The 133805-nt window shown below is 42.3% G+C and overlaps 1 pseudogene; it reads left to right on the plus strand.

Moving 5' to 3' along the window:
* The first annotated feature begins 6753 nt into the window (after window positions 1–6753).
* Window positions 6754–69388, plus strand: LOC114505741 (annotated as a pseudogene).
* Window positions 69389–133805: the final 64417 nt, after the last annotated feature.

A 133805-nucleotide genomic window follows, 5' to 3' on the forward strand; every position in this document is an offset into this window, starting at 1 on the left:
TCTCTGCAAGCATTTTTTTTTTCATGTAAGAAGCCCCCTTTTAGCTTTGGAAGTCTTACCAGGACACTTAGTACTGTCCTTTCATGTTTGACTCACTGGGGGTTCAACACATGTGTGGATACATGCTAGCACAACAGTGGTCATGACTCTCATGGCAGACTGGGTATCAAAAGAAAGCCCCAGGGATGCACATCTCAGACCTTGCTGCACATTAAAATCACTTAGAAGCATCCATATTCTCAGGTTCTCCCACCACAAACGAACTGCTTCAATCTCATCTGGGGTGGTGCTCAGGCATCTGAGATTTTTCAAAGCTCCTTGGGTGATTCTAAATGGACAGCCAAGATGAGAACTAGTGACCCAGAGCACAGGTAGAGGCAGTGTGGCATAGGGCCCTGGTCTCTAGACAGACATACCTACATCTTGGCCTGGCCACTTAACATCTCTGAGATGCAGCTTCTTCATTTGTAAAATGAGCATAACTTTAGTTCTCATCTATGACACTGCTCTGACTCTCATGTGGAATGGGACAGATCCTGTGGCAGTAGATCCTCACTAACTAGTAGCTGACATCACAAAGGCCAGATCTGGAAGAGTCCTGGGAGTCCAAAGTTGCCCTATTAAAGACAGAGACCCTGGGACATAGGGAGGGGGCAGGGCTTGTTCAAAGTTGCTCAGCTGAAGGGCAGATGTAGGGTCCCTTAATGACCACTCAGCTGCCTCCCTATCCACTGCCATAATCCACCACAGGGGCAGCACACTGACGGCCTCATCCCTAGAGAAGGGGCTCCACCACTCTAAGTGAGGCGACTTGCCTACTTCTTTGCCTTTCCTTTTCAAATGACAAAGCCACATGTTTTCTTGGCCATTAATTCAATCAATATGGAGCATCCCACAAAGAAGTCACTGAGCCCAAACTGAAATTTGGCCTTTTCTACATTCTCCCAAAAAGGTCAAAGAAATCCAATATATTGAAAATAAGCCCTGGCTGGTGTAGCTCAGTGGATTGAGCGCAGGCTGCGGACCAAAGCATCACAGGTTCGATTCCCAGTCAGGGCACATGCCTGGGTTTCAGGCCACGGCCCCCAGCAACTGCACATTGATGCTTCTCTGGCTCTCTCTTTCTCCCTCCCTTCCCTCTCTAAAAGTAAATAAATAAAATCTTTAAAAAATCTTTTAAAAATTAAAATAAAATAGAAATGTATGAAATGGATCAATAAAGAATGACTGAGTGTGGGTTTTATATAGGATAGCCTGCAGGGAGACTGAGATAGTGGTGTTTGGGCCCAATGTGCTGTTCCTGATGTCGTGGATTGCAAGACAGGTTTGATAGTGAAGTCTATGTAGAACCAGGCAGGGGAGGGATGGGTTTGGAAGATGGGAAGGAAAGGAGGGCAGAAGCTATGAGTGGCAGTGGCCTGGAATACCTGGAAGATACTGTGTGCTCCTAGAGTTTTCATTTAATTGTAGGTCTGCCATTAACTTGTTGGGACTAAGGTAGCAGGGGGTGTAGAAAGAGGGAGTGACCCCTGGATGCTAAATGTAATATTAGGAACCACTGACAAAGGACAGGATTCTTCAGCTCTCATACAACTTTTCAGGCACCCAATAGTGCATCCAAGCCAATGTTCCCCACTCAATTCCAATTTAGGAACCCAACCAGCTCCTCAATGACAAAGTAGACCCCAGGAGGCCTTTGTGGGGTGTTAATGGCAGTCCCATTGCTGGTGGATCCAATTGCTGGAGCAGGTGCCACCCTCACTGTCCCAAATCTGCATGCAGCTGGATAGCCACTCACTTCATGGAATGCTTTGGGTGTGCAGTGTTATAATTAGTCAAGGCTGCAATTTTAATTAGTCAAGGCTGCAATTTTGGCAAAGGGGCAGATGAGAACTTCTCTGAGCTCTCCTTTTTCAGTGGACCTAAAGGAGACTTTACTTTATTAGAGGTCATGTGGCTTTGTATATGAGATTTTATTGTGAGAGTTTTCAAAAGTTAACCTGTAGCACCCTGGCTGACTGACCAGAATCCTAACCAAGCTGAAACAAAGCTGGCTGAGTTTATACAGAACTACCTAGACTCACTCTAAATGCATCTGCTTTCACCAAACATTGGTGAGGTTTGGAAATCTATTATCCAGTTAATTTTGCCCCTAGATACAGGCTTGTCTCAGTGCCTCCTCTTGTGCAGTCCCATGATTTGTTAGTCATCTCAATTGCAAGAAGTTGGCTGGGCTGTCCCCCATGGCCAATGCACAGTGACATCTTCATGTGGCTCACTTGGGCCAGTGGGTGCTGGCTTGAGGTCTGCCTTCCTGGGCTAGGTGTTGACTGACTTCCATGGCCACCATTTTAGATCAAAGCAGCAGACAGCTTGCTACTTCTTAACTTCCCCTTTCAACTTTGCTTTGGGTGTGACAGATCCCCAACCAAACTTTCAGATCCTTCTAAACAAACCTTCCATCTTCATGCATGTGGTGTTTTCTAGTCTCTGTGGACTCCAAAACAGCAAGATATTGGTGCCAGCTACCATCCAAACCCTACTTCCTTCAGGCCATGCATTGCTCATGATCCTGCCCACTCACTGTGAGATTTTTAAGTTTTTGTCTTTTTACAAGAAGTGAATCTGTAGACACTGGCAGGATTTTTAGAGACACATCTCAACTTCTTTTTATACAAAACAAAATGGGATGTGATTTGCTTGTGGTCATACAAATAGTTAGGGTATAATGACAACACTACACCCCAGGTATCCCTACTTCCAGCCTGAGACCTCACAGGTCCTGCCTTTAGTGTCTGTGGGGGGAATGTCCCATGAACGAATGGTTGGTGTCCTGGCATTTTATAAATTTTATTTATTTGCTTTTAGAAAAGGGAGGGAGAAAAACAGAGAGAGAAACATCAATGTGTGGTTGCCTCTCGTGCACCCCTCACTGCGAACCTGGCCCGCAACCCAGGCATGTGCTGTGACCAGAAATTGAACCAGTGACCTTTCAGTTCATTATGAGCACATAACCCCTGGGCCAAATTGTCAAAAGGGGGAAACTGTTTATTAGTCTCCCCTTTATTCTTCACTAGTGTTTCCTCCAGTTCAGCTCAGGCTAACCTGTTTGCTAATTCTTAGTCTCTTTCTCACAACTGCCTCCATAATACATCAACAATAACTTCAATATGGGTTCACATTCCCCCTATGGCTGTCTTAGAAACTGATGTTAGCCAACTACATTGGATTTCAAGCCTTCTGAGACAAAGACGATCCCTAGACTTGCTCAGAAGAAAGAAATAAAGGCATTGTGGAGCACAGCAGAGGTAGCCCCAGAAGAGATAACATGATGCTACATCAGGATTAGGTTTGAAGAAGAAAGAGAGGATAAGAAGAAGGAGGGGAGGGAAGGAGAGAGACACAATATGCCTGAGTATATATATATAAAATCAGATTAGTATCCATGTATATGGTATAAATGCCTATATTTGGGCATGTGTGTCATTTGCATGTTTTTTTTTTCCAGAAAAATGTCCCCACAAACTTAAATTGGCCTTTCTATAGAACAAACAGGATTTTCAGCATTTCCAGAACTGCAAGAAGTGAGGCTCTGGAGAATCTTAGGGTAGCTGGGAATGGCAGGAAACCCTGAATGCTGATTGGCTTCAAGAAGAGTCAGTTTGTCTCAGGAGAAACATCAATGTGTGGTTGCCTCTCACACACCCCCTACTAGGGACCTGGCCCACAACCCAGGCATGTGCCCTGACTGGATATTGAACCAGCAACCCTTTGGTTCACAGGCTGGCACCCAATCCACTGAGCCACACCAGCCAGGGCCAGAAGACTTTAACTTAAGTCCTAGATCTTCCATTTGCTGTGTGACTATGGGCAAATCACTTCCACTCTCTGAGAGCCTCAATTTATTATTCTATAAAATAGGTTCTTGGTCTGCCCTGTGTACCTCACAGCATTGTTGAGGTGTGCACATTGGGAGCAGTAATTGTTACTGATGTTATTCTCCAGGCCCTGTGTTGCCAAGCTACCATATTGCCTTCCCCAATAGGCCTTGGCTTGCTCTTTAACAAATAAGCACCCATCCACTAGGATGGGGCATCATGTGGGGGTGGCAGAAGATGAGTGGCTGAGTCCTGACAGCACTGACCTGACAGCCAGGAGTGCTGCATTTAAAATTCCGCCTCCTGCTGCTTACCACCACTCACCATTCTTGTTTCCCCCACACTGTCTTCAGCACTTTAACATGGAAATTTGTGACTTTGACAAGCTTCAAGCAAAGCTATCTGAATGGTAGCCCCAACAAATGCACAAATGAGCTGGCCTGGGTGTGGGATTTTCTATAGCTGTGTTCTCCCTTTCTATAATGTAAATATAGCAGTTGGAAGAATTGGCAACTTTAATAATGGCCCCAAACCTATAGATGCATATGGCATATGGATTTAATGAGGTCTTAATTCATACTGTACCATCCCATGAGAAGATCTGAAGTAGTCTGTCATTGAACAAGCCTTTATTGACTGCTAACCTTATACTCCTGGACTATCAGAATGCCAGGCCCTTAAAGACAGTCTGGTCCCTCCTACTCATATTAGGACCACTGAGATCCAGAGCCAGGAAGAGGTGTGTCTGTGGATAGTGTCTCTAACACCCAGTCTGACCTCTTCGCAGGAAGAAACCCTGAGCTGGTGTCCAAACACATTCCCATGTAGCATTATTACTGGGATAAAGATGATTACTTGGGGGGAAAGAAAAAGACAGACTTTGTTTCAAAGGGCTGAATGGACTTGGCAAGGCTTGCCTATAGATAAAGCAGGTGCTGCCTGGGGGCTAAAATGGAAGCTGAAGGTCAAAGGCAAGGGCATTCTCTTAGTCCAGAGAACTCTGTGCAGGACTCAGGTTAACAAGTGTCACCTATGTTTCATCTGCATTAAGCTGATAAGGCAAAAATCATGCAGAGAAGGGGAAAAGTGGAGGCAAAGCTGAGATTGGAGGCCACAAACCTAAGGTTGAAGGCAGCCAAGGCCACAGGGCAGACCTGGATTTCTATATGTGAAGAGGGCAGAAGGGGTAGTTTAAACTTTGTGGGGATCACACACCATATTGGGCAGCACTGGCTTTCCATCCAGAAAATCTTTAAGATTTCTGCTTATAACTGGGTAAACACAGCAGCAATATCTCTCCTTACAGCAAGGCCCTATTGGATTGCAATGGCAGGGTCAAAACCATAATGGCAACCCTGTCTTCCCAGGAGGAACTCTTCTCCATCACCAGGACACCAACTCTTGTAGTTTAAATGGAGAAAAGAGAAAAACAGTTGTGGACTGCTTAGTACTTTCTTCCCTATACCCAGGTGCAGATTTCTGCTTTGTGGGGACTGAAGTTTATATGATTTGGGGCCCTCTTTACAAAAAAAGAATATAAGGGTAAAAAGGACAACATTAGGTACCAAGCCTTGGGAGGTTTGAAGGATGCATCTTGAAGCTTAGGCACAAGTGACTTTGCATTTGCCTGTGCCCCAACAATTGACTAAATAAAAAGGCAAAAGCCTTTAGCCCATGGTAGGAATTTGCTTGTATAAAATACCTGAGAGTTGTGTAGTGGGAGAAGAATTCAGAGACACCTAGTTAGTTCAGTGTATTCTGGAAGTCATACTTACAAAATAAGTACATTTTACCCTCCAAAAGCCAAATTCTGGCTCTAAAATCTACTAACTGCAGATGGATCTACCCCAGTTAGTAGATTTTATGGCCAGGCTGTTTGAGCTTTGATGCCATAAAGGCAGGGACTGGGAAGGGACATGGCATAAAAGCATCAAATCAGTCCAGAGAGGACATCCCCATGGTCTAGGTCCTCTTTTTTCCCACTTTGAGGTATGATTGACAAAATAGAAATTGTATATATTTAGGTTTACAATGTAATTTTTCTAAAACTGTATAATGTAATGATTTAATATATGCATACATTGTGGAAAGTTTTAAGTTCCCTTTTTTAACTGAAGTAAAATTCACAGAATATAAAATTAACCTTTTTTAAGTGTACAATTCAGTGCCATTTAATACATTCACAATGCTGTGCAACCAAATTAGGAGAGTTAGGCCCACTTCACAAATTCGTTATAAAGATCACATGAGCTCATGCACATGCCTAAAGTGAGCAAATGCCTGGCATGGCATACATACCAAATAAATATTCTCTTTCTTCCCACTCTTGAAAATGCAAATGCATTCTTGATGGTCCTAAAATAGCCTATAACATGGTTTATCAGAAGCATTTGCTATTCAAGACAGATCTGCCTTTACTCATTGGCTGCACTCCTGAACAGCTGTGTGCAAGGCTAACTTTTGTAAACCAAATCATAATAAAAATGCAACAAAATTTTGCCACTGAAAAGAAATCCTCAGTATATCATTTTATGAAGTAAAAGATCTCTCATCCAAACTTATCTTTTTTGAAAAGTGTACACTTGGTGATATTGGCCTTTCTTGTAATAAATCCTAATTTAATTTTGGTGACAAACATGTGCTGATGTTCCACATCTGCAAAGCACACAGCAACAGGAGTAGGTTGCATATTGGAAATGATGACAACCTAAAAATATTTTTCTTTCTCCGATTGAATCATGGAACATGTCAGATATCTTGAAAAATATTCCCTGCCTCTGTGTGTGTGTGTGTGTGTGTGTGTGTGTGTGTGTGTGTTGATGGTAGTGGTGGTGGTCTCGTGGTATTGATATAGATGAGGGTGATAGTAATAGTGATGGTGGTAAAGGTGGTGATAATGGAGATGTTGGGGGTGATGATGGAGATAGTGGTGATGGTGGTAATAGAGGTGGTGGTAGGTGTGGTAGTAATGGAGGTAGGTGGTAGTGGTTGTGGTGGTGATAAAGGAAGTCACAGCTATGAAGTGATAGTGCTGGACAGAAATGATAAATGGGAAGAAGGTGATGTTGATGTTCATTAGGTGGTGGTGGAGATGGAGGCATGGTGGGGGTGGTAGAGATAGAAATGGCGAGGGTAGAGGTGATATTGGTGGAAGTGGCAATGGGGGTGGTGATAGTGGAGGAGGTAATGGTGATATAGAGTTTATAGTTGGTGGTGGTTGTGGTGAGGTCGGTGGTGAAGGTGGTGATGGTAGTGGCAGCAGTGATGGTGATGGTGGAGACAGTGGTGGTTGTGGTAATGGTGATGGTGAAGGGAAAGGTGTGAGGATGGTGGAGGAGGTGCTGATGATCAGGGGGTGTTCCTACAGGGTATGTTCTTCTTTTTATACTTCTCTTTAAGAAATCTCTGGTGACTGGGCCAGAGGAATAAAACTCACTCTGGATGTGTTATTATAGAAACCTCAAAACTATCTTCTTGTGGTTAATTCTCTTTTTCTCACCTGGAAAATTAAATCTGAATTACTGGTGAAAACACAGGAAATATTTGCTTGTTAAAATGCTGCCAATAAAGTAATTTTATGTCATATTTAACTACAGGAAAGGGGAAGGCACTGCTAAATTCCTTAGTTGTCAAGTGGCTAAAAAAGAGATGGACAGCAGTTAGCTATAGTACACTTAGCTCTTTGAAGCCATATATTCAGAAAACAAATGTTGGGTGTTGGTGTTTGGGGGCTGGCTTCCTGAGGTATTTTGTATCAACCAAGTTGATTGTTATAAACTCCAAAGGCTTTACCTGAAAAAGGAAAAGAGGCAAGAAAATATTTGGATTTTCTGAGTGCCACACAAGCAAGCCTAAGACTAGACAACTTTGGTGCCTGAGACTTATTCTAGAAATAGAGGATTTAGAGAGTGGCACTGGTATTCTGTTCACTACAGGGACAAAAGCTTCTAATTGTACAAAGCAGGGGTGTGTAGAAGGCCCAGAATAGAAATCTCACCAAAATGAGCACACACTAGGGAGGGAAATGGTGAACCACACTGAGAAGGAGCTGGAACTCTAGTGGGACAAACAATAGGTAAACAACTGCAAGAACAGAGTATGGGCAGTATTCTTCAGAGGAATGAAGAAACAGTGATATGACAGAGTAGCCAGCAGGCTGTTTTGAGGTGCAGACATTTAAGCAGACATCTAAATGCAGTTCAGGAGATGGGCTTGGAGCAGAACTTTAAGATTAGAGGACAGAAATAAGAAGGCCCTGAGGAGAGCTCTTTGTGTGTTCCAGGGAAGAGTATGTGGCCAGTAGGCTTCATGCACAGTGAGCCCAGGAAGCAGCTTTGAGCTCTCAGAGGGCTTTGCTGGCCATGGGAAAAGGTGTAAACTGTAAGTTGTTGGCAGTAGGAAGCAATTGGTTGGGGAGTTAAACAGAGGAATGACTGGCTTGATCTGTCTGTAAATGGTCTCTCTGGATGTTTATGGGAGAGGAAGAAATGGATGTTGCAAGAGTAAAGACCAGTTACTGAGGCAAGGACTCTGTAGTAGGGATAGAATCCAGAGTGGGGGTTGAGCCAGCTTTGGCAGAGGAGAGGAAGCAGGCCACTTGGGGAGTCATGAGATTTATGATTTTTTCCTCAAGCAGCACAGAGGGGAGTACCCATTTATTAGGGGAAACTATGGCCTTGAAAAAAAATTAACCAAAGCCCAGTGACCTAGAGCAGGGAAGGGCAAACTTTTTCTGTAAAGGCCCAGACAGTAAATATCTTAGGTTTTGTAGTCCATGTGGCCTCTGTTGCAACTCTGTAGTATGCAGTATGTTAACAATGGAGTGTGGCTGTGTGCTAATAAAACTTTATTTACAAAAATAGGCTGTGGGTGAGATTAGCTCATGGGACACCTGAGCTACAGCACAAGCTGTGCATCTTTCCCCAGGGAAGCAGTTATTTCCAAATTGCCGTACTCATACTTCAAAGAGTCCATAGGCCTGTTGTTCACAAGACGGTGATAAGCCACATTTTTGGAACTGAAAAGACTTAAGATAGAGCACCAAACAAGTTAGGTGACCAATTCTGAACTAGGAAAAATATGTAGTACTCCCAAGTGCCACATTTCACCTCCACTAATGACAGTTGTTATTATTGAGCATCTGATGGTGGGTTGTTTCCCAGGTCCCAGGGAAAGGAGAAAACACTGCCTCCTCCAGAATGTCCATGGGCCTTGCTCATCTAGCCTTTCTATACCCATGAACAATTCCCATGTCATCTAGCAGACCAAAGCATACCCACCTTCTTCAGACCTTCATGGGTCTCTATAATATGGCCTCACCTTCTACCCCTTCTATTCCCAGCCTGGTGCTCTGGCCAACCTCAGGTCTGCCATACGAGGCTTGTGCATTTCCTGTATCCACAACACAGCTCTCTGAAGGCCAGGACTGTTTTCTCCTCATCTCTGAACCTCCAGAGTTCCTAGCACCATGACAAGGTAATCTGCAGATTTGAATTAATCTTTGGAGCAAAAGGTTTCCTGTAAATTATCTTATTCTTTTCACATTTCCAGCACAAGGCCAAGAGACAACCACTTTTCCGAAACTGTAATGAGTTTGCTAACTGGCCCAATGACCCTGGACACACATGCCCCTTCTCCTTTATGTTTTTTGGCCCCATGGGTTCAACAAAAGGGGTACCTGGGATGTTTTCTGACCAAGAGGAAATAGCAGCCACTGCTTATTGAGGATTTACTATGTGCCATGTACTGAGCCATGGGAGGTAAGGAGTAAGAGCAGGAGGTCTCAGGGTCATGGGAATGGCTATGACATCTGACAGCCTTGGGAAGCAACCAAAGGGAGAAATAGCTCTGGATGGGGAGTCAGGAACATGACTGAACCCACCCCCCCCAGTACTGGAGAGAGGCAGACAAAGGCAAGTTTGTACAGAGAGGTGGAGGGTGGGAAGTAGTGGCAGTGGCAGCCATGCCTGGTACTTGAGTCTGGTCCCTCAGTGGTCAAGTCCAGCAGTCTGTGGCTCCCACTTGTCTTTCTAACTTTGGTACTTTGCAGGTTGGAGATCTGGTGAGAGGGTAGGCAGGAAATCAGGAAGAGAAAGGAAAGGAAAGGCAGGAAGGAAGAAGAGGAGAAGGAAAGGAGGCAAAAGGGGAGGATGGGGGCCTTGGACAAATTATTCTATGTTGACTGTAGAAATCAAAATCTGTAGCCCAGACCTTAGAAGCACATGCTATTCCCCACCCTGAGTTCTAGAATGTGGCACCTCAGAGGCAACTTATGACCCAAATATCTGTCTGCAAACAGTCACCTTGAGCTCTCCAGTTAGGGATTTTCAGCAAAAGTAAGAGGCCTCAGCTGTCACAGGTCAGCCTAGAGTTTGGGGAGTTCCAGGCCTGCATCCCCAGGCCTGGTCTCCCAGTTGACATACATACACCATAGAGGGGGGTGGTGTCTGAGCCTTAGGTCAGCCAAGCTATCCTTCAGCACTAACCTGGGGTTCAACAGTGTCTAACTCTCTTCCCTGGGGACCTTAAGCTCCAGACACTTGTCATCTTGGGCCTAACATAAAGGAAGTTGGGGAGGAGGAGTGAGGCAGAAATGCAAACAAGGCCAGCATAGGCTCCTGGAAGTCCAGAAATAGGCAGTACCAAGCTCCCAGATGCCAGCAGAAGCCAGCTGCCAAACAGAACTCTTCCTTTCAGCATCTTCTCTTTCAGACAGACTGATTTTCAGGTCAATGGTTTGCTGAACTGGGCTGCTCAGGTAGGACCCAGATGTAGAGCCCAGCAGTGTGGTGCAAGCCAAGCAGTGCTTAGCCTGGCAGAAGAGATCCATCTGAAGGCAAGCTCTCTGACAGGCGGCCCACTCTGGTTGGATGTCTGGAGCAGGAAAGGACTGTTACTGCAGGAAGAGAGTGCAAAGGGACCTAACAGATGCATTCTCCATGGGGAGGATCCTAAAATAGAAAGGCACATACACACTGCAAGCCTTGACCCAGAATGCTCAGGACTACACCATAAATCTAGCTCTCCTCAGTGCAGTGGGGCTGTTGATGAGATTGAAATAGCCTCAGGGATCCTGTGTGTTCCTACTTGAACAGCAATAACAAATGTTTCCCATCTCCCTTCTGAGCCAGTGCCAATCTCTCATCATTAAAAAACAGTGCTAATGGAAGTTATACCCTATGAGGTTTATACCACATTCACATTCACATCTTATTCATCATCATCTAGAAACACTGATGTGGACAGAGGGCAGATTATAAACCCTGTTTTATTGGTGTAGAGACTGAAATCCAGAGACTCATGCAAGATCTCAGTGTCAGGGACAGCTGTCTCCTCAATAACCTGGTCCCTGGATCACCTGGTGCCTGAAAGTAGGGCCACGTCTACAACATGCCCACAGCCTACATGGAGCAGAGGACACTGGGTTTCTTCTCTGGGCTTCCAAGTGGTCTATTCCCATAACTCAGCCCAGGTCCCAGCTGGCTGTCCTGACCTCCCCATGGCAGATGCTTAATCAGCCTGGATTGCTGCTCGTGTGCTGGGTAGTCGATGACACTGGGCAGAATGTTCCAGGGAGCCACCAGGATGAAACAAAGATGCTTCTGCTCTTTCTCTGTTTGTGGCATGTTTCTGCCAGTGGAATAAAATCTCCAGGTAATTTGAGACTCTGTTTTGGCCCAAAGCATCATGCTAGCTTGCAGAAAGCCTAACTATCTGAGCTCCTAGACTGGGGATGAGAAGCAGCAGAGGGGGAAGAGCTTTGGAGTCAAGTTGCCTGGGTTTGTTGTCTGAATTCCCCATCTACTGACTGCCATAACACTAGAAAAGTCCCTCTCTTCTCAAAGTCTCAGTCTTCTTACTGGTGAAGTGGAATTATTAATCCCCATGCCACAGTAGTAGATAAGCTAACTTGTACAAAGTAGCTCATGTGAGAGTGCCATCAACCATCCTTTCTTCATGGTTCCAGAGTAGGACAAGTACAACTGTAGAACAGGAAAGAGTTGTTCCCAGTAGAAAAGGCCTAAAAATAATTTGTTCCTTGAATGTGAACTGATGTAGTCCAGGATTTAGCCCAGGGCTGGGCACATAGAAAAAAAAAAAAACATGGAAACAGGGCACCTAGAGGAAAGAGGCTTACTGAAGGTCTAACAAAGTCCTCGTTACAGCCCTGGGATCAGATTCTAGGTCTCCCTACTGAGTCCTATAGTCTGTTTACAAGGAAAAGCATATCTGCCCAAGGATGATGAATAAAGACTTTAAACTCTATCAGACCCTGCAGCAGGAGATGAACAGACCTCCTCCTGCTGGGTATTTCTACGTTCACCAGTTTAAAGAAGAAAGCCAGATAGAATGTAGCCAGTACTTTTGTAGCCATCCAATTCTTCATATTCCCTGTTACACTCAGGCCTCCTCTCTCCATTTTCTTCAGCCTACTTGCATTTAGATGTAAGGGTGAGGAATTGCTTTTGGTCATACTGTGGGTGGAAAGCAGGCTAGGGACACAATCCAAACGGGGACACTTGATGTAGCTTCCTACTTTCTTGATGGGCATCTTCCTGTAGGTCACTGGATTTCTCAGACCTTAGTGTCCTCATCCCTCAAGAGGGAGAATGGTTGGGAAACTCAGAAGGAGTATGTGGTATGCCAACTCATTATAACCTATTGACATTATTGTCAATAAATGACAAGACACAGAAAATGCACAATGGGCAATGTCTCCTTCCTTCTTCAACCAATGGCCTCAGTTGACCCCATTTTGTCTGGCACTGCTTCATGAACAGAATAGGTGGCTGCTCAGAGCTGGGGAATCTTTGCAACTTGCAGTGGGGTATCAACTGAGACAGAAATGATGTGCGATATATACATTGGACTCCAATTCCATGCAGGCTCTGGAGCACTCTCACCTAAAATGCTAATGCTTTAGAGGTTTTCGCACTAGTAACCAATCGACCCAGTGGTCTGGGGAAGGAATGGAGATCTTAATTTCAAAGAGAAAGACCAAACATTCTCCTTTGCCTCCTGTTAAAATTCCATACACTAACTACAGAGATCAGATGCCTTATTAACCTTGGATGGATGCCCAAATGTTTGGTGACTTTGGGTAAGTTGCCTAATCTCTCTGAGCCTCAGTTTTCTATCACCTCTTCATCTCAAGTTTGTTCCAAGGATTACAAAACATAATGCCCCCCAAATACTTAGCAAGTGGTTAGGACCTAGTCAATACTCAATTAAAGGTGGCTGTTCTTATTCCTGGTTCATTTTATATTTGTCCTCAGGGAGGACAAGGACAAAGGATGGATAAAGCCCCTGTGTAGTTAGGCACAGAAGCAAGACTGGAATTAAGGTGTCTTGAGCCCTCATCTTAGGCCAGGAAAACCCATTGTATCAGATGGGCATTTTCCTACAAGAGGGCTGTCAATAATTCACATGGAAATCTCAGGGATGGTTACAAGAACTGTCCTGTGTGATTGACAGAATTTTATTAACAGACTTTGACTTGGAACATGGGTGTTTTTGTCAGTTTGTTTTTGGGAACAGACAAGAGAACCAGGTAAGCTCAGTGTCTGAATCAGATTTTGATATTGAGGATGACTACAGATGGGTGAAGAATGGTGTAAAGGATGTACTTCCACATGCATACAGTTCCCTGGATCTGGGGTGCAGAGTGTTGTCCCTGGTTGTTAGGAAGTGTCAGAGAGAGAGAGAGAGAGAGAGAGAGAGAGAGAGAGAGAGAGAGAGAGAGAGAGAGAGAGAGAGAGAAAAGAAACAGCTCAGGTCACACCCTAGATATGCAAGCCTAGCTCCTGCGAAGGACCTCCTGCTGCTGCTCATGTTCTGGGCCCTGCAATAACTTGTTTGGACAGCAGGTTTTATGGTGAGCCAGTAGGGTATTCTGCTTTTAATCTGTCCATTTTTTCCCCTTAGTCAGCAAATACCCAAGATGCTGAGAACCTCAGCACAAGCAGCAGAGCTCCATGTTAGCACTGGGTATCTTTTGAGGCTACAGGGATTGACCAGCCATGAACATTCAGCTGCAGTCAAATCAAGAGCTTCTCTGGTTGCTAGCTGATGGTAGTAGCAGGTGTCTGGCCTAGCCAAGGGAATGGACACCCTCACTGTCATTCCCTTCATAGACCATATGCGTCTTTCAAGAAGACCAATGTATTTTTTATTGTGAAGAGGACTCATCTGAGAGAGTTGCTTTTGGAATGTAAGGCATACTTTTTGGATCCCCTAAACTGGGGCAAATCCAGGGTCTTCTAGGGCAGTTTGGATTTAGACCCAAGGTAGAAAACAAGATGTGTCATAGAGGAGAGAGAAGAGCTGATTTCAATCAAGTCCAACTTGTGACTCTAAAGCAACACAGGTGAATTGGCAAGGCTTACAAAGGGCTCTAACAACCATCTACAAAGAAAAGCCGAGACTGGAAATGGCATAAACAGTGGTAACTTCTTCAGAGTGAGGGCACAGATGGCCATTCCAAGGACCCATCTAGGTAAAACTCTTCTGGTACTAAGCTCTAACCTGACCAAAACCAAAGCAATTACTTAATAACCATACTTTTTAATAGGGTATTGGTGGAGTCTCTGAGGAAGGGAAAAGGACATCTGCAGCTACAACTCACCCACTCTTTCCTCCCAGGAATAGAAACAAGTATGATGCAAAGGAGAAGCTGAGAATCATGCCAAAACAATCATGGACCTTGGATGCATTACCAAGAGGTTGTTGATTATAAAAGAAAAACAAGAAACAAAACAGTAATTGGGATGGAAATTAAAGATTGCCTTCTAGAAGATCCCTGGTAGAAGGGCTGGCAATCTGGAGGACTGACTGCTGGCCAGGTAATTGCTCCATCTCTGCCATCTCATCTGACTGCCATCTCTGTGAGACCTGGAACTCCAGTAAACAAAGTTTTATACATGTCTATATACTCAACTTGATATCACATTCTCAATAACTTATCGGTAGAAGACAATGAGGAGAAAAGAGAAATAAGACTTCAACAATCTGGTCTAACACCTGTACCCATATGAGAATCTGTACCCTTAGATTAAATAGAAAGCTGATTTACTGAAAGTGGTGGATTGCTCTTGGGATTGGAGAATCCAGGCCCTCTAGTTATGTGAAATGACATTACCTCAGAGCTCTGAGCTCCTAGTTCTCTGAACAGGAAGGAAGCAGACCCATGTCTCTGTACGACCATTTCCTTTCTGCTCTATTAATTTCAGAGATTAGGTCTATAAACCTAATACACTGAGATAACAGCCATTATGTTTTACTGCAACTCTTACTAACCAAGCTAGTCTGGGTAGACTGGTGATTTTGCAGGCTTCTATGGTCAAATTCAACTAACCTATGGCTTTCATGGTCCCTTCTGTCATCCTGGCTCCTAGATCTATCACTAGAATCCCTAACTGTGATTTTGCAACACATAGATGATGTCTGCATTGCAAGTGAGGAGAGCTGAAATCTGTCAATGAGATTTTTAAAAGACGCGAAGGCCAAAGTGTTGAATGGAAATCTTTTTCTACACCCTATTACTGACTTCCTGTTATCAGGCCAAAGTGTTTAATAGAAATCTCTTTTTATACCTTACTTACTGGCTTCTTTTTGTCAGTGGTATTGGTAATGCAATATACCTAGTGCCTGTCATTCCCACACTCCTGATTTCTATGAAGAGAAAAGATAGTCTTTTCTTCCCTCTCACCCTTCTTTTCTTTCTATTTCAAGGGGTATAGTGCAGAGATCGCTGGACTGGGAATCCAGATGGAACCTTGGACTGTATGTCCTGCTCTTCCAGAAACTCACAAGGAGCAGGGTCAGCACATCTCCTAGATCTCTTCCATGTCAGATTCTAGGTCCTTACATTTTGACTTGGTTCCCTGCCATCAAGTTAGCACACAGAGTTTCAGTAATAAATCTTACATTGAAGATTAAGATTGAAAGCATTCAACATCCCCCAGTATCCCATTGTCTGACCACTCCTGGAGCTTTCTGGGCTCCTGATGATTTCCCCACCATGGTGACATGGGGAAGAACATTCTTGGTTATAAGCTGAGTTTTCTAGTCATCCATTGTGTGACCTGCAATGTTATCCTTGACCCTCCCACATACTTTCCCAATGATCAAGACACAGGGTTTACTTAGGGAGACAAAAAGTACACTGTTTTTTTATATTAACATGAGACCATTGATCTTGGGAATCACAGTGTTTCACTCCAAGGGACAGGTTTAGGCACAATCAGCCACATTCTCTTTCCAGTCTCTCTCCCCACCCCACTGCTCTTATTGAGCCTCTCTTTCCCCCAGAGATGAGGGGCACTTCTGGGAGGTAGTTGGGATGAGATGGTAGTCCCTGACCATGGGGCAGAGCAAAGTTCTCTGGAGAGCTGAGGGATGGGCAGAGAAGCAGCCTGATAAAACTAAAATAGCACTGGGCTTAAGGGCAGGGAATGTAGGCTATAGGCTGGCCTTTGCTTTTGTGTGATATGTAGTAAAGTCAGGGAATGGCTCTTCTGTTCTTGACACAGTCTTCTTTTTCTTTTAATTTAATTTCTTTTTTAAAAGATTTTACTGATTTATCTGTAGACAGGGAAGAGAGAGAGAGAAAGAGAGAGAGAAAGAGAGAGAGAGAGAGAGAGAGAGAGAGAGAGAGAGAGAGAGAGAGAGAGAGACATCAATGTGTGGTTGCTGGGGGTCATGGCCTGCAACCCAGGTATGCACCCTGACTGGGAATCCAACCTGTGATACTTTGGTTCGCAGCCTGCACTCAATCCACTGAGCTACGTCAGCCAGGGCTGACACAGTTTTCTTATATAAAAACCTTGGTGGTTGGAACAGGTGATGGCTTATGGTCAGCCTTCTTAGCTCTGCTAGAGTAAGCGTTATGGCCCATAGAGTGAGCAGCTCCCACTTCTGCCCCTGTTAACATCCAGCCACGTGAGCAGGGAATTCATAACCTGACAGTCAGTGGAACAAAGCAATGAATATTGGAAGGGGCTCATGAAATTCCAGAGCACTAGTTTACAAAAAAACTTACCAAGCAGGCTGTGATCATGGCCACCACATTGGATGTCCTCCATGACAGCTCAGCAGATGTGTACAAACTCAGGTAAAGCTGTTTTTTACCTTTTGTTTTTTTCACTTGTTTTTCATCATGTAGACATGAAATAAGAGCTCTGCTAGGACATTCACATATGAGGAAGAACTCTCCTTCCCATGAAGCTCCTTGACAGTATAGAATCACGCTCTAAAATTGCAATGTCCAGATTTCCAGCTCTGGAAAAATGGAGAAGTACTTTTCCCATTTTCCAACTGAGTACAACTAAAACCTCTAGACATTATATACAGGGTCTGGCAGATGTAACGCCTGCTTGAGTGTGTTTAATGTGAACATGTTGACTTCTAAAATGGCATAACGCGTGCTTGAGTGTGATACTGGTATCTTACAGAATTACATGCTTATGATTTTGTAATAAAAGATTTTGTGACAGGAAACACAGAAGTCAAAGAACTTATATGTACAACCCATGGACATGAATTAAGGTGGGGGAAGGCTGGAAGGTTGGAGGGTGTAGGGCAGAGGAGAGACAAAGGGGGACAATTGAGAAAACTGTAATAGCATAATCGATAAAATATACTTAAAATATAATTTTAAAAGATTTTGGGATAAAAGGGGTATTATTTGTGTCAGACCCTGTATAAAACAAACGTAAGAAGACACTAGAAGGTGAATATAAAAACATAAACTGGATAGAAAACTTGGGACCTGAGGAACAAAGTGGTGGTAAATTCCCTGTTGTTATTTTTTGTTTTGTTTTGTTTTTGCCTCATAGATCCCAGACATGGACCTGAAGAAGCCTACAACTGAAAATGTCAATGGCCCCATACAAAAAGGCTTCAGCAAAAGGCTGCTCTCTTCAGACAAATGTCCAGGAAAGGGGCAGCCTACTGACGGAAAACTTTTGTATAAGACCTGCTCTGATTCAACTAACCACCCCAGAAAAAGTGTGCTTACCCCCAGCCCCATCAGCAAAAGCCAAGGGTAGGGCCTAGATTCCACCTTTACCTGGCATTAATGATTTATCTCTCCCTGTCCCTACTAGGATAGTGTCAGAGTAAGCCTGATAGTTAGGTAATGAGTCCACATCCCATCCCTGCCAATGTTGGTGGAGATTCATGGGGAACAGTAATGAGGAACTCTTACCTATCTCAGCCATGGTGGCATCAGTGAAAGCTTAGTAGGGAGCTGAAACTATCACCACTGCTCAGCAATAATGATGAACCCAAAGTTACTTGGTGTCAATGAAGGCTAAGTGGGGAACATTGACTTCTATACCCAAATGTCAGAATTGAGATGATGTCCCCTTTCCCTGCTGGAGCATTGTCAGAGGAATTTAGCTGAAACAGAAGATCTAAATAAGTGCTGAAGTAATAGAACTGTCAACCCAGAATTCTATACCAAATGAAAATAAGATTCAGGTATGAAAGGGGAATTAAGACATTCTCAGGTAAAGAAAAAAGTAAGAGGATTTGTTAAAAAAAAAAACAAACAAACAAAAAACAGACCTCTCCTAAGAGAATGGCTTCTCCTAAGAGAATGGCTAAAGGAAATTCTCTAAGCAAAAAAGGAAATGATAAAAGAAAGTATTTTAGACATGGCAAAGGAAGAAAAAATAATGGAAAAAGAAAAAAATATGAGTTAATATAATAGACTTTTCTTCTCCTCTCCAGTTTTCTAAATTATCTTTAATGCTTGAAGTACCAATTGTAATATTGCATGTTGTGGTTCTAAATGTATGTGGAAGAAATATGTAACACAACTACATTATAACAGAAGACGGTAAAGGGGTGAAAAGATAGGAAAGATTTCTATACTTCACTGTAACTGGTAACATGTTAACACCAGTAGACTGTCATAAGTTGTGTATAAATGATGTAATAGAGCGACCACTAAAAATGGTATACTAGAAAATACATGCAAAAACACTTTACATGAATCATCAATTGGAATTCTAAAAAAATGTTCATGTAATCCACAGGAAGTCAGGAAAAAGAAACAAAAACAGAATAAAAAAATAAATGGACAGAATTAAGCACTAACTTATCAATACATACATTAAGTGAAAATTATTTAATTACAGAAATCAAAGCACAGAGATTGGCAGCATGGATAATAAAACATGACCCAACTATATGCTGTCTGCAAGATGCTCACCTCAAATATAATTATATGAGCTGACTGAATGCAAAGGAGTGGAAAAAGATATATCATGATATCATGCAAAAGTAAATAAAAATAGCAGCAGTGGCCCTAGTAATATCAGATAAAGTAAACTTCAGAGCAAAGAAAATCACCAGGGACAGAGAGAGCATTACCTAAACATAAAAAGTCAACCCTGGCTGACATAGCTCAGTGGATTGAGCGCAGGCTGTGAACCGAAGGGTTGCAGGTTCGATTCCCAGTCAGGGCACATGCCTGGGTTACAGGCCAGGTCCCCAATGGGGGCCACACGAGAGGCAACCACACATTGATATTTCTCTCTCTCTCTTTCTCCCTTCCTTCCCCTCTCTAAAAATAAATAAATAAAATCTTAAGAAAAAGTCAATGTACCAAGAAGACATAGTAATCCTAAATATGCATGCAGCAAAAAGTGACATAATATATGAAGCAAAACAATAAAAATAAAAGGAGAAAAAAATTCATATTTTTGGGAAAGACTGCAACATCCTCTCTCAACAATCGATAGAACAATTAGACAGAAAACTGGCAAAATATAGAGAAGCTTAACAATACCATCATCTAACAGGATCTAATGGACATTTACAGAACACTTCACCTTAAAAAAAAAGACAATAGAAATTAATTACACTCTTTCCAAGTACCCAGGGAATATATACCAAGAGAGGCTTATCTTAGACTATAAAAAATCCCCCCCAAATTTAAAAGAATTAAAATAATAATTATTTTCTCTAACTATAATGAAATCAAATTAGGAAATAGTATCAGAAAGACAACAGGAAAATCTCCAAACAGTTGAAAACTAAACAACATACTTAAAAAAGAATTCATGAGTCAAAGAGGAGGTCTCAAGAGAATTTTAGATAATACAATGAAATAGATGTACTGTGGTGACCACTTCATAAGACATATAAATGTCTAATCACTATTGTATACTTGAAACTAATACAATATTTTATGTCAACTATAATTCAAAATAAGTGAAAACAAAAATATATTTAACTGAATGGGAATACAATATATCAAATCCGGTGGGACACATGTAAAGCTATGCTGATAGGGAAATTTATAGCACTCAGTGCTTACAACAGAATTGAGAAAACATCTAAAATCAATAAGTTTCCACCTACAAATCCAAGGGGGAAAAAAGCAGCTACATAAACTGAAAGCAAACAGAAGGAAGGAAATCTTTTTTAAATGAGATATTGTTATTGAAGTGATATTGAAAACAGAAAAAAATAGTGAAACGCGATTGGAAAAAGGTAGTTGTTTGACAAAATAAAATGGAAAAGCCTATAGCAAGACTGACAAAGACAAAAAGGGAACATACAAATTACAATATTGGAATGAAAAAGGGGATATTACTACTGACCCTGTAGACATGTAAAGGATAATAAGGGAATACTACAAACAACTCCACATACATAAACTTGGAAATTAGATGAAAGAGACCAATTATTCTAAAAGCTTGAACTATCAAAATTCACCCAACATAAAATTACTTTACCAACTTTACTTATAATTATTACAGTAATTAAATTCATAACTTTAAAAAAGCTACAGAAAATAAAAACTTCAAGGAATGATAATTTCATTCAAGAATTTCACCCATTTTTAAAAAGATTTTATTTATTTTTAGAGAGGGGAAGGGGGGGAGAGAGGGAGAGAAACATCAATGTGTGGTTGCCTCTTGCGCACCCCTTACTGGAGACCTGATCCACAACCCAGGCATGTGCCCTAGACTGGGAATCACTGACCTTTTGATTCATATACTGGCCTTCAACCACTGAGCCACACCAGCCAGGATGAGAATTATACTACTTGTTTAAAGAATTACCACCAATTCTATATAATCTCCTTAGAGAGTAAGGAACACTTCCCAGCTCACTGTGTTACTGACAGCAAAGACAAAGACTACAAAATAAGAAGACAACAACCTAATATTTCTCAAGCATATAGACACAAAAGTCCTTAACAAAGTTTTACAAATTTATGATAAGCATTATACAATATTATCCAGTTAGGTTTATTCTAGTAATGCAAGGCTGGTTCAATATTCAAGTCAATCCATATTATCCACTATACTAACAGGCCAAAAAAATTCATATGATCACCTCAAAACAATATTGGAGAGAATAAACAAAGTTGGAAGATTCACATTTTCTAATTAAAAGACTTAGTGTAAAGTTACAGTAATCAAAACAATTTAGCACTGGCATAAGGACAGACATATGAGCCAGTGGAATCCAGAAATAAACCTATAAGTCTGTGGCTAATTGATGTCATATACAAAAATCAACTCAAAATGGATCAACAACCTGAACACAGGAGTTAAAACTGTAACACATTAGAAGAAAACATAAAGGAAAATCTTCATCCCATTGGATTTGGCAATAGATTCTTAAATGACACCAAAAACATAATCAATACAAAATAGATAAATTGGACTTCATTAAAATTAAAACTTTTGTGCATCAGGGCATTATCAAGAAAGTGGAAAAACAATCCACAGAGCAGGAGAAAACATTTGCAAATCATATATCTGATAATGTGGTAATGTAAAATGTTATAGCTGCTATGGAAAATAGTTTGGTTACTCAGAAAGTTATCATCTGACCCCACAATTCCACACCCAAAGGAATTGTGAATAGGTACTCAAATACTTGTATACAAATGTCCATAGCAGCATTATTCATGATAAACAAAAGCTGGAAACAACACAAATACCTATCAATATGTAACTGGATACACAAATTTTAGTATGTCCATACCATGGACTGTTATCCAGCCATACAAGGGAGTGAAGTACTGATACACACTACAATACGATGAACCTTGACAATATTATGCTAAGTGAAAGAAGCCAGTCACAAAAGGTCATATATTGTATGATTCCATTTACATAAAATGTATAGAATAGGTAAATCCAGAGACAGAAATCAGATTGGTTGTTGCCAGGAGCTAGTAGGAGAGAATGGGGAGTACTTGCTTAATGAGTATGGAAGTTTATTTTGGGGTGATGTAAATGTTTAGGAACTAGATAGAGGTGAACACTGTAAATGTATTAAATGCCAGTGAATTATTATGCAAATTTCACCTTCAGAAAAAACAATAGTGGCTAGTAGTGGCTAATAGTGGCACTAAATACTGGCTATGTGATAGGAGAAACTAGATCACTCACTCATGCATTGCTGGTGGGAATAAAAATGCTACAGCCATTCTGAATAAATATTTGGCTATTTCTTAAAAAACTAAACGTAAGGACTCTATGACTTCGCAATTGCACTCCTAGTTATTTATCCTAGAGGAATTAAGGCCTATGTTCATACAAAAATTTGCAAATGAATATTTACAGTATCTTTATTCATAATAGCCCCAAACTAGAAACAACCCAGAAAGGGTCCTTCAATGAATTAATGGTTAAACAAACTGATACATGTATAGCTTGGAATAATATTCAGCAATAAAAATGTATGACTGTTGATATAAGCAATGATCTGGATAAATCTACAGAGAATTATGCTGAGTGAGAAAAACCAATCCCCATAAGTTACATACGGTGTGATTTATGTAACATTCTCGAAATGACAAAACTATATAAATAGACTAATTAGGGGCTGCAAAGATTAAGCAGGAGGTGGCTGTGAGAACAAACTGGATGTGTCCATAAAAGTGTAATGTGAGGGATGGAAATGTTTTGTGCCTCGACTGTACTAACGTCAGCACCCCAGTTGTGAAACTATACTATACTTTCACTAGATGTTATCACCAGAGAGGATGATTAAAGGGTACATGGGATCTATTTGCATTATTTCTTACAATTCCATGTGAACCTGTAATTCTCTCAGAACAAAAAATTAATTAATATCATGATTATATTATTTGATACAGAAAAGCACTTCACAAAATTTATCACCCATTTATTTACTATTCATGATAAAAACTCTCAGAAAACCAGGAACAGAGGGGCCTTTCCTTAACTTGATAAATAACATCTATAATAAATTTACAGCTAACATCACACTTAACGATAAAGACTGAATAGTTTCCCTCTAAGATTTATAATAAGGCAAGGATGTCTGATCTCTTCATTGCTTGTATCAAATCAATATGTTGCACGCCCTAAAGTTACACAATGTTGTATGTCAAATATATCTCAAGTAAAGAAACAACAAAACCTGGCTGGTGTAGCTCAGTGGATTGAGCATGGGCTGGGAACCAAAGTGTCCCAGGTTCCATTCCCAGCCAGGGTACATTCCTGGGTTGCAGGCCATAACCCCCAGCAACCACACATTGATGTTTCTCTCTCTCTCTCCCTCTCTCTCTCTCTCTCTCTCCCTCCCTCCCTTCCCTCCCTAAACATAAATAAATAAAATCTTAAAAAAAAGAAACAACAAAACAAAAACATAGTACTGGAAGTTCAAGTTAGTCCATTAAGGTAAGAAAATGAAATAAAAGGCATATGTTTTAGAAAAACTAAGAAGAACTATCTCTATTTGCAATTGACATGATTGTCTAAATGAAAAGTCCTAAGAAATTTACAAAGTGACTCAGAACTAATAAGTGAGTTTGGGAAGACTTCAGGATATAAGATCAACATATAAAATTCTATTGCATTTATGTATACCTACAATGAACACATGGACACTGGAATTAAAAATACAGTACCATTAACTATTGCTCAAAAAATTCTTAGGTGAAAATCAAGCAAACGTACAAAACTTATATGCTGAAAAGTACACAATACTGATGAAAGATATCAAAGAGGATCTAAATGAATGGAGAGATATTCCATGTTCATAGATTGAAAGACCTAATATAGTAAAAGATGTCAATTTTTCCCAAACTAATATACAGCTTTAAAAAATTTCTATCAAAATCCCAGCAAGATTTCTGTGAATATAGAAAAGATTATTCTAAAATTTATATATAAAGGAAAAGGAAGTAGAAAGAGTTGAAACAATTTTGAAAAAAGTGCAGTGAATCTATCTTTCTGGTTTCATTACTTAGTATATGCCTACATTTATCAAGATTGTGTAGTATTGGCAAAAGGACAGACACATAAGTAATTGGCATACAACAGAGAATCCAGAATAGATCCACACAAATATGTCCAACTGATCATTTTTAATTTTTTTTAAAAAACATTTCAAGCCCTGGCTGGTACAGCTCAGTGGACAGAGGGCAGGTTGCAAACTAAAGGGTCGCCAGTTTGATTCCCTGTCAGGGCACATGCCTGGGTTGCAGGCCAGGTCCCCAGTGGGGGACACATGAGAGGCAACCACATACTGATATTTCTTTCCCTCTCTTCTTCTCTTCCCCTCTCTCTAAAATGAATAAATAAAAATCTTTAAAAAATTTCAATTATAGTTGACATTCAATACTATATTAGTTTTAGGTGTTTAAACATCAGTATAACTTATGAAGTGACCTCCCCAGGAAGTCTAGTAACCACCAGATGACATACATAGTTATTACAATATTATTGACTATATTCCCTATGCTGTAATTTACATCCCTGTGACTATTTTGTTAACTGTGAACTTGTGTACTTATTCTCTTCACCTTTTCATCCAGCTCCCCAACTCCCATTTCATCTGGCAACCATGTTTTCTTCTCTGTATCTATGAGCCTGTTTCAGTTTTGTTTATTTTGCTTTATATATTCCATAAAAAGTTTCTTCAAAAAATCATCCTGGGAAAACTAGACAGATATCCATTCCTCTTTTGATTGGAGCATTTAATTTATTTACATTTCAAGCAATTATTTTTTAAGGATTTTATTTATTTATTTTTAGAGAGATTGGAAGGGAGGGTGAAAGAGAGGGAGAAAGAAAGGGAGAGAAACATTTGTGTGAAAGAGAAATATTGATCCGTTGCCACCCGACTGGAAACGAACCTGCAACACAAGCATGTGGCCCTGACTAGGCATTGAAGCAGTGGCCTTTCATTTTGTAGGAAGATGCCCAACCAACTTGTGAGGGCTAAAGTAACTATTGATAGGTATGTAGTTATTGCCATTTTATTATGCTCTCTTCTATTGTATGTTAATGACTTTATGTAGTGTTGTATTTGGATTTATTCTCTTTATTTCTTGTACATCTCTTGTAGATTTTTAGTTTGTGGTCACCATGAGTTTCATATATAACAACTCATGTATTACATGCCATAGGTTGTACCTGCTAAATCTGTTTATAGCAGTCTATTTTAAGTTAATGATTACTTAAATTTGAATACATTCTTGAATCACTACCATTTTTACTCATCATTTCCATGTTTATGTTTTTGTCATCATTTTTAACTTCTATTGTATGTTTATGTGGATTCCTTAATTTACTGTTGTAATTACATGTACTAGCATTAGTGTCCATTGATCCAGTGCTTTTATTATGTTTGCTTTTGTTAGTGAGAATTTTGTATTTTTTATGTTTTCTTATTCATATTTTTAATTTCTTTCTTCTTAAAGAAATTATTTAACATTTCATACAATATTGATTTGGTAGTGATGAATTCCTTCAGCCTTTTTTGTCTGAGAAACTCTTAATTTCTCCTTTGTTTCTAAATGGTACCTTTTCTGGATAGAGTAATCTAGGTTGTAGATCCTTGCCTTTCATCACTTTGAATACTTCTTGCCAACCCCTTCTGGCCTGCAAAGTTTCTGTTGAAAAATCAGCTGGAAGTCTTAAGGGAGCTCCCTGGTAGGTAACTTAACTGCTTTTCTCTTGCTTCTTTCAAGATCGTCTCTTTGTCTTTAATCTTTGACATTTAATTATAATGTGTCTTGGTGTGTCCTCTTTGGGTTAATCTTGTTTAGAATTATCTGCACTTTCTGAATTTGTGTGTGTATTTGATTCACCAGTTTAGGAGAGTTTTCAGTCATTATTTCTTCAAACAGGTTCTCAATTCCTTGCTCCCTCTTTCCCCTTCTGGTACTACTATAATGTGAATTTACACTTGGTGTTGTCCCAGAAGTTCCTAAAAATATACTCATTTTTAAAAATTCTTTTTTCTGCCTTGGCTGGTGTGTCTCAGCGGGTTGAGAGCTGGCCTGCAAAGCAAAGGGTTGCCGGTTCGATTCCCAGTCAGGGCACATGCCTGGGTTGGGGGCCAGGTCCCCAGTAGGGGGCACACAAGAGGCAACCACACATTGATGTTTCTCTCCCTCTTTCTCCCTCCCTTCCCCTCTCTAAAAATAAATAAAATCTAAAAAAACAAAATAAAATAAATAAAAATTCTTTTTTCTTTTTGCTGTTCTGATTAGGTGTTTTCTGCTACTTTGTCTTCCAAATTGCTGATTTTTAAAAAAAGATTTTTTATTTATATTTTAGAGAAGGGGGGAGGAGTGGGGAAAGAGAGGGAGAGAAACATCAGTTGCCTCTTGTATGTCCCCAACCAGTGACCTGGCCTGCACCCTAGGCATGTTCCCTAATCAGGAATCAAACTGGTGACCTTTCCATATATGGGATGACTCTGAACCCACTTAGCCACACCAGTGAAGACTCAAATTGCTGATTTGATACTCTGTTTCATCTCATCTGCTGTTGCTTCCATCTAGCGTATACTTTGTTTTATTTACTATATTAATTCTGACCTGGTTCTTTTTTTGTTGTTGTTCTCTATCTCCATTTTATGTTTCCTATCTCTGTTGTAATTCTCACTGAAATAATCTATTCTTCCCCCTAAGTTCATTTAGCTGCCTTAGAACTAGTGTTTTGAACTCTGCATCTGGTAGATTGCTTTCCTTCATAGGGTTTAGTTCTTTTTTTCTGAACTTTTGTCCTGTTCTTGGAACATGTTTCTTTGTCCCCTAATTTTTGGCTGCTTCCCTGTGTTTGTTTGTATATATTAGGGAGATCTGCTATATCTAGTGGTCTTGGCAGAGTGGCCTTATGTAGTACATGTCTTGTGGGGTGCAGTGGCACACTTTACTTGTTCACCTGAACCAGATACTCTAGGGATGTCCCCTGTATGGGTTGTGTGTGCCCTCCTGTTGTTGATGAACCTTAATTGCTGTTTTGGCATGTCAGTGGTTGGGAGTGACCCTCAGGCTAACTGGCTGTGAGGAGTGGCTGTAACTACAGTGGACAAGCTATAGTACAGGGGCTGACCCCACAGAGTATGACTTGCTTTAGTGGGGCTCTGGTGCCTTCTAAGTCTACCCTTAGAGTTTGTCATTTGTGGCACTAATTGGTTGGTGCTCTTGTGTGGTAGGAAGGTTTCCACCAAGTGTGGTGTTTCTAGGTGGGACTCTGGTGCAGGCCAAGTTCAGCCACTGCCTCTGTCTGTCTCTGGGCCACCTCATAGGAGCTCCAAAATGAACTGTGTTCGGTAACTGCCTGTGCTTGGTGTAGAGGTACCTGGGAGTGGTTATGCTGTAAACTGAGGTTGTCTGCCACTAGTACCAGGGTTAGGGCTGCTTAGCAAGAGGTACAGGGCATGCTGAGGCCAGCCATTGGTTTTGGAGTATGTGTGGACCTTTGAGAGACTTTAGGAAAGTGTGCAGCATGGGAAGAGGCTGGAATATGCCCAACTCATTTTTGACAAAAATAGAGAAGCGATTCAGTGTAGAAATGATATAATTTTTAATGTATGATTCTGGAGCAATTGAACATGTGTAGGTCAAAAAGAAATGAACTTCAACTTTAATCTCATACCTTATACATATATTAACTCAAAATGGACCATAGTGTTAATTGCAAGACATAAAAGTACACAAGTTTCAGAAAAAAGGAGAAAATCTTTAGGATGTAGTTAGGCAAAAAGTTCATTCTTAGACCTGACATGGAAAGCATGGCCCATAAAAGGAAATACTAATAAACTAAACTTTATGAAAGGTAAAATCTGCTTTGTGGGAGAACTTGTAAATAGAATGAAAAACAAGCTACTGGAGAAAATATGTGCAAACTTTATATCTATAAAAGGACTATTATCTAGAACATATAAACAATCTTAAAACTCATCAATGGGAAAACAAAGTATACAATTAGAAAATGGGCAAAAAACATGAAAGAACATCTCATTGAAGAGTTTCTACAGATGAGAAATAAGTGCATACAAAGATGTTCAATATCATTAACCATTAGAGAACTGGAAATTAAAACCACAGTGAGATACCACTACACACCTATTGGAATGGCTGAAATTAAAAAAAAAAAACAGTGACAACCCCAAAAGATGGTGAGGGTATGGAGAAAATATATCATTCATACATTGCTGGTAGTGATGGAAAATGGTGTAGCTACTCTGCAAAGTGTTTGGTAGTTTCTTCTAAAATTAAACATGCAATTATCATATGACCCAGCAATTGCATTCTAGGTCATTTATCCCAGAGAAATAAAAATTTATGTTTACACAAAAACCTGTAGCAATATCAATGTTCTAGTTTTGATACTGTGCAAATATTACATAAGATGCAACCATCAGAAGTCTCTTTGCAACTTCCCAGGACTCCATAATTTTTTCAAAATAAGCTAACTGCTATTTTAAAAAGATTTCAGTGGCCAGTTCTGGAACATGTCTTTAGTAGCATTCTATTTTCAAGCAGTTTACAGAAGTTTGTACAGAACTTTTCAGACTTTAAAAAGCAACTCTAATTTAAGTATCTCTTGCATATTTAAGGGGCCAAGCCCGAGGCCTCAGCTGTCACCTCACTCTAATATAAGAGTTGAGAGACATTCCAATGAGGACAAAATGGCCTATAATATACAAGGCACCCAAATGACAATGGAAAAAAGAGACCTCATTTATCACTGAGGCCATCACTAACTCACTTGCCCAACATCACTAGGCTGTGTAAGAGATGGAGGCCCAGATATCATTTCAAGGCTGGCAACACAAAACCTATTGACATCAAACGAACTACCTATTCAGTCCTAAAGAAAAAAGGCCAAAAAACAAAAAGCAAAACAACAAAACACATAACTTTGTCTTTAAAAGACTCCACTCTCCTTATTTCATGCACTGCCCCTTTGTGGCTCTTAATAGCCACAGAAGAGTGCAGTGGCTACAGCTTCCTAAGTGAACAAAAGCCTGATTCTCTGGTGTACTGTAGCAGCCTATTAGCCCACCACCACATCACTGTGCTTGTGTAACAGTTTGGCCAAAGGCAGGAGAACTCAGCCAATGGAGGGAACACCCAATGATCCCCACTTGGAAACTGACTTTATTTGGTCTAACTCAGAAGGGTTTCCCACCCTCAGTACACCAGCCTCTGCCATGAATCTAGGCCTTGGCAAAAGTTTTCAGGCAGAACCTTCTGCCCACAGCACAGGTACACACTACCTGTCCACCCTAGAAGCCTGACTTGGTTCCTCCTCCTCTGGAAATGCCCATGAGCACCTTTCCAGGAAGCCTATGTCTCCTGTAAAAAGAATCCCCCCTCCTTACAGTGTTTCTTACCCAGGCGCAATGCAGGGCTGTAGATGAGACTCAACACAAATGAGGGGTGTACTTATACCTCAGGTTCAGAGAAGAGTCCTGTGAGCAGGCCTTCTCTCCCCTTCAGGCTCTAAGCACACATCTTGGAGCTGCTACCAGTACACCCAGAAGAAGGCATTTGGGTAATACTTTTTGGATGCTATCAGCCTGAGCTCTTAAGGCACCCCCATACCTCTCTGGTAGTCACTGGCTCACCCCTCCCATGCTATCCATTGCCTCTAATATAGACCTCTTGCTTCTAACACTCATGGACTCTGCCAAATTCCTGATGTCCATCTCAAAGCACCAGCTGGGGCTAGCTTTACCATGTTGCTACCTGAGTTCAGTCATGACACAAGAAAGAAACAAGAAGCCAGATCAGAAGCACTTGGCAAAAGGAACCAAGAGGGTCCCTACTGCTGTAGCTCAGTTGGCTGGGTGTCATCCCACAAGAGTGAAAGGTTGTGGGTTCGATTCCCGGTCAGGGCACATGCCTGGGTTATGGGCCTGGTCCCTGGTCAGGGTGCATGCAAGAGGCAATCAATCAGTGCTTCTCTCACACCTCGACATTTCTCTTCCTCTTTCTCCCTCCATTCCCCTTTAAAATTAAATAAATAAAGTCATTTTTAAAAAAGAAGTAAGGAGGGACATGAGGATATTGGTGAAACAACCCTGACTAAAATTCAGGGTTGAACTCTTTTAAAGTTCAAAGGACTCTTTTAAAGTTCAAAGGAGTCTTAGACCCCATTCCGAAACCTTACCAAATTACTGTATTTTCCCATGTATAATGCACATCTACGCTTTGGCCCAAACTTTCAGGAAAAAATCTTTTGTTTTAATGTTTTAATTCAACTATTTATTTATATTTAGAAACACAACTGATAATTATATTCTGGGGTATTATTTTGCATATGGACATTGTTATTGCTTTCTAGAGTTCCACTTTTAATGCATAAGCATAAAGAAACAAATTAAAAACATTTATATAGATACAGAATTATTACTACCCATGTAAAATGTGCATCCTTATTTTTCCCTCCAAAATTTGGGCAAAAAATGCACATTATACACAGAAAAATATGGCAGTCAGGAGACAAATGAACTGAGAGGCAGAGAGAGCTTGGGCTTCATACTGGAGGGTCAAAAGACCAACTGCATGGTGAAGTCAAGTTGGTTGCCTACTTCTAAGCTGCAACTGACATACCTGAGTGTGTCCCTTATCCTAACTGCTTCTTCCTCTGTGCTCCCTGGATGAGGTGAGGGCGAGGAGACAGGTGCCATGATGTCCCAGCCCAAGTATCTCAATTGTTAGGCATATTTTTGGTCAGGATAGGATACTTCGTTTTCAAGGGTGAAATTTACCCCTTAAACAAAGAAAAGGCCAAGAGACCTCCAGATTTCAAATAGGCTTGCTGAAGAATGGATCTAACTAGTTGGGAAGAGGTAATGTTGATGGCAAAATCATTTAAATCTGTCTTTAAACATGTATAGTGGTGTTACGAATTATATTGCATCTCCCCATTTATATGTTAAAGTCCTAACCTCCAATATTTCAGAATGTGACTGTATTTGAAACTAGGATCACTGAAGATATAATTAGTTAAGATGAGGTCATTCTGGAGTAGAGTGGGTCCCTAATTTGGTATAACTGGCTTCTTATTAAAAGGGGAGATTTGGACACAGGCCCATACACAGAGAGAATGCCATGTGAAGACTGGAGTTACATTGTTAGAAGCCAAGGAACTGCCAAGCACTGCAAGAAAGACCTGGAACAAATCCTTCTGTGGTGCCTTGAGAGGCAGTTCAGCCTTACTAACACCTTGATCTCAGACTTCTGCCTTCCAGGACTGTGAGAAAATAGTGTATGTTGAAGCCGCCCAGTCTGTGGAACTTTGTTACGTCAGCCATAACAGACTAATACACTGGGGATAAAAATATTTCTACAGAAAAGGTGCAGATGCCAGTGAGGACTGGATTGTGTCTACAGCAGCGTGTGCTCTCTGGTTACTCTGAACTTACTTGCTCTTCTGTGGTGAAGGTTCATCTCTTGCCAGGATGACTGGAGCATTCCAAGCCTAAGGCAGTCTTTGGCTCTCAGTACTTAAAGAACACCCATTTCTGGACTCATTAGTCTGACCACCCCACTTGCCTGAAGCCGGAGATAATCCTATCCCAGGCCACTCTGAACTGGAGTACCTGACACAGTCCCTTTTCTCATGGCAAATGCTTTACAAATTTTGTAGACACACCTGTATTTTCGGGGCCATGGGGAAATGGAGAGGAAGCAATGGGAAAGAAGGACCTCCAATGAAGATTCACATGGCCTGATGGCTGGCTGCATACACACCGGGAGGCTATAAGGCCACTTCTACCTCTATACTTGCAGCAAGGGCAGTGGAAGTAGTGTTGGGCTGTTGATAGGCAGAGAACACTGCATGAGAAATAGATCCATCAACTCACTGCCATCAGTCATGGCCACTTTGGGTTCTAATCACAGTTTAACCTGTACTAAAAAAGACTGGTTAACTATTACTAATTACTATCTGGCACTAACAATCTGGGTGTTAAGCTGGGCACAAGTCAAGTAGATGTCATGGTCCAACAGGATCCAGACCTGGGAGAAGCAGGTAAGAGACCAGGCTAAAACAGGCAGGTCAAGGATTTAGAAGGCTGGGTTCTACATATCAGCAGAGTTAAGAGCTTTGGAGCCCAATGACAGGTCCTGAAGCAGGAAGGCTAGCTTCTCAGTTATAAGTTATGGGGCTCTGGGAAAGCTGCTTAAGCTTAAAGAATCAGTTTTCCCATGTGTAAAATGCAAAATTCTATAGAGAAATATAACATCTACCATTGGGTACTCACTATGAGCCAGGCACTTGGTTTAGCGGTTTACATAGAGCATTTTACTGGCTCTCTCCAACATTCCTACAAGATACCTATGAAGAACTCCCTTTGTGTTCCCATCACCCTTGGCAAGAAGTACTTATCTAACATGTGGCTCCCCCTCGAGACTATGAGCTATGAGCTCTGTTACAGAAGAAAGCAGGCCTTATGTCTGTCTCCACAGAGTTCAGAGTACACAGTAGGGGATCAGGAACAATCTTTTGAGTGGATCTGAGAGTGGTGTCAAGCTTGAATGGGGGGTTAGACTAAAAACCTCTGAAAAAGTCCCTCAGCCTAGAGCCTTGAAGACATGGTATGTTAAGGAAAACATGTACCCTTACCAATGCATAGTACTTTGTGCATTTGAAAGGACTATTTTGGCAGTATGCAAGAGCTTCAAGGCATATAATTATAGCCTTGTGTAATAAATATATCAATATCTTAAAGTTTTAGTTTTTAAAAGTTGACTTTAAAAAGCTCTAAGTAATGTGGAGAAATTGGAACCCTCATATATTGCTGGTGGGTGAGAATGTAAAATGGTACAACCACTCTGGAAAACAGTTTGGTGATTCCTGAACATGTTAAAAGCAGAGTAACTATATGATCTAGCAATTGCACCCCTGGGTATATATCCAAAAGAATTGAAAAACATTGTGCAGATACTTGTGCATGCATGTTCATAGCAGCATTATTCATAATAGGTGGAAACAATCTAAATGCCCATCAGCTGGTGAATGGATAAGCAAATTTGATCTATTAATACAACACAGCCATAAAAAGGAGTGAAGTATTGCCCCAGCTGGTGTGGCTCAGTGGGCTAAGTGCCGGCTTGTGAACAAAAGGGTCACCAGTTCGATTCCCAGTCAAACATGACTGGGTTGTGGGCCAGGTCCCCGGTGAGGGGCATGCAAGAGGCAATCACACATTGATGTTTCTTTCCCTCTCTTTTTCCCTTCCTTCCCCCTCTCTAAAAATAAATAAAATAAAATATATTTTTTAAAAAAGGAGTCAAGTGTTGACCCATGCTGCAAGATAGATGAACCTTGAAATCATTATGCTAAGTGAAAACTGCCAGGCAAAAAAGCCACATGTTTTAAGTTCCACTTATAAGAAATATCCAGAATAGATACATCCATAGAGACAGAAAGTAGACTTGTGGTTGCCTAGGGCTGGAAGGAGGGAGAGAATGTGGAGTGACTACTAATAAAATACAATGTTTCTTTTGAGGGTGATGAAGATGTTCTGGAATTGATTGTGGTGATGGTTCTATATCTCTGTGAATACACTATATACATTTAATTGTAAACTTTCCCGTGATAAACTGTGTATGACTGTATGGTATGTGATTATATCCTGATTAAGATTTTTTATAAAGCCCAAATTGTTACCACTCCTTAATCTAAATTGAAGTTTTAGAAAGATGTTCTTTTTAGAGAATGGATGAAGCAAAATATTTTCAGATTTTGGAGGAAAATAAAGTTTATATCCTCTTTTCAGAGACTGTATTCTATAGTCTCTGCCCGCCCTTGTCTGTGACCCTGATGTCACACACACAAGCAAGGTGATTTTTTTAAACAATGTTATTTCTAGATTTACCATACAAAAGGAACAAAATGCTAGAATAGGGAGGAGGAAAACGTTAGAAATGGCTTGGTTATTTAGCAATTTCAGTAGTTAAAAGCTTCACAGTGTAGAAATAGTTTGTAAACATGTGTCATTTGGGCCCAGATGCCAGCCATAACAGTAGGCTGAAGCAAGCAAGTAAAGGTTTGCAAAGCACTTTTAGCTGGTGGTCTAGGAGAAAGAGTGGATAGAGCATGACAGCTTGGGAGACTTAGTTTCCACTTCCACCTTAAACAACAAATCACTTGACCTCTTTGAGTCTCAGGTTCCTCACCTGCAAAATGGAGTTGATCCTCTTTGCTTTTCTTTTAACTCACTTGTACTGTGTGAGGGTCAGATGAGAGTTTGAACCTGAAAGCTCCTGGGACAGAGGTGCAGGGGGAGGACCACCCCTGTCTGCAGTATAGGAAATGGAGCCAGAAACTGAGCTGAATGAAAACAATCCTTTTTTGTCCTCCTCCTCTATAATAAAACTCGGTTAGAATCCTGAAAGGAAAACTAGGGATTATAAGGTAACCCCCTTCTTGTACAGACAGGGAAATGGAGGCAGAGACTTCTCCAGGATCACAAGGAACAACACTTGATCTAATATTCCCTCAGGCCCACATTCTGAAAAGAACTGGACAGAAGAAGCTTAATAAATTCCTGAGGCAGCCTCTCAGGTTGTCTGGTGACCCTGCCATTCTTCAAAGAAGTGCTGGCAACATTGAGTTTGTAGCCTCTCCCTGCCACAGCTGAAGAGCCAGTTGTTTCACCTCCCTGGGTTTCCCTTTCTTTCAATATACTAAAGAGTTTGGCCTGAAAGACCTTATGTAGCGTGCCAGCTGGCACCACCTCTGTGTTGATTTTCCTCTCTGGTCACCCACCTATTCTACTCACCAGCCAGAGCAAACAAACAGGCTTCCTTTCAGTGGCTGCTGGAGAGAACCTAGACTGACTCCAGATTCCTAGTGAGGCTGGGTGGAGTTTGGGGTGCCATCCTTCTACACTAAACAAAAGACTCATGACCCCCCAGGTACTAAGCAAGGTAACATGGTGGATCAGAGCCCTGGATTATTTATTAATTAGGGCAATATTCAAAAAATCTTCCTTAGCCTCAGAACCCAAAGTACTCTAAAAAGAAAGTGAGGTGGGGAGGAGACAATGCCACAGCTAGGAGAGAAATATGGGCAGTTGTCACTGGGCATTGCAAGGTATCTCTTAGGCCTGTATCCACAGTCCAGATTTGTGTCTCCAACTATACTATTGGTGGGTCCAATGAGAAAACTACCTAGGAAGGTGGATTAGGGGAGCTTAACAAGTAGCGAAAAGGAGCGAGTTAAAAGAAGAAACATAACAGCCATTTTTTTTAAATAACGGAAGACAATTATTAGCCAAGAAAAGATTTGTGAAGAGTTCATCTTCTGGTTGTCTTCCTTAATGCATTCCACTCTTTAAATGGATTTCAAATAATAGTGGAAAACCCTAGTTAGTTGCACTTAGAGACACCATATGCAATCTCATTTGATGGGAGGAAAATGTGCTTTCAGCACTTAGGATGATTTAAATTATATCCATTCTTGGAAATGCTTTACAAATACTTTAGGTATTATTTCACAAATGAAAGAAAATAGTCAAGGCTACTACCATCAGCTTTGGAGAAAACACTCTAATTTTAAAGATAGGTATTGAGACTTGGCAACAATATCTCTTGTTTCCAAAAACAGTGGGGAAATTGTTCATTTCAGAAATGGTTCCTGGTTATTTACCTTCCAGGAGACAGTCAACAAAATGCATACAAACAGGTACTAAAGACTAATCAGGCAAGATCAATGTTGAGCAGACAGCCAGCTTATGCTTCTAAAACAGGTGAAAAGGAAAAGTGACATGAATAGCTTTGGTAAGCTACTCTGGTTGATAGCAAGAGCAGATTTCCACAGCTCAAACTATAGAGTCCATTTCTATGGCCAGCCCTATGCCAAGTTCACCTATTTATTGAGCACAGATCTCTACTACTGTGATAAACCATGAGGAAAGAAAAACCTGTCAAATCCCAAGTAGATCTTTGATTAAGTCACTTGACTCATGGCTGTTACTACTTCACCTCATAAACCCAAATGTTAATTAATACTTTTATTTGCTCCAAATCTGTCTTCCCTAGTCAGAAAAACAAAACAAAACAAAAACTATGCCATTGGCTGGATCTTAAAACTGTGGAGGCTGCATGTGCAGTGTGCTAGATCACCAGGCAGAGGAAGTTTCAGGAAAACAACCAGAGTCCTACTTCAGGCTTATTTTATCCTGCTTAGGGGCTCCAACCAACTCTGTTCACCTGAGCTGTTAACTTTGTCCACTGTATTTCTTCCGGACCGAATTAGTACCACCTCCACAACTTCAGTAGTCTTTCTTGCTCTAATTCCTTCAAGAATAATAATTTAACTCCATTTGGAGATCAAATACAAACATATATTTCTGGAGTTTAAGGATTCAAACAGCTAGAGCTTGACAGGTATGTTATTACAACACATCACAGACCTCCAGAGGTTGAGGTTCTTCAATGGAGTGTCATCCATTACCATTCCTCAACTATGCGTCGAGTTAATTAAGAACTCAGAAACATTACAAATAAACACTTTGCCAAGACTTTCCAGTTCATTCATAAAATCAGCCATTCATTTATTTATACAATTAAGAGCTTGCATCATGCTGATTCATCCTTCCACTTTTCGCTCATACAAAGCAAGTACAAGAGAGTTGCAGAGAAGGTATGAGACATTTTTAATTAAAAAAAATCTTATTGCTTATGCTATTACAGTCATTGTACTTTTTCTCCTTTTGCCCTGCTCCACCCAGCCCGCACCCTACTTCCATAATCAGTCCCCACATGATTGTCCATGCCCATGGGTCCTTCGGGTATGTTCTTTCACTAATCCCTACAACCTTCTTTCAATCAGTTCCCAACTCCTGCTTCCCCTCTTACGGCTTTCAGTTTGTTCCATGATTCTATTTTACTAAGAGACAACCTTTTCAATTTTTATTACAGTGAAGTTCAGGTAAAGTCCTATAAGCTATATAAAACTTTGTGCATCCAAAGGTATTGTTTCAATAATGGTTGCCTTTCAAAGTGGTTAAAATTCCAAAGTGGTGGTTTATAAAATTCATTTCATATTCATTTAAGAAACTGCTTTTTAGGAGAAAGTTTTTCTGCTGAGCTTCTCCTGGGCATGGCAACTTAGAGGGGGTAGCCCTCACAGGATGGGTCTTTGCTTCCTATAAAAACATTTCCAACTCTCAAAGCATCTGTCAATATATGCAGAAGATTCTCAGAATAAAATAAGTCCGAAGCATGTTATTTGGTATGGTGCTTACAGGTTTTGCACAGGTGTTTACTAAAAAGCTCTGAAGTTGGAATCAGGAGCCCTGGGTTCAAGTTCCAGCTTGAGGGTCACTGCATAAATGTAATTTTCAGCTCCCTCATCATCCTGCCTCTCACCAGCCTGGCCACCTCTGCTTGTCTATATCACTTGATGTCAACTGAGCACTAGACTCTGGGGTAGCCACAGCAGCACCTTCATCTTCATACCTAACAGGCGATTACTGGCACTGTAGTCTGAGACCATGGTAATAGTGCTGGCAGGCTCAGCTCACTGATGAATCATACCGAGATCACAGTCAACTAGAAGTCCCTAGTTTTTTTCTCAAGCCACAGTTTCCCCAGCTATACTTGGGCAGTTGGGGTTTCAGAACCAAAATATTAAGACGTGGCATTTAGCCTTATTATATATTTCCCATGATAATTTCAAATTTGGCAAGATGTCTTTGTATTCTAAGTCCATGCTACAGAGAATTCTCACCCTCTGACACACTGTCAGGGGTCAATTTGGTAAGAGTGATTTCTCTATTTCATCCAGATCATGAAGAAAAAGTGAAGCAGGCCAGAAGGGAGCCCTGGGACTGCCTCTAGAATTCCCTCTTCAAGGGAGGGCATTAACCCATTATCCATGGCCTTTGCTTACAGCCTGTTATTGGTACACAGTCACATAACTGGGTTTTAAATGAAGATTTCACAACAGGTGTTGATAATGAGTTGCTGGAGTCCAAAAGCACTTGCCTGCTTTTCCCTGACGTACCTGTCCAACAAGCTCTTCCAACAGAAAAGGAAGCTTATCTCATACCACAAGCTGCTCTTGATGAACCCATGGCAGCTTCAAGGGGCCTCTGCTCTTTCTGATTCTGTTTTAGACCCATTTTTTACTGACTTCCTTTTCTGAGCACTCATTTACTCACTAGTTCCCTCATAGCATGTTCTACAATTTTTCAGGGAGCCACATCAAAAACTATAGCTAGATAAGATATTCGGAGCTTGGCAAGATCTCTTTATATCTTAATTCCATGCTACAGTTTAAGGAGAATAGTTTAAGGAAATATTTTCTGGAAAATTGGAAGTACATACACATCTGGGGTTTGTGGTTCTTTTTTTGCAGTTCACGATTCCCTAAGAGTCGATGACAAAGGTTCATGGTCTGTCAGCAAATGCTCTCTCTTCCTCAGTGTCCTGGCTGCCATCATTCAGCATGCCTCTCACAATCCTTTCATCCATCAGGGTCTTCAAATCTAGCAGAACAGTATCACCAGCAGGCTAAAGATCATTCTCTTCCACAAAGTATAAAGTTATTCTCCAAAGAGCCTTCATCTATGGAATGAGTCTCCTAACTAGCCAGTGACTCCAGGGGTGTAGTGTTTTTTTCATCTTCTTCTCTCTTTTGGGGGGCACACCCTCCAGCTTTCCATTCCTGACTGATGCATCTCATCTGCTTCTCTCAGATGTTGTTGCCTCTCCAGAAGGTCTGGAGTCTTCCTCTTGGGGTAATGAGCTTTAAACTGACTGTTTCTTTGCTGTTGGAATGGGGTTTCTTCCTCTCTGCCTTGCCTCATGCCTCTCTTCATGTTCCTGACTCAATCTTCTGTCTTTAAAACAGTGTTCCTGGGTAACATGGGAAGGGGGAAGCTGTGCCTCCATTACAAACTCACAAATGGCCAGGGTGGGCTTATTCTGAATTATTCTTGACCCACAGCCTTCCAGTGTTGGCTGAACATCAATTGCTATATTTCCAAGACAGGAAGCATATGATGCTTACACTGAAGGGAAGAATCTGAGAAATACTGTGCAAGAGAAGTCAAATGGGTGCAACTGAGTGGTCAGTGAAAAAGACATCTCTGATAATTGATCAAGATGCTGCAATAGGTAGAACAGGTGATATGATGACCCACAGTAACTAGAATATAGGGACCATGAACTGAACATCTCAAAAATTCCACATGTGAGTTTATACACCTCAGGGAGCTAACGGAATGTTAACATTGGAATAAAGTTAATAGTATTCACTTTAATCATAACCCTATTTTTGAGAGAGGGAGAGAAAAAGAAACAGTTGTGAAATCAAATTAGCGGGGGATGTTGTCACAACTCCATGCAGACTTGAGCTGCAATGGTCAACAAAATGTCCAGCTGAACCAGGGGAGGGACTGGCCAGAGAAACACAAAATGATTGAAGGCTGGCAGGACGTTGGCCAAGAGAGGGAGTTCACCCAGAGGAGCCCAGGAAGGGAAGAGCCTGAAGATGGAGCTGGAGAAGTGGATCTGTGGGAGCACTGGGAGCCTGGAAGAGTGCTGGGGAATGGTACATTGCAAGGAGGCCTGGGGAGAGTTTCACATGCTGCTGCCCAGTTAATGATGAAACCATGGAGAGAACTGAAAGCTCTCTCGTACTCATGATTGTTTTGATGTGTTCTGATAACAGGTCTGTAGTATAAGGACCCCCATATTATTTTCTGCAGTTAAAAGTACCTATTTGGTCTACCAGTACTGTTGATTTGTTGACATGTGAACTTTTTTCTTCCTAATGAGTGATTTTTTTCCTTCTATGAAAATTTGTATCGTGACACTAACACCATTTTAGCTTTAGAACATTGTGTGGGGCACTTTTAAATCCTTGATTTTTAATATAGTTCTATATCATATAGTTTCAATCATTAAACTTTGATTCCCTCAATTTGACTAAAAAGAGTCTGATTTGCAAAGCAAACAGACCAGTTAAATAAAGTGGATTCAATTCACTGGCAGAGTGCTTGCTTCTCTCCTATGCATAGTTTCTGCTCCTGGGGCCCTGACAGCTCCCAACAGCTGGTTTCCTGGGACCTAGGAAAGAAGGAAATGGGTGTTGGCAGTAAAAGGTATTGTTGGGCAGGTTGATAGGGCAATCCTGAGATCAGAGCATTGTGTTACTTGATGAGAACATCCCAGACAGTGACAGACAGCCTCTAACCAGCCTCTGGTACAACTTGTACACTTCTCTGCTTTTCACGGTGGCCTTGGCTTAAAGTTTCTCTGGCTGTGCTGAAGGCCAGATCCAACAGGCACTATATATGCCAAAGGCTGAAATGGCCTTGCAACTGGCAAGAGTGCTCTAAAGCACAGGCATTGGTGGCCACCAGCTCCCCCCAAAAGACAATAATCTATCATTCCCTCCAAAACCTGCTGTTCCAGCTAATCACCCAGAGGGGGACTGAGGGGTAAGTACTGATAAACTTTTAGGTGGGGGGCAGCTGTTGTGATCAGAGCTGACTCCTAGGAGCCTCACAATTACTCTGAGAAGCAAATGGGGCTGGGGTTCCTATCCCCAGGTGGGTGCTTTGGTTAGGAAGGAAGGGGAATGGGGTACTGGTGCTACCCAGATAGTACCTGGCTGCCTTGGAGTTTCTTCTATGATAAAAATAGCCACCTTTATTAGGGAGGACCTAGGGTTAGATCCTGGCCTGGCTGTTGGGTCTTCCTTTAACTTGGTAGTCTCTAAATTTGATTCTCTGCCATCATGAGAGACAGTGTAATAGCCAAGCAGTTAAAGCATGGACTCTGGAACATAATGGTCTCAGTTTGAATCCTAGTTCTAACATTGATTCAGTGTGTCCTTGGGAAAGTTACTCAACTTCTCTGTGCATGTGTTTCCTGATATATAAAAGAGAGATGAAAATAATATCTGCTCCATAGGGCTGTGATGAAAATCAAAGGTATAATACCTGTAATGTGCTTAGAACAGTTGCTGACACATGTTAAGCCCCACCAAATGTTACCTAGTAGTACTGTCTTTGCCTAGGCCCTCAATCCAGGTCCTGGCAGAGTGGCACTTGACTGTGAAAACAACTGCTTGGTGGAATGCAACATCGTCATGGTGCACAAAACAATGTTGACAGTTTTTCTCTCCAGTCTCTCCACACTAGAATGTGAGCTCCATGCTGAATACCAGTCCCTGGAAAAGAGCCTGGCACCTGGCAGGTCTATCTGCAAAGAGTGAATGAGCAGGTACAGGAGCGCCCCCCCCCCACCAGCCTTACAGCATATGGTTTTGGAAAGGTCCCTATATTTAAAAAATTACTAACACAGGTGCAAACACAATTGGGCAACAGAGACAAAAAGAGACCCAAGCAGTCTTCAACCCTTGTACTGACACAGGATGAAGAGCTAGAGACCTGGCTGAGGAGCCAGAGGGCTGAGCTTTGAGAGGTTCTGCTTCTCCCTTACTGTTGGGTCTTGGAGAGCCCCTGTCCTTTTCTGGGGTTCAGTGTCCTTTCTGGATAACAAACAATGTAACAGGGGACCCTGTTCTGCACCCTCCAGGAAGTTCCTTTCCCATCATCATCATCATCATCATCATCATCATCATCATCTCTCTCCCTCTCTCTCTCTCTCTCTCTCTCTCTCTCTCACACACACACACACACACACACACACACACAGCATTAGCAAAACAAGAGGGGAAGGGACACACCCAGTTCCTAGGCTTGGGCTCACTACTATCAATTTCAAGGTCAGGCTCAATTTCTAACAGCAATATCCACACACTATTTCTATGTCAATTATAGGAGCCAATTTCTCTGGCTTACTTTTAGAAAGTTCATTTTCTGTCACTCCTATTTCCAACTGTGCAACATTTGAGGTCTGCCCAGAAGGGATCCAGTCATGTAATATGAAAAACAAATATTTACTAAAGATACAAGATAAAGATACATTGTACATACTACAGTGACACTCCAGTCCCCTTCAAAATAGGCACCTTGGGACATCACACAGTTCTCCAATCACCATCAGCTGCCCCATCATATTTTCCTGAAACTCATCGATGTTCTGAAATCTCTTCCCTTTCAAAGGTGATTTTAGTTTTGGGAAAAGCCAGGAGTCACAGGGTGCCAAATCTGGGCTGTAGGTGGGGGCTGAGTCCCTTGGGTGATTTGATGTTTTGCCAAAAAACTCTGCATAAGATGTGATTCATGAGCAGGCACATTGTCATGATGAAGTTGCCAATCACCAATTGCCCATAGTTGCAGCCTTCTGAAACATCTGAATAGCTTCTGCAGAGGAATGTTCAGGCTTCACACAAAATTTGATGCAGATTTGTTGCTCTGTTCACTCAGTCATTTTGAATGCAACAGCCACCCAGTATATTTGCTCACTCAATGGTGTCTACTGCCCCCACTGACAGTGGGGTCGTCATTGTTCACACATGTGCATTCCAGTCCATCCTCCTTGGCTGCCAGGTTACATCGATATCACACAAACTATTCTCAATATATTAACAATATGGCTGGACTTTTTCTAGACAGATATTCCTAGACTTTTTCTAGGCAGAGAAAAGGATAAGCCCAGACTAGTCAATTGGTGTACATCATTTTAGGTTGTTCACTTTTACTACTTTTGTTTCCAGAAATAAGATCCCATCTTGGCATCCATGGTCCTCATCCCTAACTCCTTGTTATCTTTGGTTCCTCACAACATTAATAGCTATCTGAGATGGTATGGCTGGCTTACCTATTTGCTGCCAAACAGCCAGCCAAAGGCATTATACAATAGAATGGGTTTCTAACAAGAGGCAAAGTCAGAGACATGAACTGGTATATGGACCACAATAATGCTGATGACCCAGCAAAGGAGCAGCAAACTGATTGTACCATTTCATAAAAACCAATACAATCCAAAAGAAACTGCACTGGGTGGGTGTCAGCCTGATAGCTCAGCAGACCACCTGACATCTCAGTAAAGTTCCTCAAGGCCAGCGGGAATTTTGCAGCACATCTGCCCTTTGGAGCACCTCACAGCATCCCTACAAAAGAAGTTGTCCAGTGAAAACCAGGAAAAATAAAGCTCCCTTCTCTGTCACATTCCACTTCTCCATAGTTGTAAGTTCTCATTTGCCATCCCATTGTATTTCCTTTCCCCATCATGTGCCAGCATACTTAAAAGGTGGAGAACAGCATACACAAGTGGTTTATACATAGTGACTAGCTAGCAGAGAAGCATTTGAAAACAGGTGATGCAACCAAATGCCAGTGGGTGAGTAAACCACCACCCAGGACCAAATCCCCCTCATGGGCAATGCAAATCTAGCTACTGAATGCTTTCGTTTGCAGACATAAACATCCACTTAGGAGTTCTCTCTGAAAACACTGTTGAAGCCAACATTTGGACTCAAGTAATATTAACAGGGCTGCATATTCACTAAACTCATTTTTCTGCCTTGTGCCTTTGCAACACTCTCCTGAATGTACTGAAATCTTATAAATAAAACTTGATATAGAATAAAGTAAGTTACCAGTACATAAAATATTGGATTTCAAATAAAAAATATTATACTGAGATAAAAAGAATAGAGATTCTTTCCCTTATTTAAAACAGATCCTTTTGCAAAATTGCTGAAATGGAATTATCAAGAACCATAATCAAGAAAAACTTGTTCTGTTTATGATGCAAAACTATATAGATGGAAGAACCAATAGACTGAAAATGAAATTAACTTGGACCACAAGGAACATTTTGTTTTCTCCCCTGAGCCCCATTTGGTATTTCACATTTTCCCCAGATACAGTATAGGTTGCCCCACCATCATGGTGGTAAGAGAAGCCCCCCAAAACCCCTCTCCCAGTACTGTGCTAGTAAATGTTTAACAAGCAACCCTCCAGGGTGGAAAAGAAAAACTGAGTCAAAGCTCTGTTGCAGCACTTAATGGTTTCTGCTGTAAATACTCTCATTGTGGCTGATTTCAAACTGCCAACATGATGTCAAACAGCTCACAAAATTCCTGAAAACATAATAATTGACAGGTAGATACTATTATTATTCCCATTTGACAGAGGAGAAAACTGATGATCAGAGAGTTTCGGTGTGACTCAAAGTCACACAGATCATAAGTGGAGGAGCTAGGACTGGAACCAAAGTTTCTTGTCTGTGCTTTGTCAGTGAGAAGAAAGTACAGTATAAGAAAAAGTTGTAAGATCAACAGCTCGACTAAACTGAGAGGTTTAGAGGGGGAAATCCCAACCAATTACAAAAGTTTCAGTCTTGCCTTAGCAGGGAGATCTTAACTTAGGGTTCATGGATAGAATTCAGAGAATCTATAACTCAAATGGAGAAGAAAATCGTATTTTTGTTTTCACTAACCTCTAAATGAAATTTACCATTTCCTTCAATTATGAACATTGGTGACAAACCACAGTAATATTTACAGAACATGTGGCTTTGTCACAAAAAGAAATCACAGATATTTCACATTACAGTCATAGCCAGGGTCTCCAAATATCACCACCTTGAAATTGCAGTAATTATGAGACCTACTGCTAGATCTTATTTAATGTTAAAAAGTACTTAAATAAAAATGACAAATTTGTTTTGTTAATATAACTATTTTGATATAATTGGTATCTTTTTGATCCCATTATTTTATTTTGTACATTTAAAAACTGTTTTGTTTTTTTTTTAGAAAGGTCCCTAAGTTTCACCAGAAAGCCAAGGGGACCATAACACAGAAAGGGTTAAGAATCCTGGCCTTCAAGAGTCATTTCCTAAGAACCCAGTTGTGATCCTCTTTTTCTCTTCCAGAAGGTTTGAACATTAGCTGGGCCTCACAGAGGTCAGAAAGCACCCATCACAAGTATTATAAGTATTGTCCCCTGCCAATGTCCAGGTATAATGAGTCTTCTGATGACTAGTTAACGAGGTTCTCCTGAGAGCTCCACGTCTGGCTTCCAGACATAGCCATGTTTGTTTATTTAGGATGGCCAGGGCCTGTTTGGACAGAGGCCATGCCCATGGTCCATAATCATCACCAGGCACTCCTACATTTTTCCCCAGTTATACAGGGATCATGAGTCAGATACTCCTGGGAAATGGCTGAGAAGCAGCTTTCAGAGATGAAAATGAAAATGAAGCAGAGAAAACAAAGGGAGGGGAAGGGAGAAGCTGAATCAGACCCCTGATTCCTGTCCTAGGCTATCCTAGAAGCCCTGATCTATGGAAAAGGGGTTCTGTCCTTTCTTCCCAGCCTGAATCACTCCAGGGTGGCTCTGCTCCTTTCCCTGTGTCTCCCTTTGTGAGGCCCAAAACGTAGCCAATGCCTATCACAGAGATATTCTAGAACAAGTGAATTACTATCTTAATGGAAAAATACTAACAGAATGGGTCTTCCAGGGAACATGGGACTCATCTCTTGGCTTAAGCATCAAGGGATTCCATAAGAACACAGAGGACCCCAGGGGCATGAGGGCAGTAAAGTTGCAGAGTTTGGGATTTGGTGTAGTTTAGGATGGGTGGCACTAGTTTTGGGTCATTTATATCTTGGCTCTAAGAGATTATGGAGGTCCAAGGGCAGCACGCCTTCCCTTGCTAACTTGCATGCTTGGATTGCACATTGTTGGGAAAGGAGGTCCTTGCACAAATTGTTTTTCTTTTTAACAGTGTTGTCACTCACTAGTTATGGGACAGGTAACACAGACTTTTTACCCTTTCTGTGCCTAAGTGTCCTTGTTTGTAAAATGGAGGCAATAAAAATAGAATCTATCCTTCAGGTGCTGCGAGGATTAAAAAGAGCCACCAAGTGTAAAGTCCTGAGGACTATGTCTGATCCACAGGGAGCACCTGGTAAGGATTAGCTATTGTCACTGATCTTCTTAGCATGAAGAAAAAGACATCTAGCACCTATGCTTGACAAAGGAACAGACCTTTCTCTTCCTCCTATTCCCATCACTTTAAATCCAAGAATGGTCCAAGTAGACTATATTTTATTAGGGCTGGAAAAACTCCATTAAATGCAGTTAGCATAACTATCTGAGATACAAAGAACAAAGATTTGATATAAAATCTCTGCAACTCAAGGACTACGATGAGGCCCCAGAGCTGGGCTCAAGAGGTCATCCCTGGACCACCTATTCTTAGCCACATCTTGTACATGGGAACACTAAGGTCTGAGGAAGGGAGTAGCCAGATAGCTCTGGAATAGCCATCCTTAAGAACAGAAGCCTCCTATCGCCAGGTATGGCAGTGTCCTGAGAGTCACAAAAACACAAAGTCCTCAGTCTAGCAGGAGACTTCTCTGAGAAGGCATGGTATCATCCAAGTCCCCTCCACATCTTGCCTCTCCACAATCAGCTTTTAAAGAGATAATAGAAAAGAGAAGAAGGGCTGTACAATACAGCAAGCACTCAAAAGGTGGAAAGCAGGTTAACACCACAACTTCCCTCTTTTTCTGTCTTATTCTGAGGTATATGCCAAGTGTATACTGCCCCAGTTCAATGGGTGCCCAGATCCAGGGCAATGACATGGTCACGCAGACCTGTTCCAAAGCCTAGAAGTGAGTGCCCAGAAAGTTTGCTTATTTATTCTCCAGAGAGTTTCAATTCCCCTAGCAGGCAGCCAGGGAAGGCTCTGAACATTTGGCTGTCCCCTCCTTCCCTCAGCCACCCACAGTTCTCAGTCTTTGCTTCAAAGGAACCAGCTTGACTCCTGCTGACCTTATTTTCAAATCCCTGTCCCCTACATCTAGTTTTCCCCTTCACCACTTGCCGCTCCTCCCAATCTTGCTTCATAATATTGAACAAAGGTTATTTCTGGATCCAGTCCAATGTCTAATTTGCTGCAGAACATGTGTGAAAAACCATGAAGCTCTGCCAACCTCATAGAAAGCCAAGGATTTTAAAAAATCACATCATTATGGAATGTAATACTGTACAACTACTTTGAAAAGACAGTTTAGGAATTTCTTGAAAAGCTAAATATACACCTTATGACCCAAGTATTCTATTGCTGGACATTTACCTAAAAGAAAGAGTATGTCCACATAAACACTTGTCACTGTATGTTGATGGCAGCTGTATTTATATTCACCAAAAACTGGGAAAAAAAAACAAGACATCCATCAACAGGTGGATAGACAAATACATAGTGGCATAACCCATAGAATAGAATAATTCTCAGCAATAAAGAGGAATAAACAATTGGTACACATAATATGGCTGAATCTTAATCATTATGCTAAATGAAGGAAGCCAGACTAAAAAAAGACAGTTTCTATTTTATGATTCCATTTACACAAAACTCTAGGAAATGTGATGTACTCAGAATTGAGATAAGACAGATCACTGGTTACCTGGGGATGCTGGAGAGAGGCAAGAGGGAAGGATAAGGATTACCAAAGGACAATAGGGACATCACTTTGGAGAGTGATGGGTATATGCATTATCTTGACTGTGGTGATGGTGTAGATATGTATCCAAACTGATGAAATTAGCCCTGACTAGTGTGGCTCAGTTGGTTTGGCGTTGTCTCACAAAGCAAAAGTTTCAATTCCTGCTCAGGGCACATGCCTAGGTTGTGGATTTGGTCCCTAGTTGGAGCATGTATAAGAGGCAACCAATCATTGTTTCTCTCCCTGTCTTTGCCCCTCCCTTCCCCTATCTCTAAAAATAAATAAATAAAGTTTTAAAAAATTTTAAAAACTGATCAAATTGTACTTGAAATACGAGTTCTGTCCAGAAGGTATCCAGCCACTCAATATGAAAAATAGAGACATTATTGAAGAAGATACAAGATAAAGAAACATTGTACATAGGACAACGACACCTCAGTGCCCATCAAAGTAGGCACCTTGGAACCTCACACAGTTCTCCCAGTCACCATCAGCTGCCCCATTGTATGTTTCTGAATCTCATCGATGGTCTGAAATCTCTTCCCTTTCAAAGGTTATTTTAGTTTTGGGAAAAGCCATTAGTCACAGGACACCAAATCTAGGTTATAGGGGGGCTGAGTCACCTGGGTGATTTGATGTTTTGCCAAAACACTTTGCACAAGATGGGATGCATGAGCAGGCGCATTGTCATGATGAAGCTGACAATTACCAGTTGCCCATAGCTGCGGCCTTTTGAATCATCCAAATAGTTTCCACAGAGTAATGTTTAAGCTTAATGCAAAATTTGATGTAGATTTGTGTTCTACTAACTCAGTCATTTTGAATGCAGTAGCCACACAGTACACATGTTCACTCAATGGTGTCTACTGCCCCCACTGACTAGGTACAGTGAAGTTGTCATTGTTCATATATGTGGATTCTAGTCCACTCTCCTTGGCTGCCAGGTTACATTGATATCTCGCAAACCATTCTCATTGTATTAAAAATGGCTGGACTTTTTCTGGACAGACCTTGTATGTGCAGTTCATTCTATGTGAATTAAACATCAACAAAGAGCAAATAAATCAATGTTCCCTCACCATAGCACTTTGTTTCCAGTTTTTGGTGATATCTCTAAGCCCCAGAGTATGGGAATATCAGCAGTTTTAGACATTTCACAGAATGCATCAATATACTATGCTCATCATTCTGATGGGCCTGTGCTTTCTCAGCTTTCTGAATTAGAGTCCCCAGTATATTTTCATTGGAATTTTCTGGAGGGCTCATAGGAAGCCACAACCTAGAGAGGAGCTTCTTGTAAAGGAAATTGCTCTTTAAAATCATAACCATTTGGACTGATCCTTTCACAGGAATTGAGGGAATGCAGTGAACCTTGCCTCCTTTCAATTTCATTTTACCCAGAATCAGATGGAAGCATGTATTGTTCTACCATGTGGGCACCATGAAGCGATTCTCAGCAGGGGCAGGCTACCCTGCCTTCATTCCACATAGACAAATGGGAGTGCATGGCCTGCTGCTTAGCTGAAGATGGTGAGACTGCCCTGCCCACCTCAGGACCAATGTTCAGAAACCAACTAATAAAACATAGTTTGAGGCCTCCAATGACTTTTTTTATTAAGGGAAAAGTCTCATAACATAAAGTTATCAATTTTTTGGATACAGTTCTGTGGCATTTAGTACATCCACAATGCTATGCAGCCATAGTCTCCATCTAGTTCCATCACCTCAAAAGGAAATTAACTTTGGATTCATTAGCAGTCACTCCCCATCTCCCATTCCCCATCCCAGACCTTGGCAACCATGAATATGCATTCTATCTCTCTGACTTTATCTATTTGGGGCATTTCATGTAAATTTAATTGTATGATGTGTGATCATTTGTGTCTGGTTTCTTTTCCTTAGTATATCTTGGAAGTTCATCCATGTTGTAGTATATGCCGGGAGTTTGTGCCTGTTCGTGTCTGAATAATATTCCAGTGCATGAATAGCAATGACTTTTAATATTTTTGCCTTTTCTCTACTTTTTAATCAAAATTTTCTGCTAGAACACATACTAAGGTGAAGCCTGTATAATTGTTACAAATAAGGGATGAGATGAGGGGTGCTGAGGTACAGCAGGAAGAACACTTCCTGGGAGGTCTGCGCTCTACCTTTCCAGGGATCTTCCAGTCTATGACCAGGAGGTAACCACTTAAGCCACGGGGCAGAATGAATTTAGAGATCCCTTAGGTGACAATCTTGTTTCTCTGTGAATAGCATGTGACAACTTCTGACCAACACCCAGTAATTTTTTCTAATATGCTCCCCTTTAAAAATAAATGGGGTAAGCTGGGGACAAAATATAAAATGATATCTTCCCAAGCCACCAGAGCAGCCACTGCCAGATTTTTACACCATGAATGTCCTCTTATCACCCTCTCAATAGTCCCCGACAGCCTGTTCAATTGTTCTTTCATACCATTTGTGTTAGTTTTCTGTGGCTGCCATAACAAATTACCACAAACTGGCTGACTTAAATCAAAAGAAATTTATTATCTCACAGTTTTGGGAAGTCTGAAATCCAGGTGCTGGCAGGGTTGGTTACTTCTGGAGGCTCTGAGAAAGATTCTGTTCCATGCCAATCTCTTAGGTTCTGTTGCTATTGGCATCCCTTGATATTCCTTGGTTTGTAGATAATCACTCCATCTCTCTCTCTCTGTCTTCATGTAGACTTCTCTTCTTTGTATGTCCCTATGCCATCTTTCCCTCTTTTTATGGCACTGGTCATATTGGATTAGGGCCCACCTTAATAATCTGAACTTGATATCATGTGCAAAGATGCTATTTCCTAGTACAGCCACATTCATAAATTGTAGGGTTAGGACTTTGACATATTATTTGGAGTGGGGGTACAATTCAACCAAAATTACCATTCAAGTCTCTAAGCTAAACACCTCACACAATTGTTAATGACAGTATTTCTATCACAGATTCTAGTCCACATCTTTGTATGGGTAAAACATCAGTTAAGCCTGTCTTTGGAGTAATAGCCATATGTTGATTCTGCCTCTGAACCATCTGTCAGGTCTACGTTCTTCCACTGCCCTGGTTTATTCTCATCATCTTTCCCCTGGAATCCTGCCACAACCTTCTCCTAGGGGACCACCTCTGTCTCTAGTCTCTGCTTTCCAATTTATCTCTATGGTGCAGTCAGAGCAACCTTTCCAAATCACTGATCTTACCATCTTCCCTGCTTGAAACAATTGGTGGTACCCTACTCCCTACAGGGAAAGTTCCAGAGAATGGCCTTTGGAGCCCCTCACATTTGTCAACCCCTCTCTGTCCTGTCTTTAGCCCTCTAGACCTCCTACTGCTCTCCAACTCAACATCGCAGGGCCTGAGCAAAAGTCTATGGTGATGGTTTGTGCCCTGCATGACTATTTCCTCACTGCAAGTGACCTCTAAGCTGTAGGGCCTCTCTTTTTTCTGAACCTGAATACCACTTGGTTTGGAACCATCCACACCTTGAGAATTGACCCTGGGTTGGGCATTAGACTTGGTATTCAGTGGCAAAGGTTGACCTATGATGCATGTCAGATGGCACTGGACACCAACACAGAAGAGCTTTGAAGGTCATGAAGCCTAACCTGATAGCAAGCTCCTATAGGGCAAAAAATACACCTCACCAGAATTTCATATGCAGTGCTTAGCAGAGTACCTGACACAGAGCAGGTACTCAGAAAATGTTTGTGGAATGAACTCTGACTTAGGAGACTGGAGAAAGCTTTACAGAAGAAGTGACATCTAAGTGAGACCCTAAGGAGGTAAAGAAGGCTGAGTGGAGGATACATAAATGGATCAAAGACAGTCATTGTCCTAAAGGAATTAAGCTTCTAAAAATAATTATACCACAAGGCTGCAAGCAACCAATACCTCAAGAAAACAGAAATGCCCTGTGGGGGTTCATGGAGGAGGCAGTATTCTAGATTTTGATTTGTATTCATGTTCATTGATGTTATATTTATTCATCAGCATGGTGTAATGATCACTGAGAGGCTTCCTACTAAGATGCTGATGCTTCCAACTCTCTTTACCTCCACTGATAGAGCAGGAAAGAACTATCCACAACTAGTGTTGCTACAGGTCTTTGGAAAGCTAGTATATTCTTTCTCCTTCATCCTCCTTCTTCTTCTTCTCTTCCTTTTTTTCCTTCTTCTTTTCCTCTACACTCAAGAGTAGCTGGGACAGGAAGGAGAGAAAGACTAGGGTCAAGTCAAAAAATGCCCTAGATGTTAGGCAAAGAAATTTGACCTTCAGTCTGTGTGTACTGAAACCTGGTAGAGCCATGGCCAGAACTGTGCTGTAGGAGAAACCCATCAAAAACCCATGAGTTCTTGGTCTGAACTCATGACCAAGAAAGGGTCATGAGTTCAGGCTTCAAGGTGGATGATGAAGAAGCACAGAATGATGATTTCAGAAAGGAGGTGATAACAGACACACACACACACACACACACACACGCATATATAAATTTCATATATATATACGAATGATTTCATCTAACATGGGGATTTTTATGTGACAGTTTCTAACAACCAACTAGCTGTCGATCAGGTGTGAAAGGATGAGTTGGAAATATCTCCAAAGTTTCTGCTGAGTATTGGTATTATTGGAGCGAGGGTTGGGATAAGCAGAAGAGAAACTGATCTTTTCATACACTGAATTAAAGGTGTGAGAAGGCTAGCCAAGTAAGCAGGTAGGATACTGTTACAAATCTGTGTTTGGAGCTCAAGTGACAGTCTGGAGATACAGATTTGAGAATCACTTATTTACTTTATGTACCCAAACAACCAGGGAGACCACACACACAATAGATAAAAAACTCCTCCTTACAAAAATAACAAAGAAAGTTACATCCTTAGGAAGAAGCAGAACAAGCATGTATAAAACTTCTATGAAAACCCTGGCCAGTGTGGTTCAGTTGGTTAAGCACTGCCTGGTAAACTGAAAGGTTATGGGATCAATTCCAGTCAGGGCACATGCCTAGTTTGCAGGTTCAGTCCATGGTTGGGGTGTGTACGAGAGTCAACTGATTGATGTTTCTCTTTTACATCAGTGTTTCTCTCCTTCTCTCTCCCTCTTGCCCTCTCTCTTTAAAATCAATAAGCACCTCTTTGCATAAGGATTAAAAAAATTCTATGAAGCAAATGCTAAAATAAAACTCTCTAAAGATGTGAAAGTATACCTGAACAAATGAAAGACACTCTTTGCTCTTGACTCAACAACATAAAAATGTCAGTTCTCTCTGGTTTAGTTTATAAATATCAAATGCAATCCTGACTAAAAATTCCAACAAGCTTTTTAATGCTGCTAGACAAGTTGATATTAAATTTTATATGGAAATTTAAGCATACAAGAATAGCAAGGAAAACATAGGATACTTCTGGTTCTGAACAAGATGGATAATAGTCCCATTCCTCCCAGATCTTCCCTCTTATAATGAAGACACCTGCACATTGCCCAACAATGTGAATATACTTAACAATACTGAATGCACACTTACAAGTGGTTAAGATGATAAATTCCACATTATGTGTATTTTACCACAATTAGAAATTTTTCAGCCCTGGCTGGTGTGGCTCAGTGGATTGAGTGCCGGCCTATGAACCAAAGGGTCACTGATTCAATTCCCATCCCAGTCAGGGCACATGCCTGGGTTGCCAGCCAGTTCCCCCAGTAGGGGCGCATTAGAGGCAACCACACATTGATGTTCCTCTCCCTCTCTTTCTCCTTCCCTTCCCACTGTCCAAAAATAAACAAATAAAATCTTAAAAAAAGAGAAACATTTCAAAAGCAAGCTGCAGAAACAAACAAGGCCTGGGCATAATATAACATAATATAACTAGAGGAATAACACAGCAGTGAGTTTCCTGTGTTCTTTTTTTATTGACTCCTATATATTCTAGACAGGATGCTGCAGAAGCCTCCAAGCTGGATCTGCAAACAGGTATAGCAAAAACAAAAAAGCTTCAATGAAAGCATTTCCCCACTAGTAAAAGCACTGTGGAAAAAGTGGACAAAATGAAAGAAAACTTTCTTGAAAATCACTACCCTACTACAGCAAATACCAAAATAAAAGCCATTCCTCTTTCATATAGGTAAAGTGGAAAGGTGATATTCCATCTCATGACCCCCACCTCCAGTCTCAGGTAAACAGATGGCCATTCTCTGATTCCTCTGTCTGGAGGTATCAAAGGTCCATGCAGGCTCCCACTCCCCACAACCAGGGTAAGGTCAGCTCAACAGGCAATTACAGGCATTCTAAAAAAATTAACTAGAAAATCTCAGATAAAAAATAGAAACTATAAACAAAGCCAATGGAAATTATAGAATTGAAAAATAAAATAACAAAACTAAAATCATTCACTGAAGGGCTAATTAGAATGGAGATGAGAGATGATAGAATGAATAAACTTGAGGGCATATCAATAAAATTCAGGCAATCTGAACAACAGAGAGAAAATAAATTAAAAAAGAAAGAGGAAGAGGAGAAGTATAATGAGTAGGCCTTCAGGGACTTGTGGAACAACAACCAAAGAGCCAACATTTGTATCGTTGGAGACCTAGAAAAGGAGGATAGAGTGAGATTGAAAACTTAGTCAAAGAAATAATGACTGAAATTTTTCAAAATTTGGCAAAATCATAACGTTACAGACTCAAGAATCTAAGATAATACCAAACTGGAAAAATCCAAAGAAATTCATGCCAAGACACTTCGTAATTAAACTTCTAAAAACTAAAAGGCAGAAAACTCTTGAGAATAATCAGACAATAATGACACATTACTTACAGAGAACTATCACTTTAAATAACAGATTTATTTTCAGGAACCATGGAGTTGCTCCTGTAGAAGGAAGTGGCATAACAATTTTCAAGTGCTGAAATAAAAAACTGTCAACTCAAAATTATATTATCTGGCAAAAAATATCCTTCAAGAATTAAAAGAAAATCAAGACATTCTCAGATGAACAAAAGCTAAAACACGTTGTTGATAACAATCCCAGTATTAAAAAAAAAGGCTACAGGAAGTTCTCTAAGAAAATAACAGAAAAAAACCTTGAAGTTTCATAAAGAAAAGATTAAGACTAGGTAAGGTCCCCTCTGCCCTGGGCAGTTGGGGTAGGCACCCATCAACATCCCATCTCCCTATGTGGCCTGGGCATGCCCAGGGCAGCACAGTGGCCTCAGCCATGGAAGCGCCCAGGCAGCAGCCAGCAGTTGGGCAAGAAGGATCTGATCAGAAGGATATGATCAGCCTGCAGTGGACTAGGGGCCCAGCAGGGGCAGGCTAGGGCCAGATTGCAGAGCTGACAGGTTCTTCATGGTGAAAGATCTTGGGATGCTTCTCTGTCCTCTTTGTAGTTGGTAGTTTGGTTGGTGAAGAGATGGCTGACTGTCAAAACCTTTCTCCAGAACCTTGCCAGGGGAATCAAAGACTCCATCTGGGGAATATGTGCCAACTCAAAGCTTAATCTTTGAATTCAGCAAAAGAGAGAGGAGCAACATTGAAGAAGGGCAAGTAGTGTCCTGGTGCAGGGGAGAGGAGAGCATAGACAGGAAACAAGAGAGTGAGCCACATATTGTTAGTAGAATTCTCCAGTGCAGCACTTGGAATGGTGGAGTATTCTGGTTCAGTCTCCTCCAATTCTATCCACTGTTTATTCCTGTACTTTAGTCCGTAACTGTCTGAATTATTGGTGATCCGTCTGTACATGGAGATGTTTGGTCGTGGCTGGAATTCTTTCTCACCCTCAATTTTCCGTGCTCTTTGGGTGCTTCCCGTTTGTGCTTAGCGAAGTTGTGAATTACATTTGGTTTCAAGATATAGCTGATCTGGCATTTGAGGTATCAGGAAGGAAGCCTCACCCATTCCCTAGTATTAGCAAAACCATTGCTGACTTTGCTCTTCAACCTTCTGCTTCAGGTTCTTTTCTTCATCCAGAGGATGTTTGTGAGTCTCCCTCCCATCCACCTTGTTGGTCTATGGGTTATTCTCCTGCATATGTCCCTTACCTATTCACCATACTGCTTTGAATGTCATTGGTTCAATAAAGAAATTGAAATGCACCAGTGTTTCTCACACATAGACAGGAATTGGCCTTACTACTTTGGATTTGGTTTGCCTTTGCCTTTCCTCACAGCAATGCAGTCCTCATACATTATCAGTGGCTGCCTCTCCTCTGTTCCCTTTCCTTTATTCATTATCAGTGGCAGTGAAGCAAATACCCCTGGAAAAGCTTACCTTTACCAGTTGCACCTCTTCTCCTTGATGTTTATTCTTCTTTCCTTTCCTTTTATTTTTTATTTAATCTTTATTGTATTTTTTTCCTTGCCATTTAGTCACCTTATACCCCAAATCCCCCAGCGATGTCCATACTGTTGTCCATGTCCTGAGTCCTTTTTCATTTTTGCTCAATCCCTCCAACTCCTAACCACTCTCCTACTAGTTATCATTTGCTCTCCATCTATGAGTCTGTCCCCATTTTCATTGTTAGTTCAGTTTGTTCACCAGATTCTATGTATTAATGAAATCATATGGTATTTGTATTTCTCTGATTAGCTTATTTCACTTAGTATAATGTTCTCCACATCCACTCATACTGTTGCAAAGGGTAAAATTTGCTTCTTTTTTACAGCTGAATAGAATTCCATTGTGTAACTGTCTCATTGTTGTTTTATGCACTCTTCTACTGATGAACACTGGGGCTGCTTCCATATGTTGGCGATTGTAGATAATGCACCAATGAACACAGGAGTGCTTATGTTCTTTTGAATTAGTGTTTTGGGTTCCTTTGGGTATATTCCCCAAAGGGAGATGGCTAGGTCAAAAAGCATACTCACTTTTAATATTTTGAGGTATCTCCATACTGTTTTTCACAATGGCTGCACCAGCCTGCATTCCCAGCAACAATGCAAAAGTGTTCCCCTTTCTCCACATCCTCATCTGCACTTGTTGTGTGTTGATATATTGATGATACCCATTCTGTCAGGTGTGAGATGGTATCTCATTGTGATTTTAATTTGCATTTCTGATGATTTGTGACGTTAAGCATATGTTCATATGTCTACTGGCCATCTACACATCCTCTTCGGACAAGTGTCTGTTCAGGTCTTTTGCACATTTTTTAAAATTTGGTTGGTTGTTTGTTTTTTGATGTTATACATTTTGGATATTAACCCCTTATCAGATGTATCAGCGAATATGTTTTCCCATACTGTGGGTTGTGTTTTTATTTTGTTGAGATTTTCTTTGCTGTGCAAAAAGATTTTAGTTTAATGTAGTCTCATTTGTTTATATTTACTTTTGTTTCCCTTCTTTGGGGAGATATATCCAATAAAAATTGCTACAAGTAAATGTCCAACATTTTACTGCCTATGTTTTCTTCCAGGATGTTTATGGTTTCAGGTCTAACATTTAAGTCTTTGATTCATTTTGAATTTGTTCTTCTATGTGGTGTAGAAGGTGGTCTTTCATTTTTTGCATGTATCTATCCAATTTTCCCAAACCCTTTATTAAATAAACTATACTTAACCCATTGTATGTGCTTGCTTCTCTGTCAAATATTAATTGGCTCTAAAAGTGTGGGTTTATTTCTGGGCTCTCTATTCTATTCCATTGAGCTATGTTTCTGTTTTTATGCCAGAGCCATATTGTTTTGATTACTATGGCCTTATAGTATAGTTTCATATTAGGTAGTGTGAGTTGTAAAATTTTGTTGTTCTTTGTCCGGATCATTGTTGCTACGTGGGGCCTTTTGTGATTCCATGTAAATTGTTGCAATATTATTCTAGTTCTGCAAAATATGTCATTGGAATCTTGAGAGAAATTGCATTGAATCTATAGATTGCTTTGGGTAGTATGTACATTTTAACAATGTTAATTCTTTTATCCATGAACACTTATGTGCTTCCACTTATTTGTATCTTCTTCAATTCCTTTCTTCAGTGTCTTATGTTTCTCCAAGTACAGGGCTTTTACCTCCTTGGTTATGTTTATTCCTAGGTATTTTGCTCTTTTTGAAGCAATTATGAATGGGATTGTCTTCTTAATTCCCCTTTCTGTCAGTTCATTATTGGCACATAAAAATGCAACTGATTTCTGGATATTAATTTTGTATCTCGCTACATTGCTGAATTCATTTATCAGTTGTAGTACTTTCCTGGTGGAATCTTTGGGGTTCTCTAGGTACAGTATCATGCCATCTACAAGTAAAGACAGTTTTATTTCTTCCTTTCCAATTTGGAGGCCTTCTATATCTTCTTCTTGTCTGATTGTTCCAGCTACAATTTCTAATACTATGTTGAATAAGAGAGGTGAAAACAGACATCCTTGTCTTGTTCCTGATCTTAAGGAGAATGCTTTGTAGTTTTTTAGTATGATGCTCGTAGTAGGTTTGTCATATATGGCCTTTATCACATTTAGGTATGTTAACTCTATTCCCACTTTGCTGAGTTTATCATAAATGGGTGCTAGATTTAAGTGTTTTTTTCTATACCTATTGATATGATCATGTCATTTTATCCTTCATATTGTTTACATGGCAAATTACATTTATTGATTTGGGAATGTTTTATGAACCTTGCATTCCCACAATAAATCCCACTTGATCATGGTGTATGATCTTTTTGATGCATTGCTGTATTCAGTTTGCTGTTTTGTTGAGGACTTTAGCATCTATGTTCATCAGGGGCATTGGCCTATAATTTTCTTCCTTTGCAGTGTCTTATTTGCAGTAATTCCTTTCTTTGCAGGAATTAGGGTAATGCTGGCCTTGTAAAATGAGTTTGGGAGCCTTCCCTCCTCTTGAATTTTTTGAAATAGTTTGAGAAGAGTGGGTGTTAGTTCTCAGAATGCTTGGTAAAATTTACCTCTGAAGCGATACATTACAGGACTTTTCTTTGTTGGAGGTTTTTGATTGCTGCTTCAATTTCGTTAGGTGCAATCTATTCAGATTCCCTGATTATTCCCAATTTAGTTTTGGAAGATTGTGTTTTTAGGAATTTATTCATTTCATCTAGGTTGTCCAGTTTGTTGCCATATAGCTGTTCATAATATTTTCTTACAATAATTTGTATTTCTTTGGTGTCTGTTGTTACTTCTCTTTCTTTTCTGATTCTATATATTTGGGCCCTTTCTCTTTTTTTGTTCATGAGTCTGGTTAAAGGTTTGTCAATCTTGTTTATCTTTTTAAAGAATCTGCTCTTAGATTCTTTGACTTTTGTATCATTCTAAAGGACTCTACTTGGTTTATTTCTGCTCTGATCTTTATTATTTCCCTCTTCCACTCACTTTGAGCTTTGTTTGTTGTTCCTTTTCAAGTTCCTTTAAATATGAAATGAGATTGTTTATTTCAGCTTTTTCCTGCTTTTTTTAATAGGCCTGTAATGCTATGAATTTCCCTCTTATGATCCCTTTCCCAGTGTCCCACAGATTTTGGATTGTTATGTCCTTATTTTCATATCTTTCAAAGTATCTTTTGATTTCTTCCTTAATCTTGTTGGCCCATTCATTGTTTAATATTATGTTATGTAGCTTCCATGTCTTTGCATGTTTTTCAATGTTCTTTTGTGATTGATTTCTAGTTGCATAGCATTGTGGTCAGAGAAGATGCTTGATATGATTTCAGTCTTCTGAAATCTATTGAGACTTGTTTTCTGTCCTAACATGTAGTCTATCCTGGAAAACATTCCATGTGCACATAAAACATATGTATATTCTGCTGCTTTGGGATGAAATGCTCTGAAGATATCAATCAAATCAATTTGATCTAGAGAGGGAAGATGGTGGCGGGGTAGGAGGAAGCAGATTCCACTTCCCCCTACACACGGGAGAAAAACCTAGCCGATCTACGGAGGAAAAGAGCAAACCACCAACAGTATCACAACATACATGAAAATAGGAGATCAAAAATTTTAGCGGGCATTGAAAAACCAAACAGTAAGGAGAATACTTCAGGACAATAAGGGCCCAGGGATCAGTGCAGGGACCTGAGAGGTCGCAGCTCCAGGCCGGGTGCTCACTGGGTCTCACACGACTCTTGGGAGAGAGCTGGGTCAACTGCTCCCTCCCCGGGCAAACAAGTATTCAGCAGCACCGGGGGAAGCCTGGTTGCTTGAAGGCACAGAGAGAGGAGTGAGGACTGAGCGGCAAACACACAGGAACTGTGAGCACCTACACATAGCCCTGGGAAGACTGAGAGCTCGAGCCTGTACGAACAAGGGTGGCCTGGCCGTGCACCCGTGCCCACAACCCAGGGAAAGTGTGCTTCGCGGAAGGCACCAAGCCCACACCTGAGAAACTAGGGGAAGCAACCACTCCTCAGGAGCCCTGGAGCCAACGCCCATAAACCCAGGGAAAGCATGTGCTCTGTAGGAGCCCTGGAGCCCACAAAAGTGAACCCTTCTCATCAAGACCAGAAAAACCGGTTTAGCCATTTCAAAAGCAACAAGAGGGTTTTTTTGCTTTCTTTGATTTTTTTAAAGTATTTTTTTTATTTTTAAATTTTTATTATTCTTATATCTCTCAATTCCTTTTGCTTCTCTTTCCTTCTTTCTAGTTTTATTCCTTCTTCCTTGCTTTCCAATTTTATCTCTTCTTTCCTCTTTCCTTCTACTACTTTTATCTTCTTTTTCCTTTTTCTTTTTTATTTTCTAAGAGCCACAGGTGAGAGAAAACACAAAAAACAAAAAACAGGAACTGTGAAAAAACCAGAGTTGGAACCAAAGAAGGGGCATCCTAATAGCTGTAACAGCAAGACAAATTTGACTTTCCTATTACAGAGAATCTGCAAGTTATTGCATATTTGTATTATCCTTTCATTATTCTTACATCTTTTATTTTAATAGTATTTTTGTATTCCTCTTCTTTCTGTATACTCTTCCTTTGCTTGGCTGATTATATTGTTTGACAAGTTTCCCATTATCTCATTCATACTGTATTGCTAATTTACTGTCCTTCACTTCATTTGTGTTCCATTAGTACACTACTCAAGGTTCTATATGCCCTATTCTTGTTATCTAGATTACATACATTGTGTCATATGATTGTTGCTCTAATATCACTGTAAATAATAGCTATTCCATACAATTGTAAATGCTACACAATAACCCCCACCCCACATCTTAGCCCACTTCACAGTTTCCTGAACTCTATTACTGTAGTGGTTAGCTTTATTCTCTCACACACTACATCTATTTACTATCCTTTACTCTTACCTTACCCCAAAATCTGACCTCCCACAACCTCACTGCTCTCTAGATCAAACTCACAATCCTTTCTTCCCCAATAAGAGTCTTATCTTCTTTCCATTCTTTCTAAAAAGTGGCTAGTGGGGTGGAAGATCACAGTTAACACTATACATAGCCAAAGGACCTCCTGTCTCTTCTCTACTGGCTGCTACTGTAAATATCAGAGAATACTCTCTTGCTGTCTTAAACCATTTGCCTTACCCAGCCAACTGATCACGAAAAAGAGTAGGTGGAAGCTATGAACAACAGAATACCTAAAGGAGACTGCACCACTGAATCTCACAGGTATTCTACCACTGAAGTTCACACCATAAACCCAGGGAACCAGAACAGATCAATTTCAGAAGCAGAAACTAACAAGGAGTGTCTCACAACCAGTGGGAAGAAAAAGAAACAATCCCCAAATGAAGGGAAAGGAGGAAGCCTCAGAAAGAATGCTAAATGAAATAGAGGCAACTCAACTATCAGATATTGAGTTCAAAGCAATGCTTATCCGAAGCTCAATGAGCTCACAATGAGCTACCAGGAACTATAGGGAAATGATGATGAACTCACGGCAAACTACATCAACATGAAAAAAGAAATAGAAACTATCAACAAGGACCAAGAGGAAATGAAGAATACAATTTAACTGATGAAGACAGTAGAAAGAATCAAAAGCATGATCAATGAGGTAGAAGATCAGATCAGCGAGCTAGAGAACAAAGTAGAAAAAAATTTCCAGAAACAGAAAGAAAAGAAAAAGAGGCTGACAAAGAACAAAGAGGGATTAAGAGAAATGCAAGATAATGTGAAAGGTAATAATATCTGTATAAGGAGAAGAAGAGCAACAATAATGGATAGAAAACCTATTTGAAAAAAGTAATGATGGAAAACTTCCCTAATTTGATGAGAGAAAAAGTCACACAAATCCAGGAAACACAGAGAGTCCCAATCAAGAGGAACCCAAAGAGGCCCACTTCAGGACACATCATAATTAAAATGGCAAAAGACCAAACAAAGAGAGAATCTTAAAGGCAGCAAGGGAGAAACAGGAAGTAACATACAAGGGAGCCCCAATAAGGCTAGCAGCTTACTTCTCAATAGAAACGATCTAAGCAAGAAGAGAATGGCAAGAAATATTCCAAGTAATGAGGACCAGAGGTCTGTAACCAAGGCTACTTTACCCAGCAAGGCCCTCAATCAAGATAGAAGGCCAAATAAGGAGCTTCCTAGACAAATGAAGTCTAAAAGAATACACCTAGACAAAACCAGCTCTGCAAGAGATGCTGAAGGGACTGCTTTAAGGAAAGGAAGAAAAAGACAGAAAGAGGAAAACAGGTACATAAATGGCAATGAATAAGTACCTATGAATAATAACCTTAAGTGTAAATGGATTAAATGCTCCAATCAAAAGACATAAAATAGCTGGATGGATAAGAAAGCATGACCCACACATATGCTGCTTACAAAAGACCCACCTCAGGACAAAAGATCTACACAGGCTGAAAGTGAAGAGCTGGAAACAATTTTTCCAAGCAAACGGACAGGAAAAAAACACCGGGGTAGCAATATTCATATCATACAATATAGATTTCCAAAAAAGGGCCATAAAGAGAGACCCAGAAGGTCATTTCATAATGCTCAAGGGAAGAATCCACCAAGAACACATAAATATTGTAAATATACATGCACCCAACATAGGAGCACACAAATACATAAACAAAATCTTAGAGGACCTCAAGAAGATATTGACAGCAACACAATTATTGCAGGGGATTTTAACACCCCACTGTCAAAAATGGACAGATCTTCCAAACAAAATATCAACAAAGATATTGTGGCATTAAGCAATGCCCTAGATGAAATGGACTTAACTGAGATATATATATATATATAGAGAGAGAGCCCTCCATCCCAAAGAAGCTAAATACACATCCTTTTCAAATGCACATGGAACATTTTCAAAGATTGACCACATGATGTGACACAAAAGAAGACTCAACAAATTCAAGAAAACTGAAATCATACCAAGGATCTTCTCAGATCACAATGGACTGAAACTAGAAACCAACCCCAAGGAAATCAACCCAAAGCACTGAAAATCATGGAGATTAAATAGCTTGCTATTAAACCTCGAAAGGCTCAAGAATGAAATTAGGGAAGAAATCAAAGTTTCTAGAAACAAGTGAAAACGAACTCACAACAACCCAAAACTTATGGGACACAGCCAAGGCAGTCCTGAGAGGAAAATTCATAGCTATACAGGCCTACCTAAAAAACATTGAAACATTTCAAACAAACAACCTAACCTTGCATCTACAAGAACTCGAGGAACAACAACAAAGACAGCCCAGAGCAAGCAGAAGGAAGGGAATAACCAAGATCAGAGCAGAATTAAATGATATAGAGACTAAAAGCACAATTCTAAGGATCATTGAATCCAGGACCTGGTTCTTTGAAAAGATAACCAAATCAACAAGTGTTTCAGCAGACTCATCAAGAGTCTTCAAGAACAAAAGAGAGAGGACCCAAATAAACACAATCAGAAATGAAAGAGGAGAGATTACAACTGATACCACAGAAATAGAGAAATTTTAAGAAATTATTATGAAGAACTGTATGCCAAGAAACTTGAAAACCTAGGTGAAATGGACAAATTTCTAGAAAAATATAATCTTCCAAAACTCAATGAAGAAGCCAAAAGCCTGAACAGACCAGTAACAGTAGATGAAATTGAAGCAGTAATCAAAAAACTCCCGACACACAAGAGCCCTGGACCAGATGGTTTCACAGGAGAATTCTACAAAGCATTTAAGGAAGAGCTAACCCCTATCCTTCACAGACTATTCCAAAAACTCCAAAATGATGGAAGACTCCCAAACTCTTTTTATGAAGCCATCATCATCCTAATCTCAAAACCAGATAAAGACACAACAAGGAAAGAAAACTTCAAGCCAATATCACTGATGAACATACACGCTAAAATCCTCAACAAAATATTGGCAAACCGCATCCAACAATACATTAAAAAGATCATACAACATGACCAAATCAGATTCATCACAGGGATGCAAGGATGGCTCAATATTTGCAAATCAGTAAGTGTAATACACAACATAAACAAAAGCATAGACAAAAAACACATGATGATATCAACAGATGAGGGAAAAACATTTGATAAGGTACAGGACCCATTTATGATAAAAACACTCAGCAAAGTGGGAATAGAAGGAGCATTTCTCAACATAATAAAGGCTATATATGAGAGACCTACAGCCAACATCATACTCAATGGGTTAAAACTAAATCTTTTCCACTAAGATGAGAAACAAGACAAGGTTGTCCACTCTCACCACTTGTATTCAACATAGTATTGGAAGTTTTAGCCACAGCAATGAGACAAGAAAAGGAAAAAGGCATCCAAATCAGAAAGGAGGAAACAAAATTGTCACTGTTTGCAGATGATATGATAGTGTACATAGAAAATCCTGTAGACTCCACCAAGAAATTGCTCTACATAATAAATGAATTTGGCAAAACAGCAGGATACAAAGTCAATATCCAGAAATCAAAGGCATTTTTGTACACCAACAATGAAACATCAGAAGCAGAAATCAAGAAAAAAATCCCATTCGATATAGCAAAAAGAAAAATAAAATACCTAGGAATAAACCTAATCAAAGAGGTAAAATACCTCTATTCAGAAAACTACACAACACTGAAGAAAGAAATCAAGGAAGACACAAGTAAATGGAAACATATGCCGTGTTCATGGATTGGAAGAATTAACATCATCAAAATGTCCATACTACTCAAAGCAATTTACAGATTCAATGTAATACCTATTAAAGTACCAATGGCGTATTTCACTGACATAGAACAAACACTTCAAAATTTTTTTATGGAACCATAAACAACCCTGAATAGCTGCTGCAATTTTGAGAAAGAAGAGTAAAGTAGGAGGGATCACAATACCTGATACTAAAATGTATTACAAGTCCACTGCAATCAAAAGAGTCTGGTACTGGTTAAAAACAGGCACATGGACCAATGGAACAGAACAGAGAGCCCAGAAATAAACCCAAGTCTCTATGGTCAATTAATATTTGACAAAGGGGACAGCAGCATAAAATGGAATAAAAATAGCCTCTTCAACAAATGGTGTTGGGAGATCTGGACAGCTACATGCAAATAAATGAAACCCGACCACCATACACAAAAATAAATTCAAGGTGGATAAAAGACTTAAATATAAGCCATGATACCATTAAAGTCCTAGAGGAGAACATAGGCAGGAAAATCTCAGATATTTCACACAGCAACATTTTTACTGATATGTCCTGTCGAGCAAGGAACATAAAGAAAAGAATAAACAAATGGGACCTCATCAAAATAAAAAGCTTTTGCACAGCTAAAGAAAACAGTATCAAAATAAAAAGCGAACCGACCCTATGGGAAAACATCTTTGCCAATGATACCTCAGACAAGGGTTTAATCTCCAAAATATATAAGGAACTTACATGACTCCACTCTAAGAAGACAAGCAACCCAATTAAAAAATGGGCAAAGGACTTGAACAGACACTTCTCCAAGGAGGACACACAGAGGATCCAGAGACACATGAAAAGATGTTGTATATTGCTAGCTATCAGAGAGATGCAAATTAAAACCACAATGAGATACCACTTCACACCAGTCAGAATGGCCATCATAAACAAAGCAACAAACAACAAGTGTTGGAGAGGTGGTGGAGAAAAGGGGACCCCAGTGCACTGTTGGTGGGACTGCAGACTGGTACAACCACTATGGAAAACAGTATGGAATTTTCTCAGACAACTAAAAATGGATCTGCCTTTTGACCCAGCAATTCCATTGCTGTGATTATATCCTAAGAACCCTGAAACACCAATCCAAAAGGACCTATGCACCCCATTGTTCATAGCAGCACAATGTACAATAGCCAAGTGGTTGAAGCAACCTAGGTGCCCACCAGCAAATGAATGGATCAAAAAACCATGGTACATTTACACAATGGAATTCTATGCAGCAGAAAGAAAGGAGCTCCTTCCCTTTTGCGACAGCATGGATGGACCTGGAAAGCATTATGCTAAGCGAAATAAGCCAGGTGGTGAGAGACAAATACCATATGATCTCACCTATAACAGGAACCTAAAGAACAAAACAAAGAAGCAAAATATAACCTAATCCACTTAAATAGAGAACAGGCAGACAGTGACCAGAGCGGAAAGGGGAGGGAATTTCAGGGTAATTTCAGGGGAAAGGGGAAAGGTATACAGGAACAAGTGTGACGGACACATGGACAAAAACTAGGGGGAGTGGAAATGGGAGGGAGGTGGGTAGGGATGGGTGGGTGGGCTGGGATGCAAGTAAAGGACAGAAAACTGTACTTAAACAATGATTAAAATAACATTTTAAAAATTTTAAAAATAAATTTGATCTAGTGTGCTGATTAATGCCACTCTCTCCTAGTTGATCTTCTATCTAGAAGATCTATGCACTGAAGTCAATGGGGTGTTAAAATTCCCAACTATGACTGTATTTCTGTCGATCTCTCTTTTTATATCCATCAAGATTTGCTTTTGCATACAGGGTCTGGCATAAATAATGCTCCTTTTTTATTAAAAAATCATAAGCATGTAATTCTGTAACATAGTATCACACTCAAGCACACTATATAATTTGAACATTTAGGTGAAATGTTCAAATTAAAAGTATAAATTATTACACCCATATTACTACCCTACCAACCACATTAAAGGTGGTGTTACTTCTGCCAGACCCTGTATTTAGGTGCTCCTGTGTTGCGTGCATAAATGTTTACTAGAGTTGTATGATGTTGTTGGATTGTTCCCTTTATCATTTGTAGTGTCCTTCTTTGCCTCTTACTGTCGCCTTGGCTTTGAATTCTTCTTGTTGGATATAAGTACTGCTACCCTAACTTTTTGTTCTTTTCCATTTCCATGAAATATCTTTTTCCATCCCTTTATTTTCATTTTGTGTCTATCTTTTGATCTGAGATGGGTCTCATGGAAGCAGCATATATGAGGGGCATGTTTTCTTATCCACTCAACTACCCTATATCTTTTGGTTGGAGCATTTAAGCCATGTACATTTAAGATGACTGTTGATAGATACATATTTAGTGCCATTTTATTGTTAGACTGTTTTCCTCTATTTTTTTCTTTTCTCTTTCCTTTTTCTTCTTAAAGCAAGCCCTTTAACATTTGTTGCAGTGCTGCTTTGGTGTTAACAAACTCCTTTAGATTATTCTTCTCCGGGTAGCTTCTTATTTCTCCTTCTGTTTTAAATGATAGTCTTGTTGTATAGAATAGCCTCGGTTGTAGGTTCTTGCTTTTCATCACCTTGAATACTTCAGGCCATTCCCTTCTGGCCTGAAATGTTTCTGTTGAGAAATCACATGACAGTTTAATTGGTGCTCCCTTGTATATAACTACCTGCTTTTCTCTTGTGGCTTTTAGGATTCTCTCCTTGTCTTTACGCATTGTTACTTTAATTATGATGTGTGTTGGTGTAGGCCTGTTTGGGTCCAACTTGTTTCAGAGTCTCTAAGCTTCCTGGACTTGTGTGTCTTTTTCCTTTACCATATTTCAGAAGGTTTCAGTCATTATTTCTTCAAATAGATTCCCAATCCCTTGCTTGCTCTCTTCTCCTTCTGGTATCCCCACAATGTGGATGTTGTTATGCTTCATGTTGTCAAAATGTTTCTTAAGCTCTCCTCATTTTTTAAAATTCTTTTTTCTTTTTTCTGCTATGCTTGGGTGTTGTTTCCTACCTTATCTTGTAAATCACTGATTCAATCCTCTGCTTCATCTAACCTACTCTTTATTCCTTCCAGTGCATTATTTATTTCAGATATTGCATTCTTTATGTGTGAATGGTCCTTTTTTATGGTTTCTATATCTTTTTTCATCCTGTTGAATATCCTTATAATCATTACTCTGAACTGTCTATCTCATAAATTGCTTGCCTCCATTTCATCTAATTCTTCTTCTGGAGAATTCTCTTGTTCTTTCATTTGGGGTCTGTTTCTTTTGTCTTCCCATTTTGGCTGCTTCTTTGTATTTTCCATCTTAAAATTCATCAGTGATATAGCCCCCAGCTGTAATCATCAGCCTGGCTTAAGCACCATAGCATGGACAGAGTAATTCCTGTGGGCAGGGCTACTGCTTCCCCTCAGGAGGTGGGGTGGTCTGCCTGAGCAAGATGGCTCCTAAGGTATAAGGAATGACTCAACACAGGGATCCTGGAAGCTGTTCCCTCAGTTCTCTCCCCAAAGCCACCATCCCCATACTCTCAAGTGTCTCTAGTCCACTCTGCCCTCCCTCTGCCAGAGCCCAGGGTAAGTGGCTGATATGAAATTTTGTGTGTCGGTCTTTTAAGAGGCTCTCTGAGGCTCCAGTTATCTCTCTCCAACAGCCATCAACCCTGCTGCTTATACAGCTGGGTGTCATCTAGGTTCCTTTCCAGGTCTGGTGCTGTAGGCTGGGAGCCCAGGTTGGGGTTTATCCACACTTCTCAGGGGCAACTCCCCAGCTGCTGAAATATCTCTCTGGACTTCAGCTGTTGCCCATGGGAGCCCAGTTAGCCCTCTTGTGTCTCCTCTGCACTCTGTACCAGTCATGTTGTGAAGTGGTTTCTTCTGTCTGTCCTTGATTATAAGGTTTCTCTTCAGCTAATGTTCTTTTGGTTATTCAGGATAATTTCTCTACAACTTAGTTGTAATTCCTGATTGGTCCTGGGAGGAGGTTAGTGTAGCTTCCACCTACTCCTCTGCCATCTTGGATCTCTCCTTAGTGGTTTTCTTAAGCAACAGACTCTTCCACAAGATAGTCTACTTGCAGTCTACTTGCTCGACCTCTTCATAGAAGTTCCCTTTACCACATTCGTCTGTTGCCAAACTGAAGGCTGCTAAAGGCCACTGACTCACCTGCCATCCTGAGGGGATGAATGGGATTGGGTGGAGACTGTGCAGCTCTCTCCCTGTTCACCTCCCCCACCAGGGAAGGCAGGCCCCACTTTGCCAAAAGCTCTCTGCATATTTCCTTCTAAGGAATTGGGGCTTTTTCGTCTCTAGTGCATGTAACACACAATCTTCCTGAAACCAACATGTGGATTTTTAACACCTCAAAGTCTGAATGGACCATAGGTTTTTCTGTAGCTCTTTTCTAGCATTTGCCAGCCCCTGTGCCTGGTCTGACTTAAACACTTTTTCTCCCTATGCCATTTACCCTCCCCCCTCTTATTCCTGCCTTCCACCACCCTTGGATGAATGGATTTTGTAATTCTAGCTTTTGTATTTTGTGGACCTGTTATTTTTGTTGTTTTTCCATGAAGCACATATATTGGATACGGGCGGTAAAGGAGTATCTCAGTTGCTCCTGGTCACTCCCTTTATAGTCATCACTGTCTTGTTTCTTGTAACTCAGGTTAGATTTTTGTCTCTCTTGCTCCACTGCAAAAATTAAGCTTGAAGAGATGGACCAGGAGGAAAGACCTCACAGCCAGATCTGCTGGGTTCTAAGGAGTGATTTTTCTTCCCCTTATAGGGGAAAAATCTCTTTTCACTGGTACATTTAAAGTTCCTCAACTACAGGGATGTACCAATTCTGGACAAGTGCCACTGCAACACAGCATGCTCAGAGAACCTAAATTTTTAAACTCTGCAGGTATGAAATTTACTGTCAGCCACTGTCCGGTGTGTCTGGTGTTTCACAGGAATATTGGGTGCTGTAAATAGAAACTGATGGGGTAAACTTATTAAACCCATTAAACCTATGATTGGTGTTTTTCTGTCATTTTAAAGATGCTAACTATGGTGGGGGAAGATGTCAAAACACTTGTACAATTTTAAAATGTCACAATTAAATGTTAGCTGGTTCCCCTTCCCCTCAAAAAAGACTAGGCAAAAATAGTGAGAAGTATAATTAACATTTCTCTTTGTGAGTTTCTTAAATCATATTTGATGAATGATGCAAAAATTATAACATCATCTCCTTTGATACTCAATGTGTATAGAAGAATGTTTAAGATGACTATATTTAAAAGGTCAGAAAGGTAAAGACATCTAAATGAAAGTAGGATTTCTATAGTGCCCTCAAAGTGATAAAATGTAGACTATAGACTGTGATAAATTACTTATGTATACTGTTATTGGAGTAACACTAACAGGTTACTAGAGTAACCATTAACAAAACTACTATGTATAAATGAAAATGAAATCTTAAACTATGTCCAAGCAACCCACAGGAACAAAAGGAAAGAGAAATAGGAAAAAAAACAGATGAAACAGAAAACAAATGACAAAATAACACCCTTAAGCTGGAATATATGAACAATTACCTTATATTTATATGGTAATAAAGATGCCAATTAAAAGTTAGAGATGAACAGAGTAGATTTTTTAAAATTACCCAACTATATTCTATATATTTATAACATACTCTAAATACAACAGCATAGGTAAAGTAAAAGGATGAAAAAGATAATGCAGACATTAATTTTTTAAAAAGTAGTAGTTGCTATATTAATATCAGAAAAAGACTTTAGAAGAAAACAAATTATTGAAGACAGACTTTACACAATAATAAAAGAATCAATCCACTAGTAACACATATTGATCTTAAATGTGTATGCACCAGACAACAATCTCAAAATGCATGGAGCAAAAACTGAGAGAGCCAAAAGGAGACATAGACAAATCCACACTATAGATGGAGACTTCAACACCCCATTCTCAGCAATAGCTACAACCACTAGTAAGAAACAACAAAACGAAGAACTCAGCAATACTTCATCAACTAACAGGATCTAGATAACACTCTACCCAACAATAGCATATTACATATTTGTTTCAAGAGCCCATAGAACATATACCAAGATAGACCATACCCTGGGTCCTAAAACACGTCTCAACAAATTGAAAAGAACTGAAATCACAAAGAGTAAGTTTTTTTTTTCACCACAGTGGAACCACAGTGGAAAGCAATAACAAAAAGAAATCATGATAATTTTCAAATACTTAAAAATTAACACACTTCAATAATCTACTGGTCAAGGAAGAAGTCTCAAAGGAAATTAAAAATTCATTGGACTGAATGAAAATGAAAACACAACTTATAAAAATATGTGGGACACAGCTAAAGCAGTGCTAAAAAATGTATAACACTAAATACATACATTTGAAAAGGAAAATTATCTCAAATTAGTATATAAGCTAAATCAACAATCTAAGCTTATACTTCAAAAACCTAGGAAAAGAAGTGTAAAATAAACCCAAAGCAGTAGAAGGCAGAAAATGATAAAGATAAAAAATGAGTGTGAGCCCTGGCCAGTATGGCTCAGTTGGTTGGTCATCATCGGGCAAAGTGAAAGGTTACCCACTGATTTCCAGTTAGGGCACATGCCTGGGTTGCAAGTTGTTTCTTTTGCACATCAATGTTTCCCTCTCTCTTTTCCCCTCCCTTCCCCCATCTCTAAAAATAAATAAATAAAAATCTTTTTTTTTAAAGAAAGAAATCAATGAAACTGAAAACAGAAAAACAGAGAAAAAAATCAATAAAAAATGTGGTTCCTTGAAAAGATCAGTAAAACTGACCTCTACCAAGACTGAAAAGTAATAAAGATGACATAAATTACCAATATCAGAAATGAACCAGGGGCTATTACTTACATACCTGACAAAACATAAAAAGCATAATAAGGGAATATTGTGAAAAACTCTACATGCATAAGTTTGACAATGTAGATAAAATGAACCAATTCCTTACAAAGCACAAGCTACCAAAATAGATTTTGAATAGCCATGTCACTGTTAAGAAATATGAATTCATAATTTTAAAATTTCCCTCTCAAACCCCCCCCCCCACCAAACCCAGATAGTTTCATTGGTGAATTCTACCAAATATTAAAGATGAATTAATATTAATTGTACACATTCCCTTTCAGAAAATAAAGACAAGGAAACATTTCCCTATTCATTTTATGAGGTTAGTATTATCCTGATATAAAAACCAAACAAAAAAGAAAAATGGAGACCAAAACCAGTCATGAATAAAGATGCAAAATCCTCAACAAACTATTATTAAATTACCAAGGGTGCTAAGATGAAATAATAGTCTTTTCAATAAATGGTGCTGTGGCAACTGGATATTCACAAGTAAAAAAAATGATGTTGGATTCCTTTTTCACTTATATGCAAAAATTAACTCAAAATAGCAGACAGACCTAAATGAATTTAAATGACCAAACTCTTGGAAGAAACATAGCAGTAAATCTTTGTGACTTTGAATTAAGTGACGGTTTCTTAGATAAGGCATCAAAAGCATAAGTGATAAAAGAAAAATTAGATACATTAGACTTCATCAGTTAAATCTTGTATGCTACAAATAATACCATCAAGAAAGTAGAAAAATGACCCAGAGAATGAGAGAAAATATTTGCAATTTATATATCTGATAAGGGTATAATATCCAGAATACAGAAAGAACATTCACTCAACAACAGAAGGGCAAATAAATAACCCAATTTAAAAGTGGGCAAATAATATGAGTAAACATTTCACCAAAGAGGATATACAAATGGCCACTAAACAAACATATGAAAAGATGCTCAACTTCAGTGGCTATAAGAAAAAAGAGAGAAAATCACAAGTGTTGACATGGATGTGGAAGAATTGGAACACTTATATATTGTTGGTGAAATCTAAAATGGTACAATTATTTTGCAAACTATTTCAGCAGTTACTTAAAATGTTCAACATAGAGCTACCATATGACCCGGTAATTCTTCTCCTAGGTATATATCTGAGAGAAATAAAAGTTATGTCTACATAAAAACTTGTACATGAATATTCATAGCAGTATTATTCATAGTAGTCAAAGAATAGTAACAACCCAAATTTCTATCAGGTGGTGAATGAACAAACAGAATGTGGTATATCCATACAATGGAATATTATTTGGCAATAGAAACAAATGAAGTATAATACACCATAAAACATGGATAAAATTTGACAATATTATGGTAAGCAAAAGACATCAGTCACAAAAAGCTATCTGTTGTATGCCTCCATTTATAACAATTTCCAGAATAGACATCCATAGAGCCCAAAACAGATTAATGGTTGCTAGGGGCTGAGGGTAAAGAGGCATGGGGAATGGCTGGTAACTTGTATATGGTTCCTTTCTAGGATAACTAGTATGGTCTGAAATTAGATATTGCTGATGGTAGCACAATTCTTTGGATATATTAAAAATTACTGAATTGAACAATTTAATTTTATCACTTTAAATGAATTTTATGGTATGTGAATTGTATCAATAAAACCATGTTTAAAAAATACAATACAGCCCTGACCAGTTGTGGCTCAGTTGGTTGGGCATTGTCCCACAAAATGAAAGGTTGCCAGTTTGTTCCCAGTCAGGGTACATGCCTGAGTTGGGGATTTGGTCCCCTACTAGGTGCATATGAGAGGCAACCGATTGACGTTTATCTCTCATATCGATGTTTCTGTCCCTCTCTTTCTCCCTCCCTTCCCCCTGTCTAAAAGTAAATAAATAAAATCTTTAAAAATAAAAAGTAAACAACATAGTGCCATTTATAATTGCTCCAAAGAAAATATGATACTTAGATATTATATCTAAGAAAATATGCATAGGATTGGTATCCAGAAAATTACAAAATGCTTATGAAGAAATAAAGATCTATATTAGTAGACATAAACATAGTAAATATTTCTTAGGCTACACAGCAGAAGTATGGTCCATAAAATAAACTTTATGGGAAAGAAACCCTTAAGAGAATGAAAAGACAAGCTATAAACTGGGAGAAAGTATTTTCAAATTACATATCAGACAATGGGCACATATGTAAAATATATAAAGAACTCTCGAAACTATATATGGAATTTTGAATGGATGGATTGTATCAATGCCCATGTCCTGCTTGTGATGGACTACATAAAACAGTGTGGTATTGGAGGAAGAACAGACAAATTGACCAGTGGAATAGTACATCTAGAAATACACTCAAATATATGTGGAGATTGAATATACGATACCGTGACATTTAAAGTCATTGGGGGCAAAGGTGGATGATTTTGAAAGTGGGGTTATGATAACTGAGTAGCCATTTGAAAAGTACACAAAGACCCGTACCATATAATCCATCTATAAGAATAAACTACAAATGGGTTAGGAATCTCTACATAAAACCTGAACCTCGGGACTTCCAGCCAAGATGGAGGCGTAGGTAGACACACTGTGCCTCCTCGTCCAACCAAAATAAAGTCAGCAACAATTTAGAAACAAGATAACAACCAGATCTGACAGAAAATTGAACTGTATGGAAGTCGGACAACCAAGGAGTTAAAATACACACATTCATCCAGACCGGTAGGAAGGGCAGAGTCGGGCAGCCAGGTGGAGAGGGGTCTTGGCACAAAAAGTGGTGGCACTGGGCATGTAAGGCATCTGGGGCACAAGACCACAGCGGGCGGACCCTGGGCATGCAGGCGGCTGGCATGCCCAGCGAGGCAGCAATTGTGAAGCGAGGCACTGCGCGTAAGGCAGCTGGCTGTCCGGGCAGCTCCACATTCACGTGTGGATAAACCAGGAGAAACTGGGCATTGAGACAGACTGCACAACCCAGGGTCCCAGGGCCCAGAAATAGAGCCTCAGGGCACTGATTAAAAACACCTAGGGGGGTGGGGTTTGAGGCTCAGGGAGAGACTCGAAGCCTCACTGGAGAGTGTGTGGGAGAGACACAAAGGATCCTAGAATGTGCACAAGCCCACCAACATGGGAATTAGCACCAGAAAGGCCTAGTTAGCTTGGGGGAAGCAGCGGAAGGGACTGAAATCCGGCAGAGAGCGGAGCAAGTGCCATAGTTTCCTCTCGGACCCCACCCCCACATATAGCCCCACAACCCAGTGACTGGGTTGCCCTGCCCTGGTGAACATCTAAGGCTCCGCCCTTCATACATAACAGGTGCAACAACAACAAAAAAAAAGAAAAATGGCACGAACAGAAGAACAGATCAAAGCTCCACAGCAAAAACAACTAAGTGACCAAGAGATAGCCAACCTGTCAGATGCACAGTTCAAAGCACTGGTGATCAGGATGCTCACAGAATTGGTTAAATTTGCTCACACATTAGATGAAAAAATTAAGGCTACGACAAGTGAAATGAAGGAAAATGCACAGGGAACCAATAGTGATGGGAAGAAAACTGGGACTCAAGTCAATGGAGTGGACCAGAAGGAAGAAAAAAAATCCAAACAGAAAAGAATAGAGAAATAAGAATTCAAAAAAAAAAATGAGGAGAGACTTAGGAATCTCCAGGACATCTTCACACCTTACAACATCCGAATTATAGGGGTACCAGAAGGGGAAGAGGAAGGACAACGAGTGGAAAGGTTATTTGAACAAATAATAAAGAAGGACTTCCCCAATATAGCAAGGGAAATAGACTTCCAGGAAGTCCAGGAAGCTCAGAGAGTCCCAAAGAAGTTGGACCCAAGGAGAAACACACCAAGGCACACCAGAATTACATTAGCCAAAGTAAAAATGAAGGAGAGAATCCTAGAAGCAGCAAGAGATAAGGAGACAGTAACCTACAAAGGAGTTCCCATCAGACTGTCAGCTGATTTCTCAAGAGACCTTGCAGGCAAGAAGAGGCTGGAAAGAAGTATTCCAAGTCATGAAAGGCAAGGACCTACATCCAAGATTGCTCTATCCAGCAAAGCTTTCATTTAGAATAGGACAGATAAAGTGCTTCTCAGATAAGGTCTAGTTAAAGGAGTTCATCATCACCAAGCCCTTATTTTATGAAATGTTAAAGGGCCTTATCTACGAAAAAGAAGATAAAAAACATGTACAGTAAAATGACAGCAAACTCACAATTATTAACAACCACACCTAAAACAAAAACAAAAACTAAGCAATCAACTAAAACAGAGCCACAGAAATGGAGATCACATGGAGGGTTATCAGCAAGGGAGTGGGAGAAGGAGAGAGGGGGAAAAGGTACAAAGAATAAGTAGCCTTGATGGTAGGCAGAAAATAGACAGGGGGAGGGTAAGAACAGTATGAGAAATGTAGAAGCTAAAGAACTTATGACACATGGACATGAACTAAAGGGGGGAATGTGGGTGGGAGGGGGGTACAGGGCAGAGGGGAGTAAAGGGGGAGAAATGGGACAACTGTAATAGCATCACCAATAAAAATATATTTTAAAAAAACCCTGAACCTCTACAAATACTGGAAGAGAAATGGGTGAATTCCTCTTTAATGTGGGTGTGAGGAAAGGTTTTCTAAGTGTGACTCAAAATCCAAATGCTATAAAAGTTTGATATGTGACTACATAAAAAACTTCTGTGTAGCAAAGAAAAACAAAGAACACCAAAAAACAGCAGACAAAGTGGAAAAACTACTTGCAACATATAATACAGATTTTAAAAAACTAGTATTCTTAACATAAAAACTGAAAATTAAGGATAAAATACCAAAAACTCAATAGAGAGCAGAAGAAAGACATGAATAGATAAGTCACACACATACAGATTGAAAAGGTTCTAAAGCATATGAAAAAATGCTCCCGGTCACTCATAATTAGAAAAATGTTGTCCTGGCTGGTGTGTCTCAGTGGATTGAGTGCTGGCCTGTGCAGCAGTCACCGGTTCTATTCCCAGTCTAGGGCACATGCCTGGGTTGCAGGCCAGGTCCTCAGTAGGGGGTGTGCCAGAGGCAACCACACATTGATGTTTCTCTCCCTCCCTTTCTCCCTCCCTTCTCCTCTCTAAAAATAAATAAATACAATCTTTTTTTAAAAAAGAAAAATGCTAATGAAAATTATTGAGATACAATTTTTCATCTATCAGATTTACAAAATTTAAAAAGTGTTGCAGACACTGTGAGGCTTTAAGGAAAAAGACATACTGCTAATGGGAACCCAAATTGGAACAACCATTCAGGAAGGGAATTTGGCAATATCAAACAAAACTATGTATGTTTACTTTTTGACACACCAATTCCACATGTAAGAATCTGCCTTGAAGATACACCTCCAACAAAATGAAAATACATATGCACCAGGTTGTTGATTTGCAGCATTGTTTGTAATTGCAACGTATTGGGACCAGCCTACATACTCGTACAAAGGAGGGTAAATGAATAATCTATGATATATCCACACTATGTCATGTTATGTAGCTGTAATACAAGAAATGATAAAGGTCTTTGCCCTGGCTGGTGTGGCTCAGTGGATTGAGCGCCAGCCTGCAAACCAAAATGTCACCAGTTCATTTCATGGTCTAGGACATTGCCTGGGTTGCAGGCCGGTCCGTGATGGTGGGTGCACAAGAGGCACCCCCCATTGATGTTTCTCTCCCTCTGTTTCTCCTTTCCTGGCTGTCTAAAAATAAATAAATAAAATTTAAAAAAGAAATGATAAAGGTTCTATGACCTGATACAAAGTAATTACTAGGATGTGTTGTCATGTAAAAAAGTGAAGCCCACAAGAGTATGTTGCCCCTCCTGTGGAAAGGGCATATAAAAATACGTGCAGATATCTGCTTATTTGTGTGAAATGAAAAACAGAAGAACAAGTGAGGTTGGCTATTGAGAGGGGATAGATGGAATGAGACAGAAAGGATAAAAGTAATGGGCAGTGTCACTTTTGTGCAGTTCCAACTTTTGGAAGTATGTTATTATTTCACAGGCTCACCAGAGACACGGAAATAAAGAACAAACTGACAGTGACCAGAGGGGAGGGGGGAAGGGGATAACAGGGAAAGAAGGGGAAGGGTAACATCATGGAACATGTATAAAAGAGCCATGGACAAAGATGGGGCAGGGGGGCAGGGGAGAGTAATGGGGGAAAAATGGAGACAACTGTAATCGAACAGCAATAAAAAGAATTAAACTAGCAAAACAAGCAAACACAAACTCATAGATCCTGACAACAGAATGGTGATTACCAGAGGTGATGGGGGTGGGGAGAGGTTGTATTGCATAAAAGCAGTCAAATACATGGTAACAAAAGGAAACTAGATTTGGGGTGTGAGCATGCCTGAGAATATACAGATATCAAATTGTAAGGTTGTACACCTATAATTTATATAAAGATATTAACCAATGTTACCTCAAAAATTTAATACAAATAAATAAATAGATACATAGATAAATAAAATTAACAAATGTGAGAACAAAAACCTTCAAAGGAATCTAAACAAAAAAGAGAACTGAACCATATTCAAATGACCACACTGGGAGCAGAGACAGAGAACTAGCCCAGATAATTTTTAACAGTTTTTGGATAATATATCCTTAAGCTAAAGACAAAATGAATTCTAAACAAATATTGTACTGTAGTTAACAGGCTTCTTTTCATAGAATTATGGGTTAGCAATTCTGAAACTATTTTCTATATGTGTTAGGATTCAGTGAATGGGCAAATACATTATGGATAATAACAGAGAGACTTCTCATTGTCATAAAAGGAAGTCACAAAGATAGAATAAACTTTGTTGTTGGATTGGAATTTAGCGTTATCAGTGTGAATATATGATGGTTAGAGGAGTTACCACAAAAGTAGAAATTAATAAAATAATGAAATATAGGTGTGAGATATTTAAATAATTAATTTTCTAGCTTTATGGACTAAGGGGGTCTACTAATAGTAACACTAGAAATGGGCATCAGATCTTGGTTTCCAAGTACCATTCTCCACAAAAAGAAACTAGGGCTCCTTGGGATCATGGCTGATTTTCATGGCTGGGGCAGAAAAGTACAAGATGAGCCTGGGGCAATCTTATTATGCCAGAAATTAAGACCATGCTCAGAGAATGATTAGGAATATGTCAAAAAGATGTAAGAGGTGCCCTGACTGGTATGGCTTAGTTGGTTTGGCATTGTCCTACAAAGTGAAAGTGTGCCAGTTCAGTTTCTTGATTCAGGGTCAGGGCACATGCCTAGGTTGTGTGGTGTTTCTCTCACAAGCTGATGCTTCTCTCCCTCTCTTTCTCCCTCCCTTCTGCTCTTTCTAAAATAATATAAAGTATGTTTAAATGTTCGCAATATTGGCTACAAGATTATTTTTTATTTAAACAAAAGACATAAGAGGCAACATAAAGAGACTCCCACTGGCCAAACCTGGGGAAATTTGAGCATGAAAAAAAATAATGATTGTAAAGAATTATAACTCATTGAACCATGAGTTCCATTGATCCATAAAAAATAATCCATGAGCTCATCTGATATAAAGACATAAGGAAGGAATACTCCCTTACTGTAGAAAGCCAAACAATAAATATAGAAGGAATGATAGAATTAGAAATTCTTTACTTGGCAACCAACATAATAAACTTGCCTCAGGCAAGGATCATCAATGGATGCTAAACTAGTGAGTGAAAGTTTACAGAGTAACAGGACATTAACATACCTTCAAAATATATACATGTAAGATAATTACAAAGGGGAAAATAGTAAATTGATAGTAGAGAAACCTGGCAGATACCATATTAACCAAATGATCAAGGTTAACAACACTAGTAATAAGACGTACCAACATCATGAACTTCATGATATGATGCACTGAGGAGTACACAGCATCACCTCCATGGTATTCCTTCCAGAAATGCATAACCTGAATCCAATCATGTGGAAACACCAGACAAACCCAAAATGAATGACATTCTGCAAAATGGCTGACCTGTACTCTTTGCAAATATCAATGCTACAAAACCAAGGAGAGCTTGAAGAATTGTCCCAGATTAAAGGAAACTAAAGGAGCATAACAACAAAAAGCACCATATGATCCTGAGTGGTTTTTTTTGTTTTTTGGTTGTTTGCTATAAAGGACATTTTTTAGACAATCAGCAAAATGTGAATAAAGTTTTTAGATTAAGATCTTTAGATCTGATTCGTACCAATGTTAGCTTCTTGATTTTGATCAACATCCTACACTTATGCAAGAGAATTTTTTTTAGTAAATATATATTAAGCTAGTTAGGCATAAAGGAGCATTATATCTGCAATTTATTCTTACACAATTCACTAAAATAAAATTTGTGTTTGTGTATAGAGGAGAAAGTAGATAAAACATAAAGAAAATGTGGTAAAATATTAACATTTGGGAAACTGAATGAAAGGTATTCAGAAATTATTTGTATTATTCTCCAAACTTTTCTTGAAGTCTGAATTTATGTCAAGTTAAAAAATTAAATTACAAAAGCTTAGAAGTGATGAATTCACCGCCTCACCCCCCTACTGGGGGCAGAAGGTCTAGGAGCAAAGAGTACAGGCTTAAAGGCCAACCCTCAAAAAATGCTCTCAGTTAATGGGTAGGTTTCCAAGAGGCATCAGGACAGAAGTCCCTAGGCACACACAGGCATTCAGGGAAATGTTCTGATAAATATCAAGTCAAAAATGTAGGCTTCCTTCTGACAAAAGACCTTTTGCCCATGCTTCTCAAAGCCTTGCTCAGTGTGGCAGATACCAGCTCGTCCACTGAGCTCCCTCCAGGTCTGCATTCAGAACCCAGCCTGCAAGGCAGAAAAACTGAGAACTGGAGAACTTCTTTCAGGTAGAACCATTTTGCGGAATGATGGAAGGATGAACAGATAGGCAGACACATATAGATACATGAAGAGCTGAGATGTAAAAGACTACCTACAGTAAAGGAATTTATGGAAATTAATGGTGATTAGCAATAGTTATTATTTTAAATAATTTCAGCCCAGTAAGCAAAGAAAGCATCCTATAAAGTACAGAGATCCACTAAAATGAGAACTTTTAAAAAATATTTTATTTATTTTTAGAGAGAGGAAAGGAGGGAGAAAGAGAGGGAGAGAAACATGAGATTCACACATGTCCCAACTCGGGGCTTGTCCTACAACCCAGGCATGTGCCCTGACTGGGAATCAAACCTTCAACCTTTCAGTTTGCAGGCTGGCACTCAATCCACTAAGCCACACCAGCTAGGGCAGAACATTTAACTTTAAGAGTCTAGTTATGTGCCATCCTAAATGGTAGCCATGAGGCACATGTGGCTGTGGAAAATTTGCAATGTGGCTAATATGAATTGAGGTGTGCTGTAAGTGTAAACTACATAGAATGTGAAGACTTGGTATGATAACAAGAATGTATACCATCTCAGTAATTTAATTTTTAGGTTGACTACACGTTGAAATACTAATATTTTAGTATTAGTATTTAGCATTTACATTTTTAGATAGATTGGGTTAAGTAAAATTATTTAATTACTTTCACTTGCTTCTTTTTAAATGTAGCTACTAGAAAATTTTAAATTATATGTGTGGCTTGGATCTGTGTCTTGTATTATACTGGGTTGGCAAAAAAATATATGTTTTCTTCTGTAAAATAAAAGACACATATTTTATTCTCATCAATACCTTGACTGATTTGGATATTTTGAGTATGTCAACTATCTCCCAGGTGGTATAATGTTGATTGTTCTCAGTTAATGTCGTGATTTGATCACTGTCAACTTTAACTGGTCTACCTGACTGTGGAGCATCATTCAGCAAGAAATCTCCAGCACGAAAATTCACAAAACACTTTTGACATGTTTCATCAGCCACAGCACCTTCTCTGTACACTGCACAAATCTTGGCATTTCAGTTGTGTTTTACTTTTCTTGAAACAATAAAGCATCATATGCCGAAAATGTTGCATGTTTTCTTCTATCTTCACTATTAAAATGGCTACACCAAAATTCACCAATTTTGATGGGTTTTTTAAATATCTTTTTTTAAATTTTACTTATTTATTTTTAGAGAGGGAAGGGAGGGAGATAGAGAGAGAGAGAGAGAGAGAGAGAGAGAGAGAAACATCAATGTGCGATTGCTGGGGGTCATGGCCTGCAACCCAGGTATGTACCCTGACTGGAAATTGAACCTGTGACACTTTGGTTCGCAGCCCACGCTCAATCCACTGAGCTACGCCAGCCAGGGCTTCAATTTTGATGTTTTTTAATGCAAACTCATGTGACAGCTGTCACAATACAACATAACAAAATTGTTTCAAATGAAGTTAAAGACAACTACACGCTACTAGTGTCATATTACAGGAAAAAAGCAAACGAACTTTTTGGCCAATCCAATATTTTTATTAGATAGCACTGGCCTGGTTGATACATGGTTTTGTAAATTTTTGCTCAAATCTCATTTTCTTGGCAAGGTCCTTGCTGGCCACCTTATTTAAAAGTGCATCCTTCCATGGCATTCTCCAATTCCCTTCCTTGATCTATTTTGCTTCAAGGCACTTGTCACCTCGGACATGCTATATTATACTATATTTTTTACTTATTAATTTTGTTTTTTGTTGTTCTCCTCCACTAGACTACCTTTCATGAGGGATTTTTTGGTCTATTTTGTTCATTCTTATATCATCACCCAGACACATTAATTTGTAGAACTTCTTTACTTTGGGTATTCAGTGGCTTTTTGCATCTTAACTCTCATGTATCTGCCTGTCCCATCCATCCGTCCATCCAACCATCCATCTATCCATTCATCCAACCATCTATCCATCCATCCTTCCACAATGCCTTGCACATAGTAGAAACACAAAATATTTTTGTATAATCACTTTTTCAAAATGACTTTTGCCAGTTCCTGACCAGCACTCAAGTTCTAATTTTGTATTGCTTTGGGTTCTTTTCATACTGACCCCTGACCTGTCTAAATGGCAGAGGAGAGGCAGCTCAATGGGCCCCATCACTTGCAAGGGTTCACTAGAGAGAAAGGTCTTGGGCACTGCCCTCCCCCCATTTTTGCCTTAATTTCAAGCCCATAACTCTTAACAAACCTGAATGAGGGGGAGGGAATACACATAGATACATTTTTCCAAAAAACAGCCAGTCTTCAGGAACTAAGTGCTAGTAAGTTTCACTTTTCTTGGACAATCACTGAATTTTACTTCTAGAAAGTATTTAAAGGTCATATACTCCACAGGTCAAATCACAGCCTCCAGATATAACAATCCATGCCAATAAGAGCAAATTCTCAGAGAGCCCTCTAACCCTTGGCCAGCCTCTTCATTGTCCTGACAGTAACTGTGTGGCCCAGAGGGGTAAGGGACTTAGCCAAGGTCACACAGTGAGGCAGCAGAGTTGGGCGTGGCAGCCAGACTGCCTCCCTCCCAGTCATTGGTCCTGTTCCAAGCCTGAGGAGGGGTGGCTGGGCATAGATAAGAGATTGTTTTGTTGGGGAAAAAAACAAACAAACCAGTTCCAAATCTGGGGCTGTTTTGGAATAAGAAGGACAGGTTTTGTAAGCACTCATTAGCTACAAGTGAACAACACGTGTCTGTGATTTAAACATAAAAACATAAGCAAACATGGCAAGTACTGTGGGTGCAAACAGTTGAGAAACTAAGGTTTTTTTTAGACCAGACAAACTGTTACTCATCACAAAAAATAAGGGTGGGGTGGTTTAGGTTGTTTGTGCATAATGACAATAAGAATATGTGAAGTCAAACCTAAAACAGTCAATATGTTCAAATTAAAATAATTCCAAATAAAAAGCCCCCAAGGACTACCTCCCATTATTTAAGAAAATCGGCTTTATTTTAAATTAGGCACTGGTACAAATCCAACAAAATTAACTATCTACATTAACTGAGAACAACTCTCGGCTGTTGGGGGTAGAAATAAGGGGGAAATTTCCTTTTTGATAAGCTATTTCATAGCTAGAAATAAAAAATCTCTCAGCCTGATACTCTGCTGACTGCAGGCTCAAAAACTGGACATCTGGATTCTTCTCCTGTAAGGGTATGTGGACTGTGGGTGGGGAAACAGTCCACAGTAGGTTGGGAGTGGGGACATCTGACTCCTGGACTATCTCAGCTCCCAGCAGCTTGAGGGGAATCCAACCCAACTATGGTCATGTGTAAAAACTGGATCTCTAAGAGAACATCCCCTTTCCCATTCTTTGGTCCTACATAAATACATATCAAATCTTTTGGTCTTTCCCCAGACTTCTAGAACTGTCCTCGACTACATGACAGTCATAGCCCCCATCTACCAAACTAAAATGAAACCCTCATAGTTTTATGTCTCTTAATAATTCCAAAATATAACAAATTATGATTTATCCTTTTCAAATATTTTAAGTAACTTAGAGTTTAATTTGCAACTCCGAGAATCATGACACATCAAAGCTGGAGGCACCCTCAGATTCTCCTAGTCAACTCCTTCACTGTACCGATGGGGAAACTGAGGCTCACAGCTGGACCTGGAGCATATGTCAGTTGACTCTCCAAGTGGACATTCTTCTTACCATTGCACTAGGGACCCCTTGCAGACTCAGAAAGCTGGTCCCAAACAATGATTCTTCCAAAGAGCAAATGCCAACCGCCACACTTCCCAATTTGCAGAGCACTATCAGTTTGGATGATTACATGAGCATGCCTACAATTGCCGGGTGGCATCTACTTTCAAGTGACTGGCAGGATTTCTCCCTTTCCAGAAGAATAATGAAGCTTAAGGCCTAGACACTCCAGCAAATGATGGGAAACAGCGCCACTTTGTTTAGTAACCCAGTACTAAACACTCCTTTTTAACATGATCTCCACTTAACCAACCCTCAAAAATCTGACTGGTTTAACACAAGAAAGAGGGGACCTTTCAATCTACTTGCCAGCCAGTTCAAAGCAAAACAATACTCCTTTCTTCATAAAGGAAAGGAAAAGCCCAAGTTCCTAGAAACATTCTTTTCCAAAAAACATTCCTAACTTAGGGCAGAGGAGGCAGAGGGGGCTTGCTCTACAAACATGTAGCTGATTTGATTCTGGAACTGCATAGCAGCAGGCTTAGCATGGCTGGGATCATCCTGAGTATTCAAAGAACTTTCCAAACCTGCTCTTTATTGTCTCAAGCTGACTTTGAAAACCTGAGCATTCATTAGAACCAAGTTAATCTGAAGACAGGTTATGTTTTTAAAAGAAGTGAAAAGACATTATTTTCAGGAGCCAGAGAACCTGGAGGGAGCACAGGGCAAATGACATGTCTTTATGCTCATTTGTATTCTTGCATAGGTGGCCTCTGACTTGTTATTTGACATTGGAAAAGCACAGTCCCCTCTCAGGGCCTCAATTTCCTCATCTACGAGTTGCCAGCTTTCCTGGCTTGACCATGAAGTCTTTCCACATTGCCAGGTTCGGTTGTGGGCAGTGGAGAAGGGCTATTTGAATTGAGTCCAGCGGGCCTCTTCCCTCCCAAGATGACTTCCCACCAAACAAAGTGCTTGTAGGCTGCTCCTAAGGCTTTTCCCTGAAGAGAACTACTCCCTCCCTCCCTCAGGACAGAACAGGGGACAGATCCTGGGGCAGGTCTACTACCCAGTTTTCATAAAGAGCTGACTAAACCTTTTCACTAATTTGGGACAGATTCAAGGATCCACTTTTACCTCCTGATTGCAGGTATGACAGTACTGGAATGTGGAAAACCAAACCATTTGCTTTCTCAGATCCCATTTGCTAACTCCTGTGGCAGGCCAACACAGGAGTTAGCTGGGGCACTGGTCCAGATACATACACCCCAGCTCCACTCAGGAGCCGGAGGTCTGAGCAAGCAGGGCCCCTAATGAGTTGCAACCTCCAGAACTGCCTGGATCTCAGACATTCTGCATGCCCAAGGAAGTCCCTTTCGAGCTAGAGACTCTTCTATGATAGTTTGCCTAGGTGTAACTTACACAATGTCAAAGGAAGGGACAAATGGGCTTGTTACGTCAAAAGAGACCTGCTTTCTGTTGGTTAAATTTCTCGGGCCAAATAAGAAGGCAAAATGAAGAATGACCAGTGACACCACAGGGAGAAACCCAAGAGGGTTCCTGAGTCTGGTGTGTGCAAGACTGTCTCACCAACACTGGTTCATTTGAATCTCCTCTGATGCTGTTAAGCTGGGTAGGGCTAGCATTCTTACATTCCCATCTGACAAATGAGGACTCTGCAGCTCAGGTAGCTTTAGGAACTTGCCTAAAATACCACAGCTGGTTAATGTCCTGTGCCGAAGGCAAAACTCATGTTCATTCACCACATCATGGTATTTCTATGCCCATGTGGTGACCAGAGATGACCTCACAACCTGGCAGACTAAGCACCATGTTGATGCATTCTTAATCTGTGTCAAAGGATCCCCAAGGGAACTATGAATGGACTTCCAGAAGGGTCTATGAGCCCCTGAAATTGGATGCAACACTGCATATACGTGGCAGTGGTATAAAATGATGACCACAACTTTCATCAGATTTAAAAATAAGTCCATGATCCACAAAAGGCAAAGAGCCTACCTGCTTCAGAGAAATGGGAATCTTTTTTTCTAGGGTGAGCTTCCCTGAGGTGAGCTCAGTAGAGTCTTGGCAGCCAGGTGCTGCTGGGCATTCTACAGGCATGGTACCACTTGGTGGTGACTAAGAGAGCCTACCTAACCCTTGAACACCACCTATGTGTGCTCTAAAGAGTGGATGCTCTCCAAGGCATGATGGCCCTTGCCTCCCATAACTTCAGTTAGAGGTTCCAGATTTTCCTGAAGTCACACTAAGTCACAGAGGGTTGAGGACAGCGCCTTTCCAGGGAAGGGGGATGGGCAGGTCTAGGATCCAGAAACAACAAGGTGGGGAGACTGAACCTGAACTTGGTTTGCTTAGGATTCTACAAAAGGCAAAACCAAAGGCATGACTGCGAAGGCCAAACAGCCTATTCCCAAATGCGTGGGGAACAAGGGTTTAGGTCCTAGCCCTTTCTATCTGGGTACAACCTTTCAAAAAAGATGTGTTGAGGATAAGAGAGATAATGTCAGCTTCTAGTTCTCAAATCCCAAAGCAAAATGTACTGTAAAAGGTGAAGTGCCTCTCTTTCTTGGGAGGAAATGAAGAGCAATCATGTTTGTCTGACACTGGGATAGGGATGAGTGTGCGTGAGTGTAAATGTCTGGCTGCCCACAACTGCCAAGGCAAGGATATAAAGTCCTACGACTGGCTAAGATAGTTGTCACCCTTATTCTACAAGTCTACGTCCATGAACTATGAAATAGAAGCAAACCATGCTGTAAAGGACTCCTGCCCAGGATCTGAGAAGCCAGACTTACCAGCCACCCTAGAATGGGGAGTAGGCCTATGGCTCCCACAACCAGTGCTGCTGTTGGGGGAGGTAGGGATCAAAACAGATTTGTAGGCCTGCCAAGTGGCCATCTCTCTAGGGTGGGTGGCACAGGGAAGAGGAGGGAGAGAAGCCTCCTTGGAGAAGCCCAGGACATTTAATCTTACAATTTCATTGTTGCCATGCTCTGAACATGTTCTACCTCGGGGGCAGGCACTTGAGGCTTCAAATTGGAATGGCCTCACCTCTGCTGCGGGAAGAGAACTCACCACCTGTCTGCCCCCTCTTAGCAGGCAGGAAGGGGTCGCAGGTTGCCTCACTACAAAGGTCATTAGTCACACTCTGAAGCCAACATACAGGACACGAGCCATGTGCAGGGAGCACTGGCTGCCCAGTGGGATTAGTGCAGTGACACTCTTTCATGTTATCAGGGCTCATTTTGAGGGCTGTGGCTGTGACTAACACAATAATGCTCTTTACCCCATCACTGGGGAATCACTAGAAACAACCAGATTGTTCACTTTAATTTGAATGTCAGCACAATTATTTTAACATCAAGTGTGTCAGATTTGACTTTATATCCCCCAAATTAATTTTAAAGCAGTGGCTAAATGAAATGGCATACTTCTTTAAGCTTTTGTTACAACATGTTCATGTAGCAAACTGAGGAGAAAATGTAGTAATTAGAGGCTAAATTAATCCTTGACAGACAAGCAGCTTAGAAACACTGTGCTGTCCTCCCTAAACCTAGTGTAATGCATGCCAGTCTTTCAGAATTAGACACGCAAAGCATGTGACATTGGCAACTGCATTGAGACTACTGTCCCACTTAAAATTCCACTGTCAGTGTTAGAACTACCCGAGGCAGATATTAACACAGATCTCATTAGGAATAAAACTCAAACAATCAGCTACTGCCAAAGGAGCCCACCCAGGCCAGCCCTACAAGGGGCTAGTTGCCCAACTCTCCATCAGCAACTTGAAAATACAACAAAACAACCTTTTCTATCGTACCCATGCCTGAGCCCCAGACTGATTCTTAACTTATAATCGTCCATGATCTTCCATGAGTTCTAGACTTGGAGTTCTGATTCCAGTGTGCCCCTCTGTCTCCCAACAATGCTAACCACAGCACACAGACACAGAGCAGCTTATATTACACTAGTTAGTAATGATAGTTCTCCTCTGTTCACCACATTCCTGTCACCACTTTGCTTTTCTTCAGCCTGAGTGCAAAGCTGGCACTCTAGACCCAAGTACTTGACTGAGAGCTGGAAACCAGAGTTCTAATTTAAGATCCCTCTACTGTGTCCCCTCCTCAGGGAAGTCAGGCCCCCATCTCTGGGCCTCATTTTCTTATTCTGTAAAATCACAGTGCTTTACTCTTCCAGCTTGGAAATTCTCCATCTTTCAGCATCTGAAACTATGGGGCAACTATGTGCAGGACTGAGGTGATCTAGCTAATGGGATCCCCAAAAGGAAGGCAGAGCTGGATCCTCTCCTCCTTCTCTCCTTCTCCTTCTTTGTCACTGAGCCCTTAAAGAAGCTGGAGTTACTAGTTTTAAGTTCAAACACTAGACGAAATTCAAACATATTATTTATTCATGGGGCAAGGGTGGTGCTCAGGACAAGTGAACAAAGGACTTGAGATATCCCAAAGCATTCAAGCTGACTAGGTTTTTGTGCTGCTTTTAGTGCCCTAAGGCCCACAGTTCCTCTCCAAAAATGGAGGGCACAAGCTGGGGCCACCAGGCCCTTTGGACACAGATGCCATTCACTAGTTCAGACCCTGTGGCCTCCAGTGGCCTCTTCTAGAATAATCAGAATGTGTCTTGATGGCTTAGTGTCCAGATGCTCCCACAGGTGGAGTAAAGGGGTGGGGAACACAATGGCCAGTAGGCTAGGGCCCCTTCTAGCATGATGGAATAATGGTTGGCCCCATCCTCCTTCAGGCTGTGTGGAACAACTCTCAGCCTTAAGAAAACGTCATTTCCCAAAACCCACTTAGTGGTTTTTTACTGCATAGATCTAGCAAGCAGCAGAGTACCCCGAGAAGGGGAAGGTAGCTGGGTCCCTCCCCTTCCAGGAAATGGGGGGCACTGAGGCTGTATCCTGGACTCTTCAGAAAGGGGCAATTGCTGTTCCAGGACCAGAAGGCAACCAGGGCAGTACTGGACTGCATGGTGGGGTTCCTCCTCTAGGATAGGGAAGAGTCCACTATTACGTAGGTCAGCGGGGAGGGAGAAGTCTGAAGGTGGGGTTCCAGGACAGTTCTCGAAGACTTTGCAAAGGGCTTTTTCCTTATAGCGCTCTTGGACCTATCTCTGGAAACCTTTACTTCTACAGCTTGGTGCCCACAGCCAGTGAGGCCTTACAGAGGCAGGGGAGATCTTTGTAGGTTGTGACTTATCTGATTGCTTTAGAAATTATGAAGATGCCAGATCTTAGGAAGGGACTTGAGGCACAAAGTATATAGGGGAAACTCTGTGAACAGGAAGAAAAAAATAAAGTAATGAGGTCTGGGAGGGAGGAAACCCAAGTCTTTTGCTTCCATCCCCTCCCCTTGCAGCAAATACTCTTGAGGCTTCCGAAGTCCAGGGTTGGTCATTTGAGAGCAGGACCCCATGGGACTCTGCTATTCTGCCTGCCCCTCCCAACAGGGCCCCTGAATAACTGCCAGCAAGCTACAGCTCTGTGAGCTCACTCTTCTCTTCTAAATGACAACAGCAGTGATGACAAAACCAGTAGTATGCACTGCAATTAAACCCATCGGTTTCGTGCAGATTTATAAAGTTTCCCTCTTCAAAGTTTGGAAGATGTTTAAGGACTCAATGCCTAAAAAACCAGACTGCTTCCAGCTGAGCTTTGCAAGTCTTCAATCCTGCCATACAGTTGACTCGTCTGCCTAGGATGTTTCCCAGTGGAGTTATGAGAGATATGACAGGAATTGGGTTTTTGCACTGATCTATAGTAACCCACTATAGTAACCGACCTGTTCCTCCTTCATTTATCTCCTACCCCAGCCACATCTGGGTTGATCTATTCACACTCTCAGCATTGTATATGCTCCAACAAACACTCAGCCTTTTCTGCTTCGATAAGGAGATTTTCTAGTTACATCCATTATATGCGTATTGACATTTATGGCAGTAAGATAATTGCCAAAGAGCTGAGAGGATAAAAGGTCCTTCTTCATAATGTCTACCCCTCCTCCAATTTGTTTTAAAGAATCAATATTAACATCAAGCAGGACAGTGGCATATTCCTTCATGATTGCTGCACCCTCAAAGTTGGAAATGTGATTAAAAAAAACTCAGCTGGACTAGGAAAAAAAGAAAAGGTTCAACAGTGAATTGAGAGCCTATACTCTCGTGCAGCTCGTGTTTGTAGAGAGAAAGGCTTCTTGTCCTTGAAACCTTTGCTAAACAACTGCAAAACAGCAAATCTACTCTATATGAGATGAGTTGTTTGGAAACATGCCAGTCCAATTTCAAAGAGTTTGGATTGCGTTATCTTCAAAGCAACCAAACAATAAGGAAGCCTGCCATCAATAAAGGCCCTGAGATCACCTGACTAGGGGTACTGGACAAGAAGCCCTCCGGGTTGCCTCTTAACCTCCCCCATCCATGATGTGTGAGTTAGAAGTTCACACTGGCATAAGACACAAAGAGAGGGAACACTTCCTACTTGTATATTGTTTTGCTTGGTCTTCAGCCATTTTTTTATACCTCACTCTTCTGTTTGCCCCTCAAAATCCCAGCCTCATTTTAAAAATCATCTAGCTGTTTTCCCCAATACTTATTCACTTTCCTGGAAAAATGACTATGTCATTCACAAATCACAGTTAGAGCTGGAAGGGACTCAGACTTCGAGGTTATGAAAGGGAGATGCAGAAACAAGGGGACAAGTGGATGTTGCCTGAGGTCACTCTGCTAATTAGTCAGGAGAGTGTTCTAGAACACAAGTTTCTCAGCTCCTAAGTTAATTATCTCTCCAATGAACCACTACAGAAAAAAAAATCAGAATCTTAAAAAAAAGGTTTACCATGGATAAGAAGCCCTTTTGAAGAAGAGTAGTCAAACTACTGTCTGAAAGAACCACCTGTCTAAGATCAGTTTCTGCCCATTTTATAAGCCTAAGCAGTGCTTGAGTTTCTTAAAGATGATCTACTAACAGGTGCGTTTTAACCCTGTAGGTGATCAGCTTAAAAAAGGGGGGGTGTAATATTAAATGTGCTGGCCATGCTTGAAAAATACACTTTCCTTAGTGAATAGGAATGACAACAGTAAATCCCTTACCTTAAGATGCAATGAATGTATAGCCGCCACCTCCACCCCAGCAATAGGTTATTTCCTGGTAGACTTTAAACATTCAATGACATTCCTGTTTCAACCCACATATCTGTGTCATTGTCAGCATCAGTGGCAGGAAAACAGAACTAGTCACCTTTTGTTAATGATTTCCTAACACGGAATTTCCTTCTATCTTCTCAAGCTTTTCTTCTTCCAATGCCAAACTGTTTCCCCCCCTCTCAAACACAACGTACTGAAGGAAAACTGAAAATGGTCACAGACAGAAGAGGATGATTTTTAAGGAGATCTTGTAAGAAAGAGCTGCAGATCTCTGTGACATATTTAAATTGGGAAAGGACTGCTAGTTTTTCAAAAGCCAGTGGGAACAAAACAGAGCTTTCCTCCCTGGCATCTGGGGATCCTTTTTCCTGCACCTCTCTTCCCAGGTTCCACTGTAAGCAACACTATGACTTAAGTGTTGAAGGAAACACTCACACATTGGAGGCACATGTGAAGAGAGGCCAAGGTAGCCCCCAGAGCAAGGGACAGGCATTGGAGAACCACCAAAACACAAAGCCATATTGGAGCCCATCACATTTCTCCTCTGGAGAATATTCTATTTAATATGCATACTAGTCATAAAGAGAAAAGAGGGCTGTTACTTTAAGGGGAAGAAGCTGATTAGATGCTCTGGCTGGCAGAAAACAGCTGGTCTGTCCGGCAGGTTCAAGGCCATTTCGGCTTCCCTCTTATGGAGGCACCATATGTTCCATCTCGCACATCAGCAGCTTTATTTTCCAATGATCTTGCTCCAGAAGGGAAGCACAAAGGGGGAAGGAGAAGGTAGAACTTGTGGTTTACCCTTGGAGCACTTTATGGTTTTAGATGCAGTTGGGATGTGTACGTTGGGGGAAGGGGGGAGTTAATGCTTCACCTCCATTCCAAAGACCAGAGAAAAAATGTCCGACCAACACTTACGAATAATCTCCACGGAGGGGGAGGGGAGTGGTGTAGGGAAAAGATGCAAAAAGGCACAAATAACATGTCACCATGAGATTAAATGGGAAGACAGGGAGGAGGCTGTAGCGACAAGATATCCTCAGGAATCTAAATCTCCCGAATCTCCCTTAGCTCCGGGACCCACCAGTCAAGTTTGGGCTCCGCCCACTTCTCCTTAATTGTCAGTTTTTCTTATTGCCAGTATCTTATTTCCCAACAAAGTTTAGGAGGAAAGCAGCGGACCCGCTTTGGAGACTAAGGACCGGGCAGGCCAACAGGCTGGCAAAAGGTTACTTCTTACCGTTATGTTAAACATTTCGCAATGTAAGTCCGGGGTCCCGCAGGTTTGTGGGATAAGACAAGTGCCCAGCGCCTGGTGCATTCAGAGACTGCAGGGAAGTGCATTCTCGTCCCCAATGCCTGTCGCCCAGGCTGCAGGAGCTAGGATGTGGGAGTTCTGATTCCTTTCCTGCCTCCAAACAAAGGGGTCCCACTGAGCATTGGAATTAGTGTGGGGGCGGGCGGGGGTGGCGACAGGAGAGCGAGGGAAGAAGTGATGCGTGTAACCGCGGGGTGGTGAGAGCCTCAGTGTAGCTACCTGGGTTTCAGATATCGTCTTCACACTGCCAGGCGGGACAGCTGCCCTGAGCCCGGGAGGAGAGGGGCAAGGGCTGAAAAGCGAAACCGAGAGGGTGCCCCCTCTGCCAGCGCCACAGTGTCGAGCCGCATCTGCCCAGCCTGTGGAGCCGTGTACCGCCCCTCGCCTCTGCAACTGCCTGCTAGCTGTCTGTCCTCTGAGCCATCCGGACCGCCGGGGCCCAGGGTGTCCACCGCTGACAGGTTGGGAGCCCGACAGGCACCATGAGTCGGGGGAACGCCTTCTGGGGCTCCGGCGGAGGGGTGTTGGAAATACAGCTTCTTCCCCTATCGCTTACAAATGCTCTCCAGTGCCCAGCCACTCCAAGCCACTGGGAGGTAGCTGCTCCCTCCCTCTGCCTCTGAGTCCCTTTCCCCTTCCCTGTCTCCAGCCTCCTGGGAAACAAAGGGGCTTTTTAGAAAGCGGCTGGTTGGCCAAAGAGGCAGCAGGGGGTGGGAAGGAGAGAGATCTCTATAAAGACAAGGAAAAACGAGTAGTGGGGGGGTGGAGGAAGAAAGTGCACCTCAGGAGCCCCAAGTGGCGGCGGCGTCTGGGAAGCCCCTGCGGGTGCGCTGCTGACCCCTCCGGACCCGTGGGCACACCGGCAGCGACCCGTGCCTGCCAAGGGCTGGGCTCCCCCGTTCTGGTGCTGCACACTAGCTCACAGCAGCCCAAGCACAGGATTGTCCGGGCTGCGGGCCGTAGCCTGTGAGGGCGGCTCAATCCCCGTGGGGATTTCCCCCAGGAGACCCGGGCCCTTTTCCCATCCAACTCTTTCGCAATTATTCAGACTAGCGGAGACGTTGCGTTTTTGTTCCGGCGCGGCCGCCAGCCTGTCGTATGCTTGGCTGGCTCGTCCTCACATCGTCCCAGAGCCTCAGTCGGCTACTTGCAAATGGCTCGTTCGCTCTAGTTCAGAAGGCGCCTGGGAGAGTCCTTCTGTTGCCAAACAACACCAATCCACGCCAGCACACACCTTGTACCCAAGTACTCCGGCCATCCACACGCACACACACCCACAGTCTGGGTGTCCCGTTGGACTGCGCCCTTCTGTAGGAGCGCTGGGGACAAAACCCCTGCCCGAGGTGCGATTGTGTGCTCAGGTTCCGAAGACTTCAGGGCAGTTTTCTGGCAGGCTAATCTAATTAGAGTCTGCTCAGCCCACATTTATTCATGTATCAAAATCAGACAGTATAGTCAGCTTTCCAAGTGGCTTCGGACACGCTGCATCGGGTCGGAGCCTGCCCAAGCCAATTGGCCAAGAAAAGTATTTGGCGGTGCTCCGTGGGGGCTTCCCACCCGCCCTTGCCGGCGCCGGGGCCGAACTCTGCCTCTGCTCTGAGGCCTGGGAACTCGCCGTTAGCTCGGGCAGGAGCCCAGTCGGGGCTACCTCGAGCTTCTAGCTCAGGTCGGGGCTGCTCTCCAGGGGGGGATGTAGCAGGAGAGCCAGCCCAAGGCAGCGGGCTCGGTGCACTCATACTCCACACTCCCATTCTCCAAGGCCGAAAACAGTCTTAGGGTAGGGTGGAGGAATCCTGCACCTCGAGCTCACTGCCGACTGTCCCAGGCTCAGGGAGCTGGTAGTCAAAGGCAGCGAGCGTCGCCCAAGCAAGCGGCCCATGGGGCGCATGGACAGACTAGGAGCCTGCAGGTCGCCCAGCTTGGCCAGGAGAGCCCCTCTGCCTTCCCTCCTGGGTACTTGGCTGGCCCCGACTGATTCCAGGTTACCGGTGGGCGCGGAGAAGCAGGAAGAGGCCTCAGTCCTGGGCGATGCGAGCTGAGCTCAGCTTGGCACGGCCCGGCTTATTTGAGAGGGGGGCAGCGGGGCTCTGTGCCAGGTGGGCCAAAGGCTTGGAGGAAACTTTGGGGTCCCCAGCTCGCAGCACCCCTGAACCCAGGCTCCTCGGCGATGGGGGTCACTAGTGGGGTACCAGTGCACCCCGGAGCCCCCAGCAGTCGGACCTCCTGGGCCCGACTCAGCCTTACCATGCTGCAGAGCTCCCGAGGCAGCGAAAGGGGCAATGCCCCGGGGGCGGGTGGCCGTCTGCGCTGGCTGCCTGGCCTCCGGAGCCCGCTGAGTGGCCCGGCCCGTTTGCAGACCACCCTCTAGGTAGCGGCCGGTGCCTCGCGCCCGCCCGCAATCGGCAGTTTCATCTCACAGCCAAGTTCATGCTGGCGGCGCTGCGGTGGCGGCCTTAATGTGCTAGCTCCATTCCCACCGCCTGGCTCCGTGCGGTGCGCCCGGAAGGTGGAGTTTCGGGGGTTTAAGTTACTGATAGGCATTTCTCACTGCTGTGTCACTCGGGGAGGAGGAGACACGCACGCCGCACACTCACACACCCTACACACGCGGCAAGGAGCGGCTATGGCCTTAAAGGGGAAGCTGCATTGCCCTGCCCGCGACCCCTCTGTCTCTGGGCCCCCAAACACTGAGTTTTCAGGCCCGAATGGGGCCAGGGGCAGCGGAACCGCGGCGGCTGCCCATAGGTCTTCTCGGGCCCTCCTGTCTCTTTCTAAAAGGGAAAGAGGCCGAAGGCTGGCTTCACTGTAGTCGCCTCATTTTCTCCAGTCCACTGGAGCCTCGGCAACTGGGGAGAGACGGGTTGGGAGGAAGGCGCACCGGGGCACTTACCTTAGTGGCTTCGAACGTTTTAGGAGGCGGTGAGTGCCCTTCACAGCAGGTGGACTGCCTGGTCCGTGTGCTGAAAGGGAGACGAAAGCGAGGTGACCTAGCGCCTCCGGGCACAAATGGATGGGACTTGCCAGAGGGCCACAGGCGGAGCCCCACGGGCTTGGGAAACCTGCAGGTGGCAGGTAGCCTTCCAGAGAGTGGGTAGAATTAGCGGGTGAGCCTTGAGCGCCCATGACGGACCGAGGGTGAGCTGGAAGTGCGGGAGATCCAATACTCACCAGCCAGGGGGAGAGTGCGCACGAGTGACGGGGACTGAGAGACAGAGACCGAGAGAGGCATAGACAGAGACTGAGGAAAAATGACTGCGATAAGAGTGGAAGAGAGACACCACGTAAGGGAAGAGGGGGAGAGGGAGATGGCAGATCCCTGGAGGACTCCGGAGCATCACAGGGACAGTAATCTCGTTGTAAAATAGCCTATTGGATTCCCTCATCCTGTCCTATTCTCTCTCAGCTGAGACCTACATGTGAGCTAGTTACCTGGAGGGTGCTCACCTTCAATTGGGAGGCGCTGGGTGGGTAGCGACTGTACCACTGTGGACGTTTCCGCAGGCTGGCTCCCACTGGACCGCCCAGTCGACCGGCTGTGACAGCAGTGAGGACCAGGGCTCTCAGGTGGTAGTTACTGAACTGCACCCGCCCCTGCTCCCCTAGCGCCTCCTCCCCCTCCTCGCCCTTTCCCCTCCTCCTACGCCCGGCGAGACCCCCCGCCCACCACAGTCATCTCCTAGGGGAAGCTGTCTGAACTCCCCCCGGGGAGTGATCAATCAGGAGCCTTAGCGCGCCAGCCAGTCTCCCGCCTTCTAGCCTGGGGCGGCGAAGCCCCAGCGCTATCTGAGCTGCATTGGCCCTCCCACAGCCTGGAGTTATTCAGGGGCCCACACCTGCGGTTTCCGCAAGATCACAATTTCCCTCTGTACTGCCCCGCAGGCCAGAGCGCTCCGCCCTCAGTCTGGCTGGCTCCAAAGCCTGCGTCTCCCCTCCCCTACCCTGGGGCTGGCCTGAGCCCCTGTTCCTGAGTCCCCGCACAGTCTGCGTTTCCTAACCTGGACTTCCCTGAGCTCTGCCCTCAGGCCGCCACCGCGTCCGGTTCGACAGCAACAGTGCTCAGCCCGCAATGCCCCAAGCCCGCTCCCGGCTCCTGCCAGCACCTGTGAGGAGCGACCTGTTACCACCACATCTGATGGCACTTGTCGGAGCCGCGGGCCCGGCTGCCCACTTGGCCTCTCCTTCCTCCATGCCCATTCCCCGCGGACTTCGCTGGACCCTCTGAGAACTTAGGGCGATCCAGTCAGGGGCTGGGAAGGGGCCACTCAGCTGGGCACTACCTTATAAAATTTTCCGAACTTCTGCTGAGCGGCAGCATTCAGGCCCAGCCTCGGGACACCCCACAGCCCAGGACCAGGGCGACCAGGGCCCGCGGGGGGTCAGGGAGGGGGCAGCTGGGTGTGCACAGCTCCACCAGGAAGGAATTCACTTTGGCCAGTTCCAGCCCAGGCTGCTCTGCAAGGGCTTGCGGCCAGCGGCTGGGAGAAGCTATTGCTTTCTGGTGACTGAACTAAGTCCTTACCTTCACTCCAGACAAGACTCGGTTGGAATATTGGATGGAGTCTTGGCCTCTGGCCTGTTCGGGTCCTGCAGGGGGGAAGTCATTCTAGAGCCACCATGCACCCCTAGAGCTAGAGATAGCTGTGAAGTGTCTTGAAGTATCCTATTAAACAATGCAGTTGGAACCTGGGACAACTGTGTCTATCACAGAACATTGCAGTGTTTTCAAAAATTAATCCACCCCCACCCCCCCAACACACTGGTCAAGGAGGTGGAAAATGGTGTTCTACTCCCAGACATCTCCACTCCATCCTCATGTCACTTTCCCTCTGCTTCCCCAGAGGAGTGGGTGGTGCTACTCCCCTGCAATATTCTGGGAGCCTGTGACATCACAGGTGTACCTGTGCCATATGGCCAACTACCTGAATGGCATCACCACCTAGATGGACACAAGACATCTCAAACTCCACATGACCCAAGAAGAGCTCCTGGTCACCCTCCAAACCTGCTTCTCCCTCGGTCTGCCACCTCAGTTTATGGTGGCTCCATTCTTCAGATTGCCAGGTCAAATGCCCTGGACTCATCCTTGATTCTTACCTTTCCCTCATACCCCACATCCAGAGATGCAAATAATTCTGTTGTTTCCATCTTCAAAATGTATCCACCATCTCAGCTTCTCTCCTCCTTCAATTTTAGATACTGGGTCCAGTCACTAGCATCTCCCACCTAGTTTACTCCAATAGCCACTTAACTTGTTCCTCTGTTTCCTACATTCTGCAAAACCCCTCTCCCCGACCTCAGTCTAGTCCCAATTTCTGTGCACCTACACTGGTTCCCCATTTTACTAGAGTTAAACTGTAGTGCTTCTAGTATCTTAACAGGTCCTGCATGACATGCCTCCTCCCATCTGGATGACATCATCTTCCTTCTTGCCCTCCCTCCCTCCCTCCACTCTAGGCCTCCTGAATCTTCTTTAATATACCAGGCACCCCTCCTTAAGGCCTTTGACCCACAGTTCCTTCTGCTGCAATGCACTTCCCGAAGTATCCATAGGACTGGTTCCTTCATTTCCTTTCATTTTTACACAAATGTCACCTGGCCACCTTGTGTAACATGTCAAAGACTCACACCTATCCCTGGCACTTCCTTTCCTCTTTCCTGCTTTGTTTTCTCTCCTGAATTTACCACTAACCATTATCCAGTATATGTTGGGCCCCAGGAGGCCCACACTTTGTGTCCACAGCTGTATTCCCAGCTCTTAGCACAGTGCCTGGCAGTGAGTGTCTGCTCAGCAAATGTTAGTAGGGTTCTGTTTTCCTGGAAGTTTCCAGAAACTCTGGGGGCCACAGTATTGTACACAGACACTGGGAGTTGGGCCCATAGCTTTCAATAATTTCATTGCATTTTAAGGAGGTTTATGATGTGAATAAAGGTAAAGCAGGATAGAGATCAGGCAAGGAGCTCTCTGTACCTTTAAACCAGCCTAGAATCATGTCACCAAAGATAACTGTGGCCAGATGTGTTGTGGTTCTTTCAGTTGCTGTTGGAAACAGAGGTTCCCTTGTAGTTGTCATCTTGGGTATCCCCAAGATTGATGGAGAAATGGGAGAGGAGACCAGAGACAGAGGTGTCATGAAGGCTTTCTCCATAGTGAGTGGAGACTCTTTTTGTCACCCAATATGTAGAAGAAGTCTTGAGCTAATAGCACATCTCTCCATTTTCTGAAGTGTACCATATGTTGACCCCATGTACCTGAGGAAACATTAATCATTGTCATCTCCATTTTCTACATGAGGAAATGGGAGGCTCAGAGAGGTAAAAGGATCACACAGATTGAGAGCTGCAGACCTGTAAACAACTGGGCTTCAAAGCTTGGGCTTCCTTTGCAGTTTTGTGCTCAATCCACTGAGCCACACCAGCTAGGGCTAAAGCTTGGGCTTCCTGCATATGCCATGTGGCCACTCATGTTTAGTATGTACAGTTCTGGTGAGGAAAGGAATCATGCAGAGGTCTCAGGGGGCTGCCCTTCTCCTGGGGGAATCTCCTGGCCCTGTTTCTGGGAGGCTGCCAAGCAAAGGGTTGGGCTTGATCTATGGGCATGCAGAGCCACCATGCAAGGCCTTTGGTCTGACTTCAGCCTGGAGCTTGAAAACAGCAGTCATCTGTCATTAATAGTCATATTCTTGTGAACATATACTAAGTTTTCCCAAGTTCATATAATGAGTGCTTGGGGCTTATCTGCAGCATCTGGAATTCTGTGTGTGGCCTGCACAGGTCAAGGCCCTTCGAGAACAGGCATGCTGACTGCAGATAGGAAACACACTTCCAATTGTTCTGTTCATGGTTACTCCCTTGCTTCAGAATCTCCTGTGGCTCCCTTTTGCTAATAGCACTCAGTCCCAACCCCTCAGCCTGACATCCAAGGCCCTCCATTGGCAGGTCCCAGCCCCATCAGTTTTATCTCCTGGTACTTTTATATATTCCTCCTAGCTTCCTGCCTGGCTGGACTAGTGATTGAACATCAAATAGTACCTGGTTCTTCCCACCTCCCACCTTTGCTCATTCATTTTTCCTGCATAGAATACCAGCTGAGGGGCTAATCTCAAAAGCCTCCTGCTCCATGAAACCTGGCCTGAGTCCCATTGCAGCATTGATACCCCTTGTCCTTGGTTATCCATGGGCCTGTCTGTAATCTCTGACTCTGCAGGCCTTTACCCTCAGCTCCTCCTATTCTACTGTTTTACCAGAGACTTTGGGGGTTCACCTGAAGCCTCCCTGATGAACTCATGGCTGATCTGTGACTGGGATGGAGGGGGTTCAGGGTGCCCTCTGGACTGCAGAATTTGAATCCAGAGAGAAGAAATGGGGTGATAAATGTGGCAGTGCTCAGCGTGGAGCCTGGCACCCCATCCTACACCTTTGCACATGTACAGAGGCTGTTGGCTGTGCCCAACTAAAGGTCATCTATTCTACCTGCTCTCTATGACTCCCAGCCACCAACAGTCACACCCCACTCATGTATAGGCTATCCCCCATCCCCAGGCCAGGCTCTAAACTCTAGATTCCAGGAGCATTCACTCAGGACTCATTGCCTCCTCCTCTGCACATAGTCCTGACCCCACTGGTAACCTGTGTTCTCTGACCCCAGCAGGCTGGAGGCAACAACCAATAAGAACCAGGAGAGATAAATGCCAGTGGGGAGGGCAAGGGTGGTGACTTCCCCATGCAGGGAAAGCACAACTTGATTGGGAGATTAGAGACCTGAGTATATATCCAGGTTCTGCTAACTCCTGGGTGTATAGCCTTCAAACTCTTGGATATCTCACTTGTCAAATGGGAGTCACAGTGGTCCTTCCTTACTGGAGTGTGATTGGGGATACAGTCCCTCAATGAACACGACCACCCTTGGCAGAGTGCCTGGCCTAGAAGTCATTAGTCATCAGAGAAGAGGCTACTGTTAGGATTATCATGACAAACACCCCGAAAGATACTAGGCAGGTGTTTAATCTAACAAGATGAAACATATTAAAACAAAAGCTCAGTCCCCCAATCCCAAACAGAGAAATCTGTTCAGGTCACTAGAGAGGAGTAGGGAGAGGCTATAGGAGTTTGCTGAGGAAATGGTTAACAATCTAGGATGGGATTGGCTGAAAAGCTGAATGCCTGCAGAGCACATGAAATTATGGGTGAGAAGACTGGAAATAAAAGAAGCACTCTTGGGCTCTCTGGCCCTCGAGCTCTCTTCCTCAAGGATGCCTGGATGATCGTGCTGCAGTTGCCTGTGTTTCCCAATGGGCGGTATTTTGGATGGCAAGAAAAGTTTATTCTTTGGGTGTCCTGGAGGGAACAGGTTCTGAGGCAGAAACCTGCCATTTTTCCAAAATTGTGTAGCTTTTGTATCTTATGTTGTTTAGTTTATAAACTAACCCTGTAGAAATAAGATAATTAAAACTAACGGAATGCTAGCAAAAGTGAGGTGTTAAAGAGTTTAGCCTTAATTGATAGGTTTAAATGATTAAAGCTGTAATTAAAGAGTTAAAGAGTTTAGCCTTAATTGTTAGACCTAAGTGACTAATTCATGTGAAGCTTTGAATAAATTCCAAAGTTGTGAAGCTTTGAATAAAGACTCCTTTCCTTCATCATCAAAACTTTGCCTTTGGAATCTTGCCTAGGCTAGAGGGTGACGGTGGGCAGCAGGACCCCAATTGCTGCTTAGTAACACCCCCATGGGTCCAAACACCTTATGATACTAGGCAAACTGTTTTGATATGTCTGGCAAAAGGTGAGTCTGTGCTAGGTGTGGAGCCAGATTGGGGCACCTGTGGGGAACGCACTGCATTTTGCCATGGTGGGATGGAGAAGTGCCACCAGGAAATGAGACAAATTATTTCTCTTCATTGTATTCTTAAACAATTGTATTTTTCTCAGGGATATTGGGGGTAGTAAGCATTTTTTGAGAATCACAATGGAAACAAATGGGAAATTGTTAAAATATTTATTGTAGTTTCCTGATGACTTTACTGATTTAAAAAATAGGAACTGTTAAGAAAAAGGTCCTCATTAGTAAGTGAGCAGTTAATTAAGAGGCTATAGAACAGCTGCATTGATTTCACCATGAAACTAGAACTCTGGCTACAAGTCAATTTGTCTCCCGGGCCTCCTTGCATACCATGAATACCACTTCCAGAATGCATAGGTAATGCCATCAAAGCATACATAAAGGTGGGAAATGGTTATCTTAACAGAGTTGGGGAAATAATTTAGGGAATTAACATAAATCTAGATAGCTGCAGAGTTTTCCTCTTCTACCACACATGCAACTGAAAGAGCTTGTCAAAGCTTTTATACAGGAAAAGTATGCAGATGGCTTACTAAATTATTACTCTTCATGCAGTGACATTTTTTTTTCCAGCAACACAGGCATGACTTAGGCCTCACATGGGGAAGAGGTTCCATCCACTATTCTAGAACCCTTCAGACTATTTGCAATTTTGTGGCTAAACACACACACACACACACACACACACAAACACACACACACACACAAACCCTAGCAACCAGCTAGGCTACTTCTGCTGCACCATCACCACAAACATTCAGAAGTTTAATATGATCTAAACCAGGGGCTCAGCATTGTGCAGGCCTGCCGTCTAGGCTGATGTCTAGGGAAAAAACAGACAGTGTGCTCCAGCTGTTCTGGGTTTCAAACACACAATCATAGTAACAATAAAAGCAGCTAAAACTTGAGAGCACACCTACTGTATAGTGCCAGTCCCTATGCTTTATATCCATGAGCTCAATGAAGCCTCATACAAACTCATTTCACAGCGAGTAAACTGAGGCTCAGAGAGGTTCAGCAACTTGTTGGAGGTCACACAGTTACTCACTGGTGGAACCAATATTTGAATGTCCTAGGTAGTCTGGGGCTCAGCAGCCTCCACAGAATCTCATTAACATAAGCTCACCAGGGAGGGGAGAAGTAACAAGCACTTCACAGGCTGTTAGCTCTGTCTCTGTGCCTGCAACTTTGCTAGTCAGCTGGCTTGCTTGGCTTTCACCAGCTCATAAGAAAGGACAGTTACATTTTCAGTCATTTTGTGAAACTGTGATGACTTGTTGATAGCTTGGAATTGACCATGGTGGGAGTGTCTACACCACAGAAATAGGAAAATGGTGCAGATCAAGGCTGGTTGTTAGACATGTAGCAATATATCACTGCACGCAGGTGTTACAGCCACACTCCCTGGTTCAAATCCTGGCCCCACCACTTACTGTGTGGCCTGGGACAAGTTTCCTAGTCTGCAAAAATGGAGATGAAAACAGTGCTTGCTTCACCAGGGTATTGTGAGTATTAAATATAATAATTCATGTAAATCACCTAACAGTATAAGTGATCAGCTAGTGCTGTAAAAATAGTATACTGCTACTACTAATTAGTAGTATTATTGCTATTATTAAACTAGGCAGCCATCTGCTTTCATCTACAGTACAGCAACATGTCCTAACTAGCCTCCTTGCCTCCAGTCTTGCCCCCTCCAGTGCATCTTCCTCACAGCTGCTAGGGGAAATTTCTAGAATATAGATATTACCTCATTTCTCCCTTGTTTAAAATATTTCCATGCCTCTCTATTATCCTCATGGGCAAGCCTCTGCTCCAAAATACCAAAATCTTTTAGTCTGCTTTGGATGCTGTAACAAAGTACCACAGACTGGGGGGCTTAAACAACAGAAATGTATTGGAGGTCCCTTAATTCTGGGAGCTGGAAGTTTGAGATCAAGGGGTCAGTAAGGTTGGTTCTGTCTGAGGGTGGTGAGGGAAGGATCTGTTCCAGGTCTTTCTCCTTAGCTGATAGATGGCTATCTTCTTGTCTCTTTACATTGTCTTCCTTCAATGCACATCTCTGTGTCCAAATTTCCTCCTTTTTATAAGGACATCAGTGATATTAGATTAGGGTCCCACCCAAACCAGTATCACCTCACTTTAACTTAATTAATTACATTTGCAATTACCCCATTCCCAAATAAGGCTGCATTCTGAGGTATTGATGGTTAGAACTTCAACATACAAATTTTTGTGGGACACTTCAACCCATCACAGTCTGCTCTCTGGCCCTGAAAAGTTCATGTGTCTTTGTCGCATGCAAAATACACTCAAAACCCCATCCCAACATCCCCACAAGTCTTATCCCATTCTAGAAGCAACTCTCAGTTCAAAAATCTCATCCAAATGTTGTCTAAATCAGGTATTGGTGAGACTTTTGGTACAATTCACCCTGGGCCCAAATTTCTCTCTACTTGTGAAACTAAGCAACAAATTATTTGTTTCCAAACTGTAATGGTGGGAATGGTAATTATTTTTAAGTGTCAACCTGACTGGGTTAAGTGATGCCAAGGGAGCTGCTAAATCCTTATTTCTGGGTGTGCCTGTGAGTGTGATTGTGTAAGAGATTAGCATTTGAATCAGTAGACTGAGTAAAGAGATCCACCCTCAACCAATCCATTGAGGCCCCAATATAACAGAAAGGTAGGGGAAGGGCAGATTTCCTCTCTCCTCCCAAGGTGGCATTTCCTTGGACTTTGGAGCTCCTGATTCTCTTTGGAGTCCTGGACTTACACCCATGGCCCCTTGGTTCTCAGGCCTTTGGACTCAGACTGAATAACACCACTGGCTTTCCTGGTTCCCCAGCTTACAGATGGCAGATTGTAGGACATGTTGGCCTTCATAACCATGTGAGCCAAACCTATCATAAATCTCTTCATCTATCTATCATCTGTCTATCTACCCTATTGGTCTTGTTTTTCTGCAGAACTCTGACTTATACAGGGGGAAAGGCATAGGATAGACATTCCTATTCCAAAAGTGAGAAATCAAGGGAAAAAATGGCTTGTGAGTCCCAAGGAAGTCTGTAATCAAGAAGGGAAATATCCATTTGATTTTAAGGCTTGAGAATAATTCTCCAGCTCTAAGGTCATCCTCCAGGTTTGCCCCCAAACCTTCACAAAGATAACTCCTATGGTGGACACAACAAACAACTGATTATTTTGAACAGTTGTTTTTTTCACACCTCCATGCTGTGCACACTGTGTTCTCCTCAGCAGCAGAGGGCCTGGCTTTTCCAGCTCACTTGGGGCACTCCTATGCAGGCTTTAGGCCTCAGCTGAACTGTTCCCTGTTGTGTGGCCTTTGGTGATTCCCCTCCTTCCTGAGGGCAGGAGAAGGAGCTGCCTTTTACAGAAAAAAATGCCTCTGATATCTGAGCTGATTTCAGTGCATTCTAGCCTCTCTGACCTGTAACTGGAGATCCACTGTCTCCCACCAGACTAGGTGCTGTTTGATTCCAGGCACAAAGTCTCCTTTATCCTGTCTTTCCAGCATAGGCTCGGGCCCAGAACTGCTGTGCAGTGTATAAATGCCTGTGCGTCCAAGAGATTGGTTGCACAAAGAAGCCTTTTCCCAATACCTAACAAACCACAACAACTAGAATTGGGCTGTACACTGTTGCAGGGATGGGCAAGAACAAACTATCTCATACTCATTAGAGACAACAGGTGAACCACACTTGAGAGAAGCCCTTAGCAGCAGGTGCTCATAACTGATACATAGTAACTTATTGCACCCTCACACTGGTCTGTGAAAAATTACACAGCATAGTGGAAAAGCAAGTAGCCAGGAGTCAACCTGATTTTAATCCAGGCTTTGCCACTTAGCAGCTGTGTGACATTGGACAGCTTGCTTACCCTCTCTGTGCCTCTGTTTCTTCATCTGTAAACTAGGACTAATTGGGGTACCTAACTCACAGGGTTGAAGTGAGGATTCAATGAGTTAATATTTGTCAGATTGTAGCTGTTATTCAGGTGTAGCCGATTTCTACACGCTGTTCCTGTAAATGCCTGCTGAGGATGTAACTCTGTTCATCTTCCAATGACAGTGCTTTTCTAGCTCTCAAGTGCTGTACATCTGTCCTATACATGAAATAACTTAGTGTACCAACAGGCAACAGGGACAAATAAATGTGTGCATGTGGGAAGGGGGCAGACTCTTAAAGGGTTGGTGATACAGGGTATCTGGTGGTGGCTGTGCCATCAGATGATAACAAGACAGGCCTGGCAGTCAAGACCCTGGGTTCTTGGCTCAATCCTGCAGCTGGTCCAGAGTGGAACCTGGAGACAGCTCCTTTTCCTCTCTGGGCTTCAGGTTCCAGCTCTCCCTCAGATTTGAACCTCCTATCTGCAGCATTTTCCAGAAGGGCTCCTATTCTGCCCTCGTGGGTGAGAGAGCAATCCTGGGCTATAGGTGGCTGGCTGCTTGTTATATTGGAGGCTCATCCTGCCTTCCTCATAGCATGTCTGCCAGTAAGGAATCCCTGCTGCCTTGAGGAATGAGTATAGATGCCACCTTGTGCAATTCAGGTAACCAAACAAAAGAGCAAAGAAGTGACTTGCTGCTCTTCCCTGTGAGCTGGAACTTTTATCTCCTCAACCTTGTCTCCTTAGTGAAAAAAAAAAGTGCAGCCAGAAAAGGCTTTACTACCCAAGTGTATTCTCCCTGAGCACTCCATCACTCCCCCAGCACCTTACAACTGAGGATGCAGAGTGGTATTCTTGTCCCTGAGATCCTGCCTAAGGCACAGCCAAGGTGGTACTATAAGGGGAATTATGGTACTGGACATTTGCCAGGAGGAAAAAAATGTGTACCTTTACATGGGACTGAAATGTCCTTGCTGTTCAGGGAAAGGAGATTCAGAGAAGAAGACAAAATTGGTGGCTTTTTCAGCAGCCAATTTCTACCTCTTTGCTGTGTGGGAGCAACAAGATGCCCAGAGGCAGACCACACAGGCTGGTGTCATATTGCATCAGAGCCAAAACAAATGGTTTTAGTAATCAAATTCTTTGGACCTAGTGGTGGATGCCAGGATGGCTAGGAGGGCCATGGTGCCCTGCTTTAGAGCTGTGGTGTTCTAAACAAGCTAGACATGGTGCCATGCTGACCCTTGCAGCAGGTATCCAGAAAATTCCCACAAGTGGTCATGTAGGGCTCAGCCTCCTGTCCATTCTACCCCTGTCCCTAGCTCTTTCCCACAGAAATCCTCCTTCCCAGGATGTGTCATTGTTCATTCCTGCATCCTGGCCCTGTCTGTGAAGCCCCAGCCACACACTTGCTTCTTATTCCTGAACAGCAAACATGGCAGTGTGCCACCTCACAGGCACCTCCCTACCATGCCATTCTCTAGGTTCAGTGAGGCTGGGGGAATCACAGCAGAAGCCTCCAGAAGCTTCTGTAGCCTGAAGAAACTACAGCCATGGGAAACCGCATTTCTCTATAGAAGAACAGCAAGCAGAACATTTCCTGCCCTAGACATGGGCCAGGACTAGCTGTCCCCTGACAAACTCCATGCCAACTCCTTTTGCTCTCTGCTCAGGGCTTGTTCCTGCTAATGAAATGGCCATTTTGTCAGTGTAACATTACTTAGTGATTTATTACTGATTATTGATTTTCAGTTGTGGTTCCTGGGACTGTGGGATAGAGCAAATCGAAGCCATCCTGCTTGTGAATCTCCATCCATGTGCTTGAGGCCATGGGCTCAGATGCAAGCAGCTCATCCATTGCTGAAAGAACAGACAGAGGCAGTTCTTACTGCTTCTGGTAGCTCAGTTTCTACTGAAGAACCCTCCATCTCACTTCCTCTAAAGCCCCAGCTACAGATGGAAACAGGTATCTGTAGATTTTAGTGGATGATCTTATGATGTTTTTTCATGGCCTTACTGGATCCTGTTCCCACCTCCCAGGAACCACCTTCCTCTTGTTCCCCAAAGGTTTCACACCTTTTCTCCCTGTTAAGGGATTCCTACTTATTCTGAATGGTTCACTGCCCTTCTGCTTGAAAATTGGTAGTCTCCATCCTCTGGCAGAGAGGAAGCAGAGGTCTCTGGGCCAGTAGTCTCTATTGCCTTGTGGCCTTGGTCCTGCCCACCACCGGATTTCTTAAACCTGGAATCCTGAACCAGGTGGTCCAACTCCTTTCTGGACACTCTCGGTGACTCCCAGCTCCAGCCTCCTGCGTGAGAAATAATCTGCCCTAGGAACAACTGGTATATAGATGTAATATAGATATATAGATATAGATTAGATATAGAAATAGATATAGATCCATATATACGAATATATAAATGTAGATATGTATCTATATCTATATATGTATATAAATATAAACCGTACTCAATCCACTTAGGATCACCTGTCTTATTCCAGCTACCTCTGAAGCAAACAGTTTTTTTCTGTGTGCAGTCTAATAAACTATGCAGGTATAGCTTAATAGCACCTTACATCAGATTTACATCTCATGCCTCTATGAGGGTAGTGGTGGGGTTCACTATTGATACTGTGACATAGGATGCCAGGGGAATCTTTTTGGTATGCTGACATTCAGGGGAGCTGATTTCCCATAGAGGGAAACTTCAGCAGGTGGGAAAAGGAGATGAAGGATTAAGGAGATGAGGGATTAACTGCTTCCACTTTCTCCCCTTAGTTCTGACACATACTTCTTTTGGTTTATTGGAGGGTTTTATGGACTTAAGCAGCCAGTCACATATTAAGATGCATAATTAGATATCATTGCCTTGCTTTGACTCTTCTTCCTTTCTTATTTCTCCCAACCCTATCACTGACTCCTGATCTCTGGAATAACATTCCCAATAAAGATATACATATAAGCTTCTGTTTTGTTCTCTACTTTCTGGGGAACCAACTGCTTTGTACTAGTAAAGGCCTTAGAATCCCAAGGATGGGATTTTGGAGCTGGATCTCCAACTAGTTGCATGGTAATACAGACCCCATTTCTGGTGACAAAATGGCTGGTGATAACCCCTGACATGCAGTGGCATCACAGTTATCTAGAATGTCACTTATGAACCATGTGGCCATATGGTAGTTGTAGCACTCAAATAGCATGGGGACAATGGTAATCATAAAGGTTTGGAAGTTGTCTAGCTTTTGTTACTTTGAGAAACTTGCAATAAAGAAAACGACAAGCCTGGGTCAGCTGACAATCAATTTAAAACACATTGTGAAAGCTAGAGAGCCTATATGGAAGCTTTTGAAAGGATCCTCATCTCCCTCAGCAGTGGGAGAGACCTTAATAAAAATAAGACCCAACGCCAAGTTGTAACAATAGAGTGTTGCAAAGAAGATTGAATACAGATTTGTAGCTTCCAAATCAAGGTGTTGATGGGAATACAGTGGGAACTTGAGATCTGAGTTGGGAACATTTGGGTGGATGAGCCTGAGAATCTTGACCCCCTATTCTCCAGAATGCTCCATGCTAACAGCCTCTTTCCTTTTGCCAGAGGAGAGCAGTTTGGCCCTGTGTGGAGACTCTGAAAGGACCTCACCTGATGCACTTGAATTGCAAGATGATACTCTTCCTCCTCAAGATCTACCTCTACTACCTCTTACTGCCTCCAGGCTGATTACCAGGGTCATACCTCAGTATAGCCCAAGCTTGAAAGCACAGTTCTTGTTCTTAAAGAAAGCATCTTGCATGCCAAAAGAATTGCAGAAATGGGCTAATATACACAAACAAGAATTGTGAGAACACTTATGGGAGTGAAATTTTGAAGATGTTGACCCCAGGGAGTAGACAGGGGAGAATTTATTGACATAGTGGCACTCACGTGTGCCTAGGTATTTGCTATTTGGACAAAGACATTAAGAATGGGTCCCATTACTTTGCTGGGAAACTTGGATATGACAAAAGGCTGTAATAAATGATCTGAAACTACTGTAAAATTTTTGGTAGAGTATCAAGAAAGGTATCATACTCTTCAGAGAGGTGTTAAAATAGATGTATTATATGATACCAGAAAACCTACCATTTGACTGTGTTCTTTTGGTGGATCAATAAATATTCCCTACTTTGGTAATTGGTAAGGCAATTGGTAAGATGGTCACTAGCATATTTGAGAAGCTTGTACATAGGTAGCTGTCCTTTCTAGGCTGACTTTTATAGTATGAGATACTACTATGAAACTGGGTTGCCTAATATCAGTGAAGATGATGTGACTCTAGAATGGGAGAGGCAAGGTGGCAATACTTAGGCATTATCATAATGGGAAGCAAAGTCAGAGTAGCAAATGAGGTGCCATATCTGCAGGGATCTGTGTTCCTAAGGCAGATAAATGGAGAAATAACTAGGATGTCACTTAATGAATATAACTTTTTAAGATTTTATTTGTTTTTAGAGAGAGTGGAAAGGAGGGGAAAAGAGAGGGAGAGAAATATCAATGTGCAAGAGATAAATTCATCAGTTGCCTCTTGCACACCCCCAACCGGTGACCTGGCCCATAACCCAGGTCTCCAGACTTCTTTGGTGGGGAACTCAAAGATTGTTAAAGATTGGCCCCATCCAGGAGTCCAGGGCCATTCTAGGTGTTCTTAAGCCAAGTCCAGACACTGCAAGCAACTAAGGGAGGGCTTCAGCTCATTCATAAGACCCTTGGATTTGGATGCAAATATTGTATGTGTGTTTGTGTGCAAGTGTGCAGGCTTCTGTGTGTTTTTCTGGGGAGAAGTTCCATAAATTTTCTCAGGTTTTCAAAAAGATCTATAACCCCCTATTAGCCCAGAACCACTACTGCTGCAAAGTTGCTTGGTGAACACAATCTGCGGGCGGCCTGCACCATCCCGCAAGACTCACCTGCTGTCAGAGTGCCAAATCCAGATAGTCAAAAGGTTACTGCTTTCAGGTCCCTGGGCCGCAACCAAGGGTGTTGTGGCCACAGATATTTATTTGCACTCATCAGAATCCCATCTGTGAATCATAACATCCCCCACCATTCTAATGAGTGTATTATAATTAATAGAAAGGCAACCAGGATCATGAGTCTTGTGGAAATTTTTCTTTAAATAACCTAACCTACCTAATAAGTGAATTTGGTAAAACAGCGGGATAGGAAGCCAATATTCAGAAATTGAAGACCTTTCTGTACACCAACAAGGAAATATCCAAACAGAAATCAGGGGGAAAAAATCCCATTTGCTATAGCAACAGGAAAAATAAAGTACCTATGAATAAACCCAACCAAGGAGGTAAAAGACCTGTATTCAGAAAAATACACAACACTGAAGAAAGAAATTAAGGAAGACACAAATAAATGGAAGCATATACCGTGTTCATGGATTAGAAGAATTAACATCATTAAAATGTCCACACTACCCAAAGCAATTTATAGATTCAACACAATTGCTATTAAAACACTAATGACATATTTCACAGATACAGAACCAACATTTCAAAAATTTATATGGAACCATAAATGACCCCAAATAGCTACAGCAATTTTGAGAAAGAATAACAAAATAAGAGGGATCACAATACCTGATATCAGACTGTATTACAAGACCACTGTAATCAAAACAGCCTGGTACTGGCATAAAAACAGGCACATGGACCAATGGAACAGAACAGAGAGCCCAGAAATAAACCCAAGTCTCTATGGTCAAGTACTATTTGACAAAGGGGGCAACAGCATAAAATGGAGTAAAAGTAGCCTCTTCAACAAATGGCATTGGGGGACCTGGACAGCTACATGCAAAAAGTGAAACTTGGCCACCAACTTACACCATACACAAAAACAAACTCAAGATGGATAAAAGAGTTAAATATAAGTTGTGACACCATAAACGTCCTAGAGGAGAACATAGGCAGGTAAATTTCCAATATTCCATGTAGCAATATTTTTCACTGAGATGTCCCCTAAAGCAAGGGACAGAAAGGAAATAATAAACAAATGGGATCTCATCAAAATAAAAAGCTTCTTCATGGCTAAAGAAAACATCAGCAAAATGAAAAGGGAACCAACTGTATGGAAAAATATATTTGCCAGTGATACTTTAGACAAGGGTTTGATCTCCAAAATATGTAAAGAACTCACACAACTCCATACCAAGAAGACAAAAAAAATCCAGTGAAAAAATGGGCAAAAGGCCTGAACAGAAACTTCTCCAAGGAGGACATACAGAGGGCCCAAAGACATCTGAAAGGATGCTCAGCAGGACTAGCCATCGGAGAGATGCAAATTAAAACCACAGTGAGGTACCACTTCACACCAGTCAGAATGGCCATCATATACAAATCAACAAACAACATGTGTTGGAGAGGATGAGGAGAAAAGGGAACCCTAGTGCACTGTTGGTGGGAATGCAGACTAGTACAGTCACTGTGGAAAACAGTATGGAATTTCCTCAAAAAACTAAAAATGGAACTGCCTTTTGACCCAGCAACTCCACTGCTGGAATTATGCCATAGGAATTTTGAAACACCAGTTTAAAAGAATCTATGCACCACAATGTTCATAGCAGGGTTTTTTACTGTAAACAAGTGCTATAAACAGCCAAAGTGCCCATCAGTAAATGAGTGGATCAAAAAGCTGTGGTACATTTACCCAATGGAATAATATGCAGCAGAAAGAAAAAAGGAACTGCTACCTTTCTCAACAGCATGGAAGGAACAGGAGAGTATTATGCTAAGTGAAGTAAGCCAGGCAGTAGAGACAAACACCATATGATCTCACCTTTAACTGGAATCTAGTCAACAAAACAAACAAGCAAGCAAAATATAACCAGAAACATGGAAATGAAGAAAAAACTGACAGTGACAAGAGGGGAGGGGTAATGAGGATAGTGGGGGAAATAAGGGGAAGGGTCAAGTCAAAGAACATATATAAAAGACCCATGGACAAAGATATTGGGTGGGAGGATTGAGTGTGGGAGGTGGGGTGTGGGTAGGGCAGGGGAGAGTAATGAGGAAAAAATGGGGCCAACTGTAATTGAACAACAACTAAAAAATTAAATAAAAATTTAAAAAACCCTAACATATTGGAGCTGGAAGGCCACTTAAAGGCCACATCGTCCAATATTTCCAGAAATGTGCCTTGTGGAGCATGAGTTTTACCAGGTGTGAATACAACAGCTGTTCTAAGAAAAATGATTCTGAGACAAAAAAGTTTAGGAAATACTGGGTTAAACAACATTAAGTATTTCTCTTTCTAAGACCAATGAAACTTTCATTAGGTCATGAAGGCTTTGAATTCTCAGGAGGGAGATGGAATGTTTCCCAAATATATTTAAAGTACTATGAAATTCCTTTGCAGAGTATCTGGAAGAACAGGTCTTCTGTTGACCAGGTTTGCACAGGAAGCCATTTCCTGAGATTCAGGAAGTTCCATTCAATCCTTTAATTAGAGAACTCGGCTGAGCACGTGAGCTTCCTTGGACATGAACGGAGGTTGAGGGCAAACATAAGTGCTCAGGCACTCCGTGCACTGCCATTTCCAAACCTCACCCTTGGCCAAAGTTGCCAGATATTTATTCTACAGTCCCATGTATAGTGCTTACTTGTGTCCCAGTTGCCACCCCAAGTACTTTATAGTTACTCATTGTATCAGGCCATGTTATCCAAAGAAACTGAGACAGTAAAATATAAATATATATGGGAAATATTGAGAAATTGGCTCATGTAATTTCAGGCACTGGTAATTCTAAAATTTTCAGGATGGGCCAGGAGGCAGTAAACTTAGCCAGGAATTGGTAGAAACTTGAGGCAGAATTTCTTCTTCCTCAGGGAAACTACAATTTTGCTCTTAAAACCTTCAAACTGATTAGGGCAGGGGTTAGCCAGTAGCAAAGGCAGGATCTTAACACAGATATCCTAATTTCAGGTGGTACTCTTACCACTATGGCAGGTCATCTCTCAGAGCAGCCTGCTGACCAAAAGTCACAGGTCTCAGGGCAAGAAGTCTCCTGGTTCTCTGGTCAGGCTTTGGGGGGTTGAGGCCCAAGGCTAGCCACAGTCTCAGGCTGAGGAAGCTGTAACCTACCCTACTCTAAGACTTTCTAGTGACAGGAGATGCTCTTACAATGGCAGCATAAGCTTGGAATCTATCTGTACCAAGCATGCTGGGCTTTATTTGCCCATTTATTTGTTTGGAATTATCTCCAAGTTGTGTTTCCCAGGCATGTGTGGTCAAGCCCAGAGCAGTAATGGGGATGCAGACTTGCTGTCTGGGTGTCTATGGAGCTTCAATGTCCCTGTGCTTGCAGCACTACTCAGGAGCCATCCCAAAGTCTGAAACTTCAGGATATTGTCCCAATGCATACCCTACTAGGGCCTCAAGCCAGGATCATGGGCTATAAATTTCCCAAATGGGCATACTTCAGTGAAATGTCCAGAACTGCTTTCCATGCTGGCCATTGACTTATTAACCAATGAATGACCATACTGGCCATTCCACTGTAGGCCTAGTACCCTGATGAACACTTGAGCTCAGATGAGGCTGTGGCTTGGGGCTGATGACAGACTGTTTCTTGGGTTGGGCCTGACATGGCAACCTCAAAAGAGGCCTGACCCGTCTTTGGCCTCAGTGATCCCATCTGTATGATGAGAGGGGAAGACTAGAATGATCTTTAGTGTTCTTTCCATCTTAAAACTGGTCTTCAACAGCAGAATTTGAAGCCACTTCCTTTTCCTTCCTAGGTACTGATAGAGGCATTCTAGAAGGCTCTATTTAGGACTCTTTCTGGAGGTGGGTCTCAGGGACCTGGATATAGACAGCTAGTGGCTAGGCATTGCTTGTTTGCACTCTCACATAAAACAAACCCAAACCAAAAATCTGTAATAGGGGAAAGGGATGGCAGTATTGAGACAAATAAGACTTTGGAGGTATCAGGAACTTTAGGAGAAGCATACAGCCTCAAAGATTCTTCGCTTCATCCTTCCTTCCTTCCTTCCTTCCTTCCTTCCTTCCTTCCTTCCTTCCTTCCTTCCTTCCTTCTACTTTATTCTTTCCTTCTTTCTTTTCTTTCCTTCCTTCCTTGCTGCCTTTCATCTGACCCCAAGCACAGGTCAGCTTGAACAGCTGAATAAGGACAGCAGGCATGCTCTCTTGGCTCATTTGGGGAGGGGGCCGAACAGCAGCATTCCTCCCCTGCCTTCTCCTCACATTTAACACACATTCCCCCATTATTCCAAAAGAAAAATGCCAGGATTCCAAGGCACAGTACAAGTGTGTTCTGATCTTGGGCCCCCAGATCCATAGTAGCAACTTGTCCTCAAAGCAGATGACTACAAATGGGTGTACTGCAGGCTTCAGTCTCTTTCGTTTTGGGTCCCTAGGTGGCTGGCTGATCCTTGGACCTCAACTCTGATTTTAAGGAATGCAGGTGACACCCTGGAAGGTAGCCCTGACCAACACCAAGTTTAGAAGGAATAGCTGGTCCAGTCAAGGCATTCTGGGAAGGCACCTTTGGCTGGGTTGTCTCAGGAAGAATAGCCTAGAAGCTTTTGGCCCACCGGACTTCCACAAGAGGGCTACCTGGGATGTGCACAGTTCCTTACAAATTACCGATCATATTCTTGTCTGTTCCATTCATCTATTCATGCTTACATCCACTACATATTTACCAAGTGCTGACTGCATGCCGGCATTAGAGGTGACCAAGATCCACCTCGTCACTCCCCTCCTGGTGCTTGCCATCTTGCAAAGAATATAGGTAAGGAACAGAAAGTTCCAAGAGGGGTACATGTTTTAAAGTCTATGAGAGTCTACTCTAGCTCCTAAAGGGGGCAGGGAGCACCATGCTCAAGACTGTATTGTTAGAACAAGGCAGGGTGAAGGCATTTGACCCCAGGTGTTCTACCTCTCAGCTCAGGCCTTTTTCTATCTCTGCTCACTGGCTTCCCCTTATTTCTTCTACCCACCCGCAGCTGCTGCCAATTGGATTGTCATTCATTGTCATTTATCCAATGACCTTGGCCAATGACAAGGTCTTATAGTAGTTTCCTCTTGCCAAACCAGGTAATGACACTGAGACCCTTGGCAAGGTGGAGAGAAGGCCAGGCCATGGCAACCAGGATAGGTTATTGACCTTCCTTGGCATCCCATTCTCACTGGCATCACCAGGCTCAGCTCTGAGCTCTGGATACCTGGGAGTGGGACAGGGTTAGAGGGACCTGACACAGGGCCTTTTGCGCTGGGCCTTTTGGGCTGAACTTTGGAGAGGGGAGAGTGGCCTACTTTTGTGGAGGTGTGGTTTTGGTTGTGTATAGGATATAGAGGGAACCAACCAACTTTGGGCCCCTCTATGTGCAATAAGTCTGCATTTTACAGGTAAGAAAACTGAGGCTTAGAATGAGTAGGAATGTGACTTGCCCAATGTCACTTGGCTAATAAGTGATGAAGCTGGGAGCAGACCCCATTATTGGACTCTAGGATCTATTTTACTCACGCCATGCTCTATTGCTTTGGAGGGTTTTGAAGGGAAGATGACCTGGTGTTGATTGTCCTCAGTGTAAGGGGGTCTGGAAGGCATCAAAAATTGTCAGAAAGGAGCAGAAGGGCAAGGCTGGCTAGGTGGCAGGGTGGTCTTCCAGTGCTAGCTTAGGTTGTTTCACACAGATTGACTGCCTGCAGGGTCCTCGATGGTGGCTGCCCTCTTCTCTTGCTTCACCCTTGTTGACATTCACCTTAGACATTTAAGAGTGGCATTCAAATCTCCTCAGTAGCTGGCCTCGCCCCCTGGTCCAGCTCTGCACTCATCACTTGTTCAATTGTCTTCCCTGTGTGAGAAGTCTGATTCATAGTATCACTTGACAACAGAAAATCTGGAGGCACAGAGTGGAAGAGACAGGCCTAAGGCCACCTGGCACCCCAGCCAAACTCTTGTGCCTCTCTGTCTCACATGGAGGTGCCTGTGCCTGTGCCTGTGCCTTCCTTCAGAGTGGGGCCTTGGCTCACACCAGCCGAGGATCTGGAATTTCACAGAAGATGTGAAAGTCTGTGATAGCCCCCTTACACTAAAACACCAGTTCCCTTCGCTGCCACATGGATTCCATTCTCCCAGCAGCTCACCCTGCTGTCCTTGTGCAATAGGAGCAAAAAGCCTTGCTTCCAGCCCTGTGACCAGGCCCATCAACCTCCTCAGGGTGGGCTAATAGACAGTCCCTCTACCCCTGGCACTAAGGCCTACCTTTGCTGTGAGAAACCTGTTGCTTTCAGGCCAGGAGGCCAACCCTTCCAGAAATGACACCCCTTAGTCATTACCCAGAAAATCTCAGCAGCTCTGCCATGAGATTCTAAGTCCATTCCAGACTAAATTTGGCAGGGAGGGAATCTGAGGAATTCTTTAGGCTCTAAGCTTCTCCCTTTTTTATTTTGGGGTCTAGGAAAGAAGGGGCAGAAACTATGAAGCTGTGACAAACCTGTTATCCATCCTCAAACTCTCCTTTGTCATTGTGGCCACCAGGTTTCTGGTTCAACTGAACACCTCTGGAATGCTGGAGCCCTGTGCCTGGGTCTTCAGGTACCTCCCCTACCCTGGGGGAAGGGTCTTCTGAGGGCTCCAGCTGCCTGCCCCTAGTGGGGCCTGGGGCCCCCTATCAGGCTGGCCTCTTTCTGTCCTAGTGACTTCATCTTTAGGCTTCTCCCATGGAGGTCTCACTCTCCAAGTCCTGTCCTCGGCACTGTGGCTCCTGCCTCCCACTGGTCCGCCAGGGATGGACAGCCTGGACAGAAGTTCACCTGGGTCATGCCCCGTGGAATCCACACACCTGCCCCAGGAGGCAATTTCTAGCTGTTGCTATTGTACAGATGAGAAAACAGTGACCCCAAGGCCACACAGGGCCCAGAAGTGGTGGCACCAGGACCCAATATTCCACCTCAGGCTTGACTGACTCCAGAGCTTGAAATTATTGCCTCTGGCTTGTTCTAAGATCCCTTAGAGCTGAAATCCTGTCTGGACCCCTACAAAACTCAATGCCTATCATGGTGCCAAGCACAAAGCAGACATCTAGTTGACATTTCTGGAATGATGGTCTGACTAATGGAGCCACCCAGTCAGCTATACAGGGAGCAGCATTACCATTTCCAGGCCTATGCTGACCCACAGGGCATGAGGTGAGGAAGACCTATTTCAGCCAATGGGCTGACCCTTGCTATCCCAGCGTACAACCAGAAGCCTGGTGCCCCAGGCAGCAGGGGCTGGTTTGAGGAGCACTTGGTACTCTGTGTTATCAAATGGTGAGGAAAGGTGGCTTGGTGGCCTCCAGCTTTCTGAGTGAGATAAGAAGCCCAAGTGCATATCAGATCCCAAAGGAACCCCAGAACCACTGAACCCCATGTGAGACCTGGGCACTGCTGACTAAATTATGGTGGGAGGGGCAGGACTGGATGGGTGAGGAGGATCAGGAGGGATGATTCAGTATCTTCCAAGGAATTATACTCCTAGAAATGAGCATAAGTTACAATCATTTACCAGATAATACAAGCCTTGAAAGACAGATTGGTGGCTTGCATGTTCATTGTACCCAAACTTTAATTAAATTGTTTAAAACAAAAATCTGCTTGGCATTCTTCTGCTAATTGACCCAACCAGGTGAAAGAAAGCCCTGTCTGTGACTGCACTGAATGTATGTTAATAAAATTTATTTCTGCAATCTTGCCCAGCTTCCTATTATGTATTCAAGAAATGTGTGGGCTCAGAGTCAGATATCACAAAGCACAAAGTAATAAAACCTCCAAAGTCTCCTTCCCCACACCCTGTCCCCTCTTGTCCATTTCTGGTCTGGCTGTGGCTCTGCTGAGCTCCCTGTGCTGTCAGTGCAAATGGGAACATTTGGGGCTCTTCCTCTGTCCTGCAGTGGAGATTTGGAAGTCCCTATGTCCGCTGAAATTGGCAGTTTGAAGTCTCACTGAGTTCCCAGGGATGCAGCTAGTAATGGGTAAGGAAATAATTGCCCAGTACACTCATTCTTCATAATCCCATTCAAGAACTAGGGATTGTGGCCAGGAGAGTTCCTTCGTCTCATCTCCTTGGTGGCTGCACTACCCTGAATGGTTGCAGTACTTCCAGAACCTCGGACCTGGTTGCTCTCACTATTCAATGTCCATGCTCCTGGCAGGAAAGGAAGTGTATGGAGCCTTGGCTCCCTGCCAGCAGGACAGGGCTTGTGGCATGGCCTTTCTTGTGTCACTTGGGGCAGGAGTTAACCCTGAATTTGAAGCCCAGGTCTGTCACTACGTTGCTGAGAGACTGGTCAGGTCCTGTCCCTCTGAGACTTGGTATCCCCATCAACCCAGGGAGGGGCATTTGTTATTTGGGCCTGTGATCACTCCAATGTTTATGGAGCTGCACACCTCCTGGCCAGGGTGGGAGGGCACGGAAGGTGCCCACCCTCAACCATAGCACAGATCATCTCTGTCCCCTGTGCTGCCAGTGGGGTGGGCTGGCTTTGATGGAGAGAGAAACCACAGCACAGTGTTTCCTGACCAGCCCTTCCTCCAATGGTTTGATCTCATCAAGGGTTTATAATGAGTGGGAGGGCCTGGCTAGAGAATTGTGTCCTCCTGGGCATGGTCCCTGGGTCTTCATGGTACAATAGTAGGTGCTCTCTCAGTCACTAAACAAATGGACGCTGAGCAAGACAAAACAAACCAGCACCAGGTCCTGCCTCAGTAGCTGTGGAGATAGAAATGTCTAAATTACCACTTGGCAAGTGCTATAAGAATGATGCGTGCAAAGCACTGTGGGAACTCAGTCAAGGGAGTGACTCACCCTTCTGGGGTATAAACTGCTAGGCAAGCAAGGCTTCCTGGGGAGGGGGTATGGGACTGAACTTTATAGGAAAAATAGGCATTTAGCAGAAGGAGAAGTGAAGAGAATGATGACCATGGAAAATGAAAGGGCATGAATGCTCTCAGTGGGCTCTGGCCCACTGGATGCCATAGGGACTGGCAAGGATGCCTTGCCTTGCCTGTGTCCACATCACACAAAAGGGGTGATTGTAGAGTTGTGATTGGGGCTGGACAAGTGCAGAGCTCCAGATGCCTATCTGGAGAAGGCAAGAGGAAATCTCACTCAGGAAATCTGGAGGGGTCAGTAAGGGCAGCAACCTGGTAGAGCTGCCAACCCTCTGCACACACACATGCACACATGTGCACACACACAGACTCATGCACCTTTATGCAAACACTTGGACGCACATGGACACAGGCACATGTGCACACACAGGCACACACAGGCACCCATGACATATGGGCACTGTCATGCATTGAGTTTTTGTGTCTTGTCCCCAATTTCATATGCTAAAACCTTTAAACCCCAATGTGATAATGTTAAGAGATGGGGTCTTTGAGAGGTGATTAAGTTTAGATGAGGTTGTGATAGAGGGATCCTCATGAAAGGATTAATCCCCTTATAAGCAGAGGAAAAGAGACCAGAGTGCTCTTTCTCTGCTATGTAAGGGCACTGTAAGAAGGCATCTGTCTGTAAGTCAGAAAGAATGGTGAAGTCCAAGAACCAACTCTGCTGCCACCTTTATCTTGCACTTTTGGCCTCCATAACTGAGAAATAAATGTCTATTTTGTTATAGCATCCCCAGCTGACTAACACAAGCATACAAGCAGATACATATATGCATAGGCACAGATGCATGCACATGATTATATGTACATACAGGGGCACACACAGTGACATTACCTACAGATGGGCAGGAACACATGTCCACCTGTATACCCAGAGAATCATTTATGTCTCTAGCCATAGATACATGTGTTCAAATTCACAAATGTGCTCATAAGCATGCCCACACACAAATGCACATGTTCACTGATGTGTGCATACAGAACATGCACATTGATCCCCCTTTTCACAGTACCCCAGAACTCTCTGCTTTGGGGCATATAGTAAAAAGCCTCCACTCAGTAAACAAAAGCCAAGTCTGGAATAGACCCTCACTGTCCAGTTCATTCCATAGGCTGAGACTTTGAGTGGCACTTTCAGAAAGGTATGAAAAATCCCATCCCAGGACTCCTAGATGGACAGCTGTTCCCATTGGAGATGGATGGAAATACATTCTTTTACCTCTGCTTGCACTTCCCCACCCCTACTGCCACCTACCCTGGAGTGCCTGAAAAGTGGCACATGGTGGGGACAGAGGAGGCAGTGACTGAAATTCTGAGATGAAGAGAGGAAAGGCAGCCTGGAGTTTGGCACTCAGGAGGGGCATGTGGCCTCTGTGTATATGTGTGTGTGAGTATATATGAGTTGTGTGTGTGCATATATGATTATGTGTAAATATCCATGTGTGTTCATGTATGCACATGTGAGAGTATGTGTATGAACTGTGGCAGCAGCCCTTGTTTGGCCCCCTTGGAAATGCTGAGTCACTACCATCTGCCACCTGGATCTATGCTAATGTGGGTATGCCAGGATGGGTGTGAGCAGTCCAGGGGGGTGATAAACATGTCCTGGGCCCTCAAAACCTATTAGAGGGGCTGGAGGTTGGGGCATGGTCAGCAAGGGTGCCCTTTACCATCTCTGAGGAGCATGTCTGGTAATTGCCCAAGGGGACTTGCGGACTGCCCTTGAGAAGGTCTTACCTCTTCAGAAAAGGCACACAGAGCATCCTGCCAGGGAACCTCTTCCACCTCCTAGAACCCCTAAGCCTCCATTTCTGGAAGAAAGGGTAACAAAGGAGAAGGACCAGAGCTATTCGCCTGCCTGTTGTTGTCCTGGCTTTAGCCCTATGACACCCAATTCAGACTTCTGACTTACAGAAGAGTAAGAGCATAAATGCATGATGTCTTAAGCCACCAAGGTGGTGGCAATTACAGCAGCCGAGGCAAACTGATACAGAAAGCCCTCACCACATGTTAGATAGGCACTGTATTCCAGGATTCTTGCTGACTGCCTCATTTGATGCACATAGCAGTCCCTGTGTGTATGTGTGGGAAGCTCCTACTATAATGCCCATTTTACAGATGGGTTTCATGGGGGAATAACTTACCCATGTGCACACAATGTGCTACAGATGTGGTAGCACAAAAATTTGCCTTGGGGCTGCTGAGCTCTGGGTCTTCTTCTCTCCAACTGTTTCTAGGGGGAAGGAAGCATCAGGACTGGAGGCTAGATTCACAAGCAGTCATTCTAGCAGCAGAGAAGAAAGGGGCTGTTTTCGATCAGACTGGGCTTGCTTTCTATCACTGACTCTTCCAGAGGTTGGGGCTGGGCACCAGGGTCCTCCAGTAGCTTCTGGCCCCAGCAGTGATGCCCTTTCCTGCACCCAGGACTTGGCATTGATCCCAAGCTTTTGCTAAAATGCTTCCTGGAATAGCGAGCTAACAAACTATGAGGCAGCCACTGCTGTGGCTGAGCAGCCTCTTTCTGCCTCATTGTATTCCTTGAAACCAAGGGAGTCTTGAACATCAATGCTCTGATGCTCCTGGCAAATGCTGGACACTGAGACTCACAGAGGAACAGGGTCACCCACTTTGGTCAATATCAGATTATGGTAGATACAGAGGCTCCTGATTGCTGGCTGCTCACACTTTCTGGTGGGTAAGACCAATAGTCCTGATTTATGGGCCAAAAAGACCTGATTCAATAGCACATACAAGCAATGCCCAGTTAGCCTGCTGGCATGGTGGGCTGGTATAGCAAAGTGAGTTTCTTCACTTGCCCTTATAAACCCTGTTTGAATAACACACAAAAAAGTGTTAATATTGATCCAGGAGGACTCACTTCCAAGCTGTTTGGATTGGCAATAATTATTGTCCAGCTTGTGGAAAGGGTAGGGACTGAGAGTCAGTCCAGCTCACATAGCTCCCCTTGTCATATTCACCTGCTACCTCACGGAGATAACAGCCAGAGCAGAGGAGAGATGTCCATGCTTCCATCTCACTAGGCTTGAGTCTGGGGTGGGGGGGTATGGAACAGACCTTCCCACATTTATGTTCTGCTCTTCCTTCTTGCTGCCAGGACCTTTTTTTTGTGCAATGTGAGAAAACATAGACTCACAACACCATTTGGGACAGGAACACAAGAAGTTGGGAGCCTCTTTTTTGGGCTCTTGCTCATTAGGAACCCCATAGGCTTTCCAACAGATTCTAATTGCACAAGAGCCATAGCATTGGAGAACATAGTTTCATCCCCATCTTCCACCCAAGATCCTAGCTCCATCCTCGGAATCCTCTGAGCAACACCATACTAGAGGACCCCAGACAGTCATATTGGAGAGTCCTGTTCCCAGGGCGAACTCACTGCCTAGTGGATGATAGAAAGGAGATCTAAAGCCCCCCAGGGGCACAAGACTCCAAGAATCATGAGTTAGGGCCTTAAGGATTTCTATCATCACCCAAAACTCTGGGAGGCAGATCTTGTTATCTCATTTTACAAATGAAGGCAGTTAGACTGAGACAGGTTAAGCAGCTTGCCCACTGTTGCCTGTTGCAAAGGAGCTGACAAGAGATGGGAACCTAAAGGGAGTGTATCAAGACCAGTGCTAAGCCATATACTGGACAGGTCATGAGTTTCCAGGGTCCCACTGACTTTGAGCCACATGTTGGGATTCTTCATTGACTTGAATGATCATTGGGAAACCATTGTATCTTCATTTCTGATAGATTGTCAATGTATTAATGATCTGTAAGCATAGTCTTAAATGTACCTAAGACCTATTTAGTTAGTGCAATGTTTTTAATTATTCTAATACAGTGATTCTCAAAGTGTGGTTAAAAAAACTAGCAGTATTAGTATCATCTAGAGCTTCTTAGAAATACAAAACCTTGGGTCTCCCACCTCCCCCCAGACCCATTGAAGCAGGATTCTGGGAATAGGGCCCAGCCAAGACTAGCTGTGTAATTTGTGGAGCTCAGGAATAAATAAAAAGGTGGAGCCCCTTTTTCAAATATTTAAAAAATTTCAGGATACCTAGAAGAGCATTAAGCTAAGTGTGGGATCCTTTTGAACATGAGGTCTTGTGCAACTGTATACCCATGAACCTGGCCTTGGCTGCTAGAAGCATCTTCTCATCTCTGCCCCTATGTCCATAATGAATTCTTCCATATGTGTGACTGTCTCCAAATGTCCCCTTTACATAAGGATATCAGTCATATTGCTTTATGGGCCCACCCTACTCTAACCTGACTTTATTTTAAGTAATTATATCTGCAACGACTCTATTTCTAAATAAGGTCACATTTCCAGGTACTGGGGGATAGAACTTTAACGTATATTTTTAAGGGATAAAATTCAATCCCTAGCAATGGTGTGATAACCCACACAGGGAGCCTTACCTAAGGTCTGTGTGCTTCCAAGGAATCAGCGGGATGGAGGTAAGGACCATCCTTCAAAACACAGCCCCAGAAGCACTTGGGACAATATGGGTAGAAAGAACTATGGTCCTGTTTGGAAGTGGATGTGGAGTGGAGCTTGTCTCAAACCACAGTGCCCTAAGCCAGGATCCTAAGGCCAGTATAAGTCCCCACAGATTTGAGCCCGTTCAGCTCAACCTCTCATCTTTCAGACAGGAAACTATGGCCCATAGAAGAAAAAGGGTTGTCCATGGTCACAGAAAAAGAAGTGGAAGTTAGTCATGAGACTAGGTACTCTCGACTCTCATGCCTCCTCCATGACTATCTCCTTCCTGTTCCCCTTTAGCAGAATACCTCAGAGCCATGAGGTCCAACAGAGACCCAGACGGAGGAGGTACTCACTCATGACCAACCAGCAAATCAGTGATGGGGGCAGAATGTAATCAAGGTCTCTTGGCTCAATGTTCTTTCTGACCCTCCTTGCCCTCCAGAGGTGGTGTCCACATGTTTTCCATGACATATTCCATGTGCACCATGTTAGTAGAGGTGCCACACCAAAATGTCCTGATGAAAATATATTTCAGAAATTCTAAGTTCTTCAAAGTTAAACTGCAGGACTTCTCAGGGCCTTTTATATGCCTTAGTACATTGGGATTCTCCAGGATGGGAACAGCATATACAGAGTTTTCTTTTTAAAAAAAATTATTTTAATCATTGTTCAAGTACAGTTTTCTCCCTTTTACTCCCAATCCAGCCCACCCACCCAACCCTCCCCACTTCCCTCCTATTACCAACCTCTCCCTAGTTTTTGCCCATGTGTCCTTTAAATTTGTTCCCGTGAACCCTTCCCATTGTCCCCTGAAATTCCCTCTTCTCTCCCCTGTGTTCACTGTCAGCCTGTCCTCTATTTCAGTGCCTTTGGTTATATTTTGCTTGTTTCTTTGTTTTGTTGTTTAGGTTCCTGTTAAAGGTGAGATCATATGGTATTTGTCTTTCACTGCCTGGCTTGTTTCGCTTAGCATAATGCTTTCCAGCTCCATCCAAGCTGTTGCAAAGGGTAGGAGCTCCTTCTTTCCTCTGCTGCATAGAATTCCATTGTGTAAATGTACCATAGTTTTTTGATCCATTCATTTACTGATGGGCATCTAGGTTGCTCCCAGCATCTAGCTATTGTAAATTGTGCTGCTATGAACATTGGGATGCATAGGTTCTTTTGGATTGGTGTTTTAGTATACTTAGGATAGAGTCCCAGCAGTGGAATTGTAGGGTCAAAAGGCAGATCCATTTTTAGTTTTCTGAGGAAGTTCCACACTGCTTTCCATAGTGGTTGTACCAGTCTGCAGTCCCACCAACAGTGCACTAGGGACCCCTTTTCTCCACAACCTCTCCAATACTTGTTGTTTGTTGCTTTGTTTATGTTGGCCATTCTGACTGGTGTGAAGTGATATCTCATTGTGGTTTTAATTTGCAACTCTCTGATAGTTAGTGATATTGAACATCATTTCATGTGTCTTTGGATCTTCTGTACATCCTCCTTGGAGAAGTGTCTGTTCAAGTCCTCTGCCCATTTTTTAATTGGATTCCTTGTCTTCTTAGAGTGTAGTCATGTAAGTTCTTTATATATTTTGGAGATTAAACCCTTGTCTGAGGTATCATTGGCAAATATGTTTTCCCATACAGTTGGTTCTCTTTTAATTCTGATACTGTTTTCTTTAGCTGTGCAGAAGCTTTTAATTTTGATAAGGTCCCATTTGTTTATTCTTTCTTTTATGTCCCCTGCTCTAGGGGACAAGTCAGTAAAAAAGTTTCTGTGTGAAATATCTGAGATTTTACTACCTACGTTCTACTCTAGGACTTTAATGGTGTCACATTTTATATTTAAGTCTTTTATCCACCTTGAATTTATTTTTGTATATGGTGTAAGTTGGTGCTCAAATTTCATTTTTTTGCACGTGGCTGTCTAGTTCTCCCAACACCATTTGTTGAAGAGGCTATTTTTACTCCATTTTATGTTGCTGCCTCCTTTATCAACTATTAATTGACTATAAAGACTTGGGTTTATTTCTGGGCTCTCTGTTCTGTTCCATTGGTCTATGTGCCTGTTTTTATGCCACTACCAGGCAGTTTTGATTACAGTGGCCTTGTAGTATAGTTTAGTGTCAGGTATTGTGATCCCTCCTACTTTACTCTTCTTTCTCAAAATTGCAGCAGCTATTCGGGGTCGTTTATGATTCCATATAAATTTTCGAAGTGTTTGTTCTATGTCTGTGAAATAAGCCATTGGTACTTTAATAGGAATTGCATTGAATGTGTAAATTGCTTTTGGTAGTATGGACATTTTGATGATATTAATTCTTCCGATCCATGAACACGGTATATGTTTCCATTTGTTTGTGTCTTCCCTGGTTTCTTTCCTGAGTGTTATGTAGTTTTCTAAATGCAGGTCTTTTACCTCTTTGGTTAGGTTTATTCCTAGATATTTTATTTTTCTTTTTGCTATTTCAAAAGTGATTTTTTTTCTTGATTTCTGCTTCTGCTGTTTCATTGTTGGTGTACAGAAATGCCTTTGATTTCTGGATATTGACTTTGTATCCCGCTGTTTTGCCAAATTCATTTATTAGGTCCAGCAGTTTTTTGGTGGAGTCTATAGGATTTTCTATGTACACTATCATGTCATCTGCAAACAGTGACAGTTTTGTTTCCTCCTTTCTGATTTGGATGCCTTTTATTTCTTCTTCTTGTCTGATCACTGTGGCTAAAACTTCCAGTACTATATTGAATAGAAGCGGTGAAAGTGGACAGCCTTGTCTTGTTCCTGATCTTAGTGGAAAAGATTTTAATTTTTGCCCATTGAGAATGATGTTGGCTGTAGGTCTCTCATATATGGCCTTTATTATGTTGAGGAATGCTCCCTCTATTCCCACTTTGCTGAGTTTTTTTATCATGAATGGGTGCTGTACCTTATCAAATGCTTTTTCTGCATCTATTGATATGATCATGTGGTTTTTGTCTTTGCTTTTTATGTGATGTATTACATTTACTGATTTGCGAATATTGTACCATCCTTGCATACCTGGAATGAATCCCACTTGGTCATGGTGTATGATCTTTTTAATGTATTGTTGGATGCTGTTTGCCAGTATTTTGTTGAGGATTTTAGCGTCAATGTTCATCAGTGATATTGGCCTGAAGTTTTCTTTCTTTGTTGTATCTTTATCTGGTTTTGGAATTAGGATGATGTTGGTCTCATAAAAAGAGTTTGGGAGTCTCCCATCTTTTTGGATTTTTTGGAATAGTCTGTGAAGGATAGGGGTTAGCTCTTCCTTAAATGCATTGTAGAATTCTCCTGTGAAACCATCTGGTCCGGGGCTTTTGTGTGTTGGGAGTTTTTTTTATTACTGCTTCAATTTCTTTTGCTGTTATTGGTCTGTTCAGGCTTTCTGCTTCTTTTCCATTGAGTTTTGGAAGATTATATTTTTCTAGAAATTTGTCCATTTCACTTAGGTTTTCAAATTTCCTGGCATACAGTTCTTTGTAGGAATTTTTTACAATCCTTTGTATTTCTGTGGTATTCATTGTAATCGCTCCTCTTTCATTTCTAATTGTGTTTATTTTGGTCTTTTCTCTCTTTTTCTTGATGAGTCTGCTTAAAGGCTTGTCTATTTTGTTTATCTTTTCAAAGAACCAGCTGTTTGATTCATTGATCCTTAGAATTGTGCTTTTAGTCTCTATGTCATTTAATTCTGCTCTGATCTTGGTTATTTCCTTCCTTCTGCTTGCTATGGGCTGTTTTTTGTTGTTGTTGTTCCTCGAGTTCTTGTAGATGTAGGGTTAGGTTGTTTGTTTGGAATGTTTCTAACTTTTTTAGGTGGGCCTGAATCACTATGAACTTCCCTCCCAGGATTGCCTTGGCTGTGTCCCATAAGTTTTGGGTTGTTGTGAGTTCGTTTTCATTTGTTTCCAGAAACCTTTTTATTTCTTCCCTAATATCATTCTTGACCCATTCATTGTTTAATAGCATGCTATTTAATCTCCATGATTTTGAGTGTTTTGGGGTTTATTCCTTCAAGTTGGTTTCTAGCTTTCGTCCCTTGTGGTCCGAGAAAATGCCTGGTATGATTTGAATTTTCTTGAAATTCTTGATGCTTGTTTTGTGTCCTATCATGTGGTCAATCTTTGAAAATAATGTGTACTTAGCTTCTTTTGGATGGAGGGCTCAGTATATATTAGTAAAGTCCATTTCATCTACGGTATTGTTCAATGCCGCAATGTCTTTGTTGATATTTTGTTTGGAAGATCTGTCCATTTTTGATAGTGGGGTGTTAAAATCCCCCACTATAATTGTGTTACTGTCCATATCTTTCTTGAAGTCCTCTAAGATTTTCTTTGTGTATTTGGGTGCTCCTATGTTGGGTGCATAGATATTTACAATATTTATGTCTTCTTGATGGATTCTTCCCTTGAGTATTATGAAATGACCTTCTGGGTCTCTCTTTATGGAACTTTTTTGGAAGTCTATTTTGTCAGATATGAGTATTGCTACCCTGGCTTTTTTTTTCCTATTCATTTGCTTAGAAGGTTTCTTTCCAGCCTTTCGCTTTCAGCCTGTGTAGGTCTTTTATCCTGAGGTGGGTCTCTTGTACGCAGCATATATGTGGGTAATTTTTTCTTATCCATCCCGCTATTCTATGTCTTTTGATTGGAGCATTTAATCTATTTACATTGAAGGTTATTATTGATAGGTATTTATTCATTGCCTTTTATGTACATGTGTTCTTCTCTCTCTCTCTTTTCCTTTCTTTCCTTAAAGCAGTCCCTTTAGCATCTCTTGCAGAGCTGGTGTTGTCTAGGTGTATTCTTTTAGACTTCATCTGTCTAGGAAGCTCCTTATTTGGCCTTCTATCTTGATTGAGAGCCTTGCTGGGTAAAGTAGCCTTGGTTGCAGTCCTCTGATTCTCATTACTTGGAATATTTCTTGCCATTCTCTTCTGGCTTGGAGTGTTTCCATTGAGAAGTCAGCTGTTAGCCTTATTGGGGCTCCCTTGTGTATTAGTTCCTGTTTCTCCCTTGCTGCCTTTAGGATTCTCTCTTTGTCTTGGTCTTTTGCCATTTTAATTATGATGTGTCTTGAGGTGGGCCTCTTTGGGTTCCTCTTGATTGGGACTCTTTGTGTTTGCTGGATTTGTGTGGCTTTTTGTCTCATCAAATTAGGGAAGTTTTCCTTCATTACTTTTTCAACTAGGTTTTCTGTCCCTTGCTCTTCTTCTTCTCTTTCTGGTATTCCTATTATATGGATATTATTACGTTTCATATTGTCTTGCATTTCTCTTAATTCCTCTTCATTCTTTCTGAGCCTCTTTTCCTTTTCTTGCTCTTTCTGGGTGTTGTTTTCTACTTTGTCCTCTAGCTCACTAATCCAACCTTCTGCTTCATCGATCCTACTTTTCATTCCTTCTACTGTGTTCTTCAGTTCAGAAATGGCATTCCTTATTTCCTCTTGGCCCTTGTTGAGAGTTTCTATTTCCTTTTTCATGTTTATATAGTTTGCAGTGAGATTGTTGTAGCTTCCCTCTAGTTTTTGATAGTTCATTGTGAGTTCATTGAACTTCCTAATAATCATTGTTTTAAACTCACTATCCGATAATTGAGTTGCCTCTATTTCATTTAGCATTTTTCCTGAGGCTTCCTCCTTTCCCTTCACTTGGGTATTATTTCTTTGTTTTCTCATTTTTCGTGGGTTTCTTCTTGTTAGCCTCTGTTTCTTAAATTGATCTTTTCTGGTTCCCTGTAATTATGGTGTGAACTTTTGTGGTAGAATACTTGTGAGATTCAGTGGTGAAGTCTCCTTCATGTATCCTGGTGTTCACAACTTCCCCCTACTCTTTTTTGTGATCAGTTGGAGGAGTAAGGCAAAATGGTTTAAGACAGTAAGACAGTATATTATGATATTTACATTAGCAGCCAGTAGAGAAGAGATGGGTTATCCTTTGGCTCCTTATAGTGTTAACTGTGATCCTCCACCCCACTATCCATGTTTTAGAAAGGATGGGAAGAAGGTAAGACTCTTATTGGGGATGAGAGGATTGTTAGTTGGATCTAGCAAGCTGTGAGGCTGTGGGAGGTCAGATTCTAAAGTGGGGTTGGAATAAAGATTAGTAAATAGGAGTAGTGTGTAAAAGAAGAGATACAACCCCCACAATAGTATAGTTCAGGAAATTGCAAAGTGGGCAGAGATTAGGTAGGGGTGTTGAGTAGTATTTACAATTGTATGGGCTAGGTCTTATTTACAGTAATAGTAAAGCAACAGTCTTGTGGCAGAATCGATGAGATCTAGATAACAAGAATAATGAGTATAGAACCTTGAGAGGTGTATTAATGGAATGCAGATGAAGGATAGTAAATTATCAACACACTGTGACTGAGATACCAGGGGGAACCTATCAAATGACAGTATAACCAGCCAAGTAAAGAAGATTATACAGAAAGAAAAAGAATAGCAAAATACTATTAAAGTAAAAAATGTCAGAAGAGTGAGAAAAAGATAATACAAATTTGCAGTAACTTGCAAGATCAAAAAAAAAAGGAAAAGAAAGCAGAGGATGGAGTGCAGGAGAGATAAATTTGGAGTGGAAGGAATTATACTAGGATGAATGGAAGAGAAACATAAGGGAGTGAGAGATGTAATAATAAGAATTGAAAAATAAAAAGTCACTTAAAACACAAGATAAAATCAATCAACCAACAACAGCCAAAAATCAAAACAACACAAAACAAATCAAATCAAATCAAAACAAAACAAAAAACAAAACAGAAAAACCTCTTGTTGGTTTCTAACTGGCCAAACCAGTTTTTCTGATCTTGCTGGCTTCACCTGGCTGAGGGATGTTTGAAATGCTTATCACTCTTTCCAGCCAAATCTCAGTAAGTCTCTCAGGTAGTATCCCCAGGGCCAATCTGACTTGCCCCTACAGGGCCCTGGGGGCTCTGGAGCATGCTCGCTCTCCAGAGCTCACTGCTGTGCGTTCTCCCAGGCTCCGGGGTCCCCGCAGGGTTCCAGCTCTATGATCTCAGGAAGCACCTGCGACGTTTTGGGATTCACTGTGCCCTCTCTGGGGATCATAAAAGGGCACGCCCATCCACCAAGTTTTTGAGTTTGGGGCTCTAGGAATGCCCTAAGTGCCGCGTCCCTTTTGGGTTCACAGTGCGAGAGTCAGGATTCCCAATGGGGCACGTGCTTCCACAGTTTATCACTGCAGGCTCCAGAAACCTGAGAACGCCCACGCCCTTTCCCTGACCTGGGCTGCGATGTCTGGGTTTTCCACCGATCCACACTCCCACTGGGTTGGGGGTGCGGGTGCTCTTCCAGGCCACCCCTGGTTGTGCCGGCTGGAGGCACTCACTTCTCCCAGGGCTCTGGGTGGATGTTCACAGTCCCTGGGTGATTCTTTCCCCCAGTCAACTGGCCTCTCTGTGAATTCAAGAAACAAGGTATCCCCTGGTGTTGCTCAACCCCCATATTCGGGGGAGGGAGCAGCAATTCCCCTCTCCTGGGAGCCCTGAGGCAGACCCAGGAGCACCAGGTCTGGGGACTGCAACACCCCTGGTCCTCACACTGATCCCTGGGTCCCTTTTGTCTTGAAGCAGTCTCCTTACAGTCTGGTTTTTCAATGATCGCAATAATTTTTGATGTCCTGTTTTCAAAAATGTTTCGGCAACCTAGGCCACTTGCTCTGTTCCTCCACTGATCCACGAGTTTTCCTCCACTTCACAGAAGCTGAGAATCACGCTGCCTAGAGTAAAGCCATCATCTTCCAAGAGTTTTCCATTTGCTTTGACCTCAGAGGTTCTTTATTTATGGAACCCTTGTTGAATTTTCTCTAGACCCTTGGGATGGACCTCTGAAGGCTGTGGGAGCCTCAAGGTCTTTCTGCAGTATAGCAAGCAGAACAGTGTGGGCCTCAGAAGGATCCTGCTAAAATGATGTGTAGAATAAACTAGGTGGGGCTTGCTTCTGTGGACTCAGGAACTGAAGCTATCTCTGGCCTCCATATAATTATTTAAACTTCAACTTGACAGTACTCTTTAATAAAGCTCTAATTTTTTCTGTGCTAAAATTTTATAGACACATTTCCCTCTCTACAGAAACATCTAGTCTTTTCTACTCTCATCCATGTCTACACTAGCGCTTAACAGCACCTTGCATTCTTCAGCCTGCAACCAAGAAAAATTGGCCCACTCCTTGTTCCTGTCCATCCCCATGACAGAACTCACTGTTTCCAGAGGGAGCTTGAGATGTTCCACCAAGAAAGGAAGGGGATCTTGATTGGAACTGTAAATACTCCATGGAAGGGCTATGGTGACATCCATGTCAACTCCTTGGGGAGGAGCCAGGTTTCATGTTGCTTCCATACTTACAGCCTGTTCCACATGGCCAGGATTGGCATGAATGGAGGGATAGACGATCTTTGGTGCTGGCCTCTTTGCAAAGAGGGGCTGATCGTCAGGAAAGGGAAAGGATCTTCCAAGAAATCCATGACAGGGCTTCACCATTGGTTCCAATTTGGAGGATTTCAGTATACGTAAGAGAAATGCATGGAAATGAAATGTCCCTTCTGACATCACTTATTTACCAAGCTGAGGAAATAGGTGTTTGGCAAAAGACTTTTGCAGGATCCCAAACTTGGAAAACCCAGACTGATGTGGGCAATGAGAAACACAATTTAGGAATTCAAATGAGGGGCTGAGTTTAACATATAAGAAAGTTCGTGCTTCTGCTCTGGGTTCACAGTAGATTGAATTAAGCGCTCTGAAACATTCCAGCTTGGAGCCAGCAGACATGGACTGGGGTCTATTTGCCCATGTGTCTCATTGTCTACAGAAGCCTTCATGGTCAGCATTTAAGCCCTTTTACAGAGAGCAGACAGAAGCAAGGGAGGAAAAGATTTGGTCCAAAGCCACACAACTAATTTGTGGCAGAGCCACACAAAGCTCTTAGAAACACTGGTTGTCTGAGGTAGAGGAGCCTCTGGTTTGGCATCCTTGGCTGGCAGGAGAGGGAGACAGAGCTAACAGGGGCTGTGGATACCACCCAAAAGCCAAGGCTCTGCTCTTACTCTCTATACCCAAGGAGAAGGATAGAAGTCAAGTGGGTAGGAAGCCCTTGCTATCAGCATTCAGGTTGTTTGTCATTGAAGGAAGTATGGTCTCTGTTCTTGCTTCAGAAGACTTTAGGGACCTGAAGCAAGTTGGTTAGTGCAAGGACTTCCTGTTCTCTGCTGGGCCAGGCTGGATATTGCTGACTCAGGGATCAGGAGAGGATGGCCAGGTCCATCTGACTTCCCAGTACATCATGAAAAGTGTGTTCTGAATTTGGCAGAATATCCTATTTTATTTATGAAGCACCAAACCAAAAAAGAATGAGAGGTCTTACATGTGGATGTCCTGGCAAGCTTGAAAGTAAGAAATGCCTCAGCCACTACATTTTCTATCTCTATCTTTAGATGGGAGAGTTATGCCATTGTCACTTAGTCATACTATTAAGTATACAAATTGCCAGGCTGATATGGGGTGGAGTAGGGTAGGGGAGGACTTGCTTGGGTGAGAACCCCACCTTCCAGCTCCTCAGGAATTGGGTGCCTGGCTACAGACGCAATGACTCTAGGGCTGAGGAGCAAGAAGTCAAGAGACAAGAGAAGCCATCTCCTCATTTCAGCCAAACTGACAATGGCTGGAAACAGTATGCCATTACTATATCTCCAAGATGATCACTGCAGATGCAAGTTTGGGAAGATTGATGGCCAGGGAAGTGGTTTTCCTAAAACCCATTGGCGAAGTCAGCTCCCACCTGGGCTTCAGGCTTTGGAAGCTACCAAGGCTCTTGAGGGACTGCTTAGGAGCAAATCCCATGAAAGGTCCTTGTTCTCTGGAGGCTGGGTTCATGACTGCCCTTTCTGAAGGACTCACCCAATATCACCACCACTGACTGCCCCAACCTGCTTCTGGGCCAGAATCTTGCTTGTGGTGAAGAATCAGTCAGGGTGACA

Source organism: Phyllostomus discolor, chromosome X (genome assembly GCF_004126475.2).
Source record: "Phyllostomus discolor isolate MPI-MPIP mPhyDis1 chromosome X, mPhyDis1.pri.v3, whole genome shotgun sequence".
Classification (NCBI taxonomy): Eukaryota; Metazoa; Chordata; class Mammalia; order Chiroptera; family Phyllostomidae; genus Phyllostomus; species Phyllostomus discolor.